The sequence below is a fragment of the Saccostrea echinata genome, unplaced genomic scaffold, assembly GCF_033153115.1.
Source record: "Saccostrea echinata isolate AGI-Se365-2 ecotype Australia unplaced genomic scaffold, CSIRO_AGI_Sech_v1 ptg000030l, whole genome shotgun sequence".
Classification (NCBI taxonomy): domain Eukaryota; kingdom Metazoa; phylum Mollusca; class Bivalvia; order Ostreida; family Ostreidae; genus Saccostrea; species Saccostrea echinata.
The window spans coordinates 10,284,486-10,401,412 of NW_026889779.1; the positions used below are offsets into that span (position 1 = coordinate 10,284,486).

The 116,927-nt window shown below is 33.6% G+C and overlaps 10 protein-coding genes across 12 annotated transcripts; 5 read left to right on the forward strand and 5 right to left on the reverse strand.

The window, feature by feature from the left end:
- The first annotated feature begins 4,649 nt into the window (after positions 1 to 4,649).
- Positions 4,650 to 6,492, forward strand: LOC133196317 (BTB/POZ domain-containing protein 6-B-like). The gene is made up of 2 exons (XM_061332226.1): positions 4,650 to 5,032; positions 5,279 to 6,492. The coding sequence occupies exons 1-2, from the start codon at positions 4,731 to 4,733 to the stop codon at positions 6,393 to 6,395; spliced, it is 1,419 nt and encodes a 472-aa protein (XP_061188210.1). The 5' UTR covers positions 4,650 to 4,730; the 3' UTR covers positions 6,396 to 6,492.
- Positions 6,493 to 7,823: 1,331 nt separating this feature from the next.
- LOC133196792 (uncharacterized) lies at positions 7,824 to 10,287 on the reverse strand. Its single transcript, XM_061332651.1, has 8 exons — positions 10,221 to 10,287; positions 9,979 to 10,038; positions 9,283 to 9,330; positions 8,984 to 9,070; positions 8,824 to 8,874; positions 8,678 to 8,740; positions 8,412 to 8,481; positions 7,824 to 7,918 (listed from the first exon to the last, which is right to left on the reverse strand). The coding sequence occupies exons 2-8, from the start codon at positions 10,030 to 10,032 to the stop codon at positions 7,824 to 7,826; spliced, it is 468 nt and encodes a 155-aa protein (XP_061188635.1). The 5' UTR covers positions 10,033 to 10,038; positions 10,221 to 10,287.
- A 10,412-nt stretch (positions 10,288 to 20,699) lies between these two features.
- On the reverse strand, positions 20,700 to 33,274 carry LOC133197259 (putative protein-lysine deacylase ABHD14B). The gene is made up of 5 exons (XM_061333216.1): positions 33,193 to 33,274; positions 26,686 to 26,920; positions 26,346 to 26,508; positions 24,724 to 24,962; positions 20,700 to 24,394 (listed from the first exon to the last, which is right to left on the reverse strand). The coding sequence occupies exons 2-5, from the start codon at positions 26,905 to 26,907 to the stop codon at positions 24,200 to 24,202; spliced, it is 819 nt and encodes a 272-aa protein (XP_061189200.1). The 5' UTR covers positions 26,908 to 26,920; positions 33,193 to 33,274; the 3' UTR covers positions 20,700 to 24,199.
- Positions 33,275 to 33,332: 58 nt separating this feature from the next.
- On the forward strand, positions 33,333 to 51,633 carry LOC133197260 (serine/threonine-protein phosphatase 2A activator-like). The gene is made up of 10 exons (XM_061333217.1): positions 33,333 to 33,409; positions 41,332 to 41,516; positions 41,833 to 41,919; positions 42,808 to 42,933; positions 44,658 to 44,775; positions 45,484 to 45,583; positions 45,801 to 45,925; positions 47,462 to 47,562; positions 50,426 to 50,533; positions 51,349 to 51,633. The coding sequence occupies exons 1-10, from the start codon at positions 33,376 to 33,378 to the stop codon at positions 51,418 to 51,420; spliced, it is 1,056 nt and encodes a 351-aa protein (XP_061189201.1). The 5' UTR covers positions 33,333 to 33,375; the 3' UTR covers positions 51,421 to 51,633.
- Positions 51,634 to 52,775: 1,142 nt separating this feature from the next.
- LOC133197261 (ribosome-recycling factor, mitochondrial-like) lies at positions 52,776 to 57,702 on the reverse strand. Its single transcript, XM_061333218.1, has 6 exons — positions 57,347 to 57,702; positions 56,464 to 56,652; positions 55,560 to 55,675; positions 55,289 to 55,377; positions 54,525 to 54,684; positions 52,776 to 52,901 (listed from the first exon to the last, which is right to left on the reverse strand). The coding sequence occupies exons 1-6, from the start codon at positions 57,519 to 57,521 to the stop codon at positions 52,824 to 52,826; spliced, it is 807 nt and encodes a 268-aa protein (XP_061189202.1). The 5' UTR covers positions 57,522 to 57,702; the 3' UTR covers positions 52,776 to 52,823.
- A 300-nt stretch (positions 57,703 to 58,002) lies between these two features.
- On the forward strand, positions 58,003 to 72,595 carry LOC133197264 (probable RNA-binding protein 18). Its single transcript, XM_061333220.1, has 6 exons — positions 58,003 to 58,085; positions 67,629 to 67,785; positions 68,218 to 68,344; positions 69,485 to 69,580; positions 69,681 to 69,730; positions 72,141 to 72,595. The coding sequence occupies exons 2-6, from the start codon at positions 67,697 to 67,699 to the stop codon at positions 72,319 to 72,321; spliced, it is 543 nt and encodes a 180-aa protein (XP_061189204.1). The 5' UTR covers positions 58,003 to 58,085; positions 67,629 to 67,696; the 3' UTR covers positions 72,322 to 72,595.
- On the forward strand, positions 64,972 to 65,843 carry LOC133196318 (heat shock protein 30C-like). The gene has a single exon (XM_061332227.1). The coding sequence runs from the start codon at positions 64,983 to 64,985 to the stop codon at positions 65,676 to 65,678; it is 696 nt and encodes a 231-aa protein (XP_061188211.1). The 5' UTR covers positions 64,972 to 64,982; the 3' UTR covers positions 65,679 to 65,843.
- Positions 72,592 to 93,589, reverse strand: LOC133197262 (signal transducer and activator of transcription 5A-like). Its single transcript, XM_061333219.1, has 21 exons — positions 93,483 to 93,589; positions 91,286 to 91,467; positions 90,319 to 90,487; positions 89,776 to 89,871; positions 86,823 to 86,891; positions 84,744 to 84,804; positions 84,515 to 84,615; positions 83,305 to 83,471; positions 82,442 to 82,576; positions 82,178 to 82,318; positions 81,703 to 81,994; positions 81,419 to 81,514; positions 81,136 to 81,274; positions 80,867 to 80,919; positions 80,136 to 80,254; positions 78,465 to 78,640; positions 78,054 to 78,236; positions 77,792 to 77,858; positions 76,969 to 77,669; positions 76,357 to 76,817; positions 72,592 to 74,819 (listed from the first exon to the last, which is right to left on the reverse strand). Exons 2-20 carry the CDS (start codon positions 91,441 to 91,443, stop codon positions 76,357 to 76,359), a joined length of 3,384 nt encoding a protein of 1,127 aa, XP_061189203.1. The 5' UTR covers positions 91,444 to 91,467; positions 93,483 to 93,589; the 3' UTR covers positions 72,592 to 74,819.
- A 2,965-nt stretch (positions 93,590 to 96,554) lies between these two features.
- Positions 96,555 to 98,782, reverse strand: LOC133196320 (uncharacterized). Its single transcript, XM_061332228.1, has 2 exons — positions 98,666 to 98,782; positions 96,555 to 96,897 (listed from the first exon to the last, which is right to left on the reverse strand). Exons 1-2 carry the CDS (start codon positions 98,767 to 98,769, stop codon positions 96,633 to 96,635), a joined length of 369 nt encoding a protein of 122 aa, XP_061188212.1. The 5' UTR covers positions 98,770 to 98,782; the 3' UTR covers positions 96,555 to 96,632.
- Positions 98,783 to 99,004: 222 nt separating this feature from the next.
- On the forward strand, positions 99,005 to 109,858 carry LOC133197265 (ubiquitin carboxyl-terminal hydrolase 2-like). 3 transcript variants are annotated; one of them, XM_061333222.1, is made up of 14 exons: positions 99,005 to 99,087; positions 99,781 to 100,000; positions 100,273 to 100,873; positions 101,058 to 101,117; positions 101,821 to 101,947; positions 102,834 to 102,945; positions 103,037 to 103,150; positions 103,427 to 103,491; positions 103,782 to 103,894; positions 103,999 to 104,076; positions 105,358 to 105,436; positions 105,840 to 105,938; positions 106,170 to 106,296; positions 106,549 to 109,858. In XM_061333222.1, the coding sequence occupies exons 2-14, from the start codon at positions 99,837 to 99,839 to the stop codon at positions 106,634 to 106,636; spliced, it is 1,827 nt and encodes a 608-aa protein (XP_061189206.1). In that variant the 5' UTR covers positions 99,005 to 99,087; positions 99,781 to 99,836; the 3' UTR covers positions 106,637 to 109,858. The 3 variants fall into 3 exon arrangements, with proteins under 3 accessions (XP_061189206.1, XP_061189205.1, XP_061189208.1); XM_061333221.1 differs by lacking the exon at positions 99,005 to 99,087 and adding an exon at positions 99,200 to 99,293; XM_061333224.1 differs by lacking the exon at positions 99,005 to 99,087 and adding an exon at positions 99,200 to 99,293 and having other exon boundaries at positions 103,782 to 103,882.
- Positions 109,859 to 116,927: the final 7,069 nt, after the last annotated feature.

The following is a 116,927-nucleotide window of genomic DNA, read 5'->3' on the forward strand; positions in this document are numbered from 1 at the left end:
TGAGAGTGATGCTAATTTTACTTTTAAATTATCTTGCCTTCATTTTCTCGCTCTTGTATGTCGCAAGATTGAAAACAAGAGGCCCAAGAGCCTTAACGGTCACCTGAGTATAATACAACATTGTAAAGAATTTACACAAGTATAAAATAAATCAAGATAAACTGATAGATGAAGTTATTCTGTCCCAAAGCAAGAGAAAAGGGATGATCAGGAATCGACAAAGTAATTAGTCTAGTACTCGGTAACAAATCTTAAGTAGATTTATTTACTTGCCTGTACTTGCCCCCATTTTGTCACTATGACAATTCTGACTAAACATACAATAAAACTTGAACACTATTAGAAAACAAATTTCATCCCTCTCTCATTCCCTACTTGGCCTCTTTTTGTTTTTTGAAGAACATTTAATGTATAAAGATAACATATTTTGGTCTTTTTATTTATCTATTTAAAACTACCTGACCATTAAAAACTGTTATAAATTATAAAAATTCTTGTATAAATCTTTTATTTAATTTAGCTTTCAATTACCCCCAACTCCCACCCAACCCCTTCTGAAATTTTTTAATACGATAACTTATCCAAAATTCATGAATTACCAGCATATATGCATATGGCGCGCCAATTTAATATTATGTCAAATAACTGAAGTTATCTTCAATATAATATATCCATAATTTAAATAATGATCTCTTTACTTGAACCGTTGCTCTCCTTTAAAGAGTTGATGCGATGTTTAATTCCAGAATCGTTGTAAAATAATTAAGGAGGTCTTCAGTTGCAATACAGAGATCAACAAATCATCAAGGCAAAGGTCTAAATTAATTTTTAGAATTGACGAGAGCAATTAATTTAATTGAATTGAATCAAATCATTAATACTTTCATTATTTCAACTGATGTGCACATCAATTGAATTGATGAGACTCATAATTGATTTATTGCACACAATAATAGAATTAATGATATCCCCAAATAATTAGGGATATCTCAATGTTATTTGAGTTTATGTTCCTTTGGCGAACCATACATCTATCAGGCTTTATACTTTTAACCCCTCTATATACGGTATATAAATATATACATGTACACTAGTAAATATAGACCCGTATCTTATAGTATAGAGGGGCAATCTCTAAACTATAAAAAAAATTATATCAGAATTACCCCCCTCCTCTTTTCTTTCTGAAAGTTAAATATCAGAAATTAATATGGATTTTTCTCACATCAAAAAGAACCAGGGCGCATTTGATTGGCATTCGACGGGAATCTGGGTGCACTTTTTTTATTTATTGGTGAAAAAAGGAAAGGGAAATATTTTCCCGATATTATGTTTTGATCTACTTCTACTAAAAGATAACTTGAAAATATGGCTACATAAGTCATTCATTTGGTACAAAATGTTACATTTTTTTAAACTCTTTTATCTAAACATTTACTATCTGTGGGTCCTCGATATCTCTCCACGAAAACGTTATTTGTGTGCATTTTAATTCATTTAGTTCAAAGAAACGAGCAAAAATTTGTGTAAAAAATGAAGAGAAGACCCAGAGAACTTAATACCCCCCCCCCCCCCAGTGCATATTATACATGATACCTTGTGTATTTGTATTTTTTTTTTTCAATTCACCAAAGAAAGATAAGTTATAATCAAGATTATAAAATACTGTGAAAACACTAACTTTCATGAGGGTTTAATTTTCGTTGTTTTCTCGGTATGAAGGAAACCCACGAATTTTATGTCCTCTAAGAAATGTATTATTTCGTGTATACAACAACTCAGAAATAGAAATACAAGTTATAATCAAGATTATAAATAATAATACATGTATTTGATAACCAGATTTGAATCAATATTCACCACATTTAGTTGAATTCGAAGGGGGAGAAGGGTCTTTACGAAAACGTTGAATTCAGTTTTCTGTCAGTCATTAAACTCTTACTACATGTTTACCCCCTTCAGCTTCGTTGCGAGGGGATAACATTTAATCTATAGTTCTTACAACTTACTGATTCCTTTCCTTGCATGGATATTAAAATATGTCATACAAAAAATACATAGAACAATCATTCTACAAAAACATGCCCAATTAAGAATTTTATATGTCGCTTGCAAATTCACCGTTGTAATATCTTAGCTGTAGTTGTATCATGGCTGTGGTGTTTTTCCTTTGAAGTCAAGTGTACAATAACTGGAGATACACCGATGGGCGGAGCCAGCAAACACTGTGCCATGTAAATAAATTATTGAACATCAAGGCGATTTCAACATTTTAAATTACATGTATATTAAAGAATTACAGAATTAAATGGGCTTATATACAAAGACAAATTTCTGCCAGTGAAATAAAGGTCTTTCACATAAATTACAGTGCATGTGTATCACAAAATACGAAATGTTTTTTACGGAACTCTGCAAATATTCGATCCACCGCATCGAGAAACCAAGTTCTTGACATGAATTCCACAAATGAATATCTTAAAATATCACACCTATTGTAATGGAGCCTTTTAGCAGGATTTACCATCTTTGCTGTATTCTTTGCTCAACTAGAATAAAGTTCAGCTGCACTGCATCCTTAGATGAAGAGTTGTTAACAAAGCGTTTTGTTCATGCCACAGCTCTCGAGTATGTCAAATGATAACGGGTATCTTTTTTTCTTGATTTTCGATTAACATCAGAATTTTCCATCCTTGATATTCAAAGGTTTTCTTATGAATTTCGTTAACAATCCGTTTTTATGTTAAGTTGGAGAGGTGCAATTCGACGTCCTTTCTCATGAACACACACATAAATTGTGCGAATTAAAAAATTCTGGTGGGAAGGAGAGATTATCCGTGCGGTCACCTGACAAAAAGTATATTTTTTATTGGTGTAATTAAAAATCATGCTTGAAAATTTGGGACATAACAATTATTGACGTTTTGCTTGGCCATGATACAAGAAAGTTACTGAATATTTATTATGGTGTATCCTGATTTATTTGGACGAAGGGGCGGAGACTCCTGCTTCGCACTCGTCACCGCCCTTTGTCCAAATAAATCAGGATACACCATAATAAATATACAATAACTATTACTTAAAAGACCTATTTCAATTTTAAAACTTAACGTACACACATGGTTTTGCAAATATTTACCGATATATGTGCAGTTAAAGTTTTGATATGACCGCAATATATTTGTTTAAAAACGTATTCCACTGAAAATCTTAATGTCTCATCATTCATTTACAAATTTCAAGATGAAATTTTCAGCCGTAAAAGCGTTCTAAATAGATTGCAAGGAATGTTAAAAAAAAGTTTTTCTCTATATAAAAAGAAAACAAACCACTTCTCGCAAAGAAATGCATGGATCATCATAGCATGTCGCTGAAAATCAATTAACTTCCGTAACGAGTTTGTTTTAAATTGCACGCACAGAATGCAGATTTCAAAAAGAACTGAAACTTATCTAAAAGCGGCCATGGAATCTAATATCAGTCAGCAATTTTAGACCATTACATTTTCGAAATAACAAAATAAATTGGACAAAAACGGTTGTCTCCCTTAAAAATTTAACTTCCGTAATGGTAATTCGGGAATGTTTTTGCATTAAAGGTATCAAATATTTTATTATTTTGGGAGCGAAATGTTTCATACTTTTGATTAACAGCTTAAAACAAACGTTAATTTTAACTATTGCCGAGAATTTTAAACTTTTATTGCTGGAAATTAACTTCCGTAACGATATTTTCCCCGAAATTTTAACGCAGCGGTTTATAAAAAAGCGTAAACTGTTCTAACCCACTTTAAAACGTATGAATTGAGTAGCTATTAATTTCATTCCTTATAATTTAATTTTCATTCATTTAGTGTAAGAAAAAAGAATTATTGCCCTTAAAAAATGACTTCCAATTGTACAAAATTTAAATGTATACGTCAGGCGGATAGATACGTTTTTGACGTAAGTCATTGTGTGACGTAGGCAACCCAATTTATACGATATAAAGAATTTTTTTTCCCAATCAAATACCGCCTTATAACCAGAATTAAATTATAATGAATAAATAACATCGTTGAATGCGGATTTTTCTTTTGCTCCAGTTTTTTCACGCAATTTCAAAATAATTTTACCAGTAGGCGTTTTGGTGATATCAAAGGTCAAGTACAAAATACAAATTTTATGGCACAAAATTGTCAAGAAATCATTATAATAAAGGGGTTAGAAAATTTCCCTTGATGATTTCTTCATTTTTTTTCTTGATGATCAGTGTAACATTTTGCCTATAGCATCCTATTATAGGCGTCGGAAGCAAATTGAAAGGGGGGGGGCTAATTGAAATTGGGCGGCTAAACCAACAAAAAAGAAAGTTTGGGGACTAAGCCCCAGTTTTCAATGCCTTTATATTATGTCTATCTTTGCAAAAAAAGGAGCTAAGCCCCCCCCCCCCCAACTTCCGACGCCTATGCCTACGAAAAGAAAACTTAAACTGCATAATCTAGTGGGAAAAAAATCATAGCAACTGGGCTAAAATTGAGCTCAAAATAAACATTTATAAAAACTGGTCTTTCAATGAAATATTTCTATATTCTGTAGATAACACACGTTCGTGTGAATCGAGATCGAGATCCCAAAACATTTGCGGTTGTTACAAATTCATTACATGCGAGAGGATGCGTCATAATGATAATCAGAATATGTTGATCAGGCTATTTTACAAAGTGGAAAAATTTCTTTAAATCGAGAAAAATGGAGAGTGAGAGTACAAGCAGTGTGTCTACTAGTGACAGCATGGAACAGTCAGTTGGAAGAGAACCCGGGACAGTGACCGAATCCCTTAGAGCAATGTTTAACAACGGCGAAATATCAGACATCTCCTTCAAGTTTCCGAACGAGTCATCGGAGGAGAAATCTGTCCTAAGAGCACATAAACTGATCCTTGCTATTCGAAGTCCAGTTTTTAAAGCCATGTTTTACGGTACTCTCCAGGAAGTGGGCCAAGTTGTAAATATCGAGGACATCTCCTACGACATTTTCAGAACTCTGCTGAGGTATTTTTAAACATTTGTCATGACACTATTGGTAATATCCTGTAAGGTTCTAGTCTACAAAGAATACAAATCAAAATAAATCAAAGGTACATTCTTACAAATATTTTTTTTTTGTTTTCTTTTAGATCCATCAAATATTTTGTTTGTTTGTTTTTTAAAGCCAACTTGGCGTTTTTCGTTACTAAAATAATGAACAGGTACAGTTAAAGTAGTCTACACCGTACATATATATCTTATCTATTTCAGGTTCATCTACACAGATAAAATAAAGCTTGAAGGGGACACAGTTATTCCGACTTTACATGCTGCACAGAAATACCAGATCCCCGCCTTGGTAAATCAATGCCAGTCTTTCCTAGAAGCTGCGGTCGATAGTGACAATGCCTGTGTTATATTTAGTCAAGCCAAGCTGTTTGATCTGAAAGAACTTGAAACAAACGTGCTAAGATTCATAGAGTTCAACACCACAGAGTGCTTGCAGTCAGATGGCTTTCTGTCTCTAAGCAAGGATAACTTGCGAGAAGTTCTTAAGAATGGGAAATTCTGTACCTCGGAAGAAAATCTTGTCAAAGCTACCCTTCGATGGGCAGAGGAAGAATGCAAGCGTAGAGAACTGGAACCTACTGGAGAAAACATGAGAAAATCTCTTGGAGACAATCTTTACTTGCTTAGAGTACCTTTACTTTCCCTAGAAACCTTTTCTAATCTGCTTGTTGCTACGGAAGTCTTAAATGAAACAGAACAGTTAGATTTATACAAATATTTCACGCTACATAAATTCGAAGGAGGTGCCGAAAAATTTCAGAAAGGTGCTAGGTTTGAAAATGCTCCAACCGAAGTCAAGGTTCAAAATTTATATGGGGTACTGGGACAAAGAACTGCGGGTCTTGTTTGTAAGCAGAAAATTTTGTTAAAAACTAGGTTCCCCGTCAAGTTGTGTCAAATCAAACTCCTGCCTTTTCCGAGTAAATCACTTGATGTCAATTTCTACCAGTATCACCACATGAACAATTCCCACAAGTCAGAACAAGGCCCAGAGATCAAAATTATTGTTTCGGAAGTTGAAGGTGAAGAGAAGAGTCAGACAATTTATGAAGGATTGAGAATGTCTACTAACTTGGCACCAATCCCTTTGGATTACATTTTCTCGGCAGACCCTAATTCCAAAGTTCAGCTTGTGGTTTCTGTCAGTTCTAAATGCAGAGCCTGTGGTGTTGCCACAGCACCGTTTTACCAGACCGTTGTAAAGGAAGCGGGTCTCTCTAAATATATCCCGAAGCGAATTACGGTCTCAAATGAGGCGGTGGATATGATTCTTCAAGGTCACAGCGTTATCGACATTATGACCTTCATGAAAGAATGACAAACAATTGAATTCAATAATGGTTAGTAAAACTGCAGTCTTGTGTAAACGTGCGAAAATTTGTTTTTCACATTTAATAAACAGGTAGTTAAGCTTGTCTTGTTTCTCGTCGCTTTATAATCATTAATGTAGAATTATTTTTTACCGCATACTGTCATATTTTTTTTTCAAATACAAAAAGCTGTGATTAAAAAAAAAGACAAGAACATATAAATTTCTGTTAATTCGACAGATAACAGTTCAGCTGTGCCATGTTATCATGCTTATATTAGTGACGGGGTCATCTAAAAAAAAAAAAAAAAAAAAAAAAGAGAAAAAAAGAAAGAAAAAGGCATGTCCTTTCCCGACTCAAGATAACCCCCCCCCCCCCCCAAAAAAAAATGGGTAGATATAGGTAAGGTAGAGATTTTTTTTTTTTCAAATAAAACTTTAAAGTATAAAACATATATTTAAAAAAAATTGTTTCCTTGAGGTTTTAAAAATTTTTGGAGTCGGACTTTTTCGGTCGGAAGTCATCCTCGCAAGCCAGGGGTCCCGAGTCAACACGTTGCCGTTGGACCCCTGGCATATTTCATTCAATATTTGTGGGCTGACTGTAGCGACATCTTTCGGAAAAATTACAAATCTTAATTGTTTTTCTTATCTCTCAACCAATCACATTAAGCCATTCTATGATAAACAACTTGTAACACGTGCATTTGAGGTGTCAATGTGAATCCTTATCTAACTATTTTTGAAAGCTTTAATTTGATTGGTGCTTCTCAATGAGAGAAGCAAGCCCACGAATATTGAATGAAATATGCCAGGGGTCCAACGGCAACGTGTTGACTCAGGACCCCTGGCTTGCGAGGATGGTCGGAAGTGGGAAACAGACTATTTTGTTAAACATGGCACTGGGTACAATAGTCATTTTTCCCGGCCCGAAGGCAAGAATGCTTACCCAAGAACTTAAGTTTTAAACATCGGTTATTTCTGAGGGCCTGCCTTTCAATTGATTGACTGATTGATAAATTGTTGTCTTACGTCCATTGCGAGAATTTTTCATTCATTTGAGACGTCACCTAATACCGGTAAAGGGCTTCAAATTTAGACCTATACATGTATTCTGCATTTACGGCCATTGAGCAGTGAGAGTTCTTTATCAGGTCAACGCCTAACATGACAGGGGATCTACGTTTTTAAGACCATATCCGATAGACCAGCGACGTCCACTTCTAATACCAGGCGCTTGGGGAAGGAACAACCGCAACCTATGTTATATATACTCTTAGGTTTGACGCGGCGCCGGAAATGATAATCGAACACGGACCTCCCGATTACGAAGCCAGCGCCCTGCCTCTTCAATTGAAATACCGGTGCTACGTTATGATACTTCCCCAAAGCGAGACCTAGCTGTACATGGATTCTTCTACTCTGAAGGCTGTATGGCTATACATTAGGCATTCTCCCCAGAAGACTAGCTATACAGTGAGCCATCTCCCCGAAAGTCTGGCTTCTAGCCATCCTTCTGGGAAGCCTCAACACTGTTGGTTAGTGGTTACGTGAAAAAGTCACTATATACAGTAAAACACTCTTATAGCGAAGTGCCAGGGACCAACAATTTTAATTTGTTATATTAAAACGTAATATCTGCTCAGTTTGCAAAACTTTTCAAAAGCAAGGGGAATGAATATTACTTCACTTTAAACATGAATTCATTATAAAAGTGTTCGCTATAACCGTATTTTACTGTATAACCACTCCTCCCTCCTGGGAGAAGGCCTGCTTGTCTTCCGATGAGAGGGGGGGGGGGGTTCTCACTACGGGGGAGGTCTTTTAAAAAAAGAACACGAGTCATTAAGAGAAAAATATTTTGGTTAAAATCTTTTATTTCAAAACACCAGCTAAGAATACGAGTAAAACATTAACGGCTCCTTCTACCTATGCATGAAAAACAACAAGAAATAAATCTTCTGAGGAAGTTGGGCTGAAATAAAAAAAATTATACATGTATATATAAATCAACATTCAGTAAACCAAACACATACAGGTATGTTACTGCACCTGAAAAGGCTGAATGAATGGCGATCAGCGACATTCTCCTGGTCTGTAAATGAAGTTGAATTATCTTCAGTGATATTTATCATAATCATAATGGCCAATATTTTTAACTGGTAGAGCTGATATTTTTCATTTCTCACATTTGCATATGCGATATAGAAAAATATTTTAAAGACTTAAAGACGTCCAGATTTATTTGGATTAGATGTTAAAAGTGAAAGTCAGTACACTTTAATATTTACCTCATATTCAATGAATTCTTCAGCAAGTGCATCTTTGATGCTCAGCTCAGAAAGTTGTCTGGCCTGAAACATTCAATTTTAAAGCTGGAGTACATATATACCAAGAACATCTATGTTCGAAACTAAAAAAATAATAATAATAATACCTGTTCTCTCAAGGCGATCTCTGCAGGCAACATGCACATGCTAGATATTGTCTGAAACATATTTAATAACTGAGTTAATGAACAGTTTTCGATTTGTAAGAGAATTGTAAACATGTATCTATAGCGAAACATAAATATGTTGATGGGTTAATAATCATACGGCCTGGTCAAGTTCTTTCGGAATTTCATCGTCATCGTCAACATCATCGTGTTCGACCATCATTATCATCATGGAAGCTTTGTTGCTCTAAACAACAACAGAATAAAATTTGCCGATCGTTGGTTTTATCATTAATAATTTTCTTTAAATATTTCTTTCAATAAAAGATAAAAGGTAATTAAATGGTGATAATGGATGTTACATTCTGAATAGTGTATATTATGTGAAAAAAGCACAATATTTTTATTTATTTATTTATTTTATTTTCATATGTTATTTTTTTTTCAATGGATGCCCACCAGTTGATTCCTTTGATAAGGAGCACTATTCACCTCGTTTTCTTCATTCTGTGCAAACAATAAAAAACAGCTATAAAAGAAAATAATTCATTTGAATCTAGATTTTAATTGTATTTATAATACTCGTGCCGAAGCTTACGAAAATTTTCATCCTCATGCCAAACCTACGGCAATAAGTAAAGAAAATCTTTCTGCTTTTTTTTTAATTCAAAGATTAAGCTTTATCAGCTATAGTTCACAATAGCATCCACGTCCCAAAACCATGCACCACAGAATAAAAGGTAATAAAACTGCTGAATTCTGATCTTTAGTGTTATGCCAGAGAACATCCATGCAAAAAATATCATCTTCAAATCTTTGCGTTTATGATAAAAAAAAGACCTTGTTGAAATAAGTAAAAATTAGCATAAAATGTTGTTTTTTTTTAGTTTGAGAAGGGGAGATGACAAATGGGAAGATGTCACTTAGCAAGCAAGCTTTTAAATGCTCCAACCAAGTGTCAGGAGTATTAAACTATAACCCTATATGAGAGGATATGAAAGGTACGGGGTATGGACTGTAATTCGGTATGAGTTAAGAAGCATTATAACTGCATGATTGTATAATTTGTACATTACTAACTTTCATTTAACAAAATGTTTAAAAAACTCTTCACAATAAACTTCGCAATAAAATTAGGACAACAAATACATGTACCTTGTTGTTCCCTAGATGGAACTCTGCCGACGATGGACCCGTGTTCTGATCCATTTAAAACTGTCAAAAAAAATGTTTAAGAGAATATGAAATTTAAAAAAAACATATATATTATAACAGGTTTATAGGTTTATCTTTATAGTAGCAACATTGAATTGCTGCAAAAATAAATTGCTCTTTTCTCTTCTAGACAGTGAAGCGATGTGTGCTTGCTTAAGCTTACAATTTTAATCTTTACTTACATTCGTCCACAAGCTTCCTCTGTTTCGTACAGAAAATTCTTATTGCATCCAAAAATCAAAAATCTGAATTTTGGGAAAGGCTTCTCGAATACCACGACAATTTTCTTTTGCGATCGAGCTACTACGGTCTCTATTATGACGTCACGACTTGTTGTAACGTCACGTGATTAATATTAGGAACGGTAAGTCTTAATTGGATTGTTAAGAGTTATCTTTCATTTTTTAATACCCGGTTCTAAAAGACTGTAATATTGGCTCAGATAAAATATTATGAAAAAAGACACATTTACATGTAATTCATCTGTAACTTTTTCGTAATTTCAAGACTTTGATCCTTTTAACCGACCGAGCATAAAATCTTCCATGTGTAAGGTATTTTCTTTATAAGAATAAAGTTTCTCAAATATTCACTTGTACGAATTATTACTTTCGGATTTGATATGAAATTGTCTCGGAAATCAATTATACTTTTCAGCCTGCTAGCAGCTCTGAATTGAATATGTAGACCTACTTAAGACATATAATTCCTACAATTGTCCTTGAACCTTCTGACCTTAAATCTTTCTTGACTTCTAGCCATAAAACAACTTTGACTGAAAGATTATATGTTTTAAAAAAGTCCATAACATTGTTAACATGAATTATGAACCCCAAAACGCTTCTTCCTTTGCAACTTAATGTCTTGCGTAAAAATAGATTCCGATATATATATATATATATATATATATATATATATATATATATATATATATATATATATATATATATATATATATATATATATATTTTTGTTGCAAAGGAACAAAGATTTCATTTTGCCTATATTCATAAAATTATTATTTTGATATACACTGTAATTTTTTTTTTATGTGAAGCATAATATACATTATATAGATGTAAATTAAACCATTGGTTATTTTCTTCTCAGTAATTCAATTGATCTTCACTGGATCTAAAAAAAAAAAAAGAAAGAAAGAAAAAAAAGAGACAAAGTAAGGAAAATGTGTAAAAATTCCACAGATAAACGTAAAACTAGAAGTTTCAGCAAGATTAAATTGTTTTCAAAATTATCTTAGATACTGAAATGACCTAATAAATTTAATATAAAAGCCTTTGGGCAAAGTGCCGTTCTTATACAAAAAAAAAATAAAGAAAGAAAGAAATTAACGTTTTGGAAAAAGAGGATTTGGTCAAGGATTCATAGAATATTCTCTATACTTTAATATATCAAAATGCATAGGTTATCAGGCAAATTTGAGAGATATTACAGAGCATTTTTTAGCAGACATAGCTCTTGCAATTAACACCAAATGTTAATTAAAGGATTTTGTTCATACATTCCATTTACTCTATGTTCTCAGAACTTATCACCTTTCTAATTCATTTTATAAGCATTATTTAAATAGCCGTAAAATTGTGAAAATTACCGATCTTTTAGGGAATTTTTGGCAAATCATTATAGATTAAAATCATGTGCTGTGTTTAATATCAACTAAATTTCTATTTTTCATGGGTACCAATTGCGCCCCGTTATTAGCAGACCTTTTTTGTATTCATATGAAGCAGAATTTATCTAAAATCTTGTGCGTGAAAAGAAGAAAACACTTGCTGAGGCCTTCAACTCGACATTTAGATATATCGACGACGTATTGTCAATCAGCAATGGCTATTTCCATTCTTATGTCGATACGATATATCCTTGTGAGCTTGAGATAAAAGATACCACAAAGTCTGACACATCTGTTTCATATTTGGATATTTTACTTGAAAAAGACGTTAATGGTAATCTAACAACCAAGCTTTATGATAAACGTGATGACTTTAACTTTTCAATCGTCAACTTCCCTTACTTATGCAGCAATATACCTTCATCTCCTGCATACGGGGTATATATCTCTCAGTTGATTCGATACGCAAGAGCATGCTCTACGTATGTACAATTTCTAAAAAGAGGTAAATTAATGACAAGCAAGTTGATGAAACAAGAATATCAGCTGTCTCGTTTAAAGTCATCATTTCGTAAGTTCTATGGTCGATACAATGACCTTGTCAGCAAATACAATTTATCATTGAGTCAAATGCAGACTGACGTTTTCACAAATTGTTAGGCCATTATTTACACACTGAATTGTCGACGGATTTTTCCGTTATTTCCCGATCATGACAAGGAGAACACGGCGGGTGTAACCAGTCGGCAGGGATGCTCACTCCTCCATGGCACCTGATCCCACCTCTGATGATTGGAGGTCCGTGTTTGCTCTGCTCCTATTTTGTATTGTTTGATGGACTTTTGAGCCTGAATACTGTTCGTTATCTTCATATATTTCATTCTGAATAGAAGAATATGACAATTTCAGTTATTACAAATCTTACCATATGTCTTAAAAAGAAGATGGGCGTACTTGGCGTGCGATCTGCAGGAATCATGTGTACGAAACATCTATGGTTTAAATGTCCACGATTGGTCGGCTGCCCATTAGTGGACAGACCTTACAAAGTTACGCACATAGGAAAATGTTTAGATTTAAATTGAAATAGCTTGCAAATTTGAAATATTTTAGTCTACTTATCTTAATATTTACGATAACACAGTAACTCTTCATATAAATAATAAACACCTTACAAGAATAGGGTATGATATATGAAATGAAGTTTCAGTAGGTTTGAAAAATTGCTTTCGCTCCCCGTGCAACTGAACGCAAATTAACTTTTATAAATCAGTAAATAAAATTCAACTGATAAACAACTTGATTGTTTGTATAAAAAATAAAATAAAAATAAAATGCTCCATGCGAGGATCGAAAAAAAAACTTAACACCTTAGTGCGCTGGACTAGTAACGCGTACTATTGAGCTATCATCGCTACACAAGCATCATGGAATTTTAAAATAACAAGCAACGCATTTATAAATTGGTATTTTTTGGAAAAAGTTCATTTTTTATAGTCTCTGGGTCTTCTCTCCATTTCTTACAAATGTTTGTTCGTTTCTTTGAATGCAAATGCACACAAATGCCTTTTTAAAATCGTGGAGAGATGACCCAGAAATAGCAAATTTTTAGAAAAAAGTGTTTAAAAATGTAAATTTTTGTACTAAATGACTCATCTAGCCATGTTTCAGATTATTTTTAAGGAAATCAAAACACACTATAGGGAATATTTTCCTTTCCTATTTCATAAGAACATAATACATCAAAGAAATGTTAAAATTGAATTTGACAATTCAATAAAGTTTTCACTTTGCAAGTGCGCCCTGATTCCTGCCGAATGCCAATCAAAAGCGCCATCGTTCTTTAGGGGGGAAATGACTCATGAGAAAATAACACATTCAACTGGGAAAAAGGTACCTTGTTATAACCCCCACCCCGCTTGAAAAGTGGGGGGGGGGGTGTATATAGTGATATGGGTGTCTGTCTGTGCATCCGTCTGTACGTCCGTCCGTTACGCTTTGTAGTACCAATCTCTTATCCGCAACTCCGCCTATACCACTGAATAAAATTCAATGAGACTTTCACAGAATCTTTATTACACAGTGCGATTGGTCGCCCGCGTGGCGCAGTGGTTAGAGCGTTCGCTCTAGAGTCGCGGAGTAAGGAGTTGATCCTTACGTCGCGGGTTCGAATCCCACTGTGGGACGTGGAGACCGGTCCTTCGGATGAGACCGTATAAACCGAGGTCCCGTGTCGCTGTAGTTGTTGGCACGAAAAAGATCTCTCACTGCTCAATGGCCCTGAGTGCCGAGTATAGGTCAAAATTTGCAGCTCTCCACCGGCAAGTGGTGGCATCTCCATATGAGTGAAAAATTCTCGAGAGGGACGTTAAACAATAAACAAACAAACAAACAAAACAAACATAGTGCGATTGTGACCTCCTACTTTATGTTTTAAAAGAACAGATATTTGGGCTTTCCCACAGGAAAAAAAAAAAAAAAAAAAAAAAAAAAAAGGACTTTGTCTTTATAATCATATGGGAGGCGGGAAGGGGGTATCATTTTGTGAACTCAGAGCTCACAGTACCTCTAGTTTTTAATTTGGGAATTGAGTTTTTTGAACGACCCAAAATATAGACAATCGAGAGCCCTGATATAAGTAAAATAAAATTCTAAAATATTCCAATAATCTGTCTTTGGCTTACCGCCTTGACTTCATTTTATTGATTGACATTGCATTGTAGTGCTGTGCAATAAAATGCAGTTAAATTCTTATTATGGCAAACAAAAAATCCACTCATCAGTCAAAAAGGAGTGTTCATTTCTTTTGGATCTCTTGCGTATACTCAAACTAGTCATTCGATTAAAAAAAAAAACACGTAACTTTGCGAAAGTCCTTCGACTTAATTACTGATTGTTAATTTTGATTCATGTCAAAGAAAACAAATATTTAAGAATATGAGAATAAAAGAAAAGCTCTCTAGTCTGTTTTTGAAACCTTTTTTTTCAAAGCATAAAATGAAAAAAAAGTGTGTGTATTCAATCAGTTTTTAAATTCAATTAAGAAAAAAAAATTGACTAAGTTAATTTTGATTGGACTATTTGGCAGGTATCACAATGTATCGCATTGTATTGCAGCAGAGTGCAGTATGGTGCAATTCTACTTGTATTTAAACAAGCACAATTCTTTTACTTGTCAATGCATTAGAAATATTCCCCACCATCCACCCTCCAAAGATAGCTTTTATATACAATTTGTCCTTGTGATTGAATGTTTCTTTGGAAATTTGCATAATGTAAGTTTTGTTTCAAAGTTCGATAACTCAAATCATGTCCCTTTGAACAACGTAGACAAAACGATCATTGATTTCTCCTTTATATTATGTAAATGTTTAAGCAATGCTAACGAGTAACAGGCTTGTATACTATATATAAGACGTTAGAGAGACATTCACAAATGACCATGTGTTAAAGTCAGAGTAAATAACGGTGACAGGTAATGTCGCGTGTTAAGGACTTAGTGTGAGCTTATCTCACTAAACAAGTACTGCTAAGCAGTATTGAAAAGCGTCTTTGATTGTTCTACAAAGTCCTCGGCGCTTTGTTTGAGTCTCAAAATATTCACTCATCAGTCAAACAGGAGGAAAGTTGATATTTTTTCCACTGTTTTGCCTATTAATAAAAATTGACCAAGTATGTTTTAATTAGACTGTACATCAAGCATTACAATGCAATGTATTATAGGACAGTTATATTTTTATTTAAAAGCAAAATTAATTAGTTTGCAATTAAAGAACTTCACTCGACACTCCAATTTTCCTCAGAATGTTTCACAACTATCCATTTCAGTCTTTCAATAAAAAAATCAGCAAAAGTAACTGTTCTTTGATGAGAACTTAGCTCTAAGTACTGTTATCAGAATATATTCTGTTTATCCTTCCTGGTGCTTATCTGCATCACTCTCAAAATTTACACTCATCAGTAAACACGAGATTTCTCTCTTTTTCAATCGTTCATATACCCAAACTAGGCGTTGCATAAAATAATAAACAGCAATGAAAAAAATTGTCGAAAAATTCTTCGACATTATTACTGCATTGTTAATTTAGATTCGTATGAAAGAGAACAATCATATAAGAAAATGTGAATGAAAATATTCCATCCACTCTGTTTTTCAAAACTTTTTTAAAAATAAAAAGATATTAGAAACTATGTTAATTTACACCTTATTTTCAATACCACAATGTAGAACAAAAATGGACTTCATTTTATTGATTGACATTGCATTGTAGTGCAGTGCAATAAAATGCAGTTAAATTCTTATTATGGTAAACAGTATAAATTCTCTTGCAAACAAAAAAAAAAAATCCACTCATCAGTCAAAAAGGAGTGTTCATTTCTTTTGGATCTCTTGCGTATACTCAAACTAGTCATTCGATAAAAAGAAAACCAGTAACACGTAACTTTGCGAAAGTCCTTCAACTTAATTACTGACTGTTAATTTTGATTCATGTCAAAGAAAACAAATATTTAAGAATATGAGAATAAAAGAAATGCTCTCTAGTCTGTTTTTGAAACCTTTTGTTTTCAAAGCATAAAATGAAAAAAAGTGTGTGTATTCAATCAGTTTTTAAATTCAATTAAGAAAAAAAAATTGACTAAGTTAATTTTGATTGGACTATTTGGCAGGTATCACAATGTATCGCATTGTATTGCAGCAGAGTGCAGTATGGTGCAATTCTACTTGTATTTAAACAAGCACAATTCTTTTACTTGTCAATGCATTAGAAATATTCCCCACCATCCACCCTCCAAAGATAGCTTTTATATACAATTTGTCCTTGTGATTGAATGTTTCTTTGGAAATTTGCATAATGTAAGTTTTGTTTCAAAGTTCGATAACTCAAATCATGTCCCTTTGAACAACGTAGACAAAACGATCATTGATTTCTCCTTTATATTATGTAAATGTTTAAGCAATGCTAACGAGTAACAGGCTTGTATACTATATATAAGACGTTAGAGAGACATTCACAAATGACCATGTGTTAAAGTCAGAGTAAATAACGGTGACAGGTAATGTCGCATGTAAAGGACTCAGTGTGAGCTTATCTCACTAAACAAGTACTGCTAAGCAGTATTGAAAAGCGTCTTTGATTGTTCTACAAAGTCCTCGGCGGCTTTGTTTGAGTCTCAAAATATTCACTCATCAGTCAAACAGGAGGAAAGTTGATATTTTTTCCACTGTTTTGCCTATTAATAAAAATTGACCAAGTATGTTTTAATTAGACAGTACATCAAGCATTACAATGCAATGTATTATAGGACAGTTATATTTTTATTTAAAAGCAAAATTAATTAGCTTGCAATTAAAGAACTTCACTCGACACTCCAATTTTCCTCAGGATGTTTCGCATATATCCATTTCAGTCTTTCAATAAAAAAAATCAGCAAAAGTAACTGTTCTTTGATGAGAACTTAGCTCAAAGCACTGTTATCAGAATATATTCTGTTTATCCTTCCTGGTGCTTATCTGCATCACTCTCAAAATTTACACTCATCAGTAAACACGAGATTTCTCTCTTTTTCAATCGTTCATATACCCAAACTAGGCGTTGCATAAAATAATAAACAGCAATGAAAAAAATTGTCGAAAAATTCTTCGACATTATTACTGCATTGTTAATTTAGATTCGTATGAAAGAGAACAATCATATAAGAAAATGTGAATGAAAATATTCCATCCACTCTGTTTTTCAAAACTTTTTTAAAAATAAAAAGATATTAGAAACTATGTTAATTTACACCTTATTTTCAATACCACAATGTAGAACAAAAATGGACTTCATTTTATTGATTGACATTGCATTGTAGTGCAGTGCAATAAAATGCAGTTAAATTCTTATTATGGTAAACAGTATAAATTCTCTTGCAAACAAAAAAAAAATCCACTCATCAGTCAAAAAGGAGTGTTCATTTCTTTTGGATCTCTTGCGTATACTCAAACTAGTCATTCGATAAAAAGAAAACCAGTAACACGTAACTTTGCGGAAGTCCTTCAACTTAATTACTGACTGTTAATTTTGATTCATGTCAAAGAAAACAAATATTTAAGAATATGAGAATAAATGAAATGCTCTCTTGTCTGTTTTTGAAACCTTTTTTTTTCAAAGCATAAAAAGAAAAAAAGTGTGTGTATTCAATCAGTTTTTAAATTCAATTAAGAAAAAAAAATTGACTTATTCAATTTTGATTGGACTATTTGGCAGGTATCACAATGTATCGCAATGTATTGCAGCAGAGTGCAGTATGGTGCAATTCTACTTGTATTTAAACAAGCACAATTCTTTTACTTGTCAATGCATTAGAAATATTCCCCACCATCCACCCTCCAAAGATAGCTTTTATATACAATTTGTCCTTGTGATTGAATGTTTCTTTGGAAATTTGCATAATGTAAGTTTTGTTTCAAAGTTCGATAACTCAAATCATGTCCCTTTGAACAACGTAGACAAAACGATCATTGATTTCTCCTTTATTTTATGTAAATGTTTAAGCAATGCTAACGAGTAACAGGCTTGTATACTATATATAAGACGTTAGAGAGACATTCACAAATGACCATGTGTTAAAGTCAGAGTAAATAACGGTGACAGGTAATGTCGCGTGTAAAGGACTCAGTGTGAGCTTATCTCACTAAACAAGTACTGCTAAGCAGTATTGAAAAGCGTCTTTGATTGTTCTACAAAGTGTTTGAGTCTCAAAATATTCACTCATCAGTCAAACAGGAGGAAAGTTGATATTTTTTCCACTGTTTTGCCTATTAATAAAAATTGACCAAGTATGTTTTAGTTAGACAGTACATCAAGCATTACAATGCAATGTATTATAGGACAGTTATATTTTTATTTAAAAGCAAAATTAATTAGTTTGCAATTAAAGAACTTCACTCGACACTCCAATTTTCCTCGGGATGTTTCGCATATATCCATTTCAGTCTTTCAATAAAAAAAATCAGCAAAAGTAACTGTTCTTTGATGAGAACTTAGCTCAAAGCACTGTTATCAGAATATATTCTGTTTATCCTTCCTGGTGCTTATCTGCATCACTCTCAAAATTTACACTCATCAGTAAACACGAGATTTCTCTCTTTTTCAATCGTTCATATACCCAAACTAGGCGTTGCATAAAATAATAAACAGCAATGAAAAAATTGTTGAAAAATTCTTCGACATTATTACTGCATTGTTAATTTAGATTCGTATGAAAGAGAACAATCATATAAGAAAATGTGAATGAAAATATTCCATCCACTCTGTTTTTCAAAACTTTTTTAAAAATAAAAAGATATTAGAAACTATGTTAATTTACACCTTATTTTCAATACCACAATGTAGAACAAAAATGGACTTCATTTTATTGATTGACATTGCATTGTAGTGCAGTGCAATAAAATGCAGTTAAATTCTTATTATGGTAAACAGTATAAATTCTCTTGCAAACAAAAAAAAAAATCCACTCATCAGTCAAAAAGGAGTGTTCATTTCTTTTGGATCTCTTGCGTATACTCAAACTAGTCATTCGATAAAAAGAAAACCAGTAACACGTAACTTTGCGAAAGTCCTTCAACTTAATTACTGACTGTTAATTTTGATTCATGTCAAAGAAAACAAATATTTAAGAATATGAGAATAAAAGAAATGCTCTCTAGTCTGTTTTTGAAACCTTTTGTTTTCAAAGCATAAAATGAAAAAAAGTGTGTGTATTCAATCAGTTTTTAAATTCAATTAAGAAAAAAAAATTGACTAAGTTAATTTTGATTGGACTATTTGGCAGGTATCACAATGTATCGCATTGTATTGCAGCAGAGTGCAGTATGGTGCAATTCGCATTGTATTGCAGCAGAGTGCAGTATGGTGCAATTCTACTTGTATTTAAACAAGCACAATTCTTTTACTTGTCAATGCATTAGAAATATTCCCCACCATCCACCCTCCAAAGATAGCTTTTATATACAATTTGTCCTTGTGATTGAATGTTTCTTTGGAAATTTGCATAATGTAAGTTTTGTTTCAAAGTTCGATAACTCAAATCATGTCCCTTTGAACAACGTAGACAAAACGATCATTGATTTCTCCTTTATTTTATGTAAATGTTTAAGCAATGCTAACGAGTAACAGGCTTGTATACTATATATAAGACGTTAGAGAGACATTCACAAATGACCATGTGTTAAAGTCAGAGTAAATAACGGTGACAGGTAATGTCGCGTGTAAAGGACTCAGTGTGAGCTTATCTCACTAAATTAGTACTGCTAAGCAGTATTGAAAAGCGTCTTTGATTGTTCTACAAAGTCCTCGGCGGCTTTGTTTGAGTCTCAAAATATTCACTCATCAGTCAAACAGGAGGAAAGTTGATATTTTTTCCACTGTTTTGCCTATTAATAAAAATTGACCAAGTATGTTTTAGTTAGACAGTACATCAAGCATTACAATGCAATGTATTATAGGACAGTTATATTTTTATTTAAAAGCAAAATTAATTAGTTTGCAATTAAAGAACTTCACTCGACACTCCAATTTTCCTCGGGATGTTTCGCATATATCCATTTCAGTCTTTCAATAAAAAAAAATCAGCAAAAGTAACTGTTCTTTGATGAGAACTTAGCTCTAAGTACTGTTATCAGAATATATTCTGTTTATCCTTCCTGGTGCTTATCTGCATCACTCAAAATTTACACTCATCAGTAAACACGAGATTTCTCTCTTTTTCAATCGTTCATATACCCAAACTAGGCGTTGCATAAAATAATAAACAGCAATGAAAAAAATTGTCGAAAAATTCTTCGACATTATTACTGCATTGTTAATTTAGATTCGTATGAAAGAGAACAATCATATAAGAAAATGCGAATGAAAATATTCCATCCAGTCTGTTTTTCAAAACTTTTTAAAATAAAAATATATTCAATTCAGAGCTGCTAGCAGGCTGAAAAGTACAATTGATTTCCGAGACAATCCGAAATCCGATAGAAATAATTCGCACAAGTGAATATTTGAGAAACTTAATTCTTAGGAAGAAAATACCTTACACATTGGTTTGAACATATTTTATTGCTTAGATATTACAACAAAAGGATCGGACACGAGTTCTTAAAACTTAGAACGTCCTCTCCTTTATAACAATTAATTACACAAAATAATGTTAAAAAATTAAACTACACTGGAACCAAAGGTCAATATGATTATCTTACATAGGTTATGCATGTACAAAATTGATTTGATGTAGTATGTACAAATGAATCTAAATATATAAATTCAAAAACGACCAGCTCTTGCACATTTAGAAATAAACATTCGTTTTCAGAAATGCTAATCGAATCATCTCCCCATAACAGTACGTGAGTGTCTATAATACGTAAATTAATCATTCTAAAAATAACATTAAACAAATCGTTTCTTGGGACAGTGTATTTCGCACAAGAAGAAAAGTAATGATATGCGTCTTCTGTTTTTCCACAAGTGCACCTTACACATGGAAGATTTTAAGCTCGGTCGGTTAAAAGGATCAAAGTCTTGAAATTACGAAATTACATGTAAATGTATGTCTTCTTTATAATATTTTATCTGAGCCAATATTACAGTCTTTTAGAACCGGCTATTAAAAAATGAAAGATAACTCTTAACAATCCAATTAAGAGTTACCGTTCCTAATATTAATCACGTGACGTTACAACAAGCCGTGACGTAATAATAGAGACCGTAGTAGCTCGATCGCAAAAGAAAATTTTCGTGGTATTCGAGAAGCCTTTTCCAAAATTCAGATTTTTGATTTTTGGATGCAATAAGTATCACCTTTGTAATTCATTTTATAAGCATTATTTAAATAGCCGTAAAATTGTGAAAATTACCGATCTTTTAGGGAATTTTTGGAAAATCATTATAGATTAAAATCATGTGCCGTGTTTGATATCAACTAAGTTTCTTTTTTTCTGTATAGAAGAAAATGAATGACAAGTTCAGTTATTACAAATCTTACTGTATGTCTTAAAAATTTAGGGGAGTAATGACTCAAGGGAAAATAACGCATTCAATTGGGAAAAAGTACCTTGTTATACCCCCCTCCCCCGCTTGAAAAGTGGGGGATGCATAGTGAAGGGGGGGGGGTCTGTCTGTCCGTCCGTCCGTTACGCTTTGGAGTACCAATCTCTTATCCGCAACTCCGCCTATACCACTGAATAAAATTCAATGAGACTTTCACAGAATCTTTATTACATAGTGCGATTGTGACCTCCTACTTAATGTATTAAAAGGACAAATATTTGGACTTTCCCACAGCAAAATAAAAAAAAGGGGGGATTTGTCTTTAAAATCATATGGGAGGCGGGAAGGGGGTATCATTTTGTGAACTCAGAGATCACAGTACCTCTAGTTTTTAATTTGGGAATTAGGCTTTTGAAAGACTCAAAATATAGACAATCGAGAGCCCTGATATAAGTAAAATAAAATTCTAAAATATTCCAATAGTCTGTCTTTGGCTTACCGCAAAGCAAACATCCTTTTTATTCCCCGAACGTCTACTCGCTAAAACAATTATTTAATTATCACATTCAATTAAGAGGCCCTCTGAAGGGTCCAGGTAGAGTTTACCTGCGTTACCTTGATTTAACAAAGTAGTCTAAATGAATTAAATTAAATAATAATATTTACTGATAAAATTGTGTACTAAAGAGATGGAAAAATGAAAACTTTAGTCAAATATTCATATCAAAAGCAAGATTCACTTAGGGCCTTTTTTTGTCCCTGTGAATTTTTCTGAAAAGTCACGGTCATATTAATTTATTTGAATCTCAGCACCATTTTACAATAGTATATAGAGATTACAAGAACATAATATAGATGATGAATACAAATTAATAATGCATGTATATAAGGCATGCGTGAGAAATAAAATACAAAACTTAGAGTACCTTTAGTGTGAAGTATTGGAATTGTATACCAGGGAGCACATTTTATTTTCTTTATAAATGACCATCATTTTCTCAGAAAGCAGTGCTTATTACTATTCATAATGTTTTTAAAAGTAAGTATGTTCTTAAATTTTATTTGTTTATCGGTTAAACATGAAGTTCTGTCTTTTTGCAGTGAACTCCCCTTTAGTATATAATGAAATTCATCTCCGATTCCTCTTGTCTTGATATATTAACCCAGTGTCCACTTTCAATCGGTAAATAGTTGTTACAAGTTCGAAATCTACAAAATGTGATACATCCTTTTTTGATATAATATTAAAATAATTTTCAAACTTTAATTCGTCTTTGTATATTCTACAATTTAATGCTTTAGATGAGGTTTGAATAATTAATTTCCAACTGTGTTTGAATTGATCAATTAATGCGAGTTTGACTTTCATCTTTAACCATTTTGCATTACTTGAGCTTGCTTCGAGCCAAATATAAGACAGTCCACAATTGTTCAAAACATTTCTAATGTTTTCAAACCAACCAATTTCCCCTCCTATTTCTTGATTTATAATAAAGCCTAATTCATAGTATGGATTTGCAATTTTTGTTTCCTTTCCAGTAATTAATTTTGACCAGTAAGATATCATGCATGTTTTTATTTGAATTTCCATAGGGCATCGATCAAGTTCACCATATACCTTATATCATAAAATCTGGAGTTGTATCTATTAAATGGAGTAAAAGTTTACAATATGTTAGGTGAATACTTTGTATAATTGCATTATTTGAAAATCCCCAAACTTCACATCCATACAATAATGGTTGAACAATTTTGTGAAACAAATCAAATCGACACTATATTGATAGATTATGTAATCTTCCTTTCTTTAATACTTCATATTAATGCTTTTGACAATGCATTTATTATCACTTGAACCCTTGGTGACCATATCTATTGAAAATAACATAATTTCCTCATTAGTGAATGCATTATGATGTCATGAAATGCGTCATTATTCCTGTGTACTGAAAATTCCTTCAAAAATGGCCAAAAATTTTAGTATTTTTCAATATTTCATACAGAGCACAACCTCTGATCCAAAATATGCAACTATATAAAGAAAAATCTGTTTCTGAACATTATAAAACATGTTTTATTTTTTGGATCAAAGGGTGTGCTCATATTTTAATTCTTTGCTGAAGATACTCAAATACACCTGTTTTCTGCAAAATTCAAAAACACAAAGCCTGTTTTCCAATTGGACTCTCAAAAGAAACTTTGTTATCGGAAATGAAAGCACCAAGTCTCTGTTTTAATTCAATGTAAGAAATGGGACAGAGGAAAGAGCAAAAATCTATATGCAGAAATTCCCTGTTATACAGTATAAATGCAAAATCATATATTAACACAAATATATATCTTCCTTGAAAACTTCAGCACCAGCAAGCAATATGACCCAATTAGTTACATGTGTATTAATGCAAATGAATACAGAAAATGAACATAACGGTAAACTAATCTGAAAAAAAAAAAAATTGTGTTCTTATCGATGTCTTTTGATAACGTTTTCTTGTGTAGCCATGCCAGGTCAGGGGGCAGTGGCAAGGTTTTTGTGGAGAAACTTGTACAGGATGTCATGAAACTCGTCTGGTTTGTTTATCCAGGCTGGGTGACCTGCCCCTTTTATTTCATGTAGTTCACTGTTTGGTAAGTTCTTTAAGTTCCTTGTAGAAACTGGGCCAATAGTTTGGTCATTTTCTCCATATACAATGGCTGTTGGAATCTAAAGAAGATAAAAAATACAAAATATAAATGCTATTTAAAAAAATACATGGTGTGTTTCTAGGGCTGTAGTTTTGTCATCTATAAATGTTTCGTTGGCATTAAATTTCGTTGTTTTAAAAGTAACACTATTCAATTTATGGTCATATAAAAATTTCGTTTGGGATTTAATTTCATTGCTAATTGTTGACAACAAAAAAAACATAATTAAATCCCCAATGAATATTTCTGCTTTTACAGTATCTTCCATGCATTCTTTAACTTCTTTAATAATCTTAATACATGCTTGCACATAAAAGCCCCTCGATTATCTGGACATCTTTAACTCACATGAAGACTTTTATACTCCTCTGCTTTATAGTCCTCAGTGTGCACTGGGGCCACAGGCACAAACCCCCTAGAGCGCTTTTGTACTGTTGATGGGTCCTTGAAGAGATAGGGTAGTGAGTAACCCCCACTCATGGAGGGACTGACAATGACAGGGGCTGTCAGTTTGAGGGTAGAAATAAGTTTCTCCAGAAAGACTCCTTTGTCTCCAACATCTGTCTTCTCACTCTCAGTCTTTGCTCCTATAAAATGTTCCACATGAATTATGGGTATGTATAAAAATTTAACACTGCTTATATCGATTGCCGAGAGAAAAAAAACTTTTGGACAGGATGAATGTTATATTGGAAATGCTTATGGCCAAAGCTCATCAGTGACACACAAATACTCTGATCTGATAGAAGAAATTTTGCCTTTGAACATATCCAGTCAACTAAGGTATATATCCCCAATATTAAATGCAAAATTTTAGACTGCATTATCGTAAGGAAGTATTATTATTGATTCCTCCTATTTAAACAAAATGGACATATACCTGGTATTTATAGATTTCACAAAGTTTGCGAAATGACAACCATCATTGTATTAGCCAACAATGGTAACATTTTACTTTTGAACTGGAAAATCAGCCATACACTTTGAACTATAGGTGAATTTTTGTTACTTTCTGTTAGCATCATTTTTCAACTGTACAAAGCATATGGGGTGCATTCAAGATTTTAGCACCTATGTAGTTCTATATAGTCTATGATCTTCCATAATAAGCTAGTCTAGCAACTATGTAGGGATAAACAGAATAATTCATACAGTGCACTCCGTAGACCTAGATATCTAGCCTAGCAGTAGCAGCTATGTTAATTGCAACGATCTTAAAAACATTTTTTATACCTCCGCTCTGAAGGAGAGGAGGGTATCCTGTTTTACCCTTGTGTGCCTGTCCATCTGTCTGTGTGTGTGTCTGTCTGTCCGTAACAAATTTTCGTCGCAGTTTTCTCAGCAACTACTCATAGCAGATGCTTGAAATTTTAGCACACTCTTTGTTTAAGCATCATGCCATATGGTGGGATACAATTTTGTATGAATCTGAAGTCAACTTCCTGTCTATCTGTGAGTCTGTCCGTACCAAATTTCTATCGTCACTGTTTTCTCAGCCATTACACATCGCTGATGCTTGAAATTTTAGCACACTCTATCTTTAGGCATACCATATGCTGGGTTTCATTTTTGTAAGAAATTCTGTGTCTTTAACTGAACTTCTGAGAGTGTATATTCACATCAGAAGCTGGGGTATTACTAGTGAGCATTGACTCACAGACTTCTTGTTTTTCCTGATATATCCGATGTTTGGCTTGCATAAAAATTTTAACAGTTAAAATTTTTAAAGCCAATGCTATCTAATGCTACATCAAACCTTGTTATCTTAAACTCAGTGAGAAAAAACTTCTGAGATATCCAAGGGTTCAAGATATTGGTATTGAGGTTAAAATACAAGAAGAAATGGATACTGGCATCCAAAATCAATCTGACATATCATGGCGTTTGAGATATAGAAGTCTGAGATACTAAAGTTCAACTGTATTTACAGCTGCTGTTAAATAACAGACACTACTGGGGACAAGACTCACCTTCTGGTAAATCTACTGCCACAGGATGGTAACCAAGAGCAGAAAAGATTGTCAGGGTGTCTATTTTCTCCCAATCCTTTGATGAAAATGCTTGTCCATGCAGGAACAGAATGTCACCCACCCCTAATGTTGGTATGACCTCACGTACAACTATATCAACACTCTGTCATGTAAAAAAAAAAATCATAATGATCAATTTCCTTAACAAGTATTCCAAGTCACAATAAATAATTACTTTTGATCTTACTTGTAATGCAAAGGATGCAAATCTGCTAATTAATAACTCTGCTATATATCTAGAACTACAATATTACTGCATGTATTTTTCATGTAAACAAACCTTGCCATCCTTTAACTCTACTTTAACCTTGCGTTCTTCTACTTTTAAGGTTTTGGCCTTGTCAAGAGCATCCTTGGGTATTGAGGTCATTCCTTCTTTCTTTCCCCCAAACTTCAGAAATGTCCCTATGTATTTGTAGTTCTTATAAACAACAATTATGGCAGTGATAGCCAAGACAAATAAGACCACTGTTTTGTTGACATGAATGCCGGAGGGACTCATTTACATATCAAATCTGCAAAGATAACACATGACACACATGCATATAAGATGTAACAGTTGCTAATAAGTAAATAAAATGCATTATCAGGTTCTCCCTCTTCACGTTTGAAGTGAGCTGTAGCTCTCCAGATAATATAAGATTGGATTGTCAATTAATGGTTCTGCAACTAATTTTAAGCAACAAGAGGGGAATGTGTGAATTTTCAGAGATACTACAGTCAAACCTCGTTATCTCCAACTCAATGGGACCATGAAAAAACTTTGAGATATCTGATGATTTGAGATATCCAGGGTTAAATACTTAAAGAATAAGAGGCTGGGATTTCCAAATCACTTCAACATATCCATGGTATTCGAGATATCAGTGCTCAAGATACTGTTCAACTGTAGTAGGCTCCTAAATATCCTCTATCAAGCATTTAATTAGTTATTCAGGAAATGAAATATAATTTCTAAATATATACAGTAGATTCATCATTTTTCAATGAACATTTTATTCCATATATGTCATTTTTATAGTTGAACAATGGGCCATACAAAAGTTGTATTTTCTGCCAAAATGCCAAAACTTTGGAATTTTATCCCAATGAAAATTAAAAAGACCACAATAGTGAATATTGCGTTGTCACATAGACAACTCTGACACACATATAAGCCCAATATAAAGTACTCTCCCTTTAGGAGAACCTTTGACTTGCCATACTAGAAAGAATGTATGACCTTCAGAATATCCTAATTGGAAAAATCAGTAGACCAGGCCTAATCACCCATTAATTGTGTGTGTGTGTGTTTTTAATTGATTACTAAAATCTTGTAAGAATGGACATGACAGTAATTTCGACTTTAAGTGAAAACCAGAAGTCTCTGATGAGACTGTAGTTCTACTGATCTACAAAAGTAGAGAAAGTAGCACTTTGTCTTAAAACTATGGCAACAGCAATAAATAAAATAAAGATCCTTGGTTTAGTCTCTTTCTGAGTCAAGTTTAATTGCAATTGAACAAAAACTGTAGTAGATTAAGTAACATTTTCAAAGAATTTCACAGAAATTTCTATTTTTAGTAACCATGACAACACTTCAACAACATCAAAAACCAATACACAGAATTATAATGTAGTCTACTTGTTTACCAAGTTATATTGATATCAGACTGAAACTGTAGGAGTAGCATTTTGAAAGAATTTCACAGAATTTTCTATTTCTAGTAACCTTGGCTGAATACTGTTCAATAAATCAAACATAGGTAATCAGAGATTACAGAGCTTACCTCAACAAATGTTGTCTTTAAGTAAGGCAAGTCCCACACTAAACTAATAATCTAGGAGTGTGCATCCCTCGATGCAACATTTATTCAATTTTGGTCTGATAGGGCTTGCAGTTACTTGGGAATAGACTTATCTGAAAACTTAAAACTAGTCACTCATCCAGAAAATGTAAGTCAAATCCAGCATCCGAAGCAAGTTTGAGATTGTTCATCCCTTGATGCATCATCCATGCAAGTTTGGTTCAGATAGGCCTTATAGTTACTTGGAAATGAGATCTGCTCCAAAAACTTTAACCTGGTTACTCATCCGAAAAATGTAGGTCAGATCCAGCATCAGAAGCAAGTCCAGTAGTGTGCATCCTTAGATGTATCATCCATGCAAGTTTAGTCAATACAGGGCTTATAGTTACTTGAAAATGACATCTACTCCAAAACTTTAACCTGGTTACTAATCCAGAAAATGTAGGTCAGATCCAGCATCTGAAGCAAGTCCAGTAGTGTGAATCCTTTGATGTATAATCCATGCAAGTTTAGTCAATATAGGGCTTATAGTTACTTAAAAATGACATCTGCTCCAAAAACCTTAACCTGGTCACTAATCCGGAAAATATAGGTCAGATTCAGCATCTGAAGCAAGTCCAGCAGTGTGCATCCTTAGATGTATCATCCATGCAAGTTTGGTCAATATAGGGTTTATAGATACTTGGAAATGACATCTTCTCCAAAAACTTTCACCTGGTCACTCATCCGGAAAATATAGGTCAGATTCAGCATCCAAAGCAAGTCCAGTAGTGTGCATCCTTAGATGTATCATCCATGCAAGTTTGGTCAATTTAGGGTTTATAGATAATTGGAAATGAGATCTGCTCCAAAAACTTTCACCTGGTCACTCATCCGAAAAATGTAGGTCAGATCCAGTATCCGAAGCAAGTTCAGTAGTGAGCATCCTTAGATGTATCATCCATGCAAGTTTGGTCAACATAGGGCTTATAGTTACTTGGAAATGACACCTGCTCCAAAAACTTTAACCTGCTCCAAAAACATTAACCTGGTCATTTTTTAGCTGAAATTGCAGCATCTGAAACCTTGACTGGTACAATGAAACACACTAGAAGCATCCTCCATGCATCTCTGACTAATATAGGCCATCGAAGTACTTGAAAAGAAAACTGCTCCAAAATCCTTAACCTGGGACGGTGATGCCGAAGCCGAGGGTATTACATAAGCTCCCCCAACTTCGTTGAGGTGAGCTAAAAACCTACAAAGAATCATGTATCTAAGTGTAGTCTACTTGTGTACCATTCCAAGTTACATTGAAATCTAACTAAAATTCTAGGAGGAGCATTTTGAAAAAAAATTCACAGAAATTTCTATTTTAAGTAACCATGACAAGCCTGTTCCTTGAAATCCAAAAATTGATACATAGAATTGGGTATCTTAGTGTAGTCTACTTGTGTGTCAAGTTATACTGAAATTTAATTAAAACTGTAAGAGGAGTAGTGTTTTAAAAGAATTTCACAGAAACTTCTATTTTTAGTAACCATGGCAACATCATTTACTGAAATCAAAAACCGATAAAAAAAAATATGTATCTTAGTGTAGTTTATTTCTGTACTAAGTTATAATGAAATTGGACTTAAACTGTAGGAGGAGTAGAGTTTTGAAAAATTGTTTACAGACAGACAGACAGACATCTTCCTATCATGTAATCTCTTCTAGTCTCTGACCAGTAGAGTTAAGGATTGATCGTACACATGTATACTCCCCTGTAAGTCGGTCCGCCTATAAGCCATTTGTATTTTTTAAGCTTAAATTAGACACACTTCCAAAAACGCCAATATAAACTTTTATATGCACTGTATGAGGAAAACCGCATGTCCAATATGGCGTCGAGAGAAAACTGAAGAGTTATAGTTAAGGGGGATAACTGGAGGTAATACCGTAGTGACTCTAAAAATTTATCGACGCATTGTATGGGGAACTAGAGGGAAATTGCCAAAAATAGTTAAGGAGGCAGGTAAGTGGAAATATTGAAATGAACTAGAGGGATTCACCCACTAAAATACCAATCTTTTAATAATGCGTATTAGTCAGATAAAGAGTTTTGGACCAAAGTTTAACTCCCAAAAAACCGACTTATAGGCGAATATATACGGTACATATATTTTACCCTTGGATGTTACATGTTCTTTGGACTTCATGTTGTTTGATGCATGTACAATACATGTACATGTGTATATTGCCTTTGAAATTTGACATTGATCGTGACTGACGTCACTTTAAAATAGATATTTTCTTCATTTTTTCTGTGTTTTCTTTTTCAATTTAATACATGATAACAACTTATTGATCTTTGATGACTGAAATAGAATGTTGAAAACCAACCATAAGTGAAGATCTTTTATGAAGTCTGAATAAAGTAATATAGGACACAGTCTTTAAGTAGTTTATTATATAGTCTATAAATAGCCCCTATATAATCTATACAAACGCAAACGGTTCATAACAGTACATATTCACTGGATTTGAAGCTGTATTCACCGGAGGGTCAGTGCGCGTTGAAAACAATATGGTTACAACGGCCGGAGCCAGCTGTGTATCTGAGCAGGAAAAAAAATGTTAGGCAAGTCTTTCGCAGAATTATTTTTCAAACATTTTGATGTCTTACACACAGCGAAATGAAATCATGGAAGTTATAAGTTGTAATCTCTATGCTTTTTTTTAAATTTCTACGACAGAAGTTCATTAATGAAAAAGGTATTGTCATGCAGCCTTCAATGTCTTATTTATTCAAATACGGACTATATAATAAAACAATTATGGACTCTTTCGGTGGTGAATATGGTTTGTTATTCACCAGAAAAATATCAATATTGACCGAGGCGAAGCCATAATTGTATAATTAGGACTTATAGATGATGAACCTCTTAAATGTAAACATACCCAACTTTTATGCATGTATATTTGTGTCTGCATGATGTTGTTTCACTTGTTTGAAATACAGACTTAATTCTTGTAACATAATACTTAATGCATTTTGGATTAAATTAACCAGCAATACATACGCATTATGCCAGGGCAACACAAAGTGTACGTGCTGTTCTTGATGTATTTTTCTGCATATTCGAGTTGCCACCTCAAAATATTACCAACCATGTGTTTCTAACATATATGTATTCTTTTACTATTCCATAACAAAAAATATCCCATAACCATCGACCATTAAGCCATCCTGGGTCTGAAATTGAGACCTGAACAACAATTTCACTTCATATTACTTGTATACTGAAACGCAAAAGAAACACAACAAGCAGTAATCTAAAAAATATTTGAATTTTTTATCTAATGATTTTCAAAAATAAATACACTAAGGTAAAACTTGATTTGAAAACATCAGAGATTTGATAAAAATGTTAAATGATTATCTTTTACCTTTAGAAAGTAACACATGACTGTTAAAACACCCCCACCCCGGCAATTCAATTACACCGTGTAAGACTGCCATGCGCAACAGTTGCAGCTTGATTTCTATGATGCAATAGGTTCATCAATCTCGAGATTTGAGCGAAAAAAATATTCTTTATCATTTTTAAATGCCTGTTTTTCAGATGATGAGGTCGAATTTTCTCTAGCCAAGCGCAGTGTAGTAACCCTTGGACTTCCGGTCCAAGGACTGTCATTCATGCTAATGATACGTAAGAGCCTGTTGAGGCATGATGTGGGTCATATTTGCATCTGCAACTCTCCATCTCCTTTAGTTGAGATTTTCCAGCTAGAGCAATAAGTCATTTTCAGAAAGCCTTGGCGTCGCTTACGGAAAAGAAAGGGGAATTTATTCTTCGAAACATTGCTGCATTACTTATGATGAACAGATACAAATCCTTAAAACCCCATATTATTGCCAAATGTTTTGTTAAACATAAAATTTTTGATTTCTGTTAAGCAGACTCAAACTTAACTTCCGGTAATCATATGAAAATCATTCAACCGTTAAATTACCGATATTTGCAAAGTTGAAGATGTCCTTACTTTTTTAGATACAAAATTATATCTTATATGTAATATTTCCCTCTAAAATATGATGTTGCGTTTCTTTTGCATTTCAGTATATTTACATTTGTGACTGATTTATAACAAAATATTTGCAAACTATATTTTTAAATCTATGAAATGATTCTTTTAAAAACCTCAATGGAATTTTTGTTGAACACCACGACCACTTAATTGTGATGTCACTGTGAAATTACGTCGATCACTTATGACTTAAGGTCATATAAGGCGTATTTTTTATGATTTCCAACTCACAAAAAATTAAAAAGATCTTTCTATTTGTTTTACTACTTTATATAAAGATAGGACTTTCCTGCAAATTACACAATTTAAATCAATCACGTTTCAAAGATATTAGAAATTTAAAACAATAACCAATTTATTTACTGACTCTGCATCTAAATAACAGACACAGTTTAAAGTCAATTTAACTATGGAAACATGAGGTTATTCAAGTTCAAAATTGGTGAAAATTTTAATATGAACGTAAATAACATATGTCATGTTTATATACACTCAATTTCGTATTTTTATTTTTTTTAGCTCAGATACGCCATATATAGCTTTAACAATATTTTGGTCATGTTGAACCTGTTTATATACAGGCTTAAATACTCCTTGTTCAAATAATTTTATATAAGGAAATGTAAAACATTTTGCAAATATAAATATATACTGTATATGTATAATTGCAGATATACCAACTCATACAGACAGTATATTTGCAAGATTAGTAGATAGTCCTCCAAATATACAAGATTTTTTAATCAGAACCAACTTAGAACACTCCTTCTGACCACATCTTATTTTCTTTTCATGATGCCTTGTCGATTTCCTTTTTTACGAACATGAGAAAAGGTCGCAGAAAATGAATGACGTAAAATTTTATAAAATCATAAGTATATAATCATGCTTCTAAATGTTCAATTTAAACAATACTTAACTGACACGTCTATTTATAACTACATTACCTTAGCTGGGCTAAAAATATTCATTAAAATCAAAAATGATTATTATTCCTTGACGCGACGTGTAACGAAGAAAGTGAAAGTAGAGTCCGATGCCTTCCGATAGATTTTCTGTACTTTCGGAATGATGAAATGAGAAGATGATATCACACACGCACATTTTTACGAAGATATAAGACGTAAATCATGTCAGAAGAAGAGTCGGCAGCTCCATCAAATGGTTTGTATACTTTTAAAAGGAGTTGACAATTTATTATATCATGGCTTCAGTTGTTTTAAGAGTTTGCAGAAGCGATACCTTGTCTGAATTTCCTCGACCATAACATTTGTATTTGCCTATGACAGCATTTTCTTAAACCCCCTATATGTTAGCCAATCCGTAGAGCATTGATTGAGTGTTAAATGATCATTTACCTAGTTTAATTAATAAACAGACCGATTACTCAACTGAAATTACTCAGCTAAAGAGATTCTCGTGACTGCAAACCAAGAGGAATAATCACTTTTATATAAAAGAAATATAACAGTTATATATATATATATTAAACAAGACAATCACTTACAAACTGAATACTGCCATATACACTGCACAGTGACATACACGTGTAACACTTTTGACAGCCTGGTGCTCTTGCAGATTGACTAAATATATTAAATTTCCCCCACCACAACACCCCCATCCCCCCAAAAACACTACACAGCATTTATTTTACCTATGTAAAGAAGTTAAGTAAAGAAGCCGTCGCTCAAATCCCTGGGTAACCATAAAAGTGAAAGGCTACTTTGGAGGCACCAGGAAGCTTTCTACATTTCGATATACTAACAGTGCTAAAGTACCATTGTCTGAAGGCAACAGCCCAGCAGGAATTAAGAAAAGCCAATGATGAATACACAGACGAAACAGTTTCTGGGGAACTACAGAAAAAACAACAAGCATTTCTGGTCATACTCAAAGAGTAAAAGAGAGCATGCTCAAGGATTGAGTTTCTCCTCTCCAGAAGCCTGATGGACATCTCTACAATGACAGAGAAACAAAGGGAGAAATATTGAACCAACAATTACACTCAGTGCATAAATGGGAGAACAAATATGCCAGATAAAGGCTCCAACCCATTCCCTGATATGCTTGGCCCCAATTTGTGTACACCACTGGAGTTCAGAAGGTTCTGAGGAACACCAACCCCCATAAAGCAGATGGTGTACATACATGCAAGAGTTTTACAGAATATGAAAATCACAGTACCAGCTCTGACTAAGATATTCCAGGTTTCTTTAGATTCAAGTGCAAAACTAGATGACATTTTAGTGGTCAGCCTCAGTTGTCCCAATCTTCAAGAAAGGTGACAAACATCAATTACCAATCTTAATCTTAACTGTTACCTTAATCTCTTGCAATATACTAGGACAAATCATCCACAGCCAGATAATGGATCATTTCAACTGCCATACAATTCTCAGAGACTGTCTGCATGGCTTCAGTTCAAGATGCTCTTGTGAAAGCCAGCTGGCAATCACCATAGACACCTAGTCCTGCAAGTCCTGCTAGATGGTCATATCTCATCCACAGCTATTGTCCTATCTGGAGTACCACAGGGGACAGTCCTTGACCCACTGTTATTCCTCTCTTTCATCAAAGACTTGCCAGAGGTAACTAAATGATCAGCTCAATTTTTTGCAGATAACTGTTTATCATATCATCCAGTCAACAGTGCAGAGGACAACAGATCTCTGCAACATCACGGCCAGGAACACGTTAAGTTCCTAGACAGTACCGTTGTCAGAAACCTTTAAAGTTAAGCACTAAAACTGGTTCGTTGTCATGAACATACAGGTAAGGTTATGATAAAATCCGTCCGGTGTCATGCAAAATATACAAGAATTTATACATGATGCCTAAATTTTAACGTTTTTGACAAATTCCAAGAATAAATTTGTATTTTGGGAAACAGATACAACATTCAGTATTCCATACAAAGATTTATGTATTTGATATCCACAATACATTTTGATGAGTTTTGGTTGGCGATCACATGCCCATGTGTGAAGCCATGATTATGAGCTGGAAATTTATATATTTCTTATAATTAATTCATCGAAATGGTATCTTTATTTTAAAATATGAAGAGAAACTTCAATTTCAATGTATTAGGCAACTGACAGCCTTTTGTAGCTTACATGTTTTAAATCGCAGTTTATAAGCAAAAAGTCCGTTGTCAGTACATGTTAAGTTTATCTGGTCCGGTGTCATTTTTCTTAACATGTAAGTAAATCAATAAAATGCAACAGAAATGATCAAAAATATGCTTAATTTAAAAGAATACAAAGCATACTACAAATACATGTATATTTGAATCTCGGGGTTGTCTTAAAGCAGCTCACACGAACGTACTAACTATTCTGCGATGTTTTTATTTTCAATTCATTTTCTCTTAGGAACCTGCGTCCTAGCTAGTATGCAAACATATACAATTCTTGTATATCATCAGTATAACAAAATTTAAATGTTATGCTTAGGTCACATTTAAGCCCATGGTTGGGCGACCAAATTATTTTCGTATCGTCGGCTGAAAAAAACATGATCGGCCAACACTAGTATCGGGCGACGCAGAGTAGTCATATTAATTCCTAGGAACACCGATACTTTTAAAAGTAAAAATACTTATAAGTTGGCCAACCATCACCCGATCATCATTCGCTAGGCCGCAGTTTGATTTTCATCTTCGGTAGACAGTTGTATGAAAACCCAATTCCTAAATGTCGACCGACTGACGACCGACTTTAAAAACTATATGCCGATGGTCGGCCGATGATCGAAGGTTGGTGGACGGACTATTCAATGAGTGCTTCAATTGAATCGGCCACAGACGAAAAAAATAACTTGACCCGACTGACATGCATAAAGTTGGTCGGCTGACGAAAAAAAGAGATAAAATTGGGCAAGACAACGCCCTATAATATGAAACTTATGTGGAAGCATCCTCAGGTAATGTAGATTCAAGTTTGTTCAAATCATTACCCCCGGGGGTAGGATGGGGCCACAGTGGGCTATCAAAATTTTACATAGGATAACATAGGAAAAATCTTTTAAAATCTTCTCGAGAACAGCAAAGCCATGATTGGTCATATTTATATGGACGCATCCTCAGGTAGTGTAGATTCAAGTTTATTGAAATCATTAAGAAATCTTATTCTCAAGAACAACAAAAACTTGATTGGTCATAATAAAATAAAAGCATCCTCAGGTAATGTAGATTCAAATTTGTTCAAATCATGACCCAACAGAGGGGCCAAACAGGGGATCATAGTTAAACAAAGGATTATAAAGGATATATCAATAGAAAATTTCTTTTTTAGAAAACAAAGCCAGTATTAGTCATATTAGTTCAAAAGCATCTTTAGGTGGTGTAGATTCAAGTTTGTTCAAATCATACCCCCCCCCCCCCTCCACTTTAATATTTAAACTTTTGAATACTTAATTCAAAATTCTGCTATTTCCGAACCAAAGTGCTTAGGTGAGCGATGTGGCCCATAGGCCTCTTGTTTTTGGTGGATTTGTGAATGTAATTGGTTTGTAAATCACATTGACGTATGCTATTTCATGCAGCGTGATTGTGACGGTACATTTTGTCGTCCTGTTCATATTGTCGCCGGCGACAATGTGTACAAACACTCACTGAGCATATTGTCGTCCATCAGTACATGTCGCATGACAATGCATGGCAATGTTTCCATATAGATATGACTAATCATTGCTTTGCTGTTGTTGAAAAGAAAAAGTTTAAAGAATTTTCCTATATATTCCTGTGTAAAACTTTGATCGCCCTTTGTGGCCCCAACCTAGGCCCGCGGGTCATGATTAAAAGAAACTTGAATCTACACTACCTGAGGATGCTTCCATATAAACATCACTAATCACGGGCCTACTGCTGTTCTCAATATTTGATCCAAAAATTTCAGAACGCGGAAAGGGGGGGTGCGGTTCAGATTTTTTTTTTTGACAAAAAAAAAACAACACATTTGTGTGTGAAGGAGTGTTACTGTATAAGTTAAATATATTATTTTATCATGAAATTTTACCTGTGTACAAAATTGAGAGTATATACAGGTTAAAAAAACAGAATTTACAAAGCAAAGAAAAATAAAAAAACAAACAAACGGAGGGGGCAGGGTGGGATAGGGATTGGGGAGGGGTTGGGATGCGCCGGTGCTAGATCCGCGTTTGGTTCTTGAGAAGATTTTTAAAGAGTATACCGTATATTCTAACGGAAAACTTTTATCACCAATTGTGGCCCCACCCTACCTATGGGGGTTATGATTTGAACAAAATTGATTTTGTTTTTGTTTGTTTGTTTGTTGTTTTAATATCCCTCTAGAGAATTTTTCACTCATAAGGGGACATCACCACTTGCCAGTGGAGGGCCAAAAATTTAGACCTATTCTCGGAACTCAGGGCCATTGAAAAGTGTGAGATCTTTTTCGTGCCAGAATCTAAGAAATTAAAAGTATACTTCATGTATGTACTTTCACATAAGTATCATCTCTTCTGATCCAGAAGTTCTTGAGAAGAAAATTTTGAAAGAATTATTCTTATATATTCTATTAAAACTTTGCTCACCTATTGTAGCCCACCCTTTCACAGACATGATCTGAATAAAAATGAATCTACACTTAATAATAAAGCTTTCACATAAGTTTCAACTTTTCTGACACAATGGTTCTCGAGAAGATTATTTAAAGATGTCACTAAATTTTCACTAATTCTTAACTATACATGTACTTTCTTGAAAGAGGGCGTGACAATTAATTTGAACAAACTTGACTCCCTTTATCCATGTTTGCTTTCTGGTAAGTTTGTTTGAAAATGAAATTGGCCAGTAGTTCCTGAGAAGAAGCTGAAAATGTGAAAAGTTTACAGACAGACAGACGGACGACACAAGAAATGTGATCAGAAAAGCTCACTGGAGCTATCAGCTCAGGTGAGCTAAAAATGTGTCAACCCCTACACCAATATATCGGCACTTGTATGAGAATTAAGCAAAAGATGAATTCCAGCTAACAATTCTACTGAACAAATAACTTTCAATCTCATATCTATGTATATATAACGAGAATAAATAATAGACTGATTTTTCAGATATCTCAAGAATTACGGTATTTTGACATATCAAAGTCATGTAAACCAATGCTGGACACAATTTTCTGAGCAACACCATTTCTCCCTACAATATTGCGAGTAATGCTAAATAAATACAACTTGTTTACTTATTTATCAGCCAAACACTTTGTCCTTTTGTCTGTCTATCTCTTCACGACCTTAGTAAATATTCAACACACCACATCGGCGATAAAATGTGCCAATGGTCACAGTACATATTGTCGCCGACGACAAAACTTGCCGATACTTGACTGTGCATTTTGTCTTCCATTACGCAGGAGGAAGAAAAAGGTTTTTCTCGGTACAAATTGTCGCCGGCGACAATATGTATCGATGGACAACGATATGTGCAGTCAGGGTAGGTACATTCTGTCGCCGATGACAATATGTACAAAACGACAATATGTACCATCAAACCTCTCTTTTTGATGGCATGCTAAACGATACCTAAAACAACATAAGATTGTCCTTTGTAGTGTATACAATACAGTAGTGACAACGGACCGATGACAACAGACTGAATTTTCGTATCTTGTCATGACAACGGACAAAAATTGAAATAAATCAAAATTTTCAGTTTTAATTTGTTCTCAATTTTTTTGTAAGGCTTACAACATGTCTTGATACTGTCTGCACCAATTGGTGTGTATATTATATTCTATTTACAAAAAATATAACATCTCAGAAGGAAAATGAATGAAATCCACATGTGTTTTCAACAAGGTTTAATATCGCCAACGTAAACTCCTCTTTTATTACTTGTTTTTAACGGCTGAAATTCATACAGCACCAATTAGGGTGTCAGCCCTGTTTCCCATTGCAATTTCAGACATTGTTATAGATAATTTAACTTGAAAAATGAAAAACTTCTCACAACCTGTCTTCTCAAGTCATGACACCGGACGAATTTTATCATAACCTCACCTGTATGTTCATGACAACGAACCAGTTTTAGTGCTTAACTTTAAAGGTTTCTGACAACGGTACTGTCTAGGAGCTTAACGTGTTCCTGGCCGTGAACATGACATGGCAGCCCTTGAGAAATGGGAGGAGTGGCAGATTGTTTCACCTTGAGAAGTGTGTGGTAATCAAGGTGGCTTCCAAGCACAGGGTCAACAGTACAATCTACATCTTACACAACCATCAGTTAGACATGGTTCAGGCAAGTACTTGGGCATCACTATCAGCAACATCTGAAAGTGGGATAACCACATTGAAACTATAACAGCTAAAGCAAACAGAACTCTTGGGTTCCTCAAATGAAATCTTTGAGGGTGCAGAATATCAGCACAAGACAGAGCATATGAGGCCATCGTAGGATTATTATTAGAGTATGCTGTATCTATCTGGAGTCCTCATACCATCCGTCAGAACGCCCAGATAGAGAAGGTCCAACACAGCATGATTTGTGACCAAGGATGTTGGGATATTCAATCAGGTAGTGTCTCCAACATTGTCAGCTCTTTGGGATGGGAACAATTACCAGTCAGGAGAGTTGAGATCTGCCTCCTACTGCTATTTAAGATCAATCAGAACTTGATAGCAATCCCAGCAGACTTCCACCTGACCCACACAGACAGCAGAACTGCAGGCCAACATACCCTCATTTTCCATCCACTAGGAAAGATGTGCATCTGTTCTTTTTCCCATGAACCATCTGGGATTGGAACAGAATGCCACTGCATGTCATAGTAACATAGCGAGTTTCATAGAGGAGTTTAGGTCAGCACTGACCACCACATTGAGCATAATGCTCAACACCTTGAGTGAAATCCTTCCTGGAAGAAATATTTGACAACTGTTAGGCCTCCTATGTGTACTGACATTTGAATTGGAAATATTTTGTGAAATAGGGGAAATAGAGTAATTGTCATTTGAACTTCTGAACTTTTTAGGCCATCTGAGTCACTTAGGTGCACTATTGCTTTCTGTTTTTGTCCGTTGGCGTGCATTATCTGTCGTGCATTAACATTTGAACATTTTCAGCTTCTTCTCTGGAACTGCTGAACCAATTTCAACCATTTTTGGCATTTATACATTGTAGCATCTATGAGTGAAGGGGAACAAAAATTTTGAATTTTATGATCCCAGGGCCTGCCATATATTGAAAATGCATAAATTCTTTAAAAATCTTTTTCTCTCCCCCTGTATATAAAGCAGATAAACTAGGTGCATGGTAATGATGATCAAGGGTGCCTCTTCCAAAATTGTGAAATTTGTGGCCCCAGGGTCAGGGGTTCTGTGGGAGAGGGGGTATATTGATTATATAGCAAAAATGCATTAATTCCTCGAAAATCTTCTTCAAAAATTGTTAATTTCATGGCCCCTTGGTCAGGGTCCTGGTATTAGAGCAGGGCTCTATTGATTATACAGTGAAATGCAATGTTTTTCTGAAAAATTTTTTCTATGCTCCTGAATATTATGTAAACAAAGTGCATGGTTATGATGAGCAAGGATGCCTCTTCTAAAATTGTGAAATTCATGGCCCCAGGGCCGAGAGTTTTGGTGAAAGGGAAGAGGGGTGTCTATTGATTATGTAGTGAAAAATACATAATTTCTTTGAAAATATTTTTTTCTGTTCCTGGTTTTAAAGCAAGGGAACAAAGTGTATAGTAATGATGAGCAAGGGAGCTTCTTCCAGAATTGTGAGTTTCATTGCCCCTGGGTCAGATGTTCTGGTGTAAGGGTGGGGCTCTATTGATAATATAGTAAAAATGCATTAATTCTATGAAATAATCTTGTATGCTCCTGGGAATTGGGGCAAGAAGATCCTACCTTATGTGTTGTTACTAAGTACTAGACTAATTACTTTATTGATACTGATCATCCTTTTTCTCTTGCATTTGGGCAATAAAGCTTCATCTATCAGTTTATTTTATACTGGTATGGACCCTCTAAATTGTTGTATTATACTCAGGTGACCGTTAAGGCCCTTGGGCCTTGTATTTGATTTTTGTTATTGAAAATGGCTTTTCATCAATTTTTAGAGCAAAATGCTGCATCTGAAGAGAGTCAGTGTGAAGACAAGGATAAGGACCAAATAAATGCAGCCGAGAAACCCACAGACACACCCAACCAGTCAGAAGGAGGATCAGAAACCTCTAAAAAGAGCAAAATTCCAGTTAAAGAAATATTTGAACCAGGAGATTTAAAAAAGTGGGAACAGTCAGAGGTAAATACATGTATTGTGATATGCTCTTCTATCTTAAAAGTTACATGTTCATCAGACACATACTGGACTTTATATTTAGTTCAAATATGGGTTTATGGTCAGAAAGTGTGTCATTGTTTCCCATTGGATGTGTAATATTTTGAACTCATCTATTATGGAACGGAAAAAAACATTAATAGCTAATACTAGGCATAAAGATAAAAGTATGATCAGAGGATATGTCATAATGCTGAACAAGGTTATTTGGAGGAGGTCAAGGTCAAAGTTGACAAGGGCATGATGAGGGACATTCTAATTTATCCTTTTTTATCTTTAGGCATACAGAGATTTGGTTGGATTCATCACTGCCATTAATGAGGCTGTGAAAGGAAAGAAAATATCAGACCCTTACCCTGTCTCACAGGTAAAATTGTTATTGTGGGAAAGTGCATGTACTTTCATAATATGCAAGATAGAATGAGTTAATAGTTAAATACCAAAAGATATCACGTACAATCTTCAACAAACAATTATTTCATATCTCAGTGAATTCTATCTTTAAGCATAATGTCCAAACTACTTCTGTAGAGGTAAAGACAATTAGAACTTGTGTCCAGTGCACACTCTTCTTATCTTGCATAAAACACATGTATTATTTATTGAAGAATCTATGCACTGAGTTCATTGAACATTAGCCTCATCTTCCTGGTCATACGAGGCAGCAGTCAGTCTTTTGCTACAGTGTGTGTACATTTACTTCATACTGAGGCAGCAGTCAGTCTTTTGCTACAGTGTGTGTACATTTACTTCATACTGAGGCAGCAGTCAGTCTTTTGCTACAGTGTGTGTACATTTACTTCATACTGAGGCAGCAGTCAGTCTTTTGCTACAATGTGTGTACATTTACTTCATACTGAGGCAGCAGTCAGTCTTTTGCTACAGTGTGTGTACATTTACTTCATACTGAGGCAGCAGTCAGTCTGTTGCTACAGTGTGTGTACATTTACTTCATACTGAGGCAGCAGTCAATCTATTGCTACAGTGTGTGTACATTTACTTCATACTGAGGCAGCAGTCAGTCTTTTGCTACAATGTGTGTACATTTACTTCATACTGAGGCAGCAGTCAGTCTGTTGCTACAGTGTGTGTACATTTACTTCATACTGAGGCTGCAGTCAGTCTTTTGCTACAGTGTGTGTACATTTACTTCATACTGAGGCAGCAGTCAGTCTTTTGCTACAGTGTGTGTATATTTACTTCATACTGAGGCAGCAGTCAGTCTTTTGCTACAGTGTGTGTACATTTACTTCAGACAGTAGAGAAGCTTCTTGTCATGTTGGACAAAATGTCATCATGGATTGATGAGATTCCACCAGTCGATCAGCCACAGAGATTTGGAAACAAAGCTTTTAGGGATTTTTTCAAAAGATTAAAAGAGGTACTTAACTTTTATTAGCATCAAGTGTAAGATGACAAAAATTTACATATAGGCCTAACATGTAAGCTAAATATGATATGTGCAATTGTGCATGTATATATATGTATACATGTATAATATAAAAATGTTTTAGAAAGTACTGTTAGATAAATGTTCATATTTCCATTTTTTATTCCCCTGTAATCAGATTTGGGGGCATAAAGTTTTTGCTCTGTCCGTCTGTCTGTCCACAAAACCTTTAACCTTGCCTATAACTTTTAATCAGAGGGTTTTCATACTTTACATGTATATTCTTTGTAACAAGACCTTTCTTAGGGTATCAACATATTTAACCTCTTGACCTTGACCTTGGAGTTTGACCCACTTTTGCAAAATTTTACCAAACTTTAACCTTAACTTTTAAACAAATTGTGATAGGGCTTTTGTACTTCACATGTGTATTCCTTGTGATAAGATGCATATATTTTTGACCTTTTGACCTTGGAGTTTGACCTATTTTTGAAAAAACTTTTACTCTAGCCATAAATTTTAAGTTTTGAAAGGTTGGAGCTAGGGCTTTTATATTTCACATGTGTATTCCTTGTGACAAGACCTTCCCTTGGGTACCAACAATTTTGACCTTTTGACCTTGACCTTGATGTTTCACCTACTGTTAAAAAACTGTAACCTTGAGCATAATTATACCCCCGCTCCAAAGGAGAGGGGGGTATACTGTTTTACCCTTGTGTGCCTGTCTGTCTGTGTGTGTGTGTGTGTCTGTCTGTCCATAACAAATTTTTCGTCAAAGTTTTCTCAGCAACTACTCATCACATATGCTTGAAATTTTAGCACACACTTTGTTGAGGCATGCCATATGGTTGGATTTATTTTTGTACAAATCCGATGTCAACTTCCTGTTTATCCGTGCATCTGTCCTTACCATACATAATAAATTTTGGTCAGTTTTCTCTTCAACTACTGATTGCAGATGCTTGAAATTTTAGCACACTCTTTGTTGAGGCATGCCATATGGTTGGATTTATTTTTGTACAAATCCCATGTACACTTCCTGTTTATCCATGCGTTTGTCCATACCATACATAACAAAATTTTGGTCGCAGTTTTCTCTTCAACTATTGATTGCAGATGCTGGAAATTTTAGCACACTCTTTGTTTAGGCATGCCATATGGTGGGATTCATTTTTGTATGAATCCGATGTCAACTTCCTGTTTATCCATGCATCTGTCCGTACCATACATAACAAATTTTGGTCGCAGTTTTTTCAGCAACTACTGATTGCAGATGCTTCAAATTTTAGCACACTCTTTATTGAGGCATGCCATATGGTGGGATTCATTTCTGTAGGAATCTGATGTCAACTTCCTGTTCATTTGTGCATCCGTCCATACCTTACTTAACAAATTTTGGTTGCAGTTTTCTCAGCAACTAGTTATTGCAGATGCTTGAAATTTTAGCACACTCTTTGTTTAGGCTTGTCATATGGTTGGATTCATTTTTGTACGAATCCAATTTCAACTTCCTGTTTATCTGTGCATCTGTCCGTACCATACATAACAAATTTTGGTCGCATCAGTGTTTCACAAATACATCTTGTTTGTTTCAGGGTTTTTTTTTTTTTTGGTTTTTTTTTTGGGGGGGGGGGGGGGGTTTGGCCAGATTATTTTGTTGATTTATTCTGTTATCATTGACTAACTAATGTGTAAAAATATTGTTGAATTTACAGAATGCAGAGACTCTAGTAAGGGAAGCCATTGGTGATAAGTTTGAGGACTTTATCCCAGAAATCTCAGTATATCTCGTAGAGTCTGTAGGAAATGACACAAGAATAGATTATGGTTCAGGTAACAGAATTTTTATAGCTTGGTATCATATACAGTGGTCATACATGTAGTACATATAGAATGTTTAAAAATGCAGGACTATAGATGTGAATTTCAAACTTTACAAGATAGCTCAATTTTTAGTGCACTTGGGTGCAATTCAGTGGACCATGGTGTAAGGCTGGGTCTGGTCTTTCACATTTTCTCTGTTCCAAGGGGGTTTAATTGAACCATTTTAAATGGGGGGGGGGATCAGTTTTCATGGGCTTTTAAGTTTTACTTGTTTGAGGGTATGTAATTTCATTGGTAACTCTTATATACAGAAAATTCAATGAACCATTACATTGACAAAGTAATTGTTCGTGCAGTTTCTTATTTACAAATACTTTTTTATAATTTTTTTCCCCTATTAAAAATGAAATTAATACCATTTTAGTCAAGGGTAATTTATGCAATTTTTAGGTGTTGTTGGCACCGACATTGGAGATGTCTATTAAATTGGTCCAGATAAATCCAATTGAAATGATCTGATATCTTAAATCCTTAGATGTTTTTCTTGCTTAAAATGCATGTATTTTTTCACCTAAACATATGTACAGGAAATATTTTATATGGGTTAGTGTGAAATGATAAATAATTTTTTACTCCTTCCCCTCCCTCCCTCACTGGTATGGCCACATTAAACCTCTCTAATTTGATGTAGCCTGATATGTTTCTCTTTACTTGCAGGACATGAGTTAGCCTTTGCAGCCTTTTTGTGTTGTTTATTTAAGATTGAAGCCTTAACTGAACAAGATGCACCAGCAGCAGCACTCAGGGTGTTTGAGAGGTGAGGTCAAGGTCACATCGTTGTCAAGGTGTTTGAAAGTTGAATCAAGATAATGACATTTTATAATATATATGTCAAGATGTTTAAAAACAAGTTCATCATAGCATGCATGTTAATGACAAAATACATGTTTCTAATTTTCTGTTGCTCACAGTGGTAAAAACTTTCAAATTGAATGATTCAAAATCAATTTCAATGCAGTTTTCATATTTTTTAGGTACTTACAGTTTGTGAGGAAGTTACAGACAGTGTACAGAATGGAACCAGCAGGAAGCCACGGTGTGTGGAGTCTGGATGACTTCCAGTTCCTCCCCTTCCTGTGGGGCAGTTCTCAACTATTAGGTGTGTCAGCCAAACAATTCAGATTCTCAGTAAAGACTTTTAGGGTGATTGAAACCCGTTAAACAAACTTATTCAACATTCACATAAAAATTCCATGTAAATCGTAATTGAAGTTTATCAAGATGTTTGCCCTATGATACAACTTAAGGAAGCTCTAAACACTAACAAAAAGTGCTTTTTGGACTTGGATAAAAATATGTCATATAAAGGTGTGCATATTGAGACTATTTATTTCATTTTCAACAAAGGGTACCTGCCTTATTTCTGCAAGAAAAATGTTCAAAGACTTTGGACTATGCATGAACAGAAATCTCTGTTTACCAACATTGGGAAAATTAATGGAAATAATGAATTTAATTACTTATTCTTGGTCTAATATAATACTACGAATATATATACCCCCGCTCGGAAGGAGAGGGGGGTATACTGTTTTACCCTTGTGTGTCTGTCTAGCTGTCCGTCTGTGTGTCTGTCCGTAACAAATTTTTCGTCACACTTTTCTCAGCAACTACTCATCACAGATGCTTGAAATTTTAGCACACACTTTGATGAGGCATGCTATATGGTGGGATTAATTTTTGTATGAATCCGATGTCAACTTCCTGTTTATCTGTGTGTCTGTCTGTACCATACATAACAAATTTTGGTCGCAGTTTTCTCGACAACTACTGATTGCAGATGCTTAAAATTTTAGCACATTCTTTGTTTAGGCATGCCATATAGTGGGATTCATTTTTGTACGCATCCAATGTCAACTTTATGTTTATCCATGCGTCTGTCCGTACAATACATAACAAATTTTGGTCACAGTTTTCTCAGCAACTACTGATTGCAGAGGCTTAACATTTTAGCACACTCTTTGTTTAGGCATGCCATATTATGGGAATCATTTTTGTACTAATCCGATGTCAACTTCCTGTTTATCCGTGCGTCTGTCTGTACCATACAGAACAATTTTTGGTCACAGTTTTCTCAGGAACTACTAATCACTGATGCTTGAAATTTTAGCACACTCTTTGTTTAGGCCTGCAATATGGTAGGATTCATTTTTGTAGGAATCTGATGTCAACTTATTGTTCATCTTTGTGTCTGTCCATAACTGAACTTGTGTACATTCACATCAAAGCGGTGGTATTACTAGTGAGCATTGGCTCACAGACTTCTTGTTTAATCTATTACAAATTGTGTAATGAACTATAAATAACCATTTTTTCTATCTTACTTTTAAGGGCAGATCACTCTAACTGTATTAAACTACCCTACAATTAGAACTCTTTAGTGTGCAGTGTTTAGAGCTTCCTTAAATTTGTTTCAGGTAAAATTTTCACCATTGAACTGAAATAAAAATTTCAATAAGAAAAGCTCACTTGAGCCTTTGGCTCAGGTGAGCTAATAAGAGGGGTGAAGTTTTGAATTTTTTTATGAAATTAAAGTTAAAGATTTATTAAAGCATTAGTGTGTATCAATGGAGAGAATATTAACATGTGTCAATATTCACCAGTAGATTTCTTCATGGCACAGTAAATGTACTTGCAGGACATAGAAGAATTTTACCAAAATCCTTTGTGAATCCTGACATTTATGAAACCTTTGCTAAAGACTATATGTTTCTAGGATGTATTAAATATATTAATCAGGTAAGAGCAAAGTTGTGTATCAGTTTTTTTTTTCTCTTTAAATAGAATTTATGAATCATATTGAATTTAATCTTTCTTATGCAGAGAAACAAGATGTGTTTGTGAAACACTGATGCCCCCGTATGGCAACTTATAGCAAAGGTTAAACTTTCTCAAATACAAATCAAATATGTTGGCACCCAATGTAAGGTCTTGTCTCAAGGAATAAACCTGTGAAATATTAAAGCCCTAGCAGCAACCATTGAATAGATATGGAAAAGGTTAAAGTTTTTTCAAAAGTATGTCAAACGTCAAGGTCAAATGGTCAAAATTAATGGTGCCCAAGGAAAGGCCTTCTCCCAAGAAATACACAGGTGAAATATGAAAGCCTAAGCACCAATTGTTCAAAAGTTATGGCCAAGGTTAAAGTTTTCCAAAAGTAGGTCAAACTCCAAGGTCAGGGTCAAAGGGTCAAAGTTTTTAGTATCTAAAGAAGGGCCTTGTCACAAGGATTACACATGTGAAATATAAAAGCCCTAGAAGCAATTGTTCAAAAGTTATGGCCAAGGTTAAAGTTTTTCAAGAGTAGGTCAAACTCCAAGGTCAAGGTCAAAGTTGATGGTATCCAAGGAAAGGTCTTGACACAAGGATTACATATGTGAAAAATGAATGCCCTAGCACCAATTGTTCAAAAGTTATGGCCAAGGTTAAAGTTTTCCAAAAGCAGGTCAAACTCCAAGGTCAAGGTTAAAAGGTCAAAGTTGATGGTATCCAAAGGAAGGTCTTGTCACAAGGATTACATATGTGAAGTATGAAAGCCCTAGCACCAATTGTTCAAAAGTTATGGCCAAGGTTAAAGTTTGGTAAAATTTTGCAAAACTGGGTCAAACTCCAAGGTCAAGGTCAAAAGGTCAGAATACACATGTGAAATATGAAAGCCATAGCTCCAACCAATCAAAAGTTATGGGCAAGGTTAAAGTTTTTGTTGACAAACAAACAGACAGACGGACGGACAGGGCAAAAACTATATACTCCCGAATCTTCGATAAGGGGGCATAAAAATATGATGTGGTTACAATTCCAAAAGAAAGTGCACTACTGTGGAATAAATATATATGTAATTTATATGTATTATTATGTGTATTTTACATCTTATTTTTCTCATGAACATATGTTATAATTTGTAAGAACAAATATATTGATCAATATGCAGTCAAGATATGACCCTGAGATGATTAACTAATGCACAGTCTTACAATTTCAAAGTTAAGTCATTATGACAGTGATATCACCTTTTCCTTCTCTAATACAAGTATTGCGTAAATTGACAAGTTTTGGTGATTGCGGTATCACATTGTGCACCGACAAATTTGGATTTTAATTAAGTCCAATCATTCAAAGCTTGGACTCTGCCTTTTTGAAATATCTTTTGGATATTAAATACTTAAAGCAGCCTGTGGACACAAATTTGAAGTTAATATTTTCTCAAATTTTCTGTATTATATGACTTATATGTTGCTATAGCATTTCACATGGAAATATAATGAAAACATGTTCAGAAACTTCATTTATCTGGAAATTATTGAAACTACGAATTTCGAGACACATTTGATTGACACATCCGTGCACTTTCACAATGTAAACTTTATCCTCAATCAGTGTTCGAAATTCAGAATTATTTTCTATGGGTCCAAAGGACTCACAGATAAAGGGATTACACGAGTCCTTCCAGGGCAGCAGAGGCCCAAAAATAATACCATGAAATATTTGGGAAAAATAAACTTTTACGTATTGATGATCTCGGTAAGTTTATCGCTTCATATGAAATATGTCAATTTAATAAAGGGTATCTACAACTCGCCAGTATTAATAATATGAAAAGGTAAAACATTAATCGTCACACAGTCTTACTTGGTCATGTATAACACGTAAAGAGTTTAACATGTGTTTATATTACTGTAAATGTACTTTTCCTTGGAATTACAATTTTTTTTACTGTTTTTAAAATCCGCGGGTAGAAAATTATGCAGGTTTCTTAGATTGCCACAATATGTTGATAAAATGTACTTTAGTATACTTGGACAATTTTCCGTGGAAAGTTTGTAACCGCATACATATAGCACAAATTTGTTCCACGCAGGAAAAAAAATATCAAATCTTCAGTATTTATTTAAAATGCACATGAAAAGAAGAATTGATATGATCTTGATAAAAATAAGTTTTACTCATCTTAAGTCTAATTTCTTTTAAAGACACTCATTGGTTAATTTGTTTAATATATTCAATTAAAATGCAGGAAAAATATAAAAGTTAAAGTAAATGCATAAACCAATATACGTTAACTTCAATCGCAACTTATTAAGCATTTCCAACAAGCGGTAAAGAAAAACAACGGTGTATTTTTCCAAGCTCACCGGAAAGGTCCGAGAAGATGTGATTGACGTTAACTTGTTTCCCGGCAAATCATCGTCGGCCCAAAATTATTTCAAGGACCCATTAAGTCATACTATTCGTGAGTCCTTCCGTTTGTACGTCGGCGCAGGACCGACGCTGACGCTAATTTCAAACACTCTCCTCAATACTTAAGAAAAGTAGAAATTTTGTTTTTTATTAATGAATATTAAAACTGTAATCTAGAAAATTCAGAGTAGAAATGTGAGAAAGCAAAACCAACTCAACAAACAATGCAACTGTGTCCAGGCCCCTTTAAGTATACATGTAGGCATGAATCAAAAAAAATTTTTATTTGGTATTTGCATATTCTGTGAAATCAATTTAGAAAAGAAATTACTTTTATCATGTATTTTTGATATTTGTGTAAAACATTAATTTTTTCTTCCCTTCAAAGCTTACATAATAAATGTTTTATTTCATTCACAAACAGGTCAAAACGGGGCCATTTGCTGAACATTCAAATCAGCTTTGGAACATCAGTGGTGTGCCAAATTGGGAAAAAGTCAATTCAGGCTTCATAAAGATGTACAAAGTTGAGGTAAAAATCTGTTTCCTAACATTATGCATAGGTTAATGTCTGGGTACCTCTCCATCCTTAGAATTAAAATCCACTTGTGCATGACATCACTCTTTTGTTTGAGCACTCCATTACTTTTCAGAAATGGGGAGTTGCAATTTACATGTATATTGAAAATGGTTTTTGTTATGTACAAATTCTTCTTCCTGTGCTTCTACTTGGGCAAGAACTTGGAAAATTTTATAAAGTTACATTTTCAAATTAAAGAAAAAGTGAAGCACTCCTGGGAGTCAAACTCAGTACATGTACATGTACCTTCACTTTCGTTGGTGGGCACTAATCACAGGATGCTATCAACGCTGTTGGAGGATTGCAGATTTAAATAACTACGTAACACGTTCTTCACCATACTCTTTCTATATACATTGTATATGTATAGGAAAATATTTTAGGAATCTTCTTTTTCTTCTTAAGAACAGCAGGGCCATGACTAGTCATATCCTGGGGGAGGGTGAGAATCAATGAAGGAATAGGAAAAAATCTTCAAAAATCGTTGGGGGGGGGGGTAGAAATTTATTATACAATGTTCTTGATTTCATTTACTCATGAAATGAGAGGGGCAGGCTGCATAAATATGATAACAAAAAAAGAGTTCTTACCAAACAATAAAATGTATGTCTTAGCCAGTTTCAGGTAGGCCCAAAGTGGTCATAGCCTTAAAACTCGCAGTACTCAGGTGATCATTAAGGCCCATGGGCCTCTTGTTTGAACAAGTAAGCATGGTGGGCTACTTATAGGATGCTGTGTTTAACTAAGACTTATGTTTATTTTGGCAGGTGTTGGGTAAATGCCCTGTGATCCAGCATTTTCTATTTGGAAATCTTCTGTCCATCAAACCTGCCACATGACAAGGTGCTAAAGATGACAGATTTTGCCTTTATAACATATTTTATGTTCATAAATGTATTTATAAATCAGGAAATAATTAAATATACAGACTTTGCATTATTTTTTTATCCATGTCATCACAATTGATGCTTTTTTATTAAGATCGATATGCTTGTATATATAATTATACATGTATATATATATTCAGACTGAGTCATTTACAAAAAAAATCAATTGTGTTGCTTACTTATGTATGTGTATGAAATGCAATTTATACAATAGTAAAATCTGCTTACAAATGTCCTTTTGTGTGTAATTTTTGATTTGCAAAACATAAAAACCTTATTATTTTACTCTATACAGTAAAAGCCAGTTGTAGTGAAGTTCTGGGAACATGTGAATTTACTTGACTATATCTTGTAATTCATAACATCCAAATAATGAATTTCTTAAAGTATGTATATAATAAAACTTGTCTAATCTGGCCACCACTGGTTCCAAAAAAATTGGCCAGATAAGGCAACATTCCAGATTAGACATTTTAAACATTTGAAATTACTGAAAGGGACTTGAAGTTTACATTGTATTTGACAAGATTTCGGAATACACAACATCCAGATTAGACAAGTTTCAATGTAAAGTGTTTGAAACTCGTCGTAAAATTAGCCAGACATGCAGGGCTGACTGGCAGTGAAAGTTGTCAGCCCTACCAAATGTCTATTAATTATGTCTTATAAATTTGTTCTAGCCATTATCTGTATGTGATTGGGACGAGGTCGCGACATCTTCGATCCCGAATCTATTTCTTCCTCTTGGCTTGTTACACTTTGTTTCCAATACTATCAATTGATTTGAGAGAGATTTATAACTTATATGAATTTTACTTTTTATATAACTTATCAAACATTTTAACATGTCTGGCCGGGCATTGATACAATGTAAATTTGTTTGCCTATACTGCAAAATTTGTGCGTCTTGGGCTGCGGGCGCACTGTTATTTCAAACACTGTTATATAGTGAATTTGCAATATATGTTTCCCTTCAAGTATAACTATAATGGAATATGTCCAGGGAAGTATTACCTTAGAGTATTAAAGTTGAATTGATTGCAAAATCTAGGATAATGTTATTAATAAAATTTTACATTAGAATATGAAAGAAAAAGGTCATCTAAAATCTTGGGTCATGAGAGTAGATTATTCAGTAAGCTTCCATCTGATAACAAATGTAACTAGCTGAGAAGTACAGAGTGACTAAGCCTCATTTTATCTCTTGATTCTCTCAGTCTGTCTTGCATTTTGATTTTTGCAACTTTTTTTTTTTTTGGAAACCATTGTCACCTATTGAAAAATAACAAGAAAAGATTCTGCACAAATATATTCATTTCATTTAATTGTAACAATTATTGTATACAAAATCTCTGTCATGCATTTATTTCTTTACTCCTCTTGGCTGCTAGAGTAGAAATTTTATCGACGTAAAGCTTCGTTTTAGAGTCTATCTGAAAATAAGAAAATTAAAAATTCTCAAATTTGGTTTCTTCTTGTGATTTTGTTACAAGAACTGTTCTGAGTTATCTCCCCATTTGAATGATGGTCGTTTGCTATAGTCCCCCATTTCTTCATTGTTTTAAATAAGAAAGTAAAGAGAGAACAAAGCCTGCAGATACGAGGGCTGTTCGGAAATTATTGAGACATTGTGTATATTCTTCTTTCTAATGAACGTTTTTCGGTGAAAATTTGCATATACGTTTGACAAACTCTAAGAAGTAATAAAAACAAGAAATATTTTAAAAATATTTTATTTCATCTTTTCAATGGAATATTAATGTGTCAATGGTAGGGGTACCCGGCGCAGTCACGAAATCGGATATTGAAAATATGTAACACCAACGTTAAAACTCCCAGTGGACCCATAGTAAGAGCGAAAATAATTCAAATTATGTATATAATTTTTCAATTTAACTTTGACTTCATTTTGTGCAAGTTTGTTAGAATTTCGATCAGAAATACGGAGATCATTAAAAAATTTACGCGCGGTATAGCAATCTGATAACGACGACAAAACGGATTTTGACGTCAAGGCGGAGCAGCGATCATACCTAAAATTTTGTGTAGCAGTATTGAGAACTCTTTTCCAGACTAAACGACCCGCTAAACAATAACAATGCAATAAAACATGTCTAAGGGTTTATTTTTTTCATTGGTATATATCATTTTCTTACAAATAATTCAACCAGAGTAAAAATAAAAGCCCCGGACGACCATCAATTATTACGGACTAAATAACGTTGACGCGTTGCATAACTCGGTACTGCATGATGCGAAGTCAACCTGTATTTGACACTTTGTGTATATTTTACACTGGGGTAGCAACAGCGCTAGCACTGGTTTTATTTTTTTAAATTTTTTAAAGAATCAATTAAATATTATAAGACACAGTTTGATTTTGGAAATGTTATATGTAATGACAGAGAAAGTAGATTGAATGCTTCCTGGTCATTTCACAATAAGAATATATCGGCTGACCTGACGTTAAATGACGTAGCGATGCTGCTCCAGGTCAATAGACATATGCTTGTTTATAATTTCACCGGGACTTGTCTAATTATCCTATAAATTAGAAATTTTGCACAATTGTTTTATTCGTTCTTTATAAAATGTTGGCGAATTTTCATGAATTTATCTCTGTCCTTTGTGGAGTAAAAGTAATTGTCTCAATAATTTTCGAACAGCCCTCGTAATTAACAGAGATGTGTCTTTATAAATACAGTGTATATGGTTTATTAAGAGGTCAAAAATAGTTTTATGACTTTTATAAAATAATGATATTTCAATTCAAATAAAATTATATAGTATTTAATACATGTATATGAATTTTAACTCTATCCTTTTCATAAAATTCTTTCAAAAATTTATCAGTTTAATATTTAAAAATTGAATATTGTTTTAAATTTAAGCAATGTGAAACACTTATTACAGCATATTATTCCACATTTACTTTCAAGCTCAATTATGCCATGTACATTTAACAATTTTAAGAACCTTTTTAAATATCTTGGAGTATGGTTCAGAACAAATTTCCACACATTGTGAATGATTCAACATCCTGGAAATTGGCTTACCTTTTTGGAATATTCAAAAATAGTATCATCTGATTCGACGTCCTTTATAGAATCAAGCTTTTTGACATACTTGGAACGAATATGTCGTATCACATCTTTGGAGTTCTCAGCAATCTTTTTGACCCTCTCTACCATCTCTTGTCTGTATTCTCTGGTGATTCTGATAGAGAAGTTGAAAATCAGTTGACTTCTCAATATTTTAGCTAGATGCATGAAAATATGTATGCAGATACCACTTTAGCCTTTCTGAGAAACATAATTTGAACAAATATGTCTACTATTCCTAAAAAACAGATTTTGAAACATTCAAATTTGAAGATCATGTATGAATTACATGTACATATGATATGGAAATATTTGGTCCCCATATTGCAACCACTTTAGATCCTAATTTGAACTTGCATATATACATGTACACAGTACTTTTTATGGGATTTTTGGGGGGGGAGGGGGGGGGGCATTTTAATAGATTACATCTTCCCTATCTTGCCTCCCTTTAACTAGTGGTGTCTCAGTCCAAAAACCAGTAAAGAAAAATGTCAAAATATACAAAAAATTCAGAAAGACTGATGCCATACAAATGTTTTACTGACTTCTCAGCTCAGATGAGCAAACAGACAGTATATTACAGTTTTTAAACTTGCATGCAATTAAGCAAATTTAAAATCATTTGTATTAACATTCATCTTCATCATAATTGAAAATAAATGCATTTAATGTGTAAAAAAATAATGTTTAAAAATAAATACATGTTTTAAACATACTTAGGCACAGGCAGAGTTAATGTTGTTCCAGCCATCTGAGGATTTACATTCAGATTTTCTCTAAGTACATCTTCCACATTTTTAATGTACTGAAAAAAGGTAATACATGTATTTTGATTCTCCATCAGGCTTTTCAAGGCAAAAACACTTTATCATTACATAATACACATTAGCTAAAAGAATTAATTAACAAATTCTCAAACTACAAATTATAGGCATGTATAATTTCCAAACTGCTGAAAATTAAAATTGGATGAGGTTTATTTCTTACCTGTGGGGATATAGCCATATTAATAATGATCATAGGTCCCTGGATGGCAACTTGAGCTATTTGATTTAGAGGGTATCTTCCATCCGACGTCTCAATTATTAAATGTTCATATGCAGCTACAATGAAAAACAAAATTAAAATTGGCATATATCTAATTCATAGACCATGAAATGAACTTTTATAGAAGTAATGAAGAAGTGTGTCTTCATTATTCTTGATGCTCAATTATAATTTTTGGCAGTCCATAGTATGTTGTAGTGCATGTATATCCATGATTCATGAAACCAGCACTTGAACTAGTACACAGATTTTTGCACAAGTTACCAACTGCTAAGTTCAAAATGTAAGGACAGAGTGGGTAAAAGATATTGTTATGAAATATAAATGTTTCCCTTATTCAACCTTTATATACAGATAAATTAATTAGTTATTTGTCATAACCTACGTAAATATTTTGATGACTACCAAGTAAATCATTTCAAACAAATAGATGTGTAGAGAGAGGGTGAGAGAGTAATATGGGTAGGGTGAGAAAGAAAATGAGGAGAGGGAGCCCAAATAAGAATTATTGTAGGGAAAGCACAAGGACTGCCAATCAGACAATACAAGTAAAGAAGAAAAGCTGCTGGCCTTTGACCTGGAAATCAGTAAGGGACATATTGACCATTGCCATCCTGTGAATAAGGTCCATGACTATCAATCTGATAAGTCTTTCTTAAATATTGTTGGAAATAGATTTCATGTGGGTACTCAGATAATCATGTAACCTTTTAGTATTTGAACATCAATATATTACTGATTAGAAACTATTTGCAGAATGACAGAAAAACCAGTTGATAAAGACTTTGGTCTCTTAGCACATAGTCACATGCATATATTTAAACATACCTTGAATGTATCTCACCTGTTGATGGTCTTAAGGAGACATTTTGGATGAATTCCTTTTGCATGTGTTCTAGTGCTTGCTCCATTTCTTCTGTGAGTGTATCCATGTCCACCACTGCTCCTATCTCCACCTCATCATCATCATCATCAGCCAAGACCTTCTTTGACTTCTTCTGCTTTTTGGCTTTTGTGTTTGCTTTCTTCATATCTGCATAAAATCATGAAATCATAATAACAATGTAGAGATTTTGAAATATATGTGGAAGTGAAGAACTTGTCGCAAAATATTTTAGTACCTTTTCATCATTGTAATGCCAATTGTGAAACAGGTAAATTCAGAGTAATTCCATTGATTTTTTGGGGGTCTGCACAAAGCAAGAGTTTGTATACATGTACTAGTATATTAGTTTATCCCAAAGGCACTTGTTTCTGTAATAATTTTTTCAATCCATAGTATAATAATAACACAAGGTATCCAACTCCACATGGAGTACCCCTCCCCAGAATAGCACTCATTTACACTTTCAGAGGAAATGTACTGGCAAACTGTTTATTATTGTCTTCTACTACAATTTATCTACACAACCTATTCTATCTATTTTCTATCTATACAGTTGAACTTCGGTATCTCGTACACTGATATCTCGAATACCATGGATATGTCGTAGTGATTTGGAAGTCCCAATCACTTATTCCTTAAGTATTTCATCCTGGATATCTCGAACCCTCGGATATCTCAAAGTATTTTAATGGGTTCGAGATAACAAGGTTTGACTATATATCTGATCAATCTATTTTTGATCAGTTATGGTTTTTATTTCGTTGGTGGGGTGGGTTAAACATGTACACTAATGAACTTTTTTTTGGTTGAATAATGTCACGTTTACTAGGATAAAACTCACATCGTGCGCTCAGTGAGAAAGTCCGATTCTCCAGTCCCAAAGTCCCACTTGGCTGTAGAGGCGACACAGTTACTGAGCTTACAGCAGCTAAAAGCTTTGTACTGAAGGTGTTTGTTCGTGCATAAGAACTTTGCAAAACACGACAAAGACCAACCAATCGCGACATTTTTAACATCTTATTTATTTTATTGCAACCTGTGCAAAAGTCGAAGGAATTATTAAACTACAAGACTTGTCTGCTTTAGCATTGTATTAGATCAATCGAGGTCATATACAATGAATACTAAATCAATATAGTCTTCTACTCCTCCTCACACTTGCTCGCAGTGTCATTGAAACTTGTATTCGATGTTGAACGAAAGATTTAATGAATAGCATTGAATACCTTCCTTCTAAACGCTTATATGATGAAGATTGGATCGAGTGTTATCTAGGGACTATATTTACCATTCCACCAAACTAAAAATCTTTATTTTACGAAATATCAAATGGAAAAAAATAATAAGTGTTTTTGTGCAAATGAGATGATAATAATAAGTGCAAAAGAAATTATTATTATTCCCGCTTCTTTACACAATCATGGTATTTGAACACAGTACTCAGCCTAGTTTTACCAATAGCTTGCTGCAAAGTGAAAGTAGGGCAGGCGGGTATTGAATTGTTATTGTGAATTGAGAGATGGTGTCTATGTGAAGAGTGTTTGAAAGAGGTTTAATGAAAGAGTCCAACAATCAGTAAGGTTAGTTCATAATCTATAAGGAATTTTGATAATCGATATTATCATGATACTGTAACAGCAGGAAAGGAGAAAATACGACGGACCAGACCAGGAATCGAAGGTAGACAGACACTTCGGCCCAACGACACCTCGGCCCGTCACGTTTGACACCTCGGCCCTGACAGGTCGGCCCAAAATTATTGACACCTCGGCCCATACTGAAGACACCTCGGCCCAAGGAATTTTTTTTCAGAATTATTATCTGCATTCACTATGGTAATATAAATATATGTATGTTTATAATGACGATATGTATACGATAAACAGGGGCAATTAATTTCAAAATAGATTAATGACATATAGATCTATGTCAGCTGTTGTATCTATTGAGTGGGAGATAGAAGGTCTATTTATTTATTTATTTTGTTGCTTATGAAAATGCAACTTTATTCATTTCATAATGTTAAGAATTCTTTTACTTAAAAATCACTTTGTAGTAGGGGCGTATTGTACACATGTTAACCTCACAGATAGAAATTACGTTAACCTGATAGATCGTAATATTAGAGCATAATGGATATATTTCCCTAAACCAACCAAGGTAGATATGTGGTTTGTACCCAACAATTTGATTAATTTAGCCTGCTCGTAATTAACTCTTAATTGTCACCACCCCATATGACACACGCTTGAGACGCCAAAGGATGCGCCGTGTCTTCTTGTTTGTTTAACGATTAGCACTTTGGGATGGACAGTCTTTTTTTAATTACCGTCAATATTTACTCTCGGAAGATTATTCATTTATTTTTTTTTTTTATTTCATGGATATATAATAATATAATCCGTCGCATTTAGTCCCTATAATAATAAAATACTTCAGAATATATTAAATAAATATGTTTAAAATAATACATTTTTGTTTGTGGCGAGGTGTCTTTTACGTGAGCCGAGGTGTCTCAAATCTTGGGCCGACCCGTCAGGGCCGAGGTGTCAATGGGCCGAGATGTCGTTGGGCCGAGGTGTCTGACATTCGAATCGAACCCATGCTCGCGGAATCACCAATCAGGTGCTTTACCAACTAAGCTGGCCACTGACGATCGAACCTGCCTGACTGCCACATTCCTCCATCCTTAAATCCCCCCCCCCCCCTCAACACCAACCCAGACACTGCCAGACTCTTCCCTGACAGGTCTTTCACCTGTCACTTCTAGGGCATGGTCATGGCACCAAATGTAACAAGATAAGAGAAAAATATGACGTACCATACCAAAATTCAAGTCTGGGTTCCCTGAATCACTAGTCAGGTATTCTACCAACTGAGCTATCTGGCCACTGGCTATTATTCCTGCCTGCATGACTGCCACAATATAAATTATGTAGATCAGATATTCCTCTCAATAACCTTGTTAAAAGTAATATTTTTAAAATTAGTATCTGGATTTACTTGATCGTTTGAGTGCATTACAATGTTTAGAACTTACACATAGAATTTAGGTGTTGGTATTATAATGTCACAATCACAGTCACTTGTTTCGTATACTGGGCATCCTCTCCTTTCTCTTTCCACAAGGTTAATAACTCAATTTCAGACATCCCCCACTTCAAACTTGTATTTTTATTATTATTACATCTTAACCTACATTATTTTGATATAGTTCACCTCAAGAGACTTTTCTCTCTCTTGTCAAATAAATTGTTCCAGATGTCTTCTGTCAAGCTTCTTTATTACTGGTATATTCAAAACCACTCACTTATTCCTCAAAAATTACCTTGACACATTATAAAACTTTACTCAAGATGCATCAACTGCCAATTTTGTTTATTTGTGTACAATAAAACTAGAGACCAGAATGAAAATGAAAAAAATATAGTGCATAAAATATATGAAAGGAAATTCAAAATAAATAAGTATACTTTTTATTTAATGAAACTCAATTACTGGTACTTTTATATACAGTGTTGCCAATATCTTAAAGAATATTCTTCAAAAATAAGGTGCTATTTGTTTATTTTTACAAGCATTTAATTTAATCCATGAAACGAAACCAGAAGTTGATTATTTTTTGTAAAGTCTTAAAATGTGTCAGCAATTTTAGAGGAATAAATGAGTGGTTTACAATGAAGAGGCTTAGAGGAGGATGTTTGAAATGTTTTATTTGACAAGCAAAAAGTATGTTGAAGTGAAATATATCAAGACAATGTAGGTTAATAATGTATTAATAGTAAAACTTAGAGTTTGAAGTGGGGATGTCTGAAATTGAATTATTTCCCTTGTGGAAAGAGAAAGGAGGGGTGGCCTGCAATGTATATGAAACAAGTGCCTGTAGTCACAATGCTAAATTGTAAAATTCAGCCTGAATTTCAATACTTACAACATGTATAGTTGAACTTCGGTATCTTGAACACCGATATCTTGAATACCAATGGCATGTATATGTCGAAGTGATTTGGAGGTCCCAACCACTTATTCTTAAGTATTTTACCCAAGATGTGTTGAATCCTCAGATATCTCATATTTTTCTTGGTCCAATTGAGTTCAAGTTAATGAGGTTTGACTGTTTATATTCTAAGTTAATTTCCCATAATATTACCTTTTTTTTTTTGGCCACGGGGATTACTTTAGGCCCATAAGTTTTGCACGAACTTTATAAGTATAAATTTCTTTTATTTTTTTTTTTTTGATTCCTCTGTTTTTAAAGTCTTACCACTCTCTACCATCAGCTCATACATTCACCTCTGTCGTTGGCTTGCATAATATATCACAGTGATAAGCACAAGAAATAGGTTTTTTTATTAATGCATTAGAATTAAATGCTCATGCCAGTGTTTGTCTTTTAAGGTAGATATTCACTTAAAAGAACTAGAACTATTAGTCTAATTTGAAATAATCTTTGGAATATCGTGCTTTATACTTTATGTCAAAAATCTGGACACGAGCCCATTGCAGAGATGTCTGAGAGAGGAACGAATGACAACTCTGCATGGGAGATTGCCTGAATACACCTAGCTTATTTTAGAGCAAATTATTTTTTTTTGTGTGTTCATCAGTGAATCTTAGCAGACTTTTAAAGGTAAACCAAGTGTGTATTGAAATCTGCTGCATGTTAAAAATTTTGTATTTTTTTCTAAAATAAAATACAGTCTAGAGTGGATGCCTTGGGGACAAAGAAACTTATCTTTATTGAAGGAAGTGCATGAACAATAAACTAAGCCAACAAAAATAATCTCTCAATAAAACAAATCTGTCTAAAAGGTCTAATAAAAAAAAATGTGTTTGCTTATGTCTGTGCTTCATGGAAAAACATGTATTCTCTGTCTAAAAAAACATTCTGAATATTATGAAGACATATTAAGTCATCTGTATTGAAGAAATTGCATTAAAATTAAATTAAGTCAACAATAAGTTACTTAAGAATTGCCCAAAATATTGAATTTTAATCCATCCAAATCATGATACACAAATGACAGAAAGATAAATAAGTCAATAATATTTGAATAACAGTGGAGCCTTATTAATCTGGACACCAATAATCAAGCTTCACCCACAGACAAATTTTGTTGAAAACAGGAACAACATTTATATCTATCAATAATTATTATAAAAGTTTGTTTCAGTAACCTGGATGCTTCAGTAACCCATTTTTTCCAGGATTTGCTTGAGAACACAAGTTTGGATTAGTGAGGCTTGACTGTAGTCTATTTATTAAAAAAAGAAGGAAATAAAGTCACAATGTACTAAAATAGAGCCTGCATTAATATACAGTAAAACCTCGTTATCTTGAACAGGATGGAACTGAGAAAAAATTTCTAGGTAATGAATTAAGGTTATAATACATAAAGAAAAGTAGTTTGGACTTTAAACTTACTTTGACATATCCATTGTATTTGAAATATTGAAGTTTGAGATAACAAAGTTCAACTGTATTTATTTATATGGTTGGAGGAAACAAAACGATAAATGAATGGAACTAAGTTCGTTTTTTGTTTACAGTGGATACACACCATTTGCCACAAAGTATGATGTTGAAAAGACTATTTTCAGAATTTACTCTGATTTTGTAGTCCATCATTATACACACACTTCTGAAGAAAACTTTTTGTTTTAAATTGCTATGCCATATAGATGTGTAGTTTTTATCCTTGCCCCAGGGTTCCTTTGAGGCTCAGAAGCAGAGCTGCAAACCCTTACAATTTGGGGTGACTTGAGGTTTACGTCTAAATTACACCTTACGATTTCTCTATTTAATCTTCCATTTCCATTTTCTTCATCATAATTTTGAAATACATGTACCTGAATTTCCATAACTGTCCACCTTCATTTTTCACAATCATAATAAAAAAATCATAGTCCTTACAGCAATTGCTTTTACTGTTAAAGTTCATCTCTATGCTTACTTGCAATCTTAAACATTTAAAGTAAACAAAATAGAAAACAAGGTGTGTTTGTGAAACACTGATGCCCCCGTATGGCAGCTTATGGTGAAGGTTAAAGTTTCTCAAATGCAAGTCAAAATCCAGGCCAAAAGATATAAAATGTTGGTACCCAAAGAAAGGTCTTGTCTTGAGGAATATACCTGTGAAATTTGAAAGCCCTAGCTGCAACTGTCCAAAAGTTATGGCGAAGGTTAAAGTTTTTTAAAAGTAAAGTAAAACGTCAAGGTCAAGGTCAAAGTGGTTGGTATCCAAAGGAAGGTCTTGTCACAAGGATTACATATGTGAAGTATGAAAGCGCTAGCACCAACCATTCAAAAGTTATGACTAAGGTTAAAGTTTTTCGAAAGTAGGTCAAACTACTATGTCAAGGTCAAAGGGTCAAAGTGGTTGGTATCCAAATGAAGGTCTTGTCACAAGGATTACATATGTGAAGTATGAAAGTCCTAGCATCAACCATTCAAAAGTTATGGCCAATGTTAAAGTTTTTCAAAAGTAGGTCAAACTCCTATGTTTAGGTCAAAGGGTCAAAATGGTTGGTATCCAAAAAAAGGTCTTGTCACAAGGATTACATATGTGAAGTATGAAAGCCCTAGCTGCAACCATTCAAAAGTTATGGCCAAGGTTAAAGTTTTTCAAAAGTAGGTCAAACTCCTAGGTCAAGGTCAAAGTGGTTGGTATCTAGAAAAAGGTCTTGTCACAAGGATTACATATGTGAAGTATGAAAGCCCTATCTCCAACCATTCAAAAGTTATGGCAAAGGTTAAAGTTCTTCAAAAGTAGGTCAAACTCCAAGGTCAAAAGGTCAAAGTGGTTGGTATCTAAAAAAAGGTCTTGTCACAAGGATTACATTTGTGAAGTTTGAAACCCCAAGCACCAACTGTTCAGAAGTTATGGCCAAGGTTAAAGTCTCATAAAATTTTTGCAAAAGGGGTCATACTCCAAGGTCAAGGTCAAATATGATGGTACCCAAAGAAAGGTCTTGTCACAAGGATTACACATGTGAAATATGAAAGTCATAGCTCCAACCAATCAAAAGTTATGGGCAAGGTTAAAGTTGACAACAGACAGACATACAAACAGACAGACAGGACAAAAACAATATACCCCCAGGATCTTTCAATCCCGGGGCATAAAAAAAATCTCTAGCTGAGGGGGCTAGGTGGCTCCTGGATCCACTTCTTATGATTGTTCATTTCATGATGTCAGGTCTGCAGAAGGGTGGAGTTTTATCAGGGAAGTGTGTCATTGGAACTTGTGCTAGATTTTTTGGTTTCAAAATTTTTATATGCTGTGGTATAGTTGTACTCATCTTGCAGAAGTGTGGGTGTCAGATGCTGCATGTAAACAACATTCCTATCCAGATTCATGAAAAATTGTGAACAAATTTTTCCACTCCTTTTCCTTAATTCTATATGAATCTTTTCACAACTTTTTCATATATTTATAGACCTTTAGACAGACATGCAAACATTTAAATAGAGTGGAAAAAAAAATTAACATTCCTATTTATTAGTAGGAGTTTTTAGTTACATTACTTTTGCAGAAAAAACTAGAGCAGAAGGGATACATGTACTTTGAAAATCACATTTAAATTTACTGTATATCTTTGCAAAAAGGGGGAGGGTGCAGACATTTTAGGAAAAAATGATATACAAAACTAGAAAATGTTTTTAATAGTGAGTCATTGTTTAAAATCATTTTCCTCTTCAATCAAATGATCCCCCCCCCCCCTCTACTGATTATCGTCTATAAAAGTTTTATTAAGGGAAAAATGATTTATCTGTCTAAGTCTTTGAGTTTTGAACAAATTGTCTATTATAAATAAATGATATCAATAAAAATAAGTCCTTTAGATTATTCCAAGTAAATATATGATGAACTCTCAATCTCATTAAATAAATAAATAAAACTTGTTCCTTCGTATGTATACATGTGTACTGGTATATGCTTTTAGGGTGGAGAATTCTTGTCCTGTAGTAAACAAGTTTATTGACCTACATAAAAATCCCATTCCCAGCATATTTTTCAAACTCCACCACCCACACTGCTTTCCTAAATAATTTGTTTCTAGATGTGTACTTTTGCTGTTGTTGACAAATATTGCTGAAAAAAATGAGTCACCCCAACAACTCTCTGTCTGAGAAGAGATGATAGATAATTAATAATTGTGAGGTCAGGTGAAGCCTGTGTGAGCCTGACTGCCCATGGGAGATTGGTGTAAAGATGGACCCTTGACAAATGGCCTACACATTCCTAGGACACCCCCTGGCTCAACATCTCCATTTTGATGTGTTTTGATGTTATTTCTCTACGCATCTAGAAGGTTTCATAAATGTATATAAGGAGCACAACACCTCCTGCAAAGTAGCTTATCTTCAGAAGGATTTGAAACTACTGCATATTTAACTTGCTTGTGCATTTGTTGGACATTTATCATCTCCAGTAGGAAAAAATCAAATTGTGACTTTGAGAGAAAATCTGACCATGTATAGCCGTCATATTCCTATCTACCATGATGACTGGAGTCATAGATGGTCATCCTTCAATCAAGGTCCATTTTATTCCAGTCGACTCTCACGATTCCCAGAGATACCTCCAGCTCCAATAACCACGAGGTATGACCCAGACCCTTTTTTTGAACGGGCACCTATGCCTTTTCCAGACTATGAGAGGAGAGAGCTTGTGCCTCGTAGTGAGCCAGCATGGACTTACTCTGCCCCACCACAGTCTGCTCCCTCCTTAATGGAGAATGAGATGCGCAAGATGACCCAAGAAATGAACAACATGACCAGGAATTTTCAGAGGATGGGACCAGCAAGTGGACTTAAGTCAGTCGAAGACATGAGACTGACAGAGGATTTCAATGTTAACAATCCAGTTCAGCAAGATATTTATGGAAACAGAAGATTCCAACTGGAATTTGATTTGCGCCAGTTTAGACCAGAGGAAATTCACATCAAAACCACTGGAAATCAGCTTTCTGTACACTGTAAGCATGAGGAAAAGGAAAATGGGAAATCATCATTTAAAGAATACAACCGACAATTCGTCCTACCAAAAGAGGTCAACCCTGAGCATTTAACTTCAAAGCTGTCAGCTGATGGCACCCTCCATATTACTGCACCATTGCCAGCACTGCCTAGTTCCAGAGATAGGCTGATACCCATTGATAAGAAGTAATGATTAAAAAATATATATATATACATGCTAGATTCTCTGGAGAATATAATTGTGCTTATGCATGATGATGGAATTTTGACTCTTAATTTACTGTTATATTTTTAGAAATTGTTTGAATTTGTATAATAATGTGTTCTGCATCAAATTAAAGCAGGCAAGACCATGCTTACTTTTTTTGTTGTGTTTGTAAAATTTCAGTTAATATGCCATTGAAATTATACATGCAGAATATAATGGGCAAAATTTGAATGGACATTTAGAGTTCAATAAAGTGATGAATTGTGTATTATGACCTGGATAGCAATCAAATGCAGAATTGCAGATTGGATAACTGTGCTGCTTGGCAAAATGTAACTTTTCTTACAGTTTTGATCCAATTTCAGTAAGACTTGGTTCACAAGTATACACAATACTAAGATACATAATTCTCTCTATTAGTTTTTAATTTCGAAAAATTGTTTTGCCGCGGTTACTATAAATAGAAATTTCTGTGAAATTATTTCAAAATCCTACTTTTCTTGCAGTTTTGATCCAATTTCAGTAAGATTTGGTTCACAAGTACACTATACTAAGATGCATAATTCTGTTCATGGGTTTTTGACTTTGACAAACTGTGTTGGCATGGTTACTAAAAAATAGAAATTTCTGTGAAAATATTTCAAAATGCTAATTCTCCTACAGTTTTGGTCCAAATTCAGTAAGAATTAGTACACAAGTACTAAATGAAGGTACATAATTCTCCATGTGTTTTTTTTAGTTTGCCAAATAGAGTTGCCACGGTTACTAGAAATAAAAATTTCTGCGAAATTCTTTCAAAACACTACTCCTCCTACAGTTTTGGTCCAATTTCAATAACACTTGGTACACTAATACACTATACATGTACTAAGATACATAATTCTTTACATTGTTTTTGATTTCTAGGATTCAAAATTTTGAAAGTTTGTCAAACAGAATAGTTTATAAGTATACAAGTAAATTAAAAAATAAATCAAATTTATTTAATGAATTGCAAATTCAACACTACCATCATTAATTCTTATATCTGTTAAACCAGTAAGCTAATGCCACCCCTAAGAGATAGCAATCAAGTAACAGCAGACCATTCACTGTGGATCATCTAAAGGGTGTATCCTTGTAAACCATCCATGACAGCAAACAGTTGCTTCAGGCTTATTGGCCTAACAATCTTTACAAGTTGTCACCTTTGATAAGTAGATATATTATCACACTTTGTCCTTATGGCAAAAATGTTTCAACCTATCTGGCATGTGCTCGGATGCATGAAAGAAGTTTCTTTTCACCAATATAAGCAGTTTTATACTTGAATCTACACATTTCAAAGAATTTATGTCCATTGGCCTCCATCTTTAGAGAAAAACCCATACAATCTTCATTGTAGCCTTTATAGGTTCACAAAAGTGGGGGATATTAAATCTCATTTGTCTGTCCATCTGTCAGTTACAAAACTTTAAACCTGGTCATATGCATAACTTTTGAATGAGAAAAGATGGGGCTTTAATATCTGACATGTGCATCACCTGCATTGTGACTGTACAATGATTTTCGACCTCTTGACCTTATCAAAAATTGTAACTTTTATAATAACTCTTGAAAGAGAGAAGATAGGGCTTTCCTATTTCTTATGTACATTACCTATGTCAAGACCTTTTCCAATGTAGATTTTTGACCTCATGACTTTGACCTTGAAGTTTGACATAGTTTTCAAAATTTTAACTTTGGATATAACTTAAATGAGAGGAGATTATAGAGTTTTCATAAATTTTGTGTACATTGCTGTTTTTTTATTGCCTGTTCACAGATTTGTATTTTAATTTGTAGATTTTTTGAGATTGATCACTGTTTGTTATCTTGACCTTTTTCATTATTGTTTATTGCAGATTTAATTGAGCCTAAATTTCATGATGATCTGTATATTTGTATTTGAAGGTAATGAGAGTGTATGTGTTGGGTGCAGACCCTCTGGTTTGTTTGAGACCTCATTGACATTACAGAGAATGTCAGAGCCCCTGCCTGTCCCTCCTGAATTGTACGAGGAGTCCGATCATCGCCTATGGATAGGAAATTTGGACTCCAGACTAACAGAGTATGACTTGTAGTATAACCCACTCTGTTCAATAAGCGTATGATTTAATCTGGATGAGAAAGTTTTTATGCCAGTAAAATAAAAGCATCAAGTGTAAACTTATATGATTCATTTTGTTGTTTTAGATAATTAGTGCTTATAATTGCGAGTATTACTTTCTTGAAAAAATACTGGAAACCAACTGTTATTTGCCACAACTTTTATTTGTCATTTATCAGTTTAAAACCAATCCACAACTATTAATTTTCACAGTTGATGAAACATTCTACAAAAATACACAATAGAATAATTGCTTCACGGTGAGAACTTTTCGTGAATGAAAGGTCACAAAACTCACTGATATTTATTGCACATGAATAATAGTTGGTTCACATGGTAGCTGTTCACATGTATGTTGACTTCCTACCAAATATTATAGTCAATTCTTTTAAGGTTCAGCTTACTGAAGATTTTACAAAAGTTTGGATCCTTGAAAAAGTTTGACTTTTTATACCACAAATCTGGACCTGAGCAGGGAAAACCTAGAGGATACTGCTTTGTCAGTTATGAGAGCAAAGAGGTGAGATTTGATAGACGATTAAGGATAGAAATCCCTTAGAGGGAACAACTCTTGAAAAAAACAGCATTATAGCTTAAAAATATAAGTTAAGAAAATGTTTTTTAACAATGATTCTTATTTATAGCTCATCTCAATACACATACTACTAAGATGGCTTATGGTATATCCCATTAGAGGCATCAAACATTGGTTTACTCGGTTGAAGTTCATGGATCAAATGTGCATAAATGATTCATCTAAGGATGCACACAATAGACATACCTTTCTTTTAAAAATATTTGATTCACTGCAATATGAATTTGTATTGAACTTTCTGATCCTTAACAAATTTACCTTGATAGTACATCTAAGGATGCATACTGCCAGACTTGTTTTGGATACTGCATTTGACTTACTGGTACATTTTCCAGATGCATGCAGTTGAACAAATTAAAATTTTTGAAACAAATCCATTCCCGAATAATGTATATATACAGGGTTAATTTGAATAATTTTGCCCTATGTAATTGTGCAAACAATTTTCCCCAATTCAAATTCGTTAATACACAGTTCTGTTAAAGAGATAATGCTGTTTTCTTTGAATTTGCCCCATTTTAAATCATCAACTTTCAACAAGGGCGAAAGGGACAAAAATAAAATGGGGGAGAAAATTTCCCTGTACACAGTAAAAGTTCTACCCAGACACACATCAAACTTTTTTGGATGACTGGATGCACACTACTATACTTGCTTCAGATGAAGCATCTGTTCTGGATAAGTGACAAGAATAACTTTTTTGGAGCAGGTCCATTCCAAGTTACTATATGTCCTACCTCACCTGGATCTATTGTATGGATGACATGTCTGGGTTGAACACTAACAAACTTGATGCTGCATCTGACCTACATTTTTAGGATGATTGGACAGGTTAAAGTATTAGGTGCAGGCCCATTCCCCAAGTAACTGTAATCTAAACTGATCCAAACTTGCATAAGGTTTGATCAAGGGATGCACACTACCAGGTTTGCTTTAAATACTTAATTTATCCTTAGAATATTAGTAAACTGAATGTCTTCATCATATTATGACTTTGATATTATAGAAGTACATGTATTTATGAAAGGGGTTAGAAGTGTTTCTAAACTTCAAAATTATTTGCAGAATGCAGAGCGTGCCATTGCTAAAATGAATGGGAAATTGGCTCTATCCAAACGACTGATTGTTAAATGGGCTCATAAAGACCCAGCAGAAGATCAGGTAGATTATAAATGCTCTTACACATACCCATGCATAGTATAAGGGTAATAAAAAAACCCAAAATAAACAAGAACTGTATTGTAAAGAAATATCATTTCAGAAACCCAAGTCATGTGACAAAGACAGCATTGCAAAGGAAGATGTTTTAAGGTATGGTAGCAATAGTTATAGGTTATGAAAGAACCCCATCAGTTAACAATGTAGAGCTTTAGGGGAATGCTGTGTCTACCTAATGATCTACTAGGACAGATGATATAAAAAAAAATCTCTGCCTGGATTAATATATATCTTTTGACATGTCTTGGTTGTAAATGATCCAAATATCAAATTTCTTAAATACTAAGCATAGGCATCATAGGCAAATTGAAAGGGGGGCTGATTGAAAAGGGGGGGGGGGGCTAAACCAACGAAAAAACAAGAGGCCCATGGGCCACATTGCTCACCTGAGCACATTGGCTAAGAAAAAGCACAAATCAGTTCAGTATTGAAAAGTTTACATCAGAGGAGTGGGGGGGATTTTAAACTACCTGAGGATGCTTCCATATCAGTATAACAAATGGCTTTGCTGTTCTCGAGCAGAAGATTTTTAAAGATTTTTTCCTATATATTTCTAGGTAAAAATTTGATCCCTCATTGTAGCCTCTTCCTACTCCCGATGGTCATCATTTGAACAAACTTGAATCTACAATACCTGAGAGTGCTTCCAGTTTTTTTCCGAATATATTTCTATGTAAAACTCTGAGTGTCTATTGTGACCCCACCCTACACCCAGGGGTCATGATTTGAACAAACTTGAATCTACAATACTGGAGAATGCTTCCATATCAATATGACTAAACATGGCTTTGCTGTTCTTGAGAAAAAAATTTTTAAGGTTTTTTTCTATTTATTCCTATGTAAAATTTTGATCCCCCATTGTGGCCCCACGATATCTCCAGGGGCCATGAATTGAACAAATTTGAATCTACACTACCTGAGGATGCTTCCATATCAATATGACTATTCATGGCCTTGCTGTTCTTGAGCAGAAGATTTTTACAGTTTTTTCCTATATATTCCTATGTAAAACTTTGATCCCCAAATTGTGGCCCCACCCTACCCCCAGGGGTCATGATTTGAACAAACTTGAATCTACACTACTTAACAATGCTTCCATATCAATATGACTAAACAAGGCTTTGCTGTTCTTGAGAAGATTTTTACAGTTTTTTCCTATATATTCCAATGCAAAACTTTGATCCCCCATTGTGGCCCAATCCTAACCCCAGGTGTCATGATTTGAACAAACTTGAATCTTTACTGCCTGAGGATGCTTACATATCAATATGACTAAACAAGGCTTTGCTCTTCTTGAGAAGATTTTTTAAAGCTTTTTTCCTACATATTTCTATGTAAATCTTTGATCCCCCTTTGTGACCCCACCCTACCCTTGGGGGTCATAATTTGAACAAACTTGAATCTACACTACCTGAGGATGCTTCCATATCAATATGACTAATCTAGCCATACTGTTCTTGAGAAGAAGATTTTTAAAGTTTTTTCCCTATATATTCCTAGGTAAAACGTTGATCCCCCATTGTGGCCCCACCCTACCCGCAGGGGTCATGATTTGAACAAACTTGAATCTACACTATGTAATGATGGTTTCCTATAAGTTTCAAATTTTTTGGGCCAATGGTTCTTGAGAAGAAGATTTTTAAAATATGCCAACAAATTTTCACTATTTTTGAATTATCTCCCCTTGAATGAGGGCTTGGCCCTCCATTTGAACAAATTTGAATTCCCTTCACCAAAGGATGCTTTGTGGCAAGTTTGGTTGAAATTGGCCCAGTTGTTCTGGAGAAGAAGTCGAAAATGTGAAAAGTTTACAGACGGACGGACTAAAGACAAAATGTGATCAGAAAAGCTCACTTGAGCTTTAAGCTCAGGTGAGCTAAAAAGTTTGGAGACTAATTAAACCCCAATTTTCAATGCCTATATTATGTCCATCTTTGCCACAAAAAAAAAAAACCCATGCTAGGAAATTGTAAACATTCTATGATGACCACGTTCAAAATTCTACCTTTTTGCTATCACCCTTATAAATCTATACAAATTTTATAAGTTTTTAGGACATTATTGTGAAAACTTGAATGAAAAATTAAAATCTATGTGGCTTAACTTATTCATTTTACTTATTTAAACATAACTTGAGGTGTTATTTTCATGAATTGTGAAAAAAGTTTTTATCATCTGTCCTTAAGGTTCATTGACCTTCTGATAAGAGAGATAACTCTCACTGGGTTAATGACTTTTAATAAAATTGCTAAAGGACATTTCCATCAAATGAAATACGGAAATTCTGGAACATTTTAATTAGAGATTTATTTTCAATAGCTCTGTAGCAAAATCGTTTATGAGTGAGTAGAGGGATAATGAAGCTGGAGGTTCATTTCCCAAACGCCACTCAAATTTCAGTTGATTATATATTTGTGTAAATTATCTCGTTTACAACATTTTCAATTTGTACAGATCCTTGAAATCAAATTGCTTAATCCTTAAATTTCCTTGCTTTTCGTAGTCCTCAGAGCAAAATTAAAGCAATAGAAGCTAAGCTGCAGAAAATGCAAGAAGACGGAAGTGCATCCTCAGACTTGAAACCATTGCCTGGTACCAGTCGATTAAGCATGATTCAAAGAGAGGCTAGAAAGATGGAGCAAGCCAATGCTAATAAACAAACTAAAAAACCATACAAGAGATGACAGACCTTGTTGAATTGAGTACTTTACAAAATACCAAGCCAACTTGAAATGTGGCTTAAAAGTCAGTCTGACTTTCCGATTACTACAAATTGGAAGGTCATCCAGGTTCAATATCTGTGCGAACAAAACTGAGCTAGAGTTTAACTCTGCTTGAGAAAAAAAAATCAACTCAAAGTAGAATATGATGTCTTTGTTGACATCTGTCATAAAGTTTATGTTAACTTCAAATACTGTCTGACATGACGTCAAAAAGAAATAAATACTCAACAATTATTGGCTTGTGCAAATTTATTGTCAAAATATTTGAGTTCATAGTTTTTGAACACAAAATTTTTCACTGGGATTTTAAGACTTTTCTGCAAGAAGATGGAACAAAAGTAATTTATAAGCATGACAGTGCAAAAATAAAAGAAAATTGTGTGAATGCCCTCCTTTAATATCATTATAAGCACAGTGCCCTAAAGAGAACATGAAATAATTGTGTGTTAATTCAAACATTATACTTTAAAAAAGAAAACAAAGAAAATTATGAAGTGATATGGTCACTTTGAAGGAGATTATAAATACACAAAGTGTGCGAAGTGGAGGGCACTTTTTGTTTTTCATGAATATCAAATGGTTTAAGCTAAAAATTAAAAGTAGATAATGACCACGTGTACATTCATGAAATTACTACCATGTCAAGTCAAATAAAAGCGATATTAATACAGTGCAAAATAAAACAAAGGTAATAATTGCCACATTTAGCACTAATATCAAAAGCAAAGAATGTAATTACAGTTATGGCACACTTGAATATTGCAAGCACAAACTGATGAAAATCAAAACTCCAGCACTTCACAAAATTTATGCTTACTAATGAAAAATTTATGCATCATAATGGGTAGAGAAACATGTATACAGTATGCACTTTTCTGGCCAGTTTTACCTGTAGATACATTAACAAGTACCTACAAGTATTTTTACTTACATAATATACCTTATTGAAGTGGTGCACTTTGGGTTTAAATTCACATAACTGTCACACAGGTAATTTTACATGGCAGAAATCTAAAGATCAGACTTTTGAAATTGTTATTGCTCTTCTGGAATACATATTATATATCATTAACTTTTAGACAATTGCAATAAATAATCGTTTCAATTTTGATTTTTTTTTTTCAAACTCAACAATCCTGGGAAAAGAGTGTGGTGAAATTTTTCTCGCTGAGGAAAATGATGACCGAGGAGAAAAGTGCTATATTGTTGTACATGTTCTACAAATAGTTAATGGCTAAGATTAGACATTCAATGGAATATCAAAACTTGCATCTCTACCTTCCTTACAGGAAAAAGGTATCTAAACAAATGTAAGAAATTCTGATTATACATTAAAAATGTATGTATACCCTGTTGAACAGGCCAATTTAAGCATCAATCAATGTTAAACAAATGCTACGTTTTAATGTCGTTATTCTGTACATTATGTTACAAAAATATATACAATTTACATATAAGTTCTGTTATTTTACAAGTTAGTGCATGTAGCCCGTGAGCAAAATCTGTAGATTCCTTATTTTATGCTTTTTTTTCATATTTTCTCTCAGAAAATTCACCTCTTCTACTCAATTGATTCTTTTGGAATCTCAGTTCCAGTTTATCAATACTGCTTAATAAGATACTGCCATAAAATAAGGAATTTACAGATGTGTATAAACATGTACTTTCTTTTGAAAATTCTCTCAAAATTTGACTTGGCATGTCAACAATTTTAATTACCGGTAATATCTTTTCAAAGACAGAGGAAAAAATCTCCAGGTATATAAATTTTTGCTTTTCAATGACAAGATGCTTTTGTTAATTTAAATACCAATACTGTGGAATAATTTTAATTTGTAGGGGTCAATGTTCGTGGGACACAGTAACTTTACTGGTTCATGAGGATGTAATTTTGTGGGTAACTTGTATTTACAAAACATTCAATGAACCCATACGTTGACGAAGTTACTGTTTATGGGTATGTAAATTCATGGAAAAGGGTGATCCTTGAACATTGGTCCCCACCAAACAATGATGATTCCACAGTATGCCAGATGAAAATCTAACCCCTGGAGCCCTCTCAAGATTTTTTTTGTTCAGAGACCCATTTCATTAAAACTGTCATTAATCTGTCTGCTATGGTTAACTCACTATAAAAAATTAAACACAAAATTTTACAATGTTAGAATATTAAATAATGACATAAATATGCAAACCAAAAAAAAAAAAAAATGGTAAAGAGGGAAAAAAATTAGCATATCATACTGTGAAACAAAAAGTAAAATTTATGTGATAATAAAGTGGAATAAGGTTGTGTTACAGTGCAAAGCTCAAATAATTCAACTGCTATATAAGTTAATATGGATGGATGCTTAAAAATATTAGATGTGCAAGACACATAAAATTGAACTGCAAATTTATGAATTGTATCATTCTGTAATGGACGAATTGCCTTCATCTGTCTCCTGATAAGGTGTAATCTGAAATTTGTAACAGCAATACTACAATCAAGGAGTATGCCCTTAACTCCTGAAAAAATGATGTTAATACAAAGCAGGACATGTCTGGTCCAATTTGAATTGAAGAAATACTGCTCAAGAAATCTTTGAATGTTCAACATTTAATTTATGCTGAGACAGCATCAATACTGTGAAATCCCTATTATTTACCAAGGATTTAATTTTCATTGTTATGTTTCGAAGACACCCATAAGTGAATCTCATCCTAAAAATGTTACAATTTCAAACTTCTGACACTATCATCAGTAATTCTTCATTTCTTTAACTATTTCATCAAATCCCAAAAAACGAATTATTTTTTACCTTCAACCAAGAAGATTTTGCCATAGGAAAAAAAGTTATTTTGCAGTACTGTATAGGGGGAAAATAACTCGCGGTGTTAATATTCGCTATATTCACGGTGTTAATAAATCCGTGAATTCAAGAAACGGTGAATAATTTTTAAATATTTAAACCTTAATGTTTTATTTGGAAATTTGAGAATAGACTATGATAGTTATATAAACATGTACGTTCAATACATGGTCATTCAGTAATTACGAGTAGTACTTGTTATCCAATTATCTTAATTATCACGCTATGCTTTAATTCAAATAAGCAGCTTATAACCTGTATTTATCGTTAAAAAGCTGTTTTGATAGATACGTTTCATCAATCAAAACACATGGGTCATGGGTTTTGATTATTCGTGGATAACGTTACCACTTGTAATTGTTACCTGCATTAGCATTATGCGTATTAGTTTTTATGGAAATTTTGGTTAAAAGAATATCATTCGAATAACTTTCGAACTTGCTGGAAGGATATTATTATGTCCACCTACATTAAAACATTTATTAGCGTCCAGTGGTTTTTTTTTCTCTCGATGCGATGTGTATACCTTCGGAAAGATGTGTACACCGTAAAAGCATATAGGAAAGTCATTTGACGTTTATAGTCAAAAAATTTTAATAACGGCACTTGTTTTTATTAATAATCAATTAACTACTAAATCTAATAATTTTATATAAACCTACCCTGTTCGTGAAGTGAATACATAACGCCGATAAATTTCGTTCTTGCTATACTAGCTATGGATTACACGGATAAAGACAAAGGAGTGAACTTTTGTTATACACTGATTCCGCGAATTCAACAAACCGCGATCGTGTCCGAGGAGAGAAAAACGTGAAAATTACAACCCGTGAAATTAATCCCCTATACAGTATATGGCTAAATAGCAAGAGTATTTTAAGAAAAAGGGAAAACTGAGTTTTACCATGTTAACACAAATTTAAAACAGGTTTCAACCAAAGAATCCATTAATCATATGTGTCTGGCAGTGTATTACTTCTTGTGTGTTAAAGAATTATAAATTAAAGCAAACATTCTTCTTACAAAGTAAAATATATTCATGGCATTATTTTATTGATAGGATAAAGAGATTTAAGTGAGGCATTAAAATATTGTTTTACCATATATTGTATGCAATGATTTTATATTCCTCAAAGTTACATACCTATGACATAAATTCTCCTGTCTGGAGTCCTGGCATGAGAGTTAGAGAATTTACCTCATTGAAAGCACCTTTTAGGTTTTCAATGAGTTCATTCTTATTGGTTGGATCACTCAATATGGCTTCCAAACTCTCCATTACGGATTCCTCCATTGCTGTAGATGTCACACTACCAGCTGGAGATGATGCATCAGAGAACATGGACTGGGAGCATGGAGACTGCATACTGCTAGTCTGAATACTCCCAGCTGGAGATGCAGCATGAGAAAAGGACTGGTGTGGAGGAGACTGAAGGGTAGCAGCAGCATGGGGTGAATAGGCTGGGGAAATTGGTGGTGGCAGTGCAGCAGATTCTGAACTGCAACCCCCAATCTTTCTTTGAAGTTTCTGGAACTTCAACATCTGGTCTTCAATGTTTGGTTTTGGCTTCTGTCCTGCTGTTGTAGATGTTGTCTTGACTGGGGCTATATCAAACAAAGATCAAGGTCAAAGAAAAACCAACCTGGATGAAGGGTCCATTATAATGTGCATGGGTGACTACAGACTACTACTTGTGAACTAACAGAACGTTAAATGCTGTTTAGAAGAGTTGATCATGAAGATTGTAGGCATTACCATAAACGGTGGATGCCATGGAAACAAATTGGGTGCTGTGGTCCGGACTCTGTAGGGAATGGACAGAATTCGCTGGACTTGGTTGCTGCATGGAATACATGGATGGTGCTGGACTAGTCTGTGGAGTATTGCTGTACATGACAGGAGATTGGCTAGTCTGCTGCTGAGCATATACTGCTATGTCCTGAAAGCCAGGGTCTATATTTTGTGGCAGAAATGTGTTACCAAGTGCATTTTCATCAATCGTCTGAAAATTATTAGCATTTGATGAACCAAGCATTCCAGACAATGTAGGATGCGTACTAGATAGACTCCCATTAGTGTTGAATGTTTGGGCAGAACTGAAGGTTGAATTCTCCATTATGACTTGCTGAGAATTCTGCATAAAGGGTACCCTCTGGTACAGGGTGGTGTGACTCTGGCTCCCCATGCTGTCTTGTGATTCACCCCCACTGAATTCCAGTACAGTCTGAGGTATGATCTGCATCTGAGGAGACTCTGGGGGCAGGGACATTGGGGAGTAAGAGGGATGCTGCTGCCCATCTGAGTAGACATTTGGCTCTCGCTGTGGCTCAGATAAACGTTTATTTTTTATTACTCCAGGTCTGTTGTGTGCTCCCTCTCGTTTCTTTGAAGGAGGCACTGCTTTCTTAATATCTCTCTTTCTTTCTGAAGATGAGTCCTCATCTAAATTCATATCACTGAAAAAATAAGATGCATTGTCTTGTTTATGAAAAAAAATACGTCCATTAAGATATCGCAATCTGAACAGAAAATTAATGAAACAGATCGTTTCTACAGTAAGTCGGTAAATGTTCATTACTTCAAGGTGACAATCAGAATTTCCTCAAACTTCTTGTAACCTGGAGTTTCTCCCTTGCTTTTGCTTTCTACAATGAAAATTGTTTCTTAATAATAATGTGTACATATTATATAAATTCACCTCTTTTTAAATTTAATAGTCAATTAAAATACTTCCGGTATATATCAAGTACCAGTAGACAAAGACAAAGGATTTATATTTTAGTTTAAAAGGATGGTGAGACAACTCAACAAAATCTTCAGGACTGAAAGATGAAAGTTACCAGTATTGTACTGCTCAAATGCCTCCTCTGTCCTGACTAAACAAGTTGGATTTTTATACAACCATTGCAAGAGATAAACTTTTGTATCACCCGGCATACATGTATTTTTCACACACTGGGCAAGGGACTTCTTCTTGAAGGTGTCTGCTTTAAAGGGATCAGTTGGGAAGCATTTCCACTGTCCTGAAAAGAAAAAAAAAACAGTTATATTCACACATTTATTCCAGTTAACATTAAAGTTATGAAAAATTTTTGTAGCATTTTTTATCCCCCCCCCCTTTTTTTTGTTTTTATACAGAACTGTTTCCACATTCCTGATGGGAAAAAATTACTTATAAAGTATACAAACATCTATGAAATTTAACCAAAGGGTTTTGAAGCATTTTTTTAACCAAATATTTTTAAATTTACCTTTTTTGTTTTTGTACAAGACTGTAGCAGAGATGGCTCCACACAGGTTTTGACCTTGACCATCAGTGATGACTTTATCTGAGAATCTTAACAGGTAGGTGTACTCCTTCAGTGGATGGATACTGTTCTTCAGTCTTTGTTCTGCTGTTTCTTTCTTAATGAATCCTGCTATCAACCTATAAACACAAATATTATACTAGTACTTCTGTGTCCAAATACTTTTTTGTTACAGTGTGCATGTATTTTTACTATATGTTCATGGTAAATACTGAAATCTGAATGGTTTAGATGCATTTACCAATCTGTAAATTACCCTTGGCATGAGCAACATACTTGCCAACAAGTAACATTATGATAATGTTATGTACATATACATGTAATTCATGCATGTAGGATTTCTAATCATTTTCTAAATCTTAGTTGTATTTTGGAAATAAGCTGAATAAAAATGACAAACAAAAGAAAAAATATTTGGAGGAAAGACTTTCCCAGTACCAAATGAACAATTAAGAGTCTGTGAATTTTTTTTTATTGAGAAAAAAGGAAGTGGTGATTATGAAAGCCTTTCAAAACGAGAACTGAGGCCAAAAAAAATAATAGTCTTGTTTCCTGCTACCAGCCTGAAAAAAATAGGGTAGGTACTAGGTAGGAAAATTATTTTATTTTTTATTTTATTTTTTTCCGACGGCATTTTTTTGGATATGAACTAATACAAGATCAAATTAAACATGTCACAGGTCAATATTGTCTTTTAAAATTAACTTTCATGTCTTTTTATGCACAACTCAAGTGGTATTTTATCAAAGTCCATATTCAAATCAATGATTTCATGAAATGCTTGTTTTGTGTTAACATGGAAACCAAATACGGTGACGGAACAATGAAATTCTGGAAATTCCCAATTGTTTTTCTTCCAAAACTAAAAAAAAAACTTTAGGGTCGGGTGCAAAAAAATAGGGTAGGTTGGGTAGCAGGAAACAAGACTATTATTTTTTTGGCCTGAATGACAATTTCCAATCAACTTTGTTATGTACATGTATTAATCAAACATTCAGTATGATAAAATAAATAGTGCATGTTTTGTAGGGTAACAGTTATTGACTCCTTTGGAAAACCATTGAAAACCTTGCTGACCATTTCATTGTCAGTGATTAACTGTTACCCTACGAGCACTATTTATCAGTAATTTTTTTTGAGGGGGTGGGGGTGGGGGGTCTGTATATCAAAGAAAACATGTCAATTTAGAGTATCTGTACAGTTATATATTTTACTGACAGAGTTACATGTGTTAAGTTCCTGTGACTTTTACCTGCCTACCGATCATTCTGGTAACTTTACCTACTCTTTATTCCACTACCATCACTTTGGGTAACTGTACAGGGTATCAATCACTCCAGTACGTCTACCTATCCATCATTCAAGTAATCTCTACCTTCTAGTCATTCCATTAACTCTTCTTACCTACATGTATTATTCCAGTAACTCTACCTTCACATCATTCCTATATCTCTTTTTATCCAAATTCAAGTTATTATACTTATCTATCTTCCATTACACTTCTCTCCCATTATTCTAGTTTTTACTGTCTACACACTCCTGAAGTCCCTACCTACCCATCTTTTCAGTATCCGTATCCTCTATTTACCCAGAATTCCATTATTCTTTACCTACCCATCATTCCAATAGTCTCTGAGGTGAGATTTGGTCAGGTTAAAGACAGCAAGAAACCACATCCAAAATGTAGCAGATTTCTTCTTGTCATCCCCTTCCTTAATATCCATCATCTTCTCCTAAAGACAGAATACTTTATTTTGAGATGAGAGAAAAGGCACATTTTGATTTACCAATGAAAAAAGTGAAGATAACGAACAGTGATCAATCTCAAAAAATCTATAAACAATACAATTCTGTGAAGAGGGCATAAAATATGGACGCCTGGAAATTCCAGAGGTGGGATCAGGTGCCTAGGAGGAGTAAGCATCCCCTGTTGACCGGTCATACCCGCCGTGAGCCCTATGTATTGATCAGGTAGATGGAACATTCTGTAGTCAAACTATCAACTAAGAATTAACAACCTGTATGTATTACATTTGGCAGGGTATTCTACATGTATTTAGCACCTTTTGTGGAAGTACATATAGCTTCCGTTAAATCAAGTATGTCACTAAATGACTTGTATTATATATTTATATCTAGCACGTTCAGAAAGCTCTAAATTAAATCTACTGTACACTAGCTACTAAAAACAGCTAAATATTGTACACTCTAAATATAATACAGAAATACTACGGGTCTGCTTCTTCAACCTCACACAATTACAAGTTAAGATGAAGATACGCTCAATTAGGGGTGCTTGAGAACAAAAAATTTATCATAACTTCTCAAGATTAAGAAAACCTTACCACACAAAATCTTCTAAAGGGAATGTCCATGTCATCTGGTATTGGGTTTTCCTCTGAAAGTAAAACATGCAAGAACTTTAGTTTAAATGTGTATGATATCAATATCATTTCTCAAACATTTGTGTTTTTGGTGGTTTTTCAAAAAATTATGAACTCATGTGCACTTCAATGTAAATGCACATATACATACATTGGATCTTAGTTTCATTTTTAATAATTGGAAGAAGCAGTAATTCTTGTCCATTCAAAATAGCATGGATAAGACCTACCCAGCATCAATCTGCTCCCTAGATGAGCCTTTTCATCATTACAGAGATCTCTTCCTCCTAATGTTTGCATCTTTTTGTTTAGCATATCAAACACAGTGATCCATTTTAGAGAGTTTGCTGTTTCTATTGGCAACTGAAACTGTTAATTAAATGAAATAATTAATATTTAAAAGTACGTGTTGCCTAGAATGGTGAAGGGGGTTTTACTGCAATGTAAGTCAGCATACAACATTGATGCAAAATGGATGTGCACTGATTATTATTACGTAAAGATAAAACTTACAGCATTTTCGGTACTGTAACACTGCCAAAGTAATGATCCATGTACATTACAGCTCTGACTGGCTCCAGTTGTTACAACAATGGGCAGAGAAATAGTCTGTAAAATTATCATAAATAAGGAAATAGAGTCCAGATAAAGTAGATCATCCTTCAAAACAAACTCTTCATATATTTCACCACTTATAATTTCACACACGTGTACATAAATTTTAGATTTTCATATTATTTACTGTATTTGTAGTAGGAGGGAAACACTGATCATCCTCTTTTCTGATTTATACTTACTGCTACAGGTATTTCCTGTTCTGCAACCTTGACCCGAGTGGTAAAAACAATTCTAAATTTATCTTCACAGACTTGTACATCAGGCTTTCTCTCAAACTTTTCTATTTCCATTTTTTTGAAAGAAGCCAATGCCTTCTTTTTCTCGAAAGTGGATTCATCGGTTTTGGCTTTTAGTCTGATCTCACAAGGACTGTCCCAGTTACCACTGTGAAACTTCTCATTGACCTCAGACTCATTACAAAACTGTGCCTTCACTTTCCCTTTACAATCTATGTTATCACAAGCCAGAAGTCTACAATTTAAGATGTATCAAATATATTTTTTTTTATTTAATGTCCTTGTTCTTGTTTTTGACATGGCTGGTATTATAAATGAATTTCAATCATACAAACTGCTAAAATCTGGGATTTACACTGCTGACAGATTAACAAACTTAATACCTTAGAACATAATTTTACACATGTAAACAGCTCACCTAACGGAGCCAAAGAACTTCGGACATCTAAACTTTTGATTAGCTGTTTCCTCTCCTCCTTCCTCTGCTTCTTTATTCCTCTTTTTTGAGCCAAGTTCCACCTTAATTATGTGCTTCTGTTGTTCCGTCACAACAAAGGAACTATCAAAATATTACCATATAAAAATATTATACACCTGCATCACATATATGTAGATGATGTACTATATAGAAATATAAATTTGCAGAATACTTTATTTATAATAGTCAATCTCTGAATCTCACCTCTGTAGAAGCCTTTCAAAGCATTTTCTGAGAGTACAGCTGATGCTATGTGTGACATCAGTTGCTGCTGATAATTCAAGTTTAGGCAAAGCATATTGTAAAATATCATAAAGTATCTGTCCCAGCCAGGAATACCTGAAAAAAAAAAACAACATTTTATTAAAATATATATCAAACATTCATGAACATATAAAAAGGTATTTCTCATTTTGTAGAATACCTGTATTCAATAATAGGGATGGCAATCGAATACAGAATTGCTAATCGGTTAACCACAACAAATCAGAACGTTTAACTGGTTAATCGTAGTACACATTTTCATTTTCTTGACATTTTTTTTTCAAGAAGCTCTATTTATATACATGAAAAGACTATAAAAAAATGTTAGAAGGTAACACATCCTGTTTATCTTGATCAGAAAACTATACATGTATATATATTTTACTTCAATTTCAGTACACAAAAAAACCATGTCTAAGAAATCAGATATTGATAATTTTCCACAGCCGATGTCACAAAAGTTTATTTAGTCTGAACTACATGTAACACTTAATTTACATATTTGTTTAAAAATATAATTTGATAGATAGCTGCAAAGATAGACATACCAATTCACAGTGCTCAACGATGATTTAATTACCGGTAATATCATTACAAATATGAGAGTTCAAGAAATCAAGAGTAAATTTGCTTAGTTACATGTATATGGGAAAAATTGGGACCAGAGACTTACTTCAAGAGAAAATTGATTTTGAGAGTTCTATCCATAATTTTGAGAGTTCTATAACTTCTAAGTTCAAAGCCACAAAGGTTTACTTAGAAATACCTATAATTTGCCATTTGAGAGCGACTTAATGACATACCCCCTCTCTACTTCAGTAGGAATCGGGGGTCTGTGGTCCACCAGGTCAACATAGAACAACTGCAACTGTTTCTTAAAATCCGACATCTTCCTGGAAAGAATGTTCTCCGCTTCCAGGGCCTTTGTCTCAATTTCTTGCAGATTATTGGTTATATCTTGATGAAGTACCTGAAGAGTTGCATAGAGTGTTATTAAGATTCACTGCTCAGAAAAATATTAGGAATGTTAGACTTTTTTTTAGCATAGATTTATACAGGAACTAATTTTTAAAGGTATAACAATACATGAGGTTCTTGCTTTTTACAATGACTTAAGTACCACTGCTGTTCATGAAAGATTTTTTTTCTTTATATTCTCATGTGTATACTGGTCCCATACTTGAACAAATCGAATCTACACTTTATCAGGAAACTTTCATATATTTTATTTTCTGGCCCAATGGTTCTTGGGAAGAAGTTTTAAATGAACCCACCCAATTTCTATATGGATGTGGCCCTACATTTGAAAGAACTTAAAAATTCCTATCACTTAAGGAAGATTTGTGGCAAGTTTGGTTGGTCAAGTGGTTCTTGGGAAGATGAAAAGTTCACATATACTGGTAGATATACATGTGCCAAAGCTCACTCAAGCTGCTGGCTAAAATATAGATTATTGAATTAATGAATATTCAATAATAAAATGTGAGACAGTGGATCGAGATAACATCATACCCAAACTTTCTTCTGAAAATACAAGTATAGTTAGCATCTTACTACCCAGAATGTCATTAAGGTATATGCAGTATGGTTTAAGCTAATATAAAATATATACATGTAATTCTACATAAATTGATTTCAATAACAGAGTAATAACAAGCATGAAAATAGTCTCTAAATCACATCCTTATTACAGCTGTTTTGTTTAATGATCTATATATTTTTTATTATGTCTTAGAGGTTCATATCAACCAAATTTTGCTAAAGATTAATGGTTTAAACTTAATAGATTAAAATCAAGAGGAAATTTACACTAAGATGATACGACACCACAACTTAAATACAGGAAACATAATTTAACAAAAATTATATATCTCTTTGGAGAAAGATATAGGACTGTGAATAACCCTGATTTCTACAGGAAATACTTGTTATCAGTACTTCACAGACTGAAGAGTTCCCCAGTTTAATTGATTTACCCTGAAACTCATCAGGAAACATCATACGAGCACTTACTGCATACATCTGTATTTTTTTCTGATGTGCCTCCATCTGCTTTCTTTGTTGATCAGTTGCATTCAATCCGTTGAATCCTCCCCCACTTAACTGTTCAAAGCCTAATAAAATGAAAACGATAAACAGCACTTGTTTTACATTTATGTGGAGGTAAATACAATAAATTTTAATTTGCAAATATCACCTATGCATGTTTATTGGCTGCCTTATTTCTTAGGAATAAGCTTACCTGCTTGAGCATTCATTGTATCCTCTAAGGATTCTAACTTGTCAATACAAGTACTGAAGTTCTGCAAAATAAATAAGGTACTCTGTAACAGATGAGGTTTTTAACACACACTCACACACACACAAACAAACAAAAAATAAAAGACATACAATGCTCCTTTGAGTCATCATTTTCAAATTATGCATACAAATAAATGAAACTTGTAACTTCCCTTAGGATATATACATGTACTGTAGCTTAAGTCCATTTTTTGAATTTATAGTACCTATATTGAGGCTTAATGCCCACTTTACACATTGTTGCCTTTTTATTCTTTCTGGCTGTGGGCATATATTTCTTTTTAAAAAATTGTTCCCCATTTGTGGTCCAAAGTAAGTCCCTGAGGTCATGCTTTGTACAAACTTGTACAAATATGGGGATGTCAGTATATTCTGTAATACCACTAACTGAGGCCCTACTCTCTTGAGATAATTTTCCAATACATTTGTATGTAAAACTTTGACCCCCTTTTCTTTAGAAAAAGCACTTCATAGTTTTCACCCTAAATATTCCAATGCAGAACTATTAATTGTAGTCCTTTTGTTCTTGAGAAAACAACTTTTGAAATATTTGTTCATACACATTACTATAAAAATGTTTGCCCTCTCTTGTCCTGGGTATCATGATTTGAAACAAATTTGAATCAACACTGGTCCACTTGTTCTTGAGAATTTTTAAGGGACCCCACCCTATTTTTGTCTTGATTATCTCCTCTAGGAAAACATAGGTAATCAAAGATTACGAAGCTCAGCTCGACGAATGTTATCTTTAAGTAAGGCAAATTTCACATCATATTTTTTTTTAGTTAGTGAACATCCCAAGATCAATATCCATGCAAGTTTGGTTTAAGTACGACTTATAGTTACTTGGAAATAGACCTGTTCAAAAAACTTTTATCCTGTTTACTAATCAAGAAAATTTTGGTCAGTTCCAACATCCAAAGTAAGTCTGGAAGTTTTCATCCTTAGATGCACCATCGATTTAAGTTTAATCATAACAGGCCATAAGGTTATTTAGCTACTCAAAAAAAATTATCCTGGTCACTCATCTGGAAAATGTAGGTCAGATTCAGAATCCAGAGCAAGTCTGGAATTGACCATCCCTAGTTATATCATTTATGTTAATTTGGTTAAAATATGGTCTAAAATTCACTCATGTGGAAAATCTAGGTCAAATCCAGCATCTGAAGCAGGTTGGTTAGCGTACATCCAAAGATGCATCATCCATGCAAGTTTGGTCAAGGTAGAGCTTATAGTTACTTGGGAATGGACCTGCTCCAAATACTTTAACCTGGTCACTTATCTGGAATATCTAGGTCAGATCCAGCATCCGAAGCAAGTGTGGTAGTGTCCATCCCTTGATGCATCATCCATGCAAGTTTGTTCAAGGTAGAGCTAATAGTTACTTGGGAATGGGCCTGCTCCAAATACTTTAACCTGGTCACTCATCTGGAAAATATAGCTGAGGTCAGATTCAGCATCTGAAGCAAGTGTGGTAGTGTCCATCCCTAGATGCATCATCCATGCAAGTTTGTTCAAGGTAGAGCTAATAGTTACTTGGGAATGGACCTGCTCCTAATACTTTAACCTGGTCACTCATCTGGAAAATATAGGTCAGATCCAGCATCTGAAGCAAGTGTGATAGTGTCCATCCCTAGATGCATCATCCATGCAAGTTTGGTCAAGGTAGGGCTTATAATTACTTGGGAATGGGCCTGCTCCAAAAACTGTAACCTGGTCACTCATCTGGAAAATGTAGGTCAGATCCAGTATCCAAAGCAAGTGTGGTAGTGTCCATCTCTAGATGCATCACCCATGCAAGTTTGGTCTAGTTAGGGCTTATAGTTCCTTGGGAATGGACTTCCTCCTAAAACTTTAACCGGGACGCCGACGCTGGGGGTATAGCATAAGCTCATCTCTACTTCGTCGAGGTGAGCAAAAAAGGGCATGGCCCTTCAATTGAGCAATTTTGAATCCCCTTTACCCAAATATGCTCTAAAAGACAAATCATGGAACAGAAGGGAATATGAAGACTGCTTACCTTGCTGCACTGATCGAGGTATCTGATGATCTGGTCTTGGTCATCATAGCAAACCTCCATAGCTTTTGCCTATAAACAATTGAAATAAGTTGCCTGTTCAGTGTTCAAATAAAAATTATTAAGACACGAGCGTCACACTCAGTAGTATCAAAGTGCTGATCTAATTCAAAGAAAATGGAGGAATAAAGTGCCTATAGCTTCAACTGTATAAAAATCGAAATTTATTTTTTATAACTAAGTGTTAAATCAATATGAGCTGCAACTTTGATGTCAAAAATTTTTGTTGCAATATTGTAATTAATAGGGATGTCAAAATATTTATTTTCTGTAGTCGAATATTCGATTGCATTATTCGAACAATAGTTGAATATATATTCGAAACTTTTTCGGAAACTAAAATTTTATTTTAAACTTCACTGGTACATGACATATTTAACCCGAAGTCCCCTTTTCTTAAATTTATTAAAAAGTAACATCAAATGTTACACACAGATGTTTACATGGACCTAAAATGTATGATTTCCCAGTCAATCATGTTCATAAATTGATCCGTAAAGTCGTTTTTTTTAGGAAGCATAAAAAATGACAGTATGATATATTATTTTAAAGCTTATTAAAATGATGGGGGGGGGGGGGGCACACATGGTAAATTTCTGAAAATGTTGTATTGTTAAATATTTGAATATACTTTTTGTACCAACTATCAAAATGTCTTTAAAATACATAAAAGAATATTAATTTTATAATAATTATCTTAGTGTCAAAACATGTCACAGCTATAATGGGTACTTGGTATGAGATCAGTTCCAATTAATAATTTTACAAAGAAAGCGCAGTGTAACGAGATAATTTTATTACAAAAACAACACACTAATTGACAAATAATACTCGCGGAAGTGAAGCATTTCTAATTACTGTACTTTCTACATATAAAACCAGCAGTTTTTAATGAGGAAAATTATCTTATTAACTGTGTCTGAGGAAAGACGGCCGGTTTCTCAATTTTAGGATGAGAATTCTATCTCTTTATCACTCTTTTATTGTTTATTTATTCAAATGTCGTTTCATTATTCGATCGTCGGTCCATTCGACTGATGGTCGAATAGTCGACTATTCGTTGCCATCCCTAGTAATTAACTATTTCAATGACAGAAAAAAGAACATTTATAAACTTCTGTTGTTCATGTTTGCGATGGAAGAACTATTTATAAGCTTTGATTGAAGCAAAATTACATTATTGTCATCCTGTACAATATTGATTTCTTTTATAATACTATACATTCCATTGTACAGAAATCTTCTAAAAAAATTGATACTTTCTTTTAGTCTAATTGATCATAAAGGATTAAATTACATACAAATTTAATATACATGTAACTGTATTTTACAACACATTTTAACAGCAAAATAAATTTCTCAAAAATGCAACTCATATTGCTTTAAATGCAATGTTTTTATCATTAAAAGAGGAATTGTGCACACAATGCTTTTCTATTAATATACTGTACTAAGTTAGTTTGTTTAATACCCAGAAGCAGAGAGGAAGATTTTCAAAGAATTAATGCATTTTCACTATATAATCAATAGAGCCCCACCCTAACACCAGAACTTCTGACCCTGGGGGCCATGAAATTCACAATTTTGGAACTGGCACTCTTGCTCTCCATAACTATGTACTTAGTTAATTTATTTTATACCCAGAAGCATACTTTGGTAAAAATATTATAATAAAGGAAATGCACTTTTGTCTCAAGTAGACATTGAACCCAGTGAGAAAAATCTAGAATATCAGTTTCCTACAGTGAGATCGATAATTAACCACTGAGCCATGCAGCTAAGTTTTTCTGGATATTAATTTTCTTTGTGATATGACCTTAGAATAATTGGACTTAATTATTTAGACTTTTAAGAAAGAGACAGTTTGTCAAAAATATGTTATACATGCTATATTTTCATGTATAGAGGGTAATCATCCCATATTTTTATGCTAATTATTAATGAATAATTTTTTCATTTTACTTCATATTTGGGAAGATCCTTTAAACAAGAGGCCCAAGGGCCTTAACAGTCACCTGATCATAATAAAACACTAAAGCAGAGAAGATTTTTCAAAGAATTAATGCATTTTCTTATATAATCAATAGAGTCCCACCCTAACACGAGAAACCCTGACACAGGACCAAGGAATTTCGTAATTTCGCAAACGAACTCTTGCTCATCATATTATGCACCTAGTTTGTATGCTAAATACCCAGGGGCAGAGAAGAAGAATTTCAAAGAAATTATGCATTTTCACTATATAATGAGTAGAGCCACACCCTTACTCCAGAAACCCTGACCCTGGGGTCATGAATTTCACAATTTTGGAAGAGGCACCCATGCTCATCATAATCATGCACTTAATTTATCTGCAGACTATACAATATGACTGCTGTTGTTTGACTGCTTGATGTCCAGGAGTAAAGAAGATTATTAAAGATTGCATTAATTTTGATGATTTAGCTCCACCCCTCAGGCCCCAGGGAGGCAGGGACCATGATATTCAAAATTTTTCTTCCCCTGCATCAACAGATGCTATATGACAAAATTGGTTGAAATTCATTCAGCAGATCCAGAGAAGAAGCTAAATATGTTAACACAAAACACATGATGCAGAACACATGAACAACAGACAAAAACTGAAAGCAATAGGTCACCTGAGTGATTCAGGTGACCTAATAAAAAGGAGAAAACAACCTAAACAGCATCACTTTGACTAAGCACACGTATATAACAAAAGAGATCTTTTAAAATATAATTTGAGACTTTTTATAAAAAGGTTTTACGACACATACCAAATTACTACAAAGTTAACCAATTTATTGTGTAAATATTTCTTATACAGTTTTACCATTTTATTTATGTAATTTTTTGTTATACAAAGCTTCGAGTGATGAGCTCTGTTGGATCTTACCTCTACAGCCACAAACTGTTTCAGCAGCCTCTGTTCTTCCACCAGAAATCGGCACATGCTGCAGATGAAGGGTTTGGGGTTTCTTTCATAAATGCTCTACAAGTTGATATCCGTTGTCAGTCAATACAAATAACAATATATATCCTCATTACTATTATGCAGTATGTTCAAATTTATACAATGTTCCATGCATATGTGAAAAATAATTGGCTTGAAACATCATAGGCCTAGTCTATGAAATTCTGGAGCTGCATGAAAAAGTTGTCTGCTTTGCTGACAGAAAGCAAAGAAATGTGCAATGAAAATAAACAGGAAGAAGTTATCTATGATTCTAGATAATATATAAACATGCAGATCTCTTTAACAATCAGAAGCTCCCCCCCCCCCCAAAAAAAAACATTGATGCTTATTGACCTATCAATTAAATACATTTTATCTAAAGTAATTTTTGTCCAGCAAAAATAGCTCATTATTTGTTTGGTCACATTTTTACTAACGGCACATTTGTATATTGGTACTTAAACTCTGCTGAGGTACACATACCTTTATACTGTCATAGATCACTCTCTGTGACAATCTCTGGGTCTGGCCAGCATCCTCATGTTCCAATCTATCAAAGTGTTCCAGAATCATGTTGAACATCAGTTTGTAGGCTGTGTCACTCTTTGGGTCGGATTCATCATGACCCAGCACAAACTGCTCCCCATTTTTCCTTCAGATTGAAAGCCATAATTAAAGTAAGCCATTATCTCAGGCATCAATTATTTTGTTTCTTGTAATTATGAATGATTAATTTTTACAACTGAAAAGGATATCCCTTAGGGGGGAAAACAACAGTCAAAGATCTAATTAAGAAAAAATAGAAAATGATAAGAAAGTAGAGAGAATGTCAGATGAATCTGTTCTGATATGCAAAGTATAAATGTTTGTAAATTTATCTACATGTTAAATGTTTACTGGATTTAATTTACCAACAAATAAATCAGGAATCCAGTTTTTGTCAAATTTGGGTTCATATTCAGTGGTATTTTAGTCAATATATAAGATAGCAGGTAACTAGACTGTAAGACACCTTTTGAAAGGTTTCCTAAAGATTATTTCTGCATAGTTTATGTTAAATGAAGGCAAGAGACCAAAAAAAAACAAATTACACTTCCTGTTACATCATGTTATGTTTTAGTGCACTATTTATAACACAAGGGCACGCTAAATTCATCATTTTCTATTTCAATAAGTATCATTCTGTGTTCATTTAAAAACTGACCTTTCATGTACTTTCTTTTCAGTTTTAGTCCAGTTTAAAACATGCTGAACTCTTACAATTTATGGATAATTATATATATAATTATATATATATATATATATATATATATATATATATATATATATATATATATATATATATATATATATATATATATATACATCTATGATCTTATCTATTACATGTAGATGCAATGAAAAACAACAAGTCATAAGCCTATATAACATTGCTGCGATAGTAAATTACCATTCCTCTGAATCAAATAAATCTTTGCAGTTCAAACGGGTTTCCCATATGTGTTCATCAGCTAACTTGTAGATGTCCTGCCAGCGTTCTCTAAATTTCTGATTATCTAAACAGTAGCTAAAGACATCAGGCAAGGGTATCTCATTTGTGATCTCCATTTTAATTTTCAGTTGGTTGTACTCCTGAAATATAATGCCAACATTTAGTGAATTCATCATCATGATATAATTTGGGAATTGATTTCAACCAACAACATAATTAATGCTGTTTATGCTGAAGGGTAATAATCAACATTGAGCAATTATTTCAAATTACGGGCAACCTCAATTTTATAATATAATTATGTATTTACAATCTTACAAACTTAAAACTTTAAGCTTTGTGTCAATTGTGTCAAAAAGCAATAATCTGTTCTTTTTTTTCATTTGAATATTTCAAAACTTTTTGAAAGAAGTAAGTGTTTTTTTGTTACAAGAAAGTTGAATTCAATGTTATATTTTCTTTTCATTACTACAACTGAAAATGATTTAAAGTCACAAACATCTTGACTTCTTTTGGCAACAATTGCTTTAGTCAACGCAATAATGGAATGAAAATAAGGTGGAGGGAAATGAATGAAGATAGGGATGGGAGGGAGAGATGCGGAAAGAGGCAGCAATTGGAGATGCAAACTCCAGTACATAATTGAATATTTCTTTTCATGTTCTGTTTTGTAGCCTGCTTTTATTAAGAATGAATTTGTTTAATTCAATTTGCATAATATATTTCATGAGTTATTAATGTAAAAATTGGTAAGTAGGAAACATGTACATTCATTACTTAAAATATCTGTAATCTTGATCCTTTTTTGTTCATCTTAAGGACTACTGTACTAGCATTTTGTTATTCAACAGCCAACATACAGCTGACATACATTGAACATCTATCTCCCTATTAAGCAAGTATAAAATATTAGATGAAGACTTTATAAAAAGCACTGTATCCCCCCTTTTTTTCCTTATAAAGATTCCCCTGCAAAGTATGCCAAAATATTTCTTAATTTTTCATAAATAAGTATTTAATTGTGCCAGGTCGGTGTTCGATGGGGTGAAGTTAAAGGTGCTAAGACACAGATTTGAAGTTAATATTTTCTCAAATTTTCTGTATAATATCACGACTTATATATTGCAATAGCATTTCACATGAAAATATAATTAAAAACTTATTTTATCTGGAAATTATTTGAACTACGAATTCCTGGACGCGTTTGATTAACACATCCTTGCACTTTCACAAATTTTATCCTTATCCTTAATATTTAAGAAAAGAAGCGATTTTGTTGTGTATTAATGAAAAACTTTACATCTATAATCCGGAAAATTCAGAGTAGAAATATGCGAAAGCAAACCCCTTCACTAATATCTTCAGCCCGTGCTCAGTGTTGTGTACAGAGATTAACAAATTGAATACACCCGTGAAACGTAAACTGTTTTTGTAAACAGGGCACGAGCTCTGTTACTGTTAATGTTTACGATTCACCGGGTGTGTTCAATCGTTAAAGTCTGCACACATCACTGAGCAAGGACTGACAATACTGTGAGTGGGTTTTGCTTTCGAACATTCCTACTCTGAATTTTCTGGATTATAGTTTTAATATTTTTCATTAATACACAACAAAATTGCCACTTTTCTTAAGTATTAAGAATAAAATTAAAATTTGTGAAAGTGCAAGGATGTGTCAATCAAACGCATCCAGAAATTTGAAGTTTCAATAACTTCGAGATGAAATAAGATTTTTATTATATTTTAGTATGAAATGCTATAGCAACATATAAGTCATGAAATTATACAGAAAATTTGAGAAAATATTAACATCAAATCTGTGTCCAAGCACCTTTAAAGGGAGAGATGTACCAACAATCCCAACCCACCCCTCAGCTCTCTACGGCTGCTAATTAAGCTCAAGAAAGTACACTGTGGATGTATTCTCTACTCTGTCACGATTCGCATACAGGACACTCTTGCTAAGCTCATTACCATTCGTGTTATTTTTATATTTGACCTAAATTTTCTCCAGACAATAACACACTTTTTTGTGTTCACTCAATTCAATGACAATGTAAACGTTATCACTATCAGTCACGTAATCAAAATACTTCTCTATTTCATGTCTTGATTCTCTAAATTGACCAGACTTAATATTTGAAACAATACTTACAATCTCATGTCAATGGTTAACCGAGTTCCGCGTTTCTCTCGGAAATGAGAATATTAAAATATTGACCTCGGCATTTCCAGTCCATTTTCCGAAAACGTTTGTTTACATTTCAATACTGTCGTACGATAAATCGAGAGAGTAAATATTTCGGAACTTTTCTAGATAGGAGCGCGGATCTAAGGTTTTCATCTGATGGGTGACATAATATTCATTTTACCAAGGATGTATATATACTATATGTATATAGGTCCCCAATTTTACCTAAATTTTTACATTAAAAAAAGGTAGTCTCGCTACAATTTCACCAGAGGCAGAAAATGAAAGGTCAGAAGGCCGTAGGAGAGAGAGAGAGAGGGGGGGGGGTCCTAAGATTGATAGTTTTCACATACATCGTATTTGTTACGGGTCACATTCAAATTAATCACTATACACATAATAAAATTTTATGTCCTTTCGTCCTCTTAAATAATGATTAGAAAAAAAGGAACAAAATTTACAAAACAAAACAAAACAAACAAACAAACACAAATATTATGCAGAAGTGTCAGCTTAAAAAAATATTACTTCCCTATTGAATAGTTATTCCAAAAAAAAAATTGGAATGTGTATTCAGTGTCTAAAAACGGGGTCTCCATTGGACAAGAGTATCATGGTAACAGAATATACGAATTCTAGTATGCTATTAAAAAATTGGATTTTGACCCGTCATAAGCTATTTCGGGGAGTTAAGGCTCAGAAGTACGAATATGATTTTATGATTTTTTTTAAAAAAATTTTCAAAAAAAACAAGGTTAAAAGTTGCCCTTACCATTTTGCTTATTGTACAGCAACCGTGAGCCAACATTAAGCATTAAGTTCAACTAATAAAAGTTCCTTCAAACAAGGTTTATACCCTGAAAATCCACTGTGAAAAAATTTTTGCACACATGATTTGGACCGATACTATAGTTGTCCTGTTCTTTGGGATATATTTTCGTACTTATACACTATTGCTCTTCCTTTTGACCTACAATTAGAGGGTGAAAGTTCATAAGTGAAGTGTTCAAGTGACTCAGACTTACTGTGAATCAGTCTTTACTAGAAAAGCTTAGAATAAGGAAGGAAATATATTGATTGTAGATATAAGATAATTGGAGTGTCCAGTTTTACATCTTCAGGCATGTACATGTAGTATCAGAGAGGGGACAATGCCCCCCTCCCCCTACTTTCTTCTACTGTTAAATATAAGTGTGGGAATGTTCATTTTAAGTCCCCTCCCCCTTCTCAACGAAATAGGTAGTTTTGTTTTACCTTATCGAAGTTTTTTTCTTGCAAATTTTTGTCATTTTTTTTCTTCTGGCTACCCTCCACATCCCCGATCTGAAAAACATGTTCCTTCTCTGAACTCACCGTTTCTTGAGGGTTATTACATATCGTCGTAAACTCTAAGAAGTTTTTCTTTTTCTGAGGAAGTTTTTCTTTTTTTGAGGAAGTCAGACGTTTTACCATTCATTTTCCTCTACAAATTATTTTTGGGGACAGTAGTTTTGTCTGATTGTGTGTTACATATACATGTACATTTTTGTAAGAGGATTTTTGGAACTTTCCTAACATTTTGTCCATCTCATGATTTGGATTTTTTATGCAAAAAATTTAATTGAGTTGAATTAATGGTTTATAAGTCCTTGCATGCATGCCACATTTTTTTTATACCTCACAAACTAAAGATTTTTTGGTCTTATGTTTATATATATATATATATATATATATATATATATATATATATATATATATATATATATATATATATATATATATATATATATATATATATATGAATCGTATACGCGGAGTTGGACTTCTATTAAATGCTTTTGCTGTATCTCAATAAAAGATGATGGGTAAATAAGGCGAGCAAAATGCCTTTTGTGTGAAAAATATGAAAGTAAAAAATGAAATCTCAATTGTGACAATTTTTTTTTTTGAAATTTCATTGAACACTAACGTAATACTAACTTTATGTAAAATCTCCAAAAATCGCATCAGTCTTACAAATATTGAAACTATTCGTCTATAAAATAGTATAATTACGACATACACCAAAGAGAGCAAATATTATCATTCATACTAAAACACACTTTTCCCTCATGAGTGGGTCTGCTTCATTTTTTTTTTTGAAAGGTTATATTCAAAGTATGCCTAAAAATATACATTCTTTGGCTAACAAAACAGGGAGCAAAGACCCACTTTACCTTAAAAAATACGCATTCATAACACAACATTCGTATCTTTCCGAAAAATATTGGACGTCTATTGGACGTCCAGGGTCATATTACAAACATGAGTTAAATGCCGATTGTGGTATAGCATAGTGGTTAGCATGTTAATCTCGAAGGAAAAAATGATACTCAGGATTTTTATTTCTTGGGTTTGAAGCACAAGAAAATCACATATTAAAAAAAAAAAATCATAGTTCTAAATGATTTTTGTCGAAAGAATTTTCCGCAGAAAAAGTTTTGTCATATAATTGTGATACCTTTCAATGATAGAACTTTATTTTAAATGCTAAATTCACAAATTGAATATGGCTTTTATTAATTCAAAGCTATAGGCATTTTGCACGCCTTGCTCGCCCATCCCCTCTATAAGAATCAAGCTAATATGGTTATGGATTTGAATTGTCAATATTTATGAAATACTATGGAATATAAAAAATGATAATGTTACAATTATTACTATAAGTTAACCTCTGTGTCTTCTGTATAAACAACTGGTTTATGGATTCCTTCTAGTTTGGGTAACAAACGCCGTAACACAGACCTGTAGGAAGCAATTTCAGTTGGGGGGGAGGGGTTGTTCCGACCAAACAATTCAGTTTGGGTGAGCAGCACTACTAAGCAAGAATTCCTTAAAAAAAAAAGGTCATCAGATGTAATTATTGAGGGGGTATATCCATGAAGTAGCTTTGTTTTTCTATATGATATTATATACATACCGGCAAAATAATTGGGGGAGGGGACAGTCCCCCCCCCCAGTTCTCCTACGCCCATGTAACATAAAAACTACTGGTTCGTGAATTATGAACACCAAAACAAAGATACATTTATGATTTATTTATTTGACAACAGTTTCATTGATAATTATCTAGGGCATGTGCCCTCCCGGGGCTCCTCAACTAAATCTAGATCGTAAATATTGTTGCTGAATTTCCAATACACGATTGTACATCGGAAGGTCTAATCCATCCACACATCTCATGATACTAGCCTTAATGACTGGACCATCCTGCGATGGTTCGAATTGTCCAATCGCCTGAAACAGAGAGCCAACTGTTCCCTCCAATGGTTCAGCTAGGGTAGTATCTATACACACAAAAGAACTGGTCTGCGGGTCGGTCAAAGTAGCCTGTCGTTTCACACAGTTGTGATGAGTTAGTCTGTAATGAACAATTTGATCAGATTGACATTGCTAAATGCACGTTATCCCTAGTTATCACTGTAAATAGTCAGTGGCGGATTTAAAGGGGGGGGGGGGGGGCGAACACAGCGCGCGTCCCCGTAAAATTGTCAAAGTTAGCGTAAATCATAGTTTCGTGGAGAAAATGTAAAAAAAAATGTCACAACTCGGTAGACCTCATTTTTACCCTACAAAATCTCTAGAATCCAGGAGCTTCCGGGGGCTTCGCCCCCTGAGCCCCCATCAGGCCTCGAGACCATAAACTGAGAACATACTTAAGTCAAAATTTTGATTTTGAATATCTTGAGTTTTATTCAACATGCATACTTAAAAATTTGCAGGTTTGTATAATATTTCAATGTAAATATGTGATGAAAAAATTGTTCCATTATCAAAATTATTTCAAAAGTTATATTTGAAATTTTGACCTAAGTCTGTTCTCAGTTTATGGTCTTGGGGTCAGGGCTTCGCCCTGGACCCACTGGGGGCCTCAAGGCGATCCCCAGACCCCCCTGCCTACTTCTTGCACCCCCTAACTTCAATTTCTGGATCCGCGCCTGATAGTGTACATCGATATCTGTAACTTGGCATAAAAAAAAGTAATTCCTTTATTCAATTGTAAGGTTCAATCATATACCAAATATTTACTGGACTTGTTATAGTGCATTTGTGTATTACATGTATATGTAACTTTAAAGACACCTTTGATGTACTTCCGATTGCTCATCTCTTGTGATATTATTGGAAGACAGAGGTTCGTCCCTTCCATTTTTTTTCAAAATATCTAAAAAATGTTTTCATTAATATGTGGGACAAGTAGACCATGCTTAGTGAATAGATCTGCATCCAAAAAGTGTATGCGTGTGGGTGGGGTGGGGGTGGGGGGGGGTGTCTGAATAATTCCAAAAAAAGAAACAAGAACTCAAGGAAAATGTGTATTTGAGGGGGTGGGGGCAGTCCAGGGCACCCCACTCCCCTCAGTCGTTCTTGGTGCCTGTGCTGACCCTATTGATTTTATACACGTAACAATATAGTATCAACAAAAGAAGTTTGTATTTTCAATCATAATATTTCTCTATAGGGATTCTAGAATACTTGCTAAGTAGATTTATGCCACGACAACGTTCAAGATCGTAGCAGCTATATCTATAGCTACTAGTTAAGATTTCTAAGTCGTAATGTATAACTATTGAATGCAATATAGGCCTATAAATTTACGCTTCTTATTGATAGGCTATCATATAGTTCAAGATCTTAGCGACGATACTGAAATTACCCCTCAGGAATATGTTCAATGTAGAAGCGGCTATATACTTGTATGCATAAGGCTACGATCTTGAAATGCTTGCCACGTACGTATAGGGATAACTGATGCACACAATGTATATCTCATTCTTAGTCCGAAATATCTGACGTTTTCCTGGCTTTTTTTACTATTTTTATATTTTACTGGCACGTAAAATATCAAAATGGTAAAAAAAAAAAGCCTGGAAAACGTCAGATATTTCGGACTATCTCATTCTATGAGTACGACCTTGTATGAACAAACTCGAGTAGGCTTTTTTATCTTAATCTTAACTGTCAGAGATTTGGTTAGGCTGGATACCTTTAGTGAAGGCAGGGGATCTCAGCCGAAATTACTCTGATCTCATCTCAGCCGAGATTACTCAGTTACTCATATCTCATGATCAACCCCCTTCTCGATGGGTAAATCAGACGAATAGAGCTATCGTATATAAAACATATACCTTCCTGTGACTCGAATATTTCTAACTCTGCATGTCAAACTCTCAGATTCCTCCAGTGGAATGCTCGATATATACATTACTCTCCCACATTCTGGCAGGTCCATATTTTACATCTCCCGCCAATATTGTAATATATATCAGACAAATATGGAAAGTAAATATCCGAAAATCTTTTTATTGATCATCATAAATTTTAAGGACATATATATTTAAAACTTACATAAATATAAAATACAAACATGAGCATTTTATAATCGTTTATTTTTAAGTGCTCAATTTGTTCACTGAAAATTAAAATTACAATCCGGAAGTATTTCCGGTTTTATATTCTATTATTTCCTACCAAATAACATCGGTGTTGTGATTCGCCGAGAGACTAAAAAACAAGGTGACTCAAATGTAGATCATTTTACTTATATAAGGTAAGTTATCCATATACTAATTATATCTTTCATTAATTTTTCAAGGGTTATCATTTTGCAGTGTAGAATGAAAGAAATATTGCAAAAAATAGCTTCAGTTCCCATAACAACGGCGGAAAATAGTGCTTCAACCAGTGTAGGTGTAATCAAGATGGTGGAAGTTCATCTAGCTATCCGATTACAACTTATATATTTGGGTTGAACTGGTATTTACTATATATTTCAAAGCATATTGAGTTAATCTCAAAAACATCATAAATTCTTTTTTGCAAGAGAGTAATCAAAACAAACATAAACACCACATGGACATCAAAATTTATTTTCACAAGTTTTTTTTTCTTGATGCAAGATGATTAAAAATGTGTTTTTAGACTCTTTCTTGATTTTCCAAATTATTCAATAAGAAATTGTTCCAATGTATGACAAGAGATTAAAGATATTTGCATGAGAGTTATTTGGCAATTTTCCCAGAAAAATGGGTGTTAGCTATTCATAGCCACAGGCACAGTTGAAACAAATGAGAGACCTGTAGGGCTATACATTTTGTGACTTATTATTTGGGAGGGGTAATGAACATCAGGAGTGCATGTTTTTACTTCACGAATTTTTTCTTTTCTTTTTTTTTTTTTTTTTTTGCTTTTTAAAGCATAAAATTTCTTGTTTTGAATTGTTATTTTTTTCATTTCTCTGTAGTTTGGTAATAAGAATGAACACCTTTGGTACATGCTAAGGAAGGGAAAGGTTTATCCATGACGACTTATTATAGTCGCCACAATATGCCAGGTGTTCCTAGACCAACAGGATACACAGGAAGCTATAGCAGCGGTACCTCTAGAACTCTACCGAGACAGCGTGCATCAAGTTTAAGTCGAGAAAACAGTGCATCAAGGCTTTACTCTACAAGCACTAGCAGGTATTTCAAAATTTTGCAGCTTCTAAACAAAGCAAATCAAAGAAGGACTTTTATCTAGGTGCACAGCAATAGTTGTATGACCTGATATGCTTTAATGCAAAAGCAAGATATTTATTTTGTTTTCTTAAGAACACAGTGCTTTTTGGATAATTTTTAATCTGAACAGTTTATATTTCAAAGCAACATGAAAAAATAGAAGAATATGTATGCTGCTCTTTTCATATTAGTGATCTGCATAGTTCATGATTTTTTGTTGTTGTTTTATTTATTAGTAAACCTAGACCACTTCCAAATGGTCCAGGACCCCTAGACAGCTATGGCAGAAAATTAGATGGCACAAGTTCCTACAAAATAAAATCTACCTCATCTACCCTCCGTCCCACTGGACCCATCAAGGCTACCAGTGTATATAGCAGTACATACTCATCTTCCTATGGACCTTATAGTACAGGTACAAGTTCTGGGTCTACATCTAGGCCTGATAGTGGAATCAAGCAGAGACGTTCCACAAGTATTTCAAATATCAGTGATACATTGTCAGATGTAAGGTTAGACAGTGAATCACGAAGATCAAGGAACAGAGAGGAAGCTAATGGACTCTCATCATACAGGTCTGAATATACCCCAAGGAGTTCAAAGACAAAACTAGACAATGATAAAAATGATGATATATTCAATGCATCAAGAACAAGTTCCAGAAACAGTAAATTTTTAAAGGATAATTCAATTGATTTGAATGATGATAGCTACACACCATCAGTTAGCAGGAAGAGAGATGCTAGTTTGCCTCCCTTGTCCAGGAGGGACTCCAGTCCCCTTGACTCAAAGCCCTCATTCACAAGACAGAGTTCTGTATCTCCTCCAAATGTCAATGTAAGTTGAATATTGTTTAATTTTTATGGAAATATTTGTTTGAAACTCTAATGTTTTAAGATACATGTATTGTTCATTTTGAAATTCAGATTTTTCTATGAATTTGATCCAACATTGAACAACCTATTACAGAACAGAAAAAAAAACCAAAACATTTTGAAGCAATATAGTAATTTCTCAACAGGGTTCCATGTCTCAACATATGAATGGTGGAAAAGTCGGTCTCAGGAACTTAGGAAACACTGTAAGTTGATTTGGTTGAACAGTCATCTATTTTCTTATAATTCTAAACATATTGTGAATCAGATCTCGACTTGGCTCTGAAGATGACATGGTTTTTTTCTAATAATTTTACTTTCAAAATGACATACTCAGGAATTTGTGAAAGATTTGGATTTGAATCTCATTACCTATTTGATTCCAGAAAACCATTATCAATTTATGAGCTATTTTTGATGAAATTCAAATTTGATCTTTATGCAAGTCTTTTGTTGAGTATTAGTACCTGTTTGATAGCTGGAGGACATAATAAAATATAATCCTAAATGCTGGGATTAAAAGTGAAATCTTTTAACACAGTCTTTTTTTTTATAATATGCGACTTCCTGAGCAGAGATCAAAGTGATAACTCAAGATTATATAAAGCCATAGTATCAAGACCAATAAATTTGTTATATTCATTATCATTCTGAATTCTTAGGTAAAAACGGTAAATTTATTTGTCTGATGGGCTGTGGCATTTATGTTTAAGATGCACCTGTCCCTGTGTTTCCTCATATTAAATTCTAATAAACACTAATGATTTTCTAAAAGTAACTTAATTTATAATTTAAATGAGCATAATTTCAGCATATCTTGTTGGTCAAAATTTGGCAGAAGTAGACTGTAAACTTGATGAAAGGAATATTGGTCTTTCATTCACTTGTTACTTTTATTTTTTTTTATAGTGTTTCATGAACAGTGTACTGCAGTGCCTTAGTAACACCAAGCCTTTGTTAGAGTATTTTTTGAAGGAAGATTATATTTTGGATAAAAACTCTAGCACCAGCTCCATGAAGGGCCAACTTGTCACAGGTAATTATAAATACTGTATACAGGGAAATTTTCATCTCTGTTTTATTTTTTGTCCCTTTCGCTCGAGACACAAGTGAGCGAATTCAAGACGGCACGAATTCAAAGAAGACAGTATAATTTCTTAGACAGAACTGTGACTGGACAAATTGAAAACGGGGCAAAATTGTTTGCAAGTGTGAAAGGTCGAAAATAACACTGGGCAAAAATAACCTGGTGTACAGTAATGAATTTGTCATAACTGATGCATGGTATTTTCAAATGTTATCCTGACAGAATTTTGAATTTTAACTGGTTTGTGGTTTGAACATACAGTGTATTTTGTTGCCTTTAAATTTTACAAATGGGATCGGGCAAAAGCTGTAAAATTTCATATGCCCTTTCCCTACAAGTGAAATATTTTTACACATGTTCAAAGTATAAAATGAAATGGCACAAATATTCACAGAAATCAGAGAATCAAATATTTCTATAAGATACATGTACTAGTATCATATGACACACAAATTGGATAGAGTTCACAAAAAGTAATTATTGCATCAATCAAAAATTACCTGACTTTTTAAGAAGTGTACAATTGGAAAAAGGTATTCATTTTCAACATCAGTTAACAATTTATCTCCCCAGGGTAAAGTATGAGTAGCACAGTATGTAATTTCCCCATCTGCAGAAATTTGTTGAAAAAATCCTTTTTGGTTTCTGTGTATTTTTTGCACGAGAAGAAATGATGGACAACCTCCACTTTTCCTCTGAATTTTAACCGTAATACATGTAGTATTATATAGAATTAGAATCAAGATTTTTACTAGTAATATGGAGGAGGAAAGGAATTTTAAAAAAGAAGGGATTTTAATGAATGTTTTAAGTTCTGTATGTGTATTTGTTATAGCATATGCCAACTTGATGAAATCAATGTGGGCAGAAAGAAGTGATTCCCACGTGTCCCCAAATGCCTTTAAGACACAGATTCAGAGGTTTGCCCCAAGGTTCATGGGATATGCGTATGTATCCATGTTTTGTTTTTTTTTTAAACATGAATTCCACCTTTGTACAATTGATTTGAAAAGCTTAATTTTTTACCTTGTTTTACAGTCAGCAGGATGCTCAGGAGTTTCTTCGATACCTTTTGGAGGGTCTCCATGAAGATGTAAACAAGGTCACCAGTAAACCCAAGCCAGTCACCATTGATGATGAGGACTTCAGCAAGTAAGTCTGGTAGCATTTTTGCATTTCTTTTAGAGATCAGCTGATCAAATACACTGTAAATATGCAAGTCAGTTTAATGAAAGTCTTTTTATTTTGTAAGAATTGTTTTGGGGAATAAAGAGTATTCAGTAATGTTAAAAAAAAATCTCTTTCTTAGAAATTTCCAGATTATGGAGAAATACACATAAGAGTAAGAGTGTAAAAGTATCTGAGCATTTACTATTTGGAGACATGTATCACTGTTTTATAGTATTTCAATTATGTCATTATTTCCAGTGATCAGGACAAAGCCAAAGAATACTGGAGAGTTTATCTTACATATGACAACAGTCATATTGTTGGTAAGTACATGCCTTGTTTATGAGAAAATTGCTCCCTGTACTTCAGTAGAAATTGTATTCAGGTGAATTACATGTCCATGTGCCTGGCTTATTTGCCTTTGTTCATTGTACTAGATAATTGCTATTAAATGTATAATGACCTGTATCATTTAATCCATTCAGTTTAAAATAGAGTATTTGATATGTCTCTAATGGAAAGAATATACATGTATATGTACTAAAAAAAATTTTTAGCTGGATATATAGTTTATTTTATTTTATTTTATTATTTTTTTTTTTTTTTGCTTTAGAAATATTTGTTGGCCAGTTGAAAAGTGAGCTGAAGTTTGATTGTGATCACCGTTCAGTGACCTTTGACCCATTCTGGGATTTGTCTGTTCCGATACCAAAAGTTAGTTTAGCTGTGGGTATCATTATAGCTTTATAATCAGAGAAAGATTAGCATGCAAAAGAAATTGTTTATTTTCATTTTTAATTACAATATAACAAAATTAGAAATGTTTACAGATGAGGAGTGATGCAAGCATTATACAGTGTATAACAGCATTTATGAAGGCAGAAGTATTGGATGGCGATGAGAGACCAGTAAGCTCTTATTTAATTTGATCTGTATACATGTAATAACTTTATTTACTCTTCAAAATGATCAAGATTCATAAAATGCTTGCTGTGGTATTGATGGTATACGAGGGGTTATCAAAAAGTTTGTGGACTGGCGTCATAAAATTAAAACTGCTTAAGGTACATCTACAAATTTTTACATAATGTATTTATTCTATGTCATCTTTTCTGACTACAGAATAAACTTTAAGACACACAATGGGCAGTTAAATCCTAAGTGGGTTTATGTAGACATGCACACATTAACAATACAGCACATACACTTTATCTTTGAATAAATTGTCAGTGTTTTTACAAGCATGACCACATGACGCAACCTCAGAAATACTACATCTTTCTACAGTGAATTTAATGGAGACAAATGTTTTGATATGAGAATTTGTTGTCCAATTTTCACATTCATTCACTTGTGTGATGTGACACAGTTTGCCAAAAAATTTACAATTTTTATTATATGAGATCTTATTGTAAGTAATATAGATAGTACCAGGTACTAAAAAAAACTGAAATTAAAAATGATGCTGGAAGGGGTTTGTTTGTCTTTTTGCCACAATTTATAGTTTGGCCTTTGAAAAACTTGCTTAGCCACTGGAAATGTTTGAACAGGCTGAAGAGAGAGACAAAATAAATCCAGATTACCATTTTTTAAATGGGACAAAAAGTTTTGAAGAGAGGAGTCCCAGGTTTTCAAAGTCAGTGATGTTGAAAAGTTAAAGTGCTCTTGTGTGGTAGAAATTGAATTCAGATTAAGATGCCAAAGTCAAGTGAAGATCTTCAACTTCTGTATTTATATAAATTTATTTACAACATTGTGTTCTAAAATCAGCTGTACATAAAAATTTTAAGCCACATAAACAAAATAGGTTTCAGATAATATATAACACCAGGGTACCTCATCAAGAAAATTGTATTGAGGCAGAGGAAACAGACATTGAGAAGCAATGACATTGTTGATTTATGAACTAAAACTAAACACCGACAGTGCTGGGTGATCATATAATGCCCTTTGTACATTGCATTTAATGATAAATTGGCAAATTATCAACATGTCAAGCTAAAATGTGCAATACTTCTTAAACTTTTGTTGTTTTATGTTCCCTGTAAATTTTGTAAGCACAGCCTCCATATTATTATCCATATTATTGATTTTATTGCATCAGTCCACAAACTTTTTGATTACCCCTCATATATGTGGGTTTTTAAGTTTATTGATATAAATTTATGAGTATTTGGATTTTCTTTCAGACTTGCTCAAAGTGCAAGAAGAGAATGCGCTGCACAAAAAGTTTTTCCATACAACGATTTCCTACCATATTGGTATTACGTATCCTTAATGAATCATGGAAATATTGGGTTGCTTTACTGACAAATATATCATTGTTCTACACTTTTATTAATGATAGAAATGATCTCACTGTATCACATTTAGAAAAATCATTGGAAATGTCATGAGAATTTTGATATTTAATACTTGAAATTGTGAGTGGACAATTCTAAGAAGTGTTTTATTTTATTAGACAATAAATTATGCACAGCTACTTGTAAATGTATTCAATGTCTTTTGAATTACAAAAGATACAATATATTCCATACCCTATATCTGACAGTTAAAAGAAAATGTCTGGAACATTCTAGTTTGTATGTAATTTAAGAATAACAGTATATGTGTAGTTTAAAGCTCTGTCACCTACTGATGTGCTATTAGACTGTTCCTTAACACCATACAGATTTAAAAAGATTTAGTCAGGGCAGATACAGCCAGAAAGTGTCCACATGTATCGACTTTCCACAAGTTCTGGACATGACAGAATACTCATCAGAAAAAGGTGAATATATACATGTATATTACCATAGGAAGTTGCACATCAAATATTAGGGATGAAAAAAAAATATTGAAATCTTTGTACCAAGGATGAGATGATTTTCTTCCTTGCAATCCAATCTGTTTTTGATAATTGAAGAATATTTTAACAGGCATAATGTGCTGTGGCAGTACACTTTATTAGGAATGGTCAAGCATTTCAGCTTACAATTTCTTTTTGATGGATAATTTGCAGGTGGAAAGCGAGTCTTGTACAATCTGTATGGAGTCAGTAATCACAGTGGAGGGGTACATTCAGGTCATTATACAGCCACCTCTAAACATCCCTACAGTGGAGAGTGGCATGTTTTCAATGATACTAGGTATGTTATACATATTTACAGTATAAATAATGGCAGTTTGGGATTTTTGTTGTTTTGATTTTTGAGTTGTTTTCTGTGGACAATTTTTTCTAGGAAAAGCATGTAGTAAACTTAAGGTGCATAGTGCTTTTAGGTTTAACACTATGTGCAAAAAATAAATTTCTCTTTTGGTTCAAAATGATTTTATACTTCCTTTCACAGAGAAGCATAATTTGACCACCCCTCATTTTGTCCCATTTCTTGTGTTTTCAGGGTCAGCCCAACAAGTGCTAGTCGAGCAGTTTCTTCTGAAGCTTATCTCCTGTTTTACGAGCGCACCTTTGACACATCTCGTCTATGATTGAAGTCGGTAGAAAGCTTAGGAAGTAGGAAAGTGTATCAGCATTAAATGTGCAGTTTATTATTAATCATGACACTAATTATCAGCACTTTTTGGTAAATGAATATAAATCCTCCTCCTTTCCAATATCCATTCTATCATACATGGATCTGTCCTATCACTTCTTGTGATATTTTTTCCTGGTTTCTTCTGAAATGTTTAAATACATGTATATTTTTCTTGGACAGTTCAGATTATATGTATTTCAATGGATGTATGTCTTTTCAGTTCAATTTCTCTAAATTGTAATTCATTTTCTCACACACCTAAGGAATTTAATATGCAAAACTGCATCTCTCAGATGCATTGTTAAATGAAATTGGTCTATGCATTATCATAGATTTGTATATATCAAATTGTTAGTGGTTGTTATGAAATATTGCTGTTTGTTACTGTTATCATCTCTAACAATAGATAAAGGTCAAAGTTGACAAGGCGATGAATCGAAGTATTATTGTGAGTTTGTGATTCATATCACAGATAAGAAAAAAAAAATACACTAAAGAAATGAACATGTGTAGGTTGTATTTGTTATTGTTGGACGTTATTACTGCTTGTAGAAGCTCTGCTTTAATACACATACATTGTATATTGAAAACTGATCTGTACAGTGTTGGTTTTAATTTAATTAACTTATTGGCATGTTGATGAGTGAATGACATTGTACTTTAAATGTATGAAAGCATAGAACACACAGTATATTGCTGTTTGCTGTTGGTAGGCCATGTAGAGCACAACTTTTCATATTTTGGAGATTTAAAAGGAACAAGCAGTCTGTGATACATTATTTAAGGCACAGTTTGAGCTTTATTATTGTTTTTAGTTGCACAAAGAGAAAATATGGAGATATTCTCTGGTTTTATATATTGTACTAGAAGGTAAAAGAAATATTCATATATACATGTACATTTGATTATGAATGATAGATAGATGATATTGAAAATATTTTGAAATTGTTTTAAATGACCCTAGAATAACATTTAATATGTGTTTCCTTTCCTAATGCAGAAGTGTTATTAAATTGACTTCATTTTTATCAACAGGATGAAATCTTATTGTTTTGGTTTAATATGAAATTTCATGTGCTTCCTTTTAATACTTAAAATTCTTTTTACACATTTTTAAATCTTGTACAACATTGTATAGAACATATAATGTAGTTCAGAATAAACAAAATCTAGTGTGTCTTGTTCTGACACAGTTATAGTTACACTGTTGTTGAGCACAAAGTGAAGATATTTTACATCAGAACAAATTTTATATCATGAATTGTTTTATCAGGTGTTTTGGTGTTTTACTTGTATTACAAAATGTTATCATATTTTACTAATTTAAGTCCATTTTAAAGTTTGATATTGGCACATAATGGCATTTATTGTTGAACGGTTTGCCCTTCTTGCTAGCTTGTTTTTTTTTCATACATTGAATTGTTTGGGTATATTGGCATGTCAATCTATATTTTAAAAAAAAGTTATTGTGATCAGTGCTTTACTCATAGATGTATTTATTCTTTGATGATTAAATTGTCCTTAATTTTTTTTTTTTTTTTTTTTTTTTTACATGTATCCATATTTTGTCATGAATGTGACATTTGACACAAACCGTCCATTTGTTTTGTTTTTCTTGTGTTTAGTCATTTTACCTTTGTGTACCTAAGTATTTAAAGATTATTTTGTTGCATTCTTTTGTGTTCATTCTTAAGAGGTCATCTATATGTTTCTTTTTAAAAATTCACTTAATGAAGTTTTCTTAGCTGTATACTTTGTAGATATATCCTTGAAGTATACATTTACATTGTATACATTTAATAGCAAATTTGAGACAGTAGAATTCTAAATTTTATTTAATTTTTTTTAAAAACGATATACTAAAATTAAATGTTTCTACATGTACAATCATCAAAATAATCATGATTTCGTTCTTTTCTTTGGAGGGGGGAGGGGGTTCTTTTTCCTTAATTGTAAATATGTGGGTATGAACAGAATATTTCATTATGTATTTAATACTTGTTTATTGTACCTTCATGTCAAATGAAAAGTTTGATTTAATACTACATGTAAATGAATGTTGATTACATACATGTATTTCAAACATTAAAAGTTACTCTTTCAGTGCTCATTACTTAGTTCTCAAGATAGTTTGGTAATACATGCACATGTGTACATTTTAAAAGGAAAAAAAAAACATGTAATTTGAGCAGGAAAAAACAACAGCTAAGCATCATTAATGACAGTATAGAGATTTAGTTAGAAATGATACAAGTTAATATTGCGTTGAATTAATTCTGTTTACATTAGTTACGTGTATATGATGTATCATATTTTTAACAATTTTCAAGGATCATATTTCTGTATATTATAGATAGCAAAGCAGTGAAACATTCTGTCCACAAACTGATGAAACTAGAGGATACTATGTATCCCAGCAAAACAAGTTCAGGGGATTTCCAGAATGATATCTTTTAGGTTCACTTTGTAATGGGAAACATCGGAAGGTCATTTAATATACATGATCAAGATCAAAGGTCATTTTGATAAGGAACAAATCAATTTCATTTAAAAGACCAGCAATGTAAAAAAAAAATAAAATTCTGTGTTCAAAAAGTGTATACTTGATACAACAAAAGATACATACATGTATTACGAGAAAATGGGTAACGGACATTAGTAAGGTCATTGAAAACAGTCAAAAGGATCGAGAGTAAAATTGTCATGCAGATCATAAGTTGGTAAAAATTTATGTGTTTACTTGAACATTTGCTTATAATAAGCATGATATGATATTGGTTCAAAGCCATTTGGACAAGATTACAGGAACTGAAAATGTGGTACTCTTGTCACAATACAAGGACTAAGTTTGATTACACAAACTGACCTTTAAAGTTCTACTTTAAAAGGTCTTCATGATGTCTTATTACTTGGTACATGTAAATATGCATTGTTTTCAGTGCATGGATTTATTGGTCCAGTAAGGACATTTTTATTTTGTTTCAGATTTTATGTTTAAAAGTGGGGGACTTAAACAAATACAGGAATTTTACCGCATGGATAATGGGTACATGCGTAATTTATACATATATTAAATTGTGAATATTTTTATACTGCTCTGAATAGAGTTAAAATTGTTACTTTCTTAGATTGAATAATTATTATTCACTTGCCTTTAATAAATACAGTCATCAAATTTTGTGATTTTACTTACATGTGTATATTTTCTACAGACCAGAAAAAGACTCTTTATCTTTTTAAAAAAAGGATAAAATTGAACTTATTCTATGTCTTTGAATCAGAACAAGACCTACAAATGGCTTTCGTCTCTGCAAACCAATTTCTCAAATCTGAATGGCCACAATCTGTGTACTGATATGAAAATGGTCAGTACCTGTGGTGGTCAGTGAGGTTGCAACAGTGGTGATGTCCATCTCTGAAAATGAAATATAGCGATATGTGTATCATATCGCCTAATAGTTGTTCATTGTTTCGGCATCTGTACCCAATCCACTACACTTCTAGTAGCTGCAAATTTTCGATACAAAATTAACTTGCAATTGTTGTGTGGTGTCTGTTAAATGTTGTGGCTTCCTGTAGTATGTATACATTTTTAGCTCTTCTGAGCCAAAGGCTCAAAGAGCTAATGCTATGGCCATTTGTGCGGTGTGCAGTGTGCGTAAACTTTTTAGAATATGGGCCATAACTCAAGAACCTCTTGGCCGATTATTGTCAAATTTGTCACAGGGTATCCTTGGCCAAAGGGCTTCCGTTTATACTAAAACTAGGGTTGTGACCCTTAAACAAGGGGAGATAATTAAGAAAATAGAAAAAAAAGTACTGGTTGCTAAAAAAATCTTCTTCTCAAGAACCACTGGGCAGATTATCACCAAACTTACACAAAAGGATGAGGATATGTTGTAGATTAAAATTTCCACGGGGATTTACCCTGGGGCAAAGGGCGTGCTCTCAAGGTCACTTAAAAGTTTACCAAAAATTACATTTTATTAAAATATTGATATTTTGCTTACTATAAGGACTAGGATCATCAAGTCTTGTCAGTTGATGCATCTGAGGACCTCATATCATGTTGACTCAAAAGTAGGTCACAGTGACCTACTTTTTAAATTTGTGGCCATTCTTTTACAAAATGATTTAGAGGCATATTTTGAACAATTTAAGGCCTGTGATCATCAAACTTTGTCAGTTGATGTATCTTGGGTCCTCGGAGTACGTCAACTAAAAAGTAGGTCACCTTGACCTACTTTTTTAATTTTATGGCTAATCGTTTTCAAAACAATTAAGGTCAATAATTCAAATACTGAGAGGTTTAGAATCATTAAATCTTGTAAGATGATGCATCTTGGAGTCATAAAACATATTTATGAAAAAGTAGGTAACAGTGACCTACTTTTTGAACTTTGCAGGCATTCGATTTCAAAGCGTTTTAGAGGCATGATTTGGACATTTTAAGACCTATGATCATAAAACTTTGTAATTTGATGCATCTTGGGTCCTCAAAAAACGTCAACTGAAAAGTAGGTCACTGTGACCTACTTTTCAATTTATATGACTATAATAAAATATTTCGGGTACCAATTGGCTTAGAATCATCAAATTTTGTCAGTTGATGCATCTTGGGTCTTCGAAGTAAGTCGACTGAAAAGTAGGTCACCATGACCTACTTTTGAAAATTTATGGCTTTAATTAAATATTTCAGGAACTAATTGGCTTAGAATCATCAAACTTTGTCAGTTGATGCATCTTGCGTCCTTCGAGTATGACAACTGAAAAGTAGGTCACCCTGACTTACTTTTGATATTTTTATGACTGTATATAATATTTTCGGTACTATTAGGCTTAGAATCATCAAAATTTGTCAGTTGATATATCTTGGGTTCTTGCAGTAGGTCGACTGAAAAGTAGGTCACCATGACCTACTTTTCAATTCATATGACTATAATTAAATACTTCAGGTACTAATTGGCTTAAAATCATCAAACTTTGTCAGTTATTGTATCTTGGGTCTGCAGAGTTAGTCAACTGAAAAGGTCACTGTGACCTATTTTTGAAATTTACTGGCTTTATTTAACTATATCAGGTACTTATTGGCTTAGAATCATCAAACTTTGTCAGTTTGTGCATCTTGGGTCCTCAAAGTATGTCATCTGAAAAGTAGGTCACTGTGACCTACTTTTGAAATTTTATGGTTATAATTTTAAAAGTATTTTAGGTATTAATTGCCATAGAATCATCAAACTTAGTTGATGCATCTTGGGTCCTCAGAGAATGACAAGTGATAAGTAGGTCACCATGACCAACTCTCAGGTACTAATTGGCTTAGAATCATCTTGGGTTCTCAGAGTGTTTCATCTAAAATGTAGGTCATGATGACCTACCTTTGGAATTTCAAGGGTTTATCTAATTATACAGAATACTTAGAGGCTTCAAATAGAAGTGATAGGTTGTACAGTTTATCAGAAGAGCGATTCAAGGCCCTTAGGCCTCTTGTTATACCTTGTAATCTGCATCATTTTTAAACTAGGAGAATTTTGTTTTTTTTTCACAACCCAAAGGAGCAAACTTTAGACACCATACTGACAGCCCTATCACATTCTTCTATGGCCAAATGTCGCATAAGGTGTTAATTTTTTCCTGAGTTTTTTTTTGCGATATTAAGGTGTATATCATCTGTCTGTCTCTAAACAATTTTCAAAATGCTACTCCTCGTACAGTTTTGGTCTAATTTCAGTATTACTTGACATACAAGTAGATCACACTAAGATACATAATCCTGTGCATTGGTTTTGATTTTGGTGGGTGGTGTTGCCCTGGTTTAAGTAAAAATGGAAATTTCTGTGAAATACTTTCAAAATGCTACTCCTCCTACAGTTTAGGTTGATTTCAATATAACTTGGCACACAAGTAGACTCATACCAAGACACACAATTCTGTGCACCCTTTTTTAGCTTTATGCCCTACATTATCAGAGATGCTTCTGGTAGGTTTCATTTTACCAGTCAAGGTTTCAGATGCTGCAATTTCAGAAAGACCAGGTTAATGTTGTTTCTGGAGCAAGTTAAAGTTTTTGGAGCAGGTCTCATTTCCAAGTATTTGTAAGTGCACCTATTTTGACCTAACTTGCATGATTGATACATCTAAGGATATACACTACCAGGCTTGCTTTGGATGCTGGATCTGACCTACATTTTCCAGATGAGTGCCCTGGTTAAGTTTTTTGGAGCAGGTTAATTTTTAAGTAACTATAAGCCCTATAATGACCAAACTTGCATGGATGATACATCTAAGGATGCAAACTGCCAAGCTTGCGTCGGATGCTGGATCTGACCTACATTTTGCGGATGAGTGACAAGTTAAAGTTTTTGGAGCAATTTCTTTCTAAAGTAACTATTTGCCCTACCTGGACAAAACTTACATGGATTATGCATATAAGGATGCACACGGATGGAATTGCTTTGGATGCTGAATTTGACCTACATTATCCAGATGAGTGACCATGTTAAAGTTTTTGGAGCAGTTTCTTTCTAAAGTTACTTTAAGCCCTCAGTTTCTTTCTAAAGTTACAATAAGCCCTATGCTAACCAACTTTGCACTGAAGATACATTTATTGATGCACTCTACCAGAGTTATTTCAGATGCTGGATTTGGCCCATTACATTTTCCAGAGAAGTGGCCAGGGTAAAGTTTTTGGAGCAAGTTCATTCCAAAGCAACTGTAAGACCTACCTGGACCAAACTTGCATGGATGATGCATCTAGGGATGAACACTTCCAGACTTGCTCCAGATGCTGGATCTGACCTATATTTTCCTGCTGAATGACCAGAATAAAATTTTTAGAGCAGGTTCATTCCAAATTAACTTCAAAACCTACCTGAACCAAACTTGCATGGATGATGCATCTACGGATGCACACTACAAATTACATGTATTAGATAAGTGTGGAACTTTGCCTTACTTAAAGACAAATTTGTTGAGGTGAGCTCTGTAATCTCTGATTATCTATGTTTGATTTTGGCAAGTGGTGTTGCCATGGTTACTAAAAATAGAAATTTCTGTGAAATACTTTCAAAACGCTAATCCTCCTACAGTTTTGGTCTGATTTCAATATAACATGGCACACAAGGAGAATTCAAACTCAGGTGAATAATTCTGTATCTCAGTATTTTGATTTCAAATAATGGTGTTGCCATGGAAACTAAAAATAAAAATTTCAGTAAAATACTTTCAAAATGCTACTCTTCCTACAGTATTGGCCTGATTTCAATATAACTTTGCACACAAATATACTACACTGATATACACAATTCTATATATCAGTTTTTGATTTTGGCCATAGACCTAAAGCTATGTTTTGATGAACAGTGTTGCCAAGGTTACTAAAAAAAGAACTGTGAAATTTTTTCAAAAGGCTATTCCTCTAGCAGTCTTAGTCTGGTTGCAATAAACTTTGCCACAAAAAAAGACTAAACCAAGGACTCTTAATCTATTTTTTACTGTTGCATAGTTTCAAGTGCAAGTTTCTCGTGTAATAAGTACAAAATAGTAGAGCTACAGTCTTGTCAAAGACTTCTGGTTGAGTTTAGTGAATAGCATTGTCTTGGTTATTAAAAATAGAAAATTATGTGAAATTCTTTCAAAAGGCTATTCCTCTAACAGTATAAGTCTGATTTTAATATAACTTGGTATACAGATTACACTAAGATACATAATTCTGTGAACCGTTTGTCAATTTCAGTAAACGGTGTTGCCTTGGTTACTAAAAATAGAAATTCTGTGAAATTCTTTCAAAACACCATTCCTCCTACAGTTTAAGTCTGATTGCACTCCAATTTGGTACACAAGAGGTTTCTGATTTCATTGAACAGTGTTGCTTTAATTGTTTACTAAAAATAGAAATTTCTGTGAAATTCTTTCAAAATGCTATTCCTACAGTCTAAGTCCAATTTCAAAATACCTTTGTACACAGGTTGACTGCACTAAGATACATAATTCATTGTATCAGTTTTCATTTCAATCAACGGTGTAGACATGGATACTAAAAAGAGAAATTTCTGTGAAATTCTTTTGAAGACTACTCCTACTACAGTTTTTGTCCAATTGCAATTAAAATTGACTCAGAAAGAGACTAAACCAAGGATCATTATTTTATTTTTTGCTGTTATCATAGTTTCAGGTCTAAGTTCTACCTTTCTCTACCATTGTTAATCAAGTAAAAACCAGTAGAGCTAGTCTCAGCAGAGACTTCTGATTATATTTTATTAATCACTGCAACATTATTCATTGAAATTTTAATGTGTCCCATGGTGTAGTCTGTTCTAAATTTTGAATTTACTGGATGGGAGTAAATACAAAATTTAGAACATGAAAACTGTTCTCAATACACAATTACAAGTCACTAGGTAATCTATTTGGAATCAAAATCTCTGCAGATTTCTTTTAATGGGACTTCAATTCAAATCTCAAGTGGATTCATAAGAAAATCCACCTGCTTTTCATGGGCATTGTACTCACAAAAATGAATTCCAAGATTAGAATGAGTATATTTTTTTTAATTTGCTGGACATTTAATATGACATTAAATTATTCTAGATTTTCATGTCAGAGCTACACAACAGTTTGTACATGAGATAAAAGTTTATACATAGTTGCAAGACAAATGATCAACAGAGTATATATATATATATACCTGATACTTGTATACTTTCAGATGTGTATTCAGAAACTCTCCATGCCTAATTTTATCTAAAATTTAACATATAATTTCTTTAAATTTAGCTAGAGAGGAATATCAATTTGAACTAGTCTATATGAAGTGAAGTAAAGAAACTAATTTGACAGAAAACATTTTTATACAGTAATACATGTACATGAATGTTCTTTTTTCATATTTACCGGTAATAGAGCTACAAGTAATTCTTTGAGAAGCTGATGACTTATTTAAACATTTATTTACGAAAAAAAATGTAAATACATGTAAACATATCAAACATTCAATGTGCTTCTGTGTGACAGATGACTGTGACCAAGAATTTTTATTGGATGACAGTGTTTTCAATGTAAAATAGAACATAATCACCAAGTTAAAAAAAATTGTGAAAATTATGTCATTTGATAATATATACTCTGTGCAAATACTTTTTTCTATTTTTGATTTATTCATATTAACGTAAATAAAGAACTTCCAAAAAAAAAAATATAAAGGCAATTTGGAAACAACATCGATTAATTAAAATGGTAGGCAGTTCAGTTGAAATACATTAGTCAAAGCATACATGGAGAATATTACCTAGTTGACAGAATTGACTAGAAATGAAATTTATGGCAAATAGCACCTAACTTAACCCTAAACTTTGAAAATAATATGACAGTTTGATAAAACTTTAATATCATCATACAAGTAAATATTTAATGGTGGTCTTTTTTAAGTCTCACTATCCTCACAACATCAGGAATCCCAAGTCCAGGTGTGGTCGTGGAACCCCTGACAAACTTCCTTCGATAAATTTCATCGACATCTTTCAGAAAAATTACAAATTTTGATTGTTTTTCATACCATGTTAAGCCTTTCCCTGATAACAACTTGGAACATTTTCTGTTTATGTTTCATGTCAACTTATGAAAGCCCCAATTTGATTGGTGCTTCTCAATGAGAGAAGCAAGTCTGTAAAAAAAAAAAACAAATGAAGGGGTCCCACAACCACATGTGGACTTGGGATCTCTGAAGTCGTGAGGATGATGTCTTATTGGAGAGATAGTAAAAGCAATACCTGTATAGATTATGTTCCATATATGCCTAAAATGGTACAAAAAACATTATTTTAAAAATCTTTGTCTGCGAACATAACACTTTTTATTTAGCACATGATCGAAAAAGATATGTAATGAAAATTCAAAAAATTACACTAGCTGAAAAAACTATGTTGGTCCTTACACATACAGATGTACCAGTACATGAATTTGGAAAATGGAGCTGTTTAACAGTAGATCATTCTAATAATTATTTTTTTGAAAATTCAATTTAAAAATCTAATTTAGCTATACATAATGTATTTCATTTTAACATGATAACAGTGAATTCAACAAGTGTAGTAACACATGAATATACCCAATACGGGTTAAATCTAAGACATGTATTTTTCCAGGGACTTATTGCTATGTAAGTACATGGGTCCCTGCTTCTAGTGTATGTGGTGAATACTATGTACCAATTCACACTCATCATCTTTAAATCTGTTGTGTAAATT

Coding starts and splice junctions, on each gene's coding strand:
- LOC133196320 (XM_061332228.1), bottom strand. CDS start 98,769: ATGGACCTGCCAGAATGTGGGAGAGTAATGTATATATCGAGCATTCCA. Junction 96,898..98,665: donor AATATTCGAGTCACAGGAAG/GTATATGTTTTA, acceptor TGTTCATTACAG/ACTAACTCATCACAACTGTG.
- LOC133197262 (XM_061333219.1), bottom strand. CDS start 91,443: ATGGAGATCACAAATGAGATACCCTTGCCTGATGTCTTTAGCTACTGT. Junction 89,872..90,318: donor TGATCTATGACAGTATAAAG/GTATGTGTACCT, acceptor ATCAACTTGTAG/AGCATTTATGAAAGAAACCC. Junction 81,515..81,702: donor AACAGGAAATACCTGTAGCA/GTAAGTATAAAT, acceptor ATAATTTTACAG/ACTATTTCTCTGCCCATTGT.
- LOC133196318 (XM_061332227.1), top strand. CDS start 64,983: ATGTATAGCCGTCATATTCCTATCTACCATGATGACTGGAGTCATAGA.
- LOC133197259 (XM_061333216.1), bottom strand. CDS start 26,907: ATGAGTCCCTCCGGCATTCATGTCAACAAAACAGTGGTCTTATTTGTC. Junction 26,509..26,685: donor TAGAGTTAAAGGATGGCAAG/GTTTGTTTACAT, acceptor TTTACATGACAG/AGTGTTGATATAGTTGTACG. Junction 24,963..26,345: donor GGCAGTAGATTTACCAGAAG/GTGAGTCTTGTC, acceptor AACATTTTATAG/GAGCAAAGACTGAGAGTGAG.
- LOC133197264 (XM_061333220.1), top strand. CDS start 67,697: ATGTCAGAGCCCCTGCCTGTCCCTCCTGAATTGTACGAGGAGTCCGAT. Junction 67,786..68,217: donor TTGGACTCCAGACTAACAGA/GTATGACTTGTA, acceptor AATTCTTTTAAG/GTTCAGCTTACTGAAGATTT. Junction 69,581..69,680: donor AAGACCCAGCAGAAGATCAG/GTAGATTATAAA, acceptor ATATCATTTCAG/AAACCCAAGTCATGTGACAA.
- LOC133196317 (XM_061332226.1), top strand. CDS start 4,731: ATGGAGAGTGAGAGTACAAGCAGTGTGTCTACTAGTGACAGCATGGAA. Junction 5,033..5,278: donor ATTTTCAGAACTCTGCTGAG/GTATTTTTAAAC, acceptor TATCTATTTCAG/GTTCATCTACACAGATAAAA.
- LOC133197260 (XM_061333217.1), top strand. CDS start 33,376: ATGTCAGAAGAAGAGTCGGCAGCTCCATCAAATG. Junction 42,934..44,657: donor TTTTCAAAAGATTAAAAGAG/GTACTTAACTTT, acceptor TTGAATTTACAG/AATGCAGAGACTCTAGTAAG. Junction 50,534..51,348: donor TAAAGATGTACAAAGTTGAG/GTAAAAATCTGT, acceptor TTATTTTGGCAG/GTGTTGGGTAAATGCCCTGT.
- LOC133196792 (XM_061332651.1), bottom strand. CDS start 10,032: ATGGATCAGAACACGGGTCCATCGTCGGCAGAGTTCCATCTAGGGAAC. Junction 9,331..9,978: donor TCCATCTAGGGAACAACAAG/GTACATGTATTT, acceptor TTGTTTGCACAG/AATGAAGAAAACGAGGTGAA. Junction 8,741..8,823: donor AGATCGCCTTGAGAGAACAG/GTATTATTATTA, acceptor TGAATGTTTCAG/GCCAGACAACTTTCTGAGCT.
- LOC133197261 (XM_061333218.1), bottom strand. CDS start 57,521: ATGTTAAAAATGTCGCGATTGGTTGGTCTTTGTCGTGTTTTGCAAAGT. Junction 55,378..55,559: donor ATATGGCTATATCCCCACAG/GTAAGAAATAAA, acceptor ACCTTTTTTCAG/TACATTAAAAATGTGGAAGA. Junction 52,902..54,524: donor TTTTTGAATATTCCAAAAAG/GTAAGCCAATTT, acceptor TCTTATTTTCAG/ATAGACTCTAAAACGAAGCT.
- LOC133197265 (XM_061333222.1), top strand. CDS start 99,837: ATGACGACTTATTATAGTCGCCACAATATGCCAGGTGTTCCTAGACCA. Junction 104,077..105,357: donor TGGATGGCGATGAGAGACCA/GTAAGCTCTTAT, acceptor ATTTTCTTTCAG/ACTTGCTCAAAGTGCAAGAA. Junction 105,939..106,169: donor AGAATACTCATCAGAAAAAG/GTGAATATATAC, acceptor GATAATTTGCAG/GTGGAAAGCGAGTCTTGTAC.